Consider the following 128828-nt stretch of genomic DNA (forward strand, 5'->3'; position numbering starts at 1 on the left):
ATATAAATTACTATTTTTAATAAAGAATATATCAATTTTAGATCACAAAATAATATATCAAATCAGAAAAGAGTATATAAAAAAAATTCACTTGAAAAAAAGTCATGGTGTACATAATAAATGAATTTAGTAAGGTAGTATATGTAGCGGAATCACTTGGTAGGGAAGCTACCTAGGTAATAGAGATCTCTCTCTGAGCAAAAAATCCACACTTATAGCTCTGCTTAAGCCAGAATATAGCATAGAATGTGCATCCTTTTGAGTGTTGGCGTAACTAATAAAGTTGATATCATGTGATTACGAAATCACGAATTCGAGCTGTGAAAATAAAACTTTTATAGAAATACAAGATAAAGTTGCATGCGTACAATAGCCTTTTATGATCTCGCCTTTTTAAAAAAAAATTAATATATCCAACTGTCCTTTTTAAATATATAAAAGTTCTTCTTGATAATAAATGACGGTTAAATTCAAGCTCAGCTTTTATGGTGAGTCCCACTATTGGTTCCATGTGTCACGGACTTAGACTTCTACTAAGATCTCCGTGCGGCACTTGACAACTTACTCACGAATCTTTCACGATCTTGTAAGCTCAAGTAAGCCTTTATGACTAGATCGCTAAGGGAACGCTAGATTGTAAGAAAGACAAGAGAGCTTTTATGAAAAAGGCTTTTGTATTGCTTGGAAGAATACTTGATTGCTTGATGGTTTGCTACAAATGAATGCCCCCTCTATTTATACTACTCCTAAGGGGCTCAAGTGTAAATAAAAATTGCTATACAAGTCCCTCCATATTTACAAAGAAGTCCCTTTCTAGAATTCTCTACACACTCTAGAGAATTCTAAGTCTTTCAAGACTTCTCTACAAGCTTCTATAAGGATCTAGAGTCTTCCACTAACCTCTCCAAGACTCTAGATTCTTCTACCTTCTTCAAGATCAAGTGGCGGGCCATAACACTCTCCCCCACCTGATGTGGCGACGACCGCGGCGCACTGCTGCTGCAAGAACTCCCGAATTTTGTCTTTGAACTGCCACAGGTCTTCATATCTCTCCCAGGTGGCCTCCTCCGGAGATTGTCCCTTCCAATGGACTAAGAACATAGCAGTGGCCTGTTGTCCCTGTTTTCGCTTGGCTTGGTAGTCCACAATGGCCTCGATGTCTCGATCATGGGAGGCAGTAATTGTGAGTGGCGCCCGATTTGATTTTCCTCGGCTAGGATCATCCTTGTCCTCATGGTACGGCTTGAGGACGCTGGCATGGAAGACTGGATGAACCTTAATATGCGGTGGTAGCTCCAACCTGTAAGAGATCTTGCCAACCTTGGCAATGATCCTGAACGGGCCCTCGTACTTTCGCACCAAGTTTTGATGCATGCCTCGCAATGCCTTGAATTGCCTGGGGTTGAACTTGACCAAGACCATGTCTCCGACTTGGTAATCTGTGGGACGACGCTTTCAGTCGGCAAACTTCTTCATCTTCTTCGCTGCCTTGTCCAAATAAGACTTGGCAGTGTCGAACTGTTCCTCAAAGCCCTTGGCCATGTGATAGGCCCCCAAACTCTTGCCCTCGAACGCGGCCGGTAGTGAATGTGGAGTTTGTGGCTGTTGGCCTATGGCTAGCTCGAATGGTGTCCGCCCCGTGGCCTCACTCCGCTGTAGGTTGTAGGAAAATTGGGCTACGTCCAGTAGTCTCGCCCAATCCTTCTGATGGGAGCTTACAAAGTACCTCAAGTAGCACTCCAGTAAGGCATTGACTCACTCCGTCTGACCGTGGAAACTAGTAGAGAAATGTAACTTCGTGCCAAGAATTTCGAACAATTCTCTCCAAAAGTTCCCGGTGAAGCGTGGGTGTCTGTCGCTAATGATATGTCTTGGCAATCCCCAATACTTCACCACATTCTTGAAGAATAGCCTGGCAGCCTCCTTAGCAGTGCAACTTGCCGTGGCGGGCATGAAGCTGGCATACTTGGAAAACTTGTCCACCACGACCATAATCGTCCCGTACCCGTCGGACTTCGGTAAGCATGTGATGAAGTCCATGGTCACGCTCTCCCATGGATGCTCCGCTACAGGTAGAGGCTCTAAGAGTCCTCCTGGTTGACGCTGCTCTACTTTGTCTTGCTGGCATACAAGACAAGTCTGCACATAGCATTCAATATCATCCCGCATGTGTGGCCAGTAGTAAATCGCCTCAATCAATGCCCTCGTGCGACGCTGCCCTGGGTGTCCAGCCCACAAAGTGTCATGGCTTTCCTTTATGATCCGTCGCCTGATAGTTCCGAATTTCGGCACATAGAACCTTCGTCCAGCGGTAAGCAGAAGTCCATCTTCTACCCAGAAGCGCCTTGTCTTGCCTTGAGCGGCTAATTCCATAAGTCGCTTTGCCTTTGGATCATGCTGCAGACCATCCTTGATTGCATCCTGGATGTCACAATGTGCTGTGGTGACGGCCGCTAGTTCGAACTTCCTGCTAAGAGCATCGGCCACAACATTGCCTTTGCCCGGCTTGTACTCCAGCTCGTAGTCAAATTCGGCCAAGAAGTCTTGCCACCTAGCTTGATTCGGGGTGAGTTTCTTCTGTGACTGGAAGTAGCTAGTGGCCACGTTGTCGGTCTTGACTAAGAACTTGGAGCCAAGTAAGTAGTGTCTCCACGTGCGTAGGCAATGGATGATGGCTGTCATCTCCTTCTCCTGCACGGTGTACCGCCGTTCTGTCTCGTTCAGCTTGCGGCTCTCGAAGGCGATAGGGTGCCTCTCTTGCATCAATACTCCTCCAATGGCATAGTCAGAGGCGTCCGTATACACTTCGAATGTCTTGGAGAAGTCAGGCAACGCTAAGACCGGCTCCTCTGTCACGACAGCCTTGAGGTCTTCAAAGGCCTCCTTGCACTCCTCGCTCCAAACCCACGGCTTATTCTTCTTCAATAGCTCAGTAAGTGGAGCGGCTTTAGCGGAGTAGGCGCTAATGAACCTGCGGTAATAGTTAGCAAGTCCAAGAAAAGATCTAAGTTCGGTTACCTTTGTGGGCGCCTCCCACTCTTTGATGGCCCGAACTTTTGCTTCGTCCATCCGTAGCTCTCCCTGGCTGATAACATGTCCCAAGAAGTGCACTTCATGTTGGGCAAACTCGCACTTCTCCCGCTTAATGAAAAGCTCATTCTCGCGCAAGACTTGGAATACTTTCTTTAGATGCCCCACGTGCTCATCCAAAGTGTTGCTATAGATGACTATGTCATCCAAGTAGACTACCACAAACTGATCTAGGTAGGGGTGGAAGATCTTGTTCATTAGTGTGCAAAAGGTGGCGGGTGCGTTGGTTAGGCCGAAGGGCATCACCAACCACTCGTAAGCTCCATACCTCGTTACACATGTGGTCTTCGGTTCATCTCCCTCTGCTATGCGTACCTGGTAGTAGCCCTTCCTTAAATCCACCTTGGTGAAGTACTTGGCCTGTCCAAGTCTATCAAACAAGTTGGCAATGAGCGGGATGGGATACTTATTCTTCACGGTCACCTTATTGAGCGCCCGATAGTCTATGCATAGGCGCAACGAGCCATCCTTCTTCTTTTGAAATAACACCGGCGCGCCATAAGGTGCCTTGGATGGACGGATATGACCGGCCTCGAGGAGCTCCTTCAACTGCTTCCTCAGCTCCTCTAACTCGGGTGGAGCCATACGGTATGGTGGGTATGCGGGCGGCCTTGCTCCTGGCTCCAGCTCGATCTTGTGGTCTACCTCGCGCCTTGGAGGTAGGTGTCTTGGCAACTCTTCGGGCATCACGTCTTTGTTTGCTACAAATGAATGCCCCCTCTATTTATACTACTCCTAAGGGGCTCAAGTGTAAATAAAAATTGCTATACAAGTCCCTCCATATTTACAAAGAAGTCCCTTTTTAGAATTCTCTACACACTCTAGAGAATTCTAAGTCTTTCAAGACTTCTCTACAAGCTTCTATAAGGATCTAGAGTCTTCCACTAACCTCTCCAAGACTCTAGATTCTTCTACCTTCTTCAAGATCAAGTGGCGGGCCATAACACATGGGTGTCTATAATAATGCATGTTAGGGAAAACTATATAGTTGTATACTTGATATGTAGATTCTTGAATGAATATTATTGCTTAAATTGATGTTCACATTTATGTCTAATTAAGAAAGTAACTTGTTATATATACTGCATGATTTATCGTGAACTTTTTGGAGTAATTCAAAGGTGGTGTTAGAAGCCTGAATACTAATTCAATCAAACCCAATAGTAATATTTTATTCAAGCAATGTATTTATGTTAAGATATTCTTTGTATTAACACCCATCTTTAATGTGGAGTTGGACTGCACATGCTTGTTATCGATTAAGAATAAATATGTAGCTAACTCAATATTAAAGTGCGTTTGAATATAAATAAGTAATAATTTAAATATGCAAAAAGAATAATATATAATTAAAATAAGAAACTCGAGAAAAAGTTCATCAACTCTTACCCTTTACTAACATTTTGAGATGCTTTCTTTATAGAACACGAGTTATTTTGGATATTTTAATATTACAAAAAGGTGTATTTTATTTTATTTAGTCATTGTAATTGTACTTGCATCTATTTTGCACCAAGTGGAAATCACAACAAATTAAAATTAAAGTATGCCTACCACCAAAGTGTAAAAAAGGGTTAAATTGAAATCACGTGACTCACCACTATTCAATATAAAAACGAATTTCATCTTGTTACATGATACATACGACTCTTTTATTTTTAAATGAAGGTCTCAAATTCGAACATTTTTTAAAAATAAATCTTACGCAATATTATTAATAATAGTTGGGTAATATATTTGAGTATAAAATAATTTTTAAAAAATATCACACAAGTAGTTTTATTTTTGGTATTTTTGAATTAGGCTTAATTTGTTTTGCTGTTGTACAGCTGTGGGGCATTTTGAATTAAGTGGATGGTGCTAGAATTAATTAAATATCAATTTGTAAAATATTTAGCTTAGTAATTATAAAGTTACATGGTCATAAAAATAATAAAATTAAAATAAATTAAATAATTATACGTTTACTGAGAAAACTAAGAGTATGGGAAATTTTCTTTTGGTATCAAAACAAAATCTTTTTTCACGAAAAGATTATTTTAAAAAAAACACTTTAACTTTTAAAATAACTAAAATCTACAAAATCAATTAGTTAAACTAGAAAAGAAAAAGAAAAAAAAAACTGTGGGATAATTAAATGTGACTTTTTATTTGTCTTGTGATTTCATTTCTAAGATCTCTCACTGACCATCACTCATTCATTGTATATTGATTAGTCTTTCTCTTCTTTCTTGTTTCTTTGGTTTTAATTTTCCGTTCGAAATATTCACATTTGAGTTTCGACGAAATTTAATTATGTATCAAAAAGTCTTACATTAAGGTGTAAAAGTTACTCCACAAAATGATATTGTATCTAGAGAATTTGAATACGAGATTTTTAACTAAGAATGAAGCAGTATTTAATTTATCACTTCATCGCAATTTTTTATTGGTTGATTAGTCTTTCTCTTCTTTTTTTGCCTTTTGGCTTTTCCATTTGAGATCTTCACATTTGAGTTTCGACAAAACTCGATTTTGCTTTAAGAAGTTTTGCGTTAGAGTGTAAAAATGTTCTCTAATAAAGACGATTTTGTATACTAAAAAACTCAAATTCAATTTTTTTGATTATGGATAAAACAATACTTATCACAATTTTTATCAGTTGATTAGTCTTTTTCTTTTTTTTTTTACCTTTTCTTGGTCTAGCACTTCACAGTCTCACAAATCCAAAAACAAAAAAAGAATTGGAAAAAAAAAACAAAAAAGAAAGAAAAGAAAAAGGAAAGGCAAATACAATATAAATTTGTAACTTTTGTTTCCTTAATATTTTTATGACACATTGGGATCGACTGCACTGTCAAGTTTCTTAAGTTTTTTTTTAAAAAGAATCATTTCATGAATGATCCACAACTTTTTGTTCTATCTTAATTTATAATTTTATTTGAATTAATATATGACAACTCTTTAAAATGTAATAGTATATAAATTTTATTTAAATATTCAAATTACAATGTATTTTAATTAAATATTTAAATTTATGATAAAGTATTTTTATTAGATACTTTCAGTTTAAATTCTAAATTTTTTTACATGTGTTCTCAAGCTAGCGTATACAAGGTAATTGAATTAATAAAATAAAAATATCTCATTTCTTTCAATTATATAAATCTGCCTTAATTGAACCAGGTCTAAAGTTTATGGCTTATTGAGGCTAATACATATAATTAATGAAAATGACATATTTTAAGTAGCTAATTTATCTACTTAATAAATATTTGAAACATGTGTAGACGTTTCATCAAAATTTTAATCAAAACTGTCTAATAAGGAAGGGGTGTAGCTAAAAGCATGAATACGGGTCCAGTCGAACTCATTAGCTTTTGCTCAAATTAATATATTTGTGTTAAAAATTAATTAAATATATATAAATATTTAATTTAAATATGTATAAATATTAGTATATTTATGTTAAAAAATTAATTAAATATGTATAAATATTATCATTTGAACTCGTCTTTTTAAAATACAGAAATCGTAAAGTTGAAATTCCGGCACCTCAAACCTCTAGTTACATGAATAGTTTATCAATATGTGTTCAAATACTTCATTAAAAGAATTCATATTTCAATCGTACATTCTAAATAAAATTATCAATAATTTTTTTAAGGAACTGTTAATATATATAAGGCATTTTAGCATAATGTATTTTAATTAATTTATCAACTTATATTAATATGGTTTTAATTCTTTTAACATTATTGTCTTTGAAAAGACAGAAGATTCACTACCGAAAAGAGTCCAAAAAGCGACAGAACAAAAAGCAACGGACAGCGTCGCAAATAAAATGTGACGGATAAAATGACGTTGTCCGTCGTTTTTATTTATTATTATTTATTTTTTCACTAGGAGTGACAGACAGTGACGCCTAGTCCGTCGCTTATTTTGACGGTTTTTTCCGCTAAAAATAAATATTATTTTTATATAAATATTTTATATATTTTATTAAAAATATTTATTTATAAATTAACTATTACGACTCCGTTCATCGCAAGTATTTATTTTTTATTTATTAATATTTTTTTAACATAGCGACGGACATGGTCGCTAATTCCGTCGCTATTGGTCAAAAGATTTGGTCAAAAAATTTAAAATAGCGACAGACTGGGTCACTTTGTCCGTCTCTTTTTGGTCAAAAGGACGGTCAAATATTTTTTAAAAAGCGACAGACTTAGAGACGCTGTCCATCGCTTTTATTAAAATATATCTGAAATAGAACGATGTTTTACTGTTTTCCCTCTCTCTAAATTCTCTCTTTCTCTCTCCCTTCTCTCTACAAATCCACCACTTTCTGTTGCCGCCCCGCCTCCCACCGCTATCCCCCCACCCCCGTCACTGTCCCCCGCCTCCGCCGCTGCTGCTTTAGGAGTATTATTCATCTTAGAGGTTAGGGCTTAAACCTTATAAAAAAATTCAATTTTTTTTATTTGTCATTTGTTAGTTATTTAATTAGTTGATTACATTTAGTTTGTTGTAGTTCATTTGTATATTGGATTGTGAAATTAGTGAATGTAGTTATAGTTTTGATTTTAGGGCTTAAGTTAGATTTGGGTTGTTGAATTAGATTGTAAATATTTTAGTAATTTGTAATGTTCGTTAGTTAATTAGTTTATGTCATTTAGTTTGTTGTAGTTTATTTGTATATTGGATTGTAAAATTAGTGAATCTAGTTATAGTTTTGATTTTAAGCTTTAAGTTAGATTTGAGATTTTTGTATTAAATTATAAATTGGATAGTAATTTGTGATTTAGTAGTTTCTTAATTAGTTTATTCCATGTAGTTTGTTGTAGTTTGTTTGTATATTGGATTGTAACTTAGGAAGTTTTGAAGTTTGAAACTTAGAGAAAAATATTGGAACTTAATTAGAGGCTTGAGTTTTAGGACTTTAGAACTTACAATTAGAATAACTTAGATACTTGAATTTTAGGATACTTAAATTTAGAAGTTGAACTTAATTAGAACTTTGAAGTTGAATTTTTTGTTAACTTTAGAAATCTTGTTGAAGTTAAGCTTCCTTTTGAACTAATTAACCTAATGTTGAACTTTAGAATAACTTAGATACTTGAATATAGGAAATTTTGAAGTTTGAAACTTAGAAAAATATTGAAAATTGGATACTTGAATTATAGGACTTTAATTTAGAACTTATAATTAGAATAACTGAGATACTAATTTTGAACTTTAGGTTTGTATAATTTTTGAAATCATTAGACTTTAGAATTAATTAAGCTAAGTAGAGTTAGATATTTAAAGTAATGAGGTTGAACTTTAGGACTTTTGAAGTTAAATTTAGAAATTGTTTAGGTTTGTATAAATTTTGAACTCTTTAGACTTTATAGCTAATTTGAATAACTTAGATACTTGAATTTTAGGATATTTTAATTTAGAACTTCCACTTGAATGTCATGAGGTTTGAAACTTAATTTTTACTTGAATTAATTAGAATATAAACTTAATTAAGTTGAATTAATTAGAAATTAAAATTAATTATAACTTGAATTAATTAGAAATTGAAATTAATTGTCCGAACAAGGAAAAAAAGTAAGAGCCAGCCTAAAGGGTGACTCGTTGCACACCGGAGGTGCAAAAAGTGTTCGGTACGATTCAGAGGGGAGATAGTAAAGTTTCTAAATTTTAAGTTTAAATTCATTTTCTTAAATAAATTATTTGACAAAATATTATTTCATTAATTATATTTTTATTTATAGGAAAAAGAATTGAGACGCACTCCCTTCGTCATGAAGTCTTTAAAAAGACTTATGTAAAGAAAAAGACTAATGCGTCGGATCCGGATGAGTGGGTGGAGGAAAGGGTCGAACGAGCTTATGTAAGTTATTTAACATAATGTATAATATATTTTGATTCTAACTTTTATTTTTAATACATACATACATACATACATATATATATATAACTTTTATTTTTTAAATGCAACAAGATTATGAGCGGCACATACGTGATATAGGAGATTCGTTGGAGGTAGTCACAAAGGCTGAATATATGGAATGAGCTCTAGGAATAATGTACGACGACTCCAATCAGGTTTAGAAGGTATTGGATCGTCGCGTCATGCCAAGGCCGTTGAAGGGGTTCAGATAGCTGTCATGTCTCAGTAAATTGCAGAACTTACACGCGCATTGGCAGAATCTGAGAAAAGAAGGGTTAAGGAGAAACAAAGTATGAATGAACAAGTTGAACAAATTAAAGAACAAGTGCTCAACCACGCCCGTCAGCTTCGCTCCGTTATTCAAGAGGGTCCACTCCGGATGAATCCGACGATAGTGATGAATGCATAGCAAATAGTCCTTAGGTTCCCTATGTTAGTTTATGAACATTTTGAAATTTTTTGTTAACTTTGAAACACTTTAAATCATTCTAAATAATGACTTTATTCGTTTTAAGTGTTTAATTATGTTTGTTATTATGTATTTTGTGTTTTTATTTGTTGTTATTTGTGTTTGAATGGGCTGAATTACTATGAAGTGAATTAAATTTTGATTGCAGGTGGACACCAGAAAATGCAGATTTTTTCTATCAAAAATATTGCAGATAAGCGACGGATTGGGTCCTTTAGTCTGTCGCTTTTCTGAAATTTTTTTAAATTTTTTTTCCAGAAAAGCGACAGACGGAGACTCTTAGTCTGTCGCCTTTCTGAAAATTTTTTAGAACACCAAGATCAAACAGCGACGGACGGAGACCAATAATTCGTTGCTTTATATTAAATAATTACTTTTTAAAAAAAATAAAAAGACGGAGTCCGTCGTTTTTTTATATATAGTTTTTTGATTAAAATTTTTAGAGGCGACGCAATCAATAGCTTTTTTAAAAGCATCGAGCAAAAAAGCGACTGAAGTGACTACATTGCTTTTCCGTCGAGTTTGACCAAAAAGAGAAAAAGCGATGCAGTGCGTCGCTTTTTTGCGTCATTTTTTCACATTTTTTTAGTAGTGATTGGACCAATGAATAGACCTTGTTGGTATATTCTCCAAAGACCTATCTAATTGACTTTGTAAATTTGTAAAAAAATAAATAATAATTAATTATTTTTAGAATATTGCTAAAAAATTAACTTTGTAATTAACTTTTTACTAAGAAATAAGTAGATTTTATTACTTTTTACAAGAGAGAATAATATTAAACTTCAATCATTTTTATTGGGAATGATTAAAATTTACCATTAGATTTTATAATTTAGCATATCATGAGCATCGAGCTAGGGAGTTGTTGACTAACTCAAGTAAATGATTTTATCTTATTTCAATATAGGAATAGAAGGGAGAAGGTAGTGAAGGTGGTCTCGTTATCATACCTCCGATCAGATAAACGGAGAACCTACTGACGCAAGTTATTATGAGCATTAACAGATTCTGAAATGTCTGTCATGGACGCTAGTGAATACATTGTGGTGATGATCACTACCATCAATGTACCTATCAGAACCCCCACGACTCCGATCACGGTTTCCAGTTGACTTTATCTCAGGTGACAGGGGCAGGAGAACACTTCACAAAATGTTCTTAACCAAAATTAGTTATCAGGTCGAATCCACTCATAAAGGGTGCTAATTAGCATATTAGCTTGTCCCTCTCCTAAATTCTACATATAACGTATAAAAACACCATTATGACGTGTGGAAAAAATAAGTGTCTTCATATTAATATGACGACTAGGGTTTATAAGAGAAAGTTCTTTGCATTTTTTCATAGAGAATTTTTTAAACCTTGAAAACAAAACTATTTATTTGTCTTGTGAGAATTTTCACTATCAATTTACACAAGTTATGAATATTATGCACTTAGGAAAAATTCATAAATCTTCTAACTAGTATTATTGATATAACTTTTAGGTCCAAACACATATTAAGCAAATACTTAAATGTTAGCATTAATACAACAACAACAACAACAACGACTCAGTGAAATTTCACAACGTGGGGTCTGGAGATGGTAAAGTGTACACAGACCTGACTCCTACCAAAGTAGGACGAATGTTTCCGAAAGACCCTCAGCTCAGTAAAATCAAAAAAAGAAGTCAGATAAGAATGAGAAGTTCAAAGCGATATGGAAAAACAAGTAACGAAAGCAACCCAGATAAGATAGAGCAATGAAAGTACAGAAAGTAATGAAAGTAATAAATAATAATAGCAATCAGACCACAGGGAATTATAGTGCGCTAATACGCCTACTAATAAGAAAGAAAAACGAGACTAGAACTAGCCTTCTATCCTAATGTGGGTCCTCCACGCCCTCATATCTAAGGTCACATTAATGATTAAATAAATATTTTATTAATTAAGTGTCACGATCTCGATCCGTCCTGATTGACACTCACACTAATCTTTCGATGGAAGAACCATTAGTATAGCCCAAATTCACAACATTCACGAGATATAAGCAATCTAAAGATGCGGAAACAAGTTTAACCAATAAATAATACTGAGTTTTCATAAATTCAGAAATATCTAATTATCAATCCTAATATATACGGAATTTAACTCGTAGGAACTGAAAGTCGAAGGTATAAAAACTCTAGTAAAACATCAAGTCTAGAAAAAGGGAATGCAATCCCAACGAGTCATGAAGTAAAAGAGTGTTTAAGAGTCTAAGTCTTGAATGAAGGACTAAGATATGGAAGAGCTCACGATAACCTAAAAGAACTAGCTCACCCTCAAACTCTGACAACTAACGATCTTCTATGTGAGGTCTCTTTGCAGCCGGCTAAATATGCCATGTACTCAACAAATACAAAGCAAGTATAATATTATTACACGAAATAATAATGTACTAGTAAGATCACGTAGCTAGCTAGTGAGACATGAACAAGTAAATACAACACCATAAACACATATATACAGAATAGACTTAACCAATATCATCTTCTAACCAGTACACAACATTATCACAGTTCATCAGTCTCAATATCATGCAATTTCACATAAGGGTTCTCTAATTGGGATCTGCAATCACTTTTTTATGTATCGGAACATGACACGTGATCCAAGGTTGTGTCAGAACGTGACACCCGATCCAAGAATACAAGGCAGCCACAATCACAGTGAATAGTCAAACTATCATATCTACCAAGAAGAGGTTCATTACTCATACGCCCATGGCCAGTAAGTAATCATTTCACATAGATCATTGCATTCTTTCCAATTCATATGCGCATATGCATACAATGGAGTAATTTAGCAAGTACATGACTCACATACAGGAAATAAACCATCACTTACTTCGAAGTCAACCTTTGACTACTCTAAAGTGCAGGAGATTTCCTCTTCCAGATTCGTTCAGCTTGTTCTTTGTCTAAAACAGTAATAACATACAAAGGATGAATACAAGGGTCTAATTTACATGAATTATAAAATAATTCTCCTCTTAGGCCAAATCCATGATCCTAACCCCTATTCTAGGGCTATTTTCCATCATTAGTTTCAGTCCAAAATCCCCCACCCCCCAAATGATCACCCACCATAGATTATGGTTCTAGAAATCAATTCATAAGTTTAGGGAGTAAACTACTTACCTTTGGCACAAATTATGGTGGAAACAAGTAAGAATTCGCCCTAAGTCGTTTCTACTCTCTTAAGAATGAAGTGGGAATGACTAAAATCATTTTAAAACTTTTTTCGGACTTTAATTCGCTTCTGCCCCGCCACAGCGGGACCATCCCGCTCTGGTGGCCCCGTCCTGGCGGCAATAATCTTGCTTTGGCGGGATAGCGGAGACATCGAGCTCGTAAAGAGTATCAAGTCTCCCATTTCACAACATACTCTCATCTTAAGATGTCTTAATTTATACCTTTTATGCCAAGTCCAATTTCGAGAGTTTTACTCACCTCAATGCGATTTCGTAAAGCTGTACAGGCTCCGTATCGTCTTGGATATCAGCTAACCCAATCAAATTAAAGATTCAATCCCCCATCCAATTTCGGATCACCCTAGACTTCACCTGACTCAGAATTCATCCAAATATGGCATAGGCTCAATTTTTTTGAAGTCACTACCCAAGCTTTTCTGGCCCAAATTCCTTTTCTATAGGCTTATTCGTAACAACGGGAGTAGGTCGTTACATTAAGTCAGTAGTCAGATAAACATATCATGAATCATGATATAAGGCAAAATTAAAATTTAAAGGTGATTAATTTTAGATTCTAAAGTTTATGAGAAATAACTTTTCTAATCTTTAAAGATAGGGTTAAACTTTGCATACATCTCATCCTCTTTAAATTCCACTTGTGAAATCATGCTAAATTTATTGTTATCGTTGTTGTTGTTTGATATAACCACTTTAAATTATTGAATTTCGAATTAATAATCTATACACATTCAATAAAATTACACTGGGTTTGTTTCGATGCTCCCTGCCATAGTAAGATGTCATACGGAAAAAAGAAGAAGATGTCTATATGATTATTGGTGTAAATTTTAAAAGTTTATTTATGTATCCGATCTAATTTTGATCAAGAGTTATGCCTCGTTATTTGCACTTAATGAAGATTTTAATATTAATTATTTAGAACTTTATCATTAAATTTGTTTGTTTTCAACGTCTAAAATGTGTTTGTTTTTCTTATTTTATACTTAGTTAATTAGTTAATGGATCTGAAAAGTCTAAATGATTAAGATTTATAATAAAATGTTAATATCATTAAAATGTCTATTTAAATTTCTTTATAAAGATGACAATTCACCATTACTTCACCTGCTTTCACCCATCATTCACGACCACCATTTCAACCACAACGATCATCCTCGGCCCAACCACAACAATCACTACCGTCAATCACCAAAATCAATAGTTATCACCATTAGCCATTGTTTTCAATCATTACCATCAATTATTATTACATTTGTTAATTACTATCGATAATTACTACTATTAGTCAACATTATATACTACTAATTGCCATTATTATTCACCACTATCATTAACTATGAATACCATTCCGCTACTAATTATCATTCGTCACCATCAACGACGATGATTAATCACTACTAGCAGCCATCTGCAACCACAATCATCAGTCAACCTCATCTCAAATCAACACACACAATCTTCATCGTTCATTATCACCACCACCAATTGTCATATAATTTTTTTTGAAAATATTTTACTAATATAATATTAGATAAATTTAGTATTTTATTTGAACTTGATATTTATTATTTTTTATAAAGAAAAATTGTACACATTCAGATATTGAGAAAACAAATAGTTTAAACTATATAATATTCAAATCTTAATGCAATATCTTAATATTTCGACATGTATTTACATTCAGACCTCTAGATTTTAATATTTAAATGTACATTCAAATTCATACGTCTTAATTTTAATAAAAATAAATAAAGCATTAATATATCTTCTTAACTTGTAAGAAAATTATATTTAAATATTTGAATTATAGTTTGTTCCATTTAAACACCTTAATATATGATAAATGATTTCTATTAAATACTTTTACTCAATTTTTTGAACTTTTTTTGGCATATTCCCAAGTATCTTTACCTAAATAAGTTAATACTTTAAAATATTCATTTTTTTTATATGCATTAGCCTTGATATGTCGTAAAAGCATAACTCCATTGGAAATATTCTAACTATCTAATAACGAAGGAAGGAAAATTCATCCGTATAAATCACTTTTGACATGAATGAGTATAAATTCGTAAAAGAATCAAATTAAAAAAGCTTAACTTCGAAAATGGAGAATAACGTAAGAAAAGCAAATCGTTAGAAAAATCCTTTCGCCTCCGTCGATTATAAATCACCGCCCCACTGCCGCCGTGCACCGCCGCGACAAAACCATGATTTGACCCGAAATCGCCCTGTTTTCCGATACATAAACAGGTAATTGCATGGGGGCATCATTGTCCAACACGGCGGAGAATGGTACGGCAAACGGAAGAACGGGGCTAGGCGACATACCGGAAAGTTGCGTAGCCTGCGTCTTCATGTACCTTACGCCGCCGGAAATTTGTAATCTCGCTCGGCTGAACCGGGCATTCCGCGGCGCTGCTTCTTCTGACGCTGTGTGGGAATCCAAACTTCCTTCTAATTACCACCACGTGCTCGACCTTTTGCCTCCTTGGAGACACGAAGGTCTTTCGAAGAAGAGTATATTTGCCCTTCTCTCTCGCCCTGTGTCGTTTGACCATGACAATAAGGTATCCGAATTTCTCAAAAAAAAATTATGCAAATTTCTCTATGATCCCCATTTTTGCGTTTTTTTTATATAACCTTCTGCTCGCACCTCAATGAGCTTCATTGGCTCAGCTGGGATTCGAATGATCTTTCATTTGCCATATGGAGAAGTTATGCGAATATTCCTTATTTTGATGCTAAATGGTAGCTGAAAATTGAGTTTTGGGTCAAAATTGATGTTGGACATTTCTGGGTTGAAATTGATTGTGGGTTATATGTGATTTTGGTCACGGCATAGTGCTGGAAAATCTCTGAGAATATGTTTAGACTTGTATTTTTTTCAAATATTTTGGATTGCTTTTAGTGGAATGAATTATGAAATTTGAGTTAACAATGCTAAAGTAGGCTCTTGATGGTATGGACACACTCCTTTGTCTACTGCCTTTGATCTGCGTTGTTTAACTGGGGAAAAGGGAGTGTAAGAGATGTCGAGCTTTGATGAGGGAAGGATAGCACAGTTAGAAGTACCCTCTACCTCCAACCATGAGTTAGAGACTTCGAGTCACCAAGGAATCAAAGGGAGGAAAGGGCCCTGTTAATTCGTTAAACGGGGTCTGGGGGTGGCGGTTTGGCACAGTTGAATTTCATTGTGTTTTCTTATGTTTATGACTTACTAATTTTTAGCACCATTTATAGTGTTTCTATTTATTTTTACTAATATATATTTCATGGGAGAAATAACAGGAAGTATGGTTGGACAGAATAAGTGGAAGGATTTGCATGTCAATCTCTTCAAAAGCAATGTCGATAACAAGTAGTGAAGACAGGAGACATTGGAACTGGTTTGCAACGGATGAATCAAGGTTAGATTAATCTGTTATTTGTTCAAATCATATCCTACAATATCATTTATAAGCTTAGTTCTTCACACTGTGGAGATTATATTAGATTCATGAACTGGTTAGATATTCTTTGTAATGCTATTGATACATAATCTTTTCCCCATTGAGTCCGCTGCTTGAAACTGAATTTCTTTGTGCATCACGGGATAAAATTTGCTATCATGGTAAAATGATGTTTATTTGTTGACCTTGAGACGAAATCAGATAGGAAGTTTAGTCAGAGAGTACTGATGGACGTTGATGAAAAGAGGCTTTTGAGGGGGGTGGGGGTGGGGGTGGGGAGAGGTTACCAGGAGAATAAGAAGAGAAAGACATTATGTAGAGCAAAAAAGAATATCTGGCAAAAAACGAAAAAGAAAAAGAACCACCGCAACAGCCTTGCTGATCAGGTTCTTGGGAGAAAAGCATAGATCATTCATAGGAGGTAGCCCGCTTGGAAACCATGGTTGCCTGTCTAAAAATAAATACACCATTAAGTTCTCTTACACCTTGTTGGTGTCCTGCTCTGATGGTGGTGAATTGTCTTTAGGGATTTGGCTTTTGAATCACTAAAGAGGAAGGCCCCAATGAAATCAATATTGGAGATATTGGTCAGTAAAAGCAACCAATTTTTGTTGAGAAAATTATGGTCAGTAAAAGCAACTAATATGATTATTTTTAGTATTATCCACATAAGTGCTAGCGGAGCCATATCTCATGGTCAGCGTCTTCTCTTCTATCTTCTCAGGGTATAACTAAATATTGCTTCTTTAACCATCCGTGGAATCACCCACTAAAGACCAAACCATCTCAATACATCACACCACAAACGAGATGTATCCGGCAGTGTAAAAGGAGGTGGTTCATGTCTTCACCGGGGCTCTTACGCATAAAGCACCAACTAATATATGTGATCTTCCTCTTCCTCAAATTCTTATCTGTCAAAATCATCCCCTCACAGCTAGCCAATTGAAAAAACACACCTTTCTTATAACTCTAGGAATCCATACCGGGAGATACGGAGAAGTTGACTGTTCCCTACACAAAAACTTCTCAAAATAGAACTTAACAGTGAAACACAATTACTCCCTGCCCCTCATCTCCATACCTTATGGTTGTTTTTGTAAAACTGTGTGTGAAGCAACTCAGTTGAACTTTTGAATTCTGCGACCTCCTGTTTGTGACAGTTTTTGTTTGTCCAAAAGTACAAATTTTCTTCTCAGTTTTTGCTAATTTTGATTGGTTTGAGCTAATTGGATATGGGTAAATTCTTCTTTCCATCAACTTAGTCTTTTAATCAATAAGCTTATTTGTGAAGAGTAAAGGCGCAGCCTGGTGCACTAAGCTCCCGTTATGCGCAGGGTCCAGGGATAGGCCCGACCACAAGGGTCTATTGTACGCAGTCTTGCCTTGCATTTCTGCCAAAGGCTGTTTCCAAGGCTTGAACCCGTGACCTCCTGGTCACATGGCAACAACTTTACCAGTTACTCCAAGGCTCCCCTTCATTATTTGTGAAGAGTATAAAACCGAAACCGCACGTCAATAATTTTTTATGATGCCATATTGTTAAAAAGAAGGATTCAACTTACTCCCTTGCTACCTAAAATCAAGCTTTACTTATGATTTTACTTATCTTGTACTGAAAAGAAATTGAATACAAAAGTTGAAAATCATGCTTATCCTCATTTTTTTGTTAAAAGTGTACAATTTACTTTGAATTTGTAAAAAAAGAAAGGTATATCTCATCCAAATTTCTCACTGAGATTTTTGAGATATGCATACCTATCAATGAATAATTTAAATATGACTGACTCGCTATTCACTTTGTTCTTTGAGACAAATAGGTGTAGTTCTTTTAAATTCCACAAAGCATGAGAAGTATCAAAAGATTACATAGGAGGATGTTTGGACGTAGCTAGCATCACAATTCACATGCTAATTTAGTAGCTAATAGTGATGCTCATAATATGGATAGTTTGAACCTTTTTCCCCTTACTAATCTTGACTTGAAATATCTGATGGCTCATGAACTAGTACGGTGAATCCTTTGAAAGTATAAATCACTCTTTTCTCAAAAGAAGAGGTAGGGTGGCATAGAAGTTTTTGTTCTGCTAGTACTTCGCTCGTTTTCTCCTCTTCTTAACCATTGGAAATACATGAAAGTAGTGGAGTGTATTTTTTTTTCTTTCGTTTGTTGTTTACATTCTGATTGTTGGATGTCTTTGTTATTTCTGACCACTTGTAAACATTTAGCTGTTGGTAGACACAATGAGATATCATAAACTTCCGCACCCTAATATTCAGCTGTTAGTTTCCTGCAGGTTCCAGGTTGTGGCGTATTGCCAGCAAGTCTGGTGGTTTGAAGTAAGTGGTACAGTGAAGTTTCCGTTTCCTCCGGATATATACACACTAACATTCAGGATCCACATTGGGAAATTCCTTAAGAGACTAGGCCGACGTGTTTCCAACTTTGAGCACACACATGGATGGGATTTGGGGCCAGTACGCTATGAACTGTCCACTTCTGATGGACAGTGTGCAGTTAGTGAGTGCCACCTCCATGACATCGAACAAAATGATGCAAAAGGGAATATTAAGCGTGGATGCTGGATTGAGTACAAGGTGGGTGAATTTATTGTCAGTAGGTCAGATCCTGTAACTGAAGTTAGATTCTCGATGAAACAGATTGACTGCACACATTCCAAAGGTGGCTTGTGTTTGGATTCTGTATCAATTATCCCCAGTAATCTCAGGAGGAGAAGAACAGGGAGTTTCCGTAAATGATATGTTTTAATAGTTTTACCAACACTTGAAGAAAGTATTAAATTAGGTTCCGTTACACAGCTTATACTACCTAAAAATTTGGTACCATGGAGGATGTCACTGTATTTTTTTGCCTTAGGTATGTCTGTCCCTCCTATTAATGTAAATGTTAATGCTTTGTATTTGATCCAGTTTTGCTGCATAGTATATCTTCTGCCGAAGATCAGGATAGTATACTTCATTTTACTGTCACGAGAAGAAACATCGAGTTGTTGTTGTTATTATTATTATTATTACTATTTCATGTGCGCACAAATGGTACAATGTTGATGTCTTTACTGCACTTGTATGATGGCTTACTTTCCAGAGTTTGGAGCCTATAAATTATGTAGAATCGCTCCAAGCTAGCTTAGCTGCTATGCCTTTTTATTTTAAAACTCAATCTTTCTTGATGCATTTTATATATGCTGTTGAAAATGGTAATGGGGGTCTTCCATCTTTAAAAATACCTTTCTCCCTATGTTATATTTCACTAGATAATACTCACCCCTTCAATTGAATCTCCATGTCCAATCAAATTTATTCACATAAATTTATTCACATAAATTGAGACGGAGGAAGTAATGACGACAGTGGCGAGGTTAGGGACCTGCCCCTAACGGGGAAAATGTGGTGTGTGTTGCAGATGTAAGGGAGGGAATTACTGGTTGATGGAGCACAAGTAGGGTTACAATGACATGGTTCATGAAGGTTAAATAAGACTAGTGTTATCGCTATGATCAAAATTTCAATATCAATTCGACAAACACTTAAAGAAATGTCTTATATATATGTCAATTCTCTTAACCCAATACAAAAGACTACTTTTGAAGAGTCACTTACCCCTTGACAAGCTCATTATTGACACATCAGTTGCCACCAGCACAATACACAAGTACATAAATGAGAAAGAAATCATCTTTTGCAAGTCTTGACATAGCCTTAGGGGCAACAAAAGAATACAGTATTCAACAAAAATTAAAAACATAATGGGGAAGCAATTAGGAAAAGGACACAATGTACACCTAGAGTACCATATACATGTCAACAGAAGCGCTTAACTGCCAGTTAAAAAGACACAAAGTACGAAAAAAGGGAAGATCGGTCAAAGTACTAACAAATTTGAAATAAAACAAAATACGAAAAATATATTGTTAAGAGAGTGAGAAAAACTGCATTTAACTGCAGTCCATCAACGAATCCATAGCAACATTTAAATGCAAAACCATTTGTTTAGAGAAATTGCTGTCTGCTGTTTTGACTACAATACGACTGGTAAACGATGCCACTTACAGTGCCGTGAAAAAAAAACTCTCAACTGACTTACAAGTTAAAAAACAAAATGTCACTTAACGCTTTCCACCACCACCACCAAGCTTAGGTCCTTTCGATGCACCCTTAGAGACGTTACCCTTACCTCCAGCTTTTTGTGACTTGGCCTGCACCTCTGCCTTCTTGGCCTTCTTCTCATCCTTTGTCTTCTTGATCCTTTCCTTGATTTCACTGCACAAAACGATTAAAAAAAATGAAAATCAATTCACCTCCATTTAATAAAGAAAAACTGTATGTCAAAAAAATTCAGTTTACAACTATTTCATTTTCCCCATATTCTCCTAAGTCTGTTTCCCAACCATATTAGGTAGTAAGTGTTTTGCATGTAATATCTGACAAAACTTGATACAACGGACTGGCTAAAATTAAGGGACGGGCATGCAGGAAATGGTAGTAACTAACCGGAGAGCAGCCTCCCTAGCAGCATCTCGAACTTCTGGCCTTTCAGTTCTCTTCTTCTGGATAACCTCCAAGGTTGCACCCACAATGGACCTGGAGTAAGGCTTCTTTGTTGTGCGTCGTCTCTTCTTAGCAGCTTCTTGTGCAATATCCTAGAGTCACCATACAAAAATGGAAAATTTTACTAGACATAAGAATATACATACAGTTATCCAAACGATGGCAAGGGTGAAGAGGACTCTGCCACAATACAAATTTGGCAAGAGCTGAAGAAACAGAAAATTGCCATACAGACTAATTATGATCTCAATGCAGGACGAATATATCTATCCTTCAACTTTGCAATTTTTGTGGCAGATTTTAAAGAAAAATAAAGCTTGAATATTTTGATCAATGAAGCTTTTATTGAGACTAACCTTCTTGTGTTGCTTCCTATACATAGCTGTCCATGTAAGTTTTGAAGGCTTCAGGCGATTATGGAAGTAGTGTTTGCATTTTGAGTTGACAAATAGAAACACCTAAGACAAAAATAAAAGTGAGAAATGGATAAGAAAACATGACAGTAACACATTCCACTAAGTCACAATCATAAGGAAGGAGATTGTAAGTTCTCTCTGAAAATTACCTGAGAATCTGCACGAATAAATCTGATGCCCCTTCCAGGATATATCTTGGCGCCACTAAAACGACAGAGTTCCGTCCTGAAATCAGAATAAGAATAAAACCCTTGATTTAATCACTTATACTAAAATTTTGTGTAATACAAGGAGAAAAATCCAAACTAAAGGAAGCTAGAAAGTTTTAAGCGACATAACAACTATAATAATTCCTCCGTCATGAGCAGGGACCTTACATACTTCAGTCTGTTCGAAATTTTTAAAAAAACTCAGTTTGCAATTTCTTTCTCTCTTTTTTTTTCAGTTTCTGCAAGACTTCAACCTTGTTTATATGACTTGTGCTAAATGCAATTAGGTTTTTTCCTATGATATTGAATATTAGTTTTCCAAATCTCTTAAGAACTAGCTTTGCAAAAATGAACGCTCTGAAAGCAACATTCAAAACCATCAAATGCAACTATGAAGCAGCTACTGAGAATTTTCCATTTAAAAAGTGAAATTACACTACAGATTCACATTTCATTATGGAATACAAGTTAGCAAGCAAAAAATATGTCAACAAATGAAGAATTTTATCTACTACCCTCCCTAGAACTAATATTCCGATTAGCAAACGAACGAAATGGATACAAAACAGGTACTTATATAGAAAACGAAAAACACAAAAGCGCCATAGATTTGAATTTATGTATGATAAATTGATAATGAAAACAAACTTACAAATGATCTAACTACGATGAATCTCTGAATGCACGGAATTTACGAGAACAAAATGCAAAAAAAAAACAATTAAAAATTAAAAAAATTAGGAGCATCTAATATATGCATAAACGTATAAAACAACAAGGACAAATGCAGAGGATTTACTTGAGCACCATTGCTGATACAGCTGCGAGCTTTCTCTGTAGGGATGTTCCAAAAATGGAGAGAGAAAAAAAAACCTAGTGAAGAAAACCCTTATAGTGGAAACTGGATGAAATATTGGGCCCAAAATAACAGCAAATATATCGTAAGCCCAAGGAGTCATAAGTCTAAAGGCTTCACCATGTATTGGGTCAGTCCAATAATCTTCAAACCAGATTATTACAAAGGCGAAGCATTAGGTTGGATGGGCTTAGGATTGTAAAAGTATTGGGAAAAGTACATTTATTGGACACAAAAAGCAAAGGAAAAATTATCTATCAACACACCTTATAATTTATATTACTATATTTACTATTATTCTCTATCATTTGTAAAAATCTCAAAAATTACTTTTTTTTAACTCTCTCTCCAACTCATCGATACATCCTTTTCAGTTCTCCCAACTATCCTAAATTCACACCTATTTTCAAGCCACAACTTTTGTGTTTTTTTTTTTTGAATTTTCAGTCCAAGTTTTACTGAATTTCAAGCTTCTAATTAAGGTAATTCAATTTCTTCATTTCTTGTCATCCCACTTCAATTTCACCTCCTTCTATCTTCCAGTTATTTCTATAGTAATTTTTATTGTTTTTACTCTTTTGTTCACTGATCAACATATGAATTCTGCTCTATCTTTTAGTGTTGGTCTCACACAGTTGAATTAAAATCAAGAAATTCTTATTTTATCGGGTTCTGATTCATCTTAGGAAGGTTACCACGAGATTAGATCTAAACATCGTAACGATCCCGTAGTTATAGATAAATTTCGTGCGAAATTGAAGTCGAAATATCCAGTTTAACAAGCACCCACAGAAGCAAAGGAAAAGATTTAAGGTGTTACAACAAACTCTAATCTCCCAAAGGTATGAGTTCATCTAATGTGTATTCTGTTATTTTATTTTTTAAATTTTGATTTTTTTAATACATTTCAATGTATCTTTCTTAAAGTTCGTATGCCGATACATAAGGTTCTGATATGCTTTTTATTATTATGTTTCTAATACAAAGGTCTACTGCTTTTTATAATTTTTATGATACATCATGTACTAATCATGATACATAAGATTTTTCTAATTTTGCGTTATTTATGATACATTAATTTCTGCCTTCGCTATTGTTTTTGATACATAAGGGAAAAATAAAGTGTCTCATATCAATATACATAAGCTTTACATGTATATTGATTAGTCATGTACCTGATACATAAAGTCACTTTGTATCATCTTTTCTAATGTATCATGATATGTTATATTTTCATAAAGTCAGATATACAATGTATCAAGTACAAGTTGTATTTATTCATTTATTTTGTCAATGCACGGACTGAAGTACGTCATCAAAAAGATCTCTTTCCACTCTTTGAGATTATACCACTAATTTTATTGATGATTTCAAATCATCAATAGGTGAAGAAGGTATCCGATTGTTTAGGCAAACCATCTTTGGTCACCACCTAGATATGTCACAGTATAATTTTCAAGATCAAATTATCAAATGTCTCTTACTTCTCAATCAAGGAATTTGCTATTATTATCGATTTGCGATGTACCAATAATATCAATGAATTTCAGTACCCGAATGTACCCCTACGAAAATTGTTGTCTAGATATTTCCCTGGTGCAAAAAATGAGACAAACAAAGGATGTTTCGTTCAGTATTTTCTGATGGAAGAATGGGAAACCAATGAAGACGCTGTTCAGATGGTCATTCTCTACTTCATCCACACTTTAATCTTTTTTCAACAAGGCAATTCGATGGTAGAGGATAGCAGATATGAGGAGTTCCCATGAGGTAAAATAATATTTTTTAAATTGATGAAAGGCATGAGAAAGGAGTTTACTACTGCCAAACAAATGTATCGTTTGGGCGGCATGTCATACGCTCTCAATGCATGGATTTACGAATGTGCATCTCAAGTCCCTTTTGAAATTACTATAAGAATGGGTAATATCCCTAGAATTCTTAATTGACGTCTTGTTGCGGTCAAGACCAAATATGAGACCTTTATGTCTATCATTTTCAGTGAGGTATATATTTAATAAAATTTTATTCATATTTATATCAAATGTATATATCATCTGATGCTAATTAACTGTAGTTTCAGATTATTTAATTTTCAATTTTTCACTGATTCAATATATATAACATTTATGATACATTCATTATTCTTGAATCTGATACATTAGGTATCTGTCATGAACTCACGATACATATATTCAATAATATTGAATCTGATATATTAGATTTTTGTATATATTAGATCTCTGTAATGATATCATGATACATACTGATCCTTAGTTGTTTTTTATGCTTTTTTTTCAGTATACATGCTCCAATCTTGTCCCAACACAAGATGAATTGGCATCACTTCGTGCTCCTATTGAGAATACGAGACCACCTCCCACTTTTTTTGGCGCACTTGTTTGATGAGCGTTTTTAAGCCTAAGTGCCCCATAAGTCAAAAGCTAGCCAAAAGACATCCTTGGTAGTGAACTTTCTACTGAAGCTACTACATCAGCTGTCAAGGCCAAACGAACGGAACCTCAAGAACTCCTCGACTTTGAAGAATTTTCAACTAAACCACCCGAAGATTTATTAAGAAGATTCGGTCTTATTGTTGATACATCTTCTTCACCTCCTCCCAAAAGAATGAAGACTGCCCATGGTAAAAAAATTCATTCCAGTAGAAACGGCTAACAAAGATAAAGATATCATTCCACCAAAACCATAAAATAAAACATGTTTTCACTACTTCAAAATCAGTGGCAAAGATTGTCCATGGTAAAAAATTCATTCCAGTAAGAGGTGAATCTTCCGATCAATCGGACCAAATTGCTCGAGTGATATTCAAAGCCTTAAAGAAGTCTCTAAAGAAATACATAAGTTATTAGTATAAGACTTAAGTTAATCAATATACTTTTAATAAGTTGATATATTCTGATTTTTTATATTATTGTATTTAAGTTGACCAGAAGTTCAAGCGACTAGAGAATAAAATCGATTCAAATCATACCAATCTCTTAAAAGCCATTGACAATATAGTTCGTCACATGACTGACACATCATCTTTAATTCAAAAAGATGATTTTGTTCAATCATTCCATGTGGTTGAAGAACAACAAGCACCTATTGTATTGGAGGAACACAATGATCCAAATAAATATAATTACCCCATAGCCCATGACCAATCTCATGGCCATGAAGATATTCAGGTAGATACATCATGTAGTTCTTGATAATTCTGTTTTTTCTATTTTGATATGCTTTTAAACTACTTGATACATTTCATGTTCATATATTAGATCATTACTTTTCATTTTAATTATTATTCTCATAAGTAATTGTTATTATAATTGTAGAAAGCAGAACCATCCAAGACGATACAAGAAATAGCGGATGTATCAGTACATCACAAGGTATTAGATGCTTCAGAATCACTTGAACAACAGGTTGCTACTAATACATTAAAGATAATGTATCAGAACCAATTTTATGACCAATTCGATGCTACATAACTCTTGTACCTGATATATTTGTGATGATCTATATATCTTGATACATTTTCATGGTCATATATTAGATCATTAATTTTTATTTTAATAATCATTTTCATAAGTACTTGTTATTATATTTGTAGAAAGTAAAATCATCCAAGACGATACAAGAATTGAATAATGTATCAGAACATCACATGAAATCAGATGCTGCAGAATCTCATGGAGAGTAGGTTGCTACTGATACATTAAAGGTAATGTATCAGAACTAATTTTATGATCAATCTGATGCTACATAGCTCTTGTATCTGATACATCTATAATGATCTGTAACTCTTGATACATTTCATGATCATGTATTAGATTCTTTTTTTTTTCATTTCAATAGTTATTTTCTTAAGTAATTGTTATTATTATATTTGTAGGAAGCAGAACTATTCAATATTTCACAACAATTGGAGGATGTATCAACACATCACATGAAATCAACTACTGCAAAATATTTTGAAGTGCATGTTGCTTCTGATACATTAAAAGTAATGTATTAGATCAATTCTTATGATATATTCAAAATTAATAAGTTTATTATTGACATGATATATTTAATTTAGGATAATGCATCAGAAGAACCAAATTATGCCATGAAAGATGCAAAAGCGGTTGTTGATAATACTGATCAAGTTGAAGAACATGTTGAACAGATTGATAAAGACAAAATCAACTCTGGTGTATCAGTAATATTCCACACTTGTATCTGATTCATTAAATTTAGTACAGGTGATTATACTAAAGTCATAATATTTTTATCATTCTTAAAAAATAAGATTCCACAACTTCAACCTCGATATCGTCTGAAACTCTAGAGGTGGTAGATGCTCTAATATATGGACTTTCATTACCGGTCAAGCCATTGACTGTCATTAGTCATGAACAAGTAGCTCAGGCTGAATGTCTACTAAGTGATAGCCAGCTGCCTATCACTCTTTCATCCAAACCCGTTGTTTTGCCAGATGATGCGAAGACACATCTTCCATGAAATAGGATGCCTTCTAAGATGTTACAATCAATGTACCTAATAAACTTTTGATCGAGTGAAAAGGGTAAGAAAAAAATATCGACAGATAGGTATCAAAATACCCCTTTGAAGATTTTGGCATATGTTATAGTCCCCCAATCAATCTTATCACTGACTACTCCTAATGGATAGATAAGGGACTATTAAAATCGCATGCCAACAAGTAAGTATGATATTTATAACTTATATCACTACAAGTTGTTTATTATAAATGTACTCTCATTTTAATATATGTTTTCATTCAATAAATCAAAGGAGGAACACTATAAAGTAAGTGCTCTTCATTCAAATTTGAAAAAATAGACTTTGTAGTGGCATTTTCTCAATTTAAGAACAGGTTCTACCTCATTTCATAGTCGAACAAATGCTGAAATGATGAGGTAATTATTTCTTGATATAGTACAAGACATTGTCTGATATATTTCAGACACACTGTTTGAAACATAAGTACTATGGATTAGATACATTTAATACATATATTTCTATTCTGTTTACTATGTATTAGTTTGTATAACTAATATTTTCTTAAAATGTGCAGCACATCGATGTAATATTTTACTATCTTTGGAAGAAGTCCAAGATGCAGTTGATCAATCAGTATCGATACACAACAACAAACTGTACCTTCAAAGTTTACATCGAATCTGCACACACATGATACTTTTACAATCCACCTAATTTTTCTATCCAAGAAGACATGGCACGGGCCTCTGTTGTAGCTCATCACGAGAGGTCTGTGAAGAACATAATAAGAGGTTTCTCAATTTCCGTCGATTTGCCATGGCATTTGGTAGATGAGATATATATTCCGGTAAACTATGATAGAGATTTTTATTCGGTTCTGACAGTAGTTGTGTTGAAACAGAGGCTGATAATCCTCTGAAACAAGAGGTAAAACCCTTTTTCAGAGATTCAAAAGATAGCAGTAATGCTACCTACATACCTTCAAGAAGTGATTTTTTGAGAAGAATGAACGTACTGATTGGTCATCACTTGATTCATACAAAGACAAATCAAACGGTAACATGCTTGAAGCACATTACCCTTTTGAAATTAAATATGTTGAAGGCATTGCGCAACAAGGAAGCGATAGCTTGTGAGTATTAACAATTATGCATATTTAATTCATTAAAAGGTTATTTTTCTTTTTTTAAAGTTGGTTAATTCTTTGTTTGCAGGGATTGTGGTGTGTTCGCGGCTGTTTTTACTGAATATCTTAGTGATGAATTTCTATTCCAACTACTGCACTACATGCCGAATACTTTCGTTCAAGATACACCTCGCTATTTGAAATTATGGTTGTCAGAAGGCCAAGAATGATTATGTTAGTGAAAATGACGATCCAAAAAATCTAAGAGAGATTTTATCTCTCCTGTTCAAGGAGAACTAGTGGATGTCGAGTAGTTTTTTTAAAATTGATAGTAGTAGAATGCAGACTTTTATTTTGACACCAACAGTAAATATTTTTTTGATTATGTACTATTTGTAAGGGTTTTTTTGAAAAATACTATGTTAATAGTTTGTTGTGCAACTATTTAGCAGGTGTTGTTGAATATAATTTTTTGTTGTTCAAAACATAAGCCTTTGTATCAGTTACATTTCTCTTATATATCAATTCTATGTACATGTCTTCAGTATATCAATCTAAAAATTTAGATCATAAACACTTTGAATCTGTGGTGCATTGTATCTAATAAGTCTAAATTAATATCAATTTTGTTCATGATACATAACAATATTTACGTATCATCTTTTATGAAAGATACATCATTCTGATATATCATTTACAGGTAACAGTTGAAAGCTTATACAACAGTCTTCAATTTATCAATCCTAAATATCAATCGAATGGTCATGTATCAATAATCAATATATCAAACTCAAATATAAGTTGAAAGTTCATGTATCAATATTTTAAGTATCAATCTTTGACGTATCTGATACATTTTAATAAAAAAAACCTAGTGCTTTGTACCAAATAAGCATAAATCAATATCAGATTTATATCTGACACATTCGTTCTGTATCATATACATATTTTGAATTTATCATTTTAATATATCTGTTAAATGATTATATAACTTTGTCTCTTGTATTAGATTCACAACAATGATGTATCAGTGACATGTGCGAGCTTAAATATCTTACTTAATCTATTTATTTTGATATTTAATAACTTTTACTACTTGAGTATCAAGTAAATTACAATGAAAATAAATATCAACCTTGCATGTATTAGTTATTAATATTCAATTATTTTTGTGATACATAGAGTATTCATATGTTAAAAAAGCAGTCTAGTGTTAAAAAAGAACCAGTTACGCAATCAAATGACAAATCTATATTGAATTTCTCAATAATTCAAAAAAACAAGATACATTGTTATTCCAAATGATTAAATGACATTTATTCAAATTCAACATAAATATATATTGAAAGATCAACAAAAGTGCAAGTTCGTCGGTTATGACCTTCTTGCCCACAACGTTCACAACAATTTGTGTTTGATGTTAGCTTTTCATCTGGATTTTTTCTTTTCTTCCTTGGTCGTCCAAGCATCCTTTTGAATCTAGGTGGCAAAACTAATTCATTTGAAACATACTCTGAAATCGATCAATCTTCTTTATCAGGAATTGGAACCATTGGAATCTCATAAGTTTTGGCTAATGCATCTGGTTTGTAGTAATCAGAGCAATATGAATGCATATCTGTAACATTTTTTGCTTTTTAAAACAACAATTGCACGTGCACAAGGTATCTCGTCTAGGTGAAATCTTCCACAATTACATATTTTTCGCTCAAGGCATACAATGTATCTTCTTTCAGATTCATAAACTGAAACATAAACTCAGATAATGGAACAACCTGCAAAGATTAAGAAAGTTTGAGACATATTACATGATCTAAATTAATAAAATCTAAAAAAGACACTGATACATCACCTCATTGGTGATACATAACCTTTTGAGGCCAAGATACATACCTTCATTCTTGAACTTTTAGACACATTTAGAATCAAAATCTCTTCAAATCTTCTCCCTAATGTTTCCTTTGTATACGAGGAAATATCTTTGTTTTTGCAGTGCCAAGAACCAAATAGAATTGTAGCCTCCTCAAATAATTCTAATATAGTTAGCTGTCGTACCTTGACAAGGCATCCATTGATACATTTGGCGATGTTAGAAATCATCATTCTTCATCTGTTTATTGTTGCATGAACTCTTGACCATTTTTCATACCCAGCATTTTCAAGGTACTCCTTAACCCAATAATTAATTTTTTCCACCTTAGCCATCAATTTTTCAAAATCTTCTTTTTTATATGATTTGACCATTAAGTAGAATAGATCACTCAGTGTGTTTTTGCTCCTCTTGAAGTTTGTACGCACATTCTTCCAAAGATGTCATATGCATGCATAATGAAAAACATTTGAGAAAACAATGCTTAAATTCTTCATTATACTTTCATTTCTATCCGATAAAACACATATTTGTTTTCTCTCCCCAAATGCATTTTTGAATTGTTGAAAGAACCAGGTCAATGAAGAATTATTTTTGGTGTCGACAACTCAATAAACTAGTGGAAATGTGCAACCTAATCAAAAAAAGTCCAGCCAAATGTTAGTTTTTTTTGGTTAATAGTTGAAAGGTGTATCAAAATAAATACAACAAAATATCAATAACAAATAAATTACCCGCACCATCAAGTGTGCTTTCATACAAAGGTCCCTTTCTAAGTTGCACTAAGATGTGCACCATCAACCACAACTATAGGTCTACAGAAATTAAACCCCTCATAAAGGGCCTCAATGATATGAACAGATATATAAATTAATTTTTTTTGACTTGTGCATCCTTATATATGAATTTGGTTACACATTATTGAGCATATGTATGTATATAGGCATCTTTCTATAACCATCGGCAGGTTTACCCCTTATTATCTCTAGTGCACGTTCCTTAGCCTCTCATGCTTGTTGGTAAGAAATCTCAATCCCATAGATTGCTCTAAGATCTTCAATTATATCATTTGAAGTATATATTCTTTTATGATTGAACAACTTAGGAACAGTTACATAACTTAAAAACCTCACTGCTGCTTGAACCTTTGTTAACATCATATCTCTTAATGAACATGTATGTTCACTATTGAATTATTTGATTTTGAATATCTCTGAATTTTTTCACCACGATATCTTCAAAGTCCAACCATAGTCAGCAGAATAACACAGTAAAACATAGTTGCATGTATCAGATTCATGTCAATTCAAAAAATAGATAATGTATTAGTCAACAACTATAACATTTCACAAAAAAAACACCCAATCACATATACAATAATGTCTCATGAACTTTATCATATCCAAAATAGAATTTTGGCTTTACGTATCATGTCTTGTGACAGATACATTATTCATATGTATCACATAAATGTATCAGCAAAAGATCATGTATAAGTATTCAAGGTGTCAAACTCAAATCTCGGTTGAAAGACTATGTATCAGTATCCAATGTATTATTATTAGACGTATCTGATACATTTAATTAAACCATTACTTTTGATATACATTCACTTACAATTCACATTAAGCTTTGACATTTTAATACGTATCAGATACATACATATTCTTATCTATCTAACACCTATTAATATCACAATAAAATGCACATATTTATAATTTCATGAGTATTTTTTGAACAATAATGTATCATTAACAGTAAACAAAAAAAAAGTGTATCACAATAATTTGTAGACAATAAAGATAGTTTTGTATCATATACACAAAACACTTAACGACTTACGTAACTTTTCACATCAGATCTCTTTACCTCGAAATTGAATTTGTGCTCTATTTTATATTTTGCCATAATAGAGATCAGTGTTGATTTATCCTTATACAATTGTTTCTCCTTTACATCTGTACTATTCGAATCACTTATGTAATTCGTAATTTCTAATTCGGGAATGTAACATGAATCGTTAATTTTTTATTCAATCAAAGCAAGATCTTGTATATCTCTTCCTGAACCTTCGACACATAAAATTTCAACTGACGAAGGATCAAAGCAATATATCTCTTCACCATTTTTTTTTCATTTGTATCAATGCAGAATGGATATATTGCAATTCCAGGCTCATTTTTTTTCCACCTTCAAACACAGTCTTACTCCCATATCATTTCTAATTATCATTGAAGATGAATTTCCTTCAATTATGTATCGAATTTCTATGTTTTTCCTCGTCTCATCGATATCTAATTCCGCTGTAATTGCAGATTTAAGATTCACGAACGAAATCGTTTGACTAACAACTATTTCTTCGATCTTGTATCTGGCATAACTCACATCACTCTCCCAAATTCCAGAATGCCGCAATAAAATTGTTAAGTTCATCATGTATCAACGTCTATTTTTTGAAGAAACAACCTCTGTTACGTATTGGGTTGTGTTGGATTCGTGTGCGTGATTTGCTCAACTAGAATATAATTTTTACGTTTTGTTTCCTTTTAAAGCTCAACAGACTCATTAAACTTATGTATCAGACGTTATGTATCCATGCTCCAAGGATTTATCCGAATGTGGTTTTTTAAAGGAATTTTTGTAAAATTAAAAAGAATTGGGATAGAATGAAATTATGCTTATACAGTATGGGATTCCTAATTTTTTTACAAAAGCAAACTAAGTACTGCACATAACACATTCTTAATTAACTCACTTTATATCATGTCGGCCCAAAGTAATTACCCTGTATACCCCTTTCTAGCCTAGGCCCAATTCGCCTTTATGATACATATACATATATATATATATATTAATATAATGATATCATTCAGTATTTGTGCAATTTTCCCTGAATGTCTAGTTGTTACTCAATGATACCATAACAATATGTCTAACAATACCATAATAATATGTCATACATTGTTAGACATATTGTTATAGTATCATTGAGGATTTTTAAGTTTGGCTAACCAATTCTGAGAAACTTGTGACCCGGGAACATGCAAAAACGCCAACTTTCTTGTATTGACCTAGTGCCTTGGTGTTTTGTCCTAACAGAAATGAACTTGATCGATCTTAACCTACTTGTCTTCAATCACTTTTCACAAATTTTATTGTTACTCAAAATAATGATTTTTCTGGAAACAAGTATGGTATATTCAAAAACGGGACTGTCAATTGGTCAATTGCAATCGCTACATAAACACAATACCATATCACATTAGATCAAATACAAAATCACAATAGGTCTTATTAGTTCATAATGGTGCACAACTCGTAATTTGAAGAAGAAAGATAAGAAAATCCAGTTAGAGATAAGCAAGTATGAAGTATAACCATATGTATCAATCTATTTAGCAAAATCAAAAATTGTAAAACACAACCTTCAAAAAACAACAACTAAATCTACACTTAAAATCGACACTATCCTCTTTCACAAACCAAAATATTCAATTCAAGAATCATCAACATCGTGCACTCGGAAATTAAGTCTTCGAAGCCAAATCGAATGAAGAATCATATGAAACACATCGTATCTTTTTGGAGGTGAATTAACCTCAAAATGCCTCCTCATTTGAATTCCCCTCTTTTGCATCTCCAAATACTTATCTTGAGGAATATCCATAAGAATTTTCTTGAGATTAGGAATATCCTTAACAGGAATTATAACAGCAAATGTGTCCCAATCAAGAACATCACTAAAAGGGGTCACATAATTATCCTTAATTAGGACAGGTACACATCCCATGTAAAGTCCCTCAACCATTCTTGGACTTGCAACTTCATATCCACTTGGACATATACAATATTTGCTCTTTCTTATCATGTCATAATATGAGACACCCTTTGGTAAGTACTTGTGAACTTGAACATCTTCATCTTTACTATTTTCCCAATGTTGTAATAAAATTGGCCTAATTGGACCATGAACACCTCCGGCAAAGAACACGAGAACGGGGCGGTCGGAGGGCGGTGGGCCCCCCAGTAGGCCTTTGGTTGTGCCTAAAGGGAGGTGGATTTCTGGAATTGAAACATCCTTTGTTGGATTGAATTTTTCTGAGGTATTGGCATTGCATAGAGCTCTAATTGAGTTTTTGTATAAATGTGGTATAGCAAAGGAAATTTCAGGCCCCTGTATAACAACACAAAATTAAATCAAGAATAAGATACTATCATAAAAAAAAACGTCATATGAAACGGCATATATTAATAACAACATACATAGTATAATTTCACTGGTGGGATATGAAGAGGGTTGAATGTACACAGATCTTATTTCTACCTCGTAGAGATAAAACGTACAATATCATACGACAACTATCTATAGAGAGGACCATTATAAAAGAATGTGATAATACTGTACAAAGAATATTACACGTGTGACTTTGCCACTAGTTACCGTGAATACAATACTCCATTCGTTTCAATTTATGTGACATATATAGTTTGATTCGATGTTAAGTTTAACCAAAAAAGATTTTTATAGTTTATGATCTTAAACATGGCATAACATTTGTATGACTAAAGCTTCTCATTAAGGATAAAATGAAAAGTTTATAACTGAATATTTTTAAATATAAAAATATGTTATTTTTTATAATAAGAAAATAATATCACATAAATTAAAAGGGAGGAACTATAATATTAAAAAAGTTTCGATATCTATTTTATTTATAATTTTACAAAGGCTTCCTCTCAATTGACTATATCAGATGACGAAGAAAGAAAGAGTATGATTTTATTATTAAATTTTATGTCAAGTCAAATTAAATGAAATAGAGGGAGTAACACTGTTTGAACTTTGGAAAGTCAAACCACATATCTCTAACTATGAGATGATGATTGTAATAAAGTATAATTTCTTCCTTTTTCCGGGGAAAGAAATCATATGTTATATAAACAACATTTAATTAATTTATATATACTGACAATATAAAAAAAATAAGAAGGTCAAGAAAGTTTACCCAATCATGACAAGCAAGCATGAAATGGTCAGCACCAAGACTTCTATTCCAATATGGATACTTTCGTGAAATGACATTAACATAATCCATTGCAGTGTTTTTCATGAGACCCCATTCATGTGAATCAGCTACATATATGAATTGAGTTAACATTGTAACACTTAATGGGAGGAAGTATACATGAGCTTTGTTTGGATTTTCTGTTCTGAATTTGCTTATTTCCATTGCTTGAATAAAATAACCTTCAATAGCATATGTATGTTTGCATGGACCAAAATGATATACTGGGGGTTCCCCTTCTTTATACACATATACCTTGAATTTTTTTTCCATTTCCAAATAGCTTCTGCACATTTTACAAATGGATCCAAGTTATGTATGTATACCCAGGGCAGAGCTAGAAGCATTAGTAGTAGTTCGACCGAACTCAATAACTTTTGCTCAAATAGTGTATTATTGTATTAAGAAATTTATTAAATGTATACAAATATTAAATTTAGAATCCAGTTATTAATAATTGAAATCGTCGTTATTCAAAAACCCATAAGGTCAAAATTCTGACTTCGCCTCTGTATACACCAAAGTCTGTACAAATTTTATACTAGCCAGAGGATGGAATAATAGTATCAGAATTAGTTATCCCGATTAAAAAAAAGAAAATGACAAAAATACCCATGAGATCCTTCATACCTCACCCTTTTTCTATTAAATAAAGTGGAGGATATTTTTGTACATGAATAATTTTCCCCCAGAATATATACAATGCATGTTATATCTATATAACAAACCAAATAGTCAATAAACAAGGAGAAATAATTAATACGTGTCAGAATAACTAATCTCAGCATAACTTGTATTCAAACCAAACGACCCGATGCACTAATTAATTAGCAGTGAATGGTATAATATTATACAACATACATACCTGTGGAAGGAAGTAGCATTCAAGTACATAGGACCATGAGGGATATACTCATCTTCTTCTTGAGTTTGAGTACTTTTGTTTTGTCTTAATAATAATATTGCAGCTCTAGATCTTGCTAGTCCTGCTTCCAATTTCTCTATTGTGCCGTATCTTTTTGGTGTTGTTGTACTCTTATTTACATTTACATTAATAATAGGGGCATCATTCTTCTGATTAATTGCCTATAAGGTTAGCAATAAATAACAATTAGTAAATTTATAATCAAGTCATAATTTTAAATTCCAATACCATATATATACAACATCATCATGGTCATTAAAATCCAATGATAATACCATACGTATCAAATAATGATTAATTTTAAAGGGTTATGGTCATCATGAAATAGGAAGGGGGGGGGGGGGATGCAATATGAATACCATGTATTCAAATATAAAAACAGATATATATGGGCAAAAGCTATTAAATTTACGTGAACCTCCAGGTGTGTCACACTAAGACACTCATGTTCAGCTAAACCTAGCATTTTAAATATGGAACTTAGGTATATAAATGAATTATATCACTAAAATTTTAATAAATATTAATTTAATTATGAATATATAATTCAAGATTGCAATGGATTCTTAGCGATAAGATTATAAATAAATTCATTAAATTTAAGAGTCATATCAAGATCACAAGTCCTAATTAAGCTAAGGTTCCTTTTTTTTTTGTCAAGGTCATTAATGGATGGTATCAAATTCTTGATCAAGAATTAAAACCAGCGATCAACAGCTTAAAAAAAATCAATTTGTTGATTTCATAGCAAAGGAGAAAGATTAATGTTTTTATTACCACAATATTTGTGGAATATTGAAGTGTCACGGACAAATTCTATAACTAAACAACAAATATACATCATTTTAACCCTATCTAGGTGGATTATCGAAAAAATTCTACTAGCTGTATAATTTACAGTTTACGTGACACACCAAGAACTGCACCATTAAAAGTTGTTGAACTGGAAATTAATATCTTTAAACAAAAAAGATGTACATAGTGAAGAATAAATATAAGTAAAAAAGTACTAGTAATATTTTTTGTAAATAAAACTCACCTTTGTTGAAGAATTATTATTGAGAGTCTCTAAATAATGATGATGAGAAATTGATAGCCAAAAACTGTAACCTTGTGGATTATTGATAACAACAAAAGCAGCAAACAATAATAATGGCAAAATAAACCATAAAACCTTTAAAGAATTTGAATTCATTCCTTTTTTTCTTCTTATTTTTTCCCTTTTACTTTTCTTGTTCCTTTGTGGAAGAAAGTTGTAAAGTTTGGCTTTGGTGTATATATATATATATATATATGGAATTCTCAACGCAAAAATATGGTAACAAATTGTAAATTTTGCTCTTTATTTTGAGTAATTTGATTCCTTACCATCTTAGTGTTCAATGTATATCTTCCTTCCTTTATTATTGTAATCTAGATTTTGCCTTTTAACTTTTTTGGAGAAGTGCAACCGAGAGATACTCCTTTTTTTTTTTTTTTTTTTTTTTTTTTATAGTTTTCTACTCGATGTCTAATATTAGTAATAGAAGTTTGACTAAATTTGAATTTGGGCATTACAGGACTCATTTTGTAGGGATCTATAAGATTATTTTATAGATAAATTATTTTAAATATCAATTATAAAAAATTTAATTAAATTGTATACATAGATTAATAAAAAAAAATTAAATATTGATATCTTATTAACATGATGATTAAAATATAATTAAAAAATTAAGAAAAATAAATTTAAAAACCATTCCACAAATTAAATATAAGGGATATATCGGTAAATATGTTTATATGACAAGGGTATTTTAGTCTTGAAAAAAATAATTTTCTGCATTTACTTTTTTTAAGAAGTAGAAATTTTTAGCTTCTTCCCAACAACAGAAAAACTGTTTTTGCTTTCACTTAAAAACAATTTTATTGATTAGCCAAACACCTTGATTTTCCTCCAAAAATTTTTTTTTCTCAAAATAAATGTTTTTGGCCTCCCAACAATAATGCCAAACAAGCTTTGAAAATAAAAAGATCTCAATCATCCCACGATAACTCATATTGATTCAATCTAGAGATAAAAAAAATGATCAGACTATTATGCTTTACATTTTTTTTTTTGCCCTTTCAACCTCTTAAATTTAGAAATAGCGAACACCGAATATTTTTTTTTGTATCTTTTTTAAAAAATTAGTTGTTGTCATAAAGTTTTTTAGATTTTCACGTGTAAAACTTCGTGACATTATATTGGAATTTCACTTATAAAATTTAAATTTCGTATAACTAATGCAACATTTAGTTGGTCGTATCAGACAAAAATAATCCCCACATCAATTAATTAATACAACATTTGGTTGGTGATTAATACCCAATTAAAAGTTATGCATTATAGTACTATTTCATGCATGATAGTGTGATATAGTAATTTAAACTTTAATTTAAAGATAAATATAATTAAACATAACCAAGCACATGCCTACTTAGAAATGCCTATCACTTCTACCCAAGAGGATTTGTGGGATGTTGAAAACATACCATGTTTTAACTTTAAGTTGTACAGTTGTTAACGACTTATTAGTTCATCTCCAAATAAGTTTTATTTATCATAAGTTGCTAACATAATTTAAGTAAATTACAAATCAATGCTTATTAAATAGATTTACCTGTAATTATCCTATAAATTACGAGATTGTTTTAATTTAATTTACATTGTTAGTGCGTAGAGCTTTAACACTAGAATTAACGTCTAACTCACTTGGTGAGTTTCCTGCCTTTCCAATTGAAGTCAATGTATTTTTTCTTATTATCTGCATGGAGATTTGGGCATGTGAGGAGGAGAGACACAGATGCTCCAGTGCGGAGGTGTGAGCGGTTGGCAATGGATGATTTCAGAAGAGATAGGAGTAGGCCGAAGAAATATTAGGAAGAGGTGATTAGACAGGACATGACGCAGTTACAGCTTACCGAGAACATGACCTTAGATATGAGAGTGTGGAGGACCCACATTATGGTAGAAGGCTAGTACATAGTCGCGTTATGCTTCCTTATTAATAGGCGCATTGACACATTATGATTTCTTGTGCTCTAATTTCTGTTATTATCTATTACTTTCTGTACTTTGATTACTCTATTTTATTTGTAAAGCTTTCATTATTTGCTTTACAAATCGCTTTGAATTTCTTAGCCTTATCTAACCTCTTTTTATGCTTTTTTTTTTAGCCAAGGGTCTTTCGAAAACAACCGTCCTACCTTGATAGGAGTAAGGTCTGCATACACTTTACCCTCCCAAGACCCACGTTGTGGGATTTCACTAGGTTGTTGTTGTTGTATCTGCATGGAGATTTGCCAATTGTTAACATAACAAAGGATGACACTATCAATATCCATAACAAGAATTTGGATTTATATATGTTAAACTTTTGTTCCTTGCACTGATATTTTGAGTCTATGTTACATTGTCTGGACTCTTCAAACATTGTCATAAAGTGTCCGTTGGATCCTCCAAAAGTAGTGTATTTTAGGAGGATCAAACGCAAGCATGACAAAATATTTAGAAAGCCCGAACTACATTGTTTTGAGTACAGGTTTCTTGATTTTTCAGCTACAGAATTAAGATTCTTTACTTGGAATTTGCAGTAGCTACATGGAAATGGAAAAACATTTCAAGATTTAGCAAGTTTCATACGAATGATTTCATATATTTCATGTTTGTTTCCTTCCATTCAGTGTGTTTTCAATTGTAAGCTATGTTTATGTTGTTGATTCTCATGAATGGGGTCCTATAAAGAATGCAGCTTCTGATTATATTGATAGCATTTCCAGAAAGTACACTTATTGGAATAGAATCCTTGGATCTGATCACTAAAGGAATGCTGTTTCTTTTCCCAAGGGTCAGATTTACTCTTCTACTGTACAAAACATCTTAATTTTATCCTCGGGTATACTTTAGGGTCATTAGCAAATTGTTTTGTATCTGCCCTTGAACATGATGGAGCTCTGCGTGAAATATAACAAAGGGTACTTTCAAACTATAATCAAAAGAAGAGAGATAATTCAGACCTCTCACCTGAAGTATTTTGAGACGTAGAATCCATTCCGTCCATGCTGGAGTTCTGTTAAAGTCGAGCAAATACAGGACGATTAGCTAACAGCAATGATTTCCCATTCTTTACACTACCCTAGTACTAAAAGACAGTTGAAGAAATGCATCAACACACAAAATAAAGAAAATTCCAATTCAAGAGGTTTGTTATAAGCAAAGGCCTAAGAATCATAGTTAATTTGTAGGTAAGTTGTAGGTCTTGAGATCATTTTGATATTTTCTTGAATGAATATGAATTAGTGTATGTTACTTCTCAAGTCTTTTTTCTAAGTTATAGCTATATAAATTGCAGGCTCCTGAAATTTCAACCGCAGCTCCATACTTGTTCAAGAACTCCATTAGAGTACTATCCAACGGGAACACTTCTGAAAGATTCAATCTGATGGTGAATATATAAGATTACAAATTACAATTGAAAAATAAAATGAAGAAATTAACTTCACTTCTTGGCTGAGGCGCGGATATCTCGCTCTCTTTAAGGAGATTCAAGCCCACTGCAGTAAATCGTTTCACTGGTCCAGCAGTAGTCCTCTTGACTTGTCCCCTCCAGGATACAACAGCCTTATCACAAAAATGTAACTCAACAAACTCTGGACAAGAGTTGAGTTTAAAACTCTATACAAAGAACACCTCCCTTCAACTAATAAGAACTCTCTTTTTATATAAACTTAACTCTCTCAATTTTTTCTTCTTTTATTTTTATATTCAAAACAAAGAAGACCTCTCTATTTATAGGAGAGAAAATCATACAAAGATGAAAAAATAATAGAATGTCATCATTATCATCATTTAGTGTACCATTATGATTTAGTGCACCATTATGATTTAGTGCACCACTTATTAGTGATAATTAGATTAAAAATACATAATAGAATGATTTAGTGCACCACTTATTAGTGATAATTAGATTAAAAATACATAATGGAATGATTTAGTCTTGCACTAAATAAAGATGATAATGAAAGACATTTTTATGCACTAAAGAAAGAATAATAAAGATGACATTAAATGTCATCAATGGACAATTGCTAAAATTGCAATTTAATAAAATGTTAAAATGTTCACACTAACACAATCCATCAAAGGATGTAACTTGACCAGAAATCTATCTCCCTCAGGGCACAATGAAAGGCTTAATTGGAGGGCCATCTCCGTCCCAACGTTCTGTTTAGTTTTCTACCAGGAAGGCATTCATGGCTACATAAGGCAAGTACTAATGGAACAATGGGGGAAGATGATGCAGAAGTCGAAATTCACAAGTACCTTCCTAAGAATGTGTCATATTATGGCATGATAAGAGAGAGTAAGTACAGTATTTGTCCTAGTGGTTATTAAAGTGGCTAGTCCAAGAATGGTTGAGGCACTTTACATGGGATGTGTTCCAGTACTATTGAAGGATCATTATATTGCACCTATTAGTGATGTGTTGAACTGGAAAAAATTTGCTGTTGAAATGATTTCCAAGTGATATATAATCTGAAGAAAATTTTGATGTCAATACCTCAAAAAAAAGAAAGAAGAGAGGCCTAAAACTAAGAAGACATTTGACGTCAATTTTCCTCCTAAAAGATATGATGTTTTTCATATGATCCTTCATTCAATTTGGATCAGAAGGTGGGTTCTATGAGTTCAACTGAAACCCACTACTTTTGGCTCGAACTATATAGGTATACATATATATGCAGATTTTTTTTGAATTTGATACGTTTTCCTAAGAAGCGTAACAAATTTAACCTCCCCCTTACGAACCCTAACTTGCTCCTGGTAAAAGTTGTTTAGGGCAAGTTTCACAGAAAACTCCTATATACACTACAGGCGGTTGAACTCGAAAGGCTGGTGTGGTGGGATTCAGGTGTTCATATTAACGAGATGTTGTATTGGGTATGAGGAGTGACGTACAGAGCTAGCTAGGTTTCCAATGTTTAATTTGTGTAATGTATAATAACTGGTACCTGTAGACTGTAGTCGATGAGAAGAATGAAAAAGCATCAAGAGGAGAGTGAATTACAGGAAGTTCTGATCCTGGAGTATTGAGGTTTCTATTTTGTTGTTTTCTTCTTTTTCCTCCTCCAGTTTTTGTTGAAGGATGATCTTGTATTCCATATGGTAAAATGAGAGGACGCTCAATAGGAGCAAATGAAATGCAAAATACTATCCAAGCTTCTATATAAAGTGACATTTAGATGCTTGGCCATGAAAGTGCAGACTTCTAGTCGAGGGAAAATAAAAATTTACTTTTACTCAACTTAAAAACAACAAAAGTTCAAATGGATATCAGAAGGCACAGTAGTAATAGTGAGTTCACATATTAAAAGTATCCAGAACAAATTAACCATTAATGACGAACTAAACTTGAAAAGAAGAAAAAGGATTTCTCTGTAACTATTAGCTCTAAAAGAAGGCTCAAGTTTTGTTCCTTAACGTTGAACTCTTTGTTCTACAAGAAAAAAAATTAAGATCAAATCCAAACACATCTGACAAAAAGAAAAGCGGACCAAGAACTAAAACAAGACAACCACCAGAAAACAAAGATATTTTCAATAGAACAACGTGATGAAGTTGGGATTGAAGGCCAAAGTTGAAGCAGAAGAAAGAACTCCTAGGATCAGCTTTAAAGTGAAATGGTTTATTCATGGAACTAGAGGCCTTTAGATAACACACAAATAGCTTATACACACAAGATAAAGACTCGCCTAAAATCATCTAGTACACTGGCTCTATATGAAACACGCATCTTCCGTTGCCGAGGAGGATTCAAAATGATCTGACTAACGAGGCGAAAGTGAAGTCGACGAATACCACGTTATTTTCTTTGCAACAAGTCCAAGAGCAAGTCACAACAGGCAACACCTTTTTCAATGCATTATGAGCTGGAATGCCTCATTGAGACTCTCCACTGCATATTCATAACCAAGACTGTCTGCCCGTTCCTGGAACTCAACTACCTCATCCTGTAGAACTTGGATCCCGACTAGCACATTTGCACCAGTATCTCCCTTTCAGGACAAAAGAAAAGATCGAACAAATTACTCCAATATAATAGCAGATAAACTGCAGGCCAACACCAACAAAGGGAAGAACTGAACTAGAAGAATGAGATTCTATATTACCTGTGCACGATAATGAAACAAACTTATATTCCAACGTGGGCTGAAGGCATCTAAAAACTTCATCAAAGCACCAGGCTTCTCGGGAAAAATGAATCGACACAAAAGCTCATTATGAACATTTGTTCTACCACCCATCTGGAGAGAGAGAGAGAGAGAGATCAATATCCAATGAACACTACATAATACATTAAACAAAGAACAAAATAAAACATCTCAACACTTAAGAGGAGTTAAACCTAATTTCTCCACAAATCTACTCTTAAGAATTAAAAATCTCAAGAGACAAAAACATTATTTCATTACGGTAAATTGTCATTAAGTTTCTTAATATAGTAGTAAAAGCTAAAATATTCAAACGAATAGAGTAACAATACATACAGTTCTATACAAAATAAAAATATCAACACGATAAAGGAGACCTAAAACATTACCAAATGCCTAAGATGATCTTTGACCAAGTCATTGTCTGTAAGATTAATGGTTTGCAGATCTGCTGATTCCATTCTCTCCACCATTCCTTCAAGTTCTAATGTTGTGTGAAGACCAACACTGCGCATTAAAAAAAGGTCATGAAACAATGAATAGAATTGGATTTAATTAAATAAAATTTAACAACACTGGCTTTATCATAGGTTATATAACGGATTGATAGAGAGGCAAATAACTGGAAATATTTAATAATTAGTTGATGTCCTTTCATGAATAAAGTGTTAGTGTTAATAAATACTAAAATTAACGCTAAAATAACACAAAAATTTCTTTAAAAGATCAAGGAGACCTTGCCTGTAAAGTACTAGAGCTCTTTCTTTATCAGAATTGTATCTGTACTTGAATTCAGTGATATTCACTGGTCCTACCTGTAATCAAGTTAATGTTTCAGTCTGCTAGTCAAAAGTGTGCTGCTTTTTTTTTTTGAAACTGGTAACTCAAAAGTGCACTACTTTAAAATCCATATTTAAGTGCTCTAGGTGACCCACCATTTCAGCGAACTTTTTGAAGCTTCCTGGGTCTTCTGGCATAAAAGTAGCAAGAACAGCTTCTCGCTGTCTACCAACATCTGCGAGTTCAGTTACCAATCTAAGCCTGTCAAAGTTCATGTTGGCTCCACTAGTTATTGCTACTACATTTTCACCCTTGAGGCCATAGTATTTGCAGTATGCCTCGGCTCCAGCAAGAGCAAGTGCACCTGCAGGCTCCAATATGCTTCTTTTCTCTTCAAACATGTCCTATCCAAATGAGCAATGACTGTCACATCAAAAGTTTTACAACTCGTGCTATCTATCCAACAGCTATTAGACTTTCTGCATGAAAATTGACCATGTATATCTCTAAGAAAAAACATTTCCATTCGACAGAAGTTCTATGTTGGCATCGACTTCATAGCTTCCTGCAATTTTTTATGTTTTTTCCAGAATGTTTCAGTTTTCTTTTACGACTCATGTTTTTTCTTAGACGAACCCACTCAGGCCATCTTATAAAGCATTGATAAATAGTATCATCATATATATAACACAAGAGGGCTGCGTGATACTTTCTTGCAAAGAAAGAGAGGTAACTGACAAAAAATGTTCAACTGTTAGTCTCATTTGACCGGTAGTGCTTCAGGGAGCACATATACAAGCATTGAGAAACTTAAGTCCTCAGTAAGAACCAGTTGGAGATCATTCACCCTTTCGTGGTATTTCGACGCTCGATCTCTACTCCTCGAAAGCTCAGTCTCATTTGACCGGTAGTGCTTCAGGGAGCACATATACAAGCATTGAGAAACTTAAGTCCTCAGTAAAAACCAGTTGGCAAAGATTTAATCCAGATGAAGACCAACATGTAAAATAAAAGATGATGGCTAACCTTTATAGATGCACATATAGCATCACGACCAACTAGGACTACGCCATCTATTAATTCCTCGCAGAGACGATAAGTCTCTTCACCAACCACTTTAACAGCTACACCATCTGCAAACCCCCCAACTTGGTCCAGCATTACTCTCTGACCATGCTGTAATGATAATGCCAACGCATTTGCATCAAGTGGTTCAACTCCAATAATCTTTATATCAGGGGCAACCCTTTTCAAATAAGCAGCAATACCAGCTATAAGCCCCCCTCCTCCAACAGGCACAAAGATTGCATGAATGCTATCTTTGAGTTGGCGATTTATCTCCATCCCTACTGTACCTTGCCCTACGATGACATCTGGGTGATCAAAAGGAGGGATGAATGTGCGGCCTTCAGCTTCGGCCCGCTCTTTGGCATATGCTTGAGCTTCATCATATGAGTCCCCTACAAGAACAACAGTAGCTCCCAAGCTCTTAACTGATTTCCACTGCTCAAAGAAGAACGTGGTTTCAGAAAAATGGATAACCTTAAAATAACAGGATTCATTCAAAATGGAAGCTATCAAACCAAAAGTGTAATTCAACAATCCTAACTTTGATGTCTGGTGTAGTAACAGGCATGGCAATCACAGCATCGCAGCCAAGTCTCTGAGCGGATAGTGCAACACCTTGTGCATGGTTTCCAGCTGATGAGCATATAACCCCTTTTTCCAACTGCTCTTTAGGGAGTTTTGCCATCATATTGTAAGCTCCTCTGATTTTGAACGAGAAGACCTATCAATACGAGTATATCAGATTTACAGAGCCGACTTTACTCCAGTGCCGAAGATTTGTATTTCCAGCAATAAGAACGTCTTCTATTTTTCCTTGTGTGTGTGTGGGTGGTGGTGGTTGGGGGTTGGGGGTTGGGAGTCAGCAGAATGACAGCCTATAGAAGTGGAACAAGTTTTCTATGTCAAAAACTTTAGGGGAATAACATTTAGGGAACAAAAGATACAAAAAGAGATAACCATAGGGTATACAAGTTTAAGTACTTTCACCCTTTTTATAACTTGATCCCCTTGATCTAGGACACAAATTTAAGGTTGAGCTGAACAAGAAACTAGGCAAGCTAACATAATCATAAGCTGAAGATCAACTAATCGAAGAAAATGCAACATAAATAGCAGACAAACTCTGGTCTGAGTCCAGAATCAATTTGATAAGCACAAAACCACTGCCTATTTTGCCTTTTCTTTTCCAAGGTACTTAACCTAATATAAAACCCGACAAGAGAAGCCTTAAATCATCCAAAAAATTTACCAACAGCGGATCAAAGCCAAAGAACTGACAGATTAGAGTCAATTTCCACTTTGAGTCTTAGTGGAGTTTGGCTCAAAGGGGAAAGATCACAATAAGAGAAAAATGCCTAACATGCATGTTCTTAAGCAATCAGATCACAGTAGGTGACTTATAAAGATTCCTTAAATTTCAAATATTTGAAGCATAATCAAAATAGAATGAGACAATCCTTGAACAATTTAGAATCTTCCTATCAAAGTTTAAAAAGAAAAAATTAAAAGAAAATGTTTGTATAGACAAATATTTGCTGACCAAGATCCAACAACTTGAGCAAATATTCAAATAATTAAGATCCAAAGCAACCTAAATTTTCCACTAGCCCCAGCACAGGAGGAGGTCCAACTGCTTCACTTTCCGCACACACTATCTTAAAGGTACAACATATACACAATAGTTTATAGATTTCTGAACGTCTCAAACATACCTCTGCAGCCCGCCAATTGTCACTCCATGGGAATTCATAGTTAAGAAGGACTTCATTCCAAAAACACAATCACTAAGACATCCCTTTACCTTACATGATTGCTTTGTACATTAAGGTATAGCACCCAATTCTTTAGTCCTAATTTCCCAACCTTTCTACCACAAAGCAAATGCCAAATTGCGAAAACTGGCTCTTGGCATAGCTAGGAGGTTCAGCTTTTCCAGAACAGAACAATCCTGACACATTCTTATACAGTGAAGTACATTACAACTCCACGTGGAAAGACAGAGAGTTGAAGCTACATCAGCCAATTGATAAGGTTTTTAGTTCCAGAAATTAGAGAGAATAGAAATGTAAATAATAGCTAAATCACTAACTACCGGACGTACTTCAGGACAACAAGTTTCTGTCAAAATAACTGTGTTCTGCCATAAAAGGATTGCATAATCTTTCAGCTGAACATTTATGGAAAAGAAAAAAATAAGAAGTCAAGACACACAATTTGCCTTGGTTCCCTTATGCAGCTTTGGATAATGATTTTTCTAGAATGGCTATTCCTCACAATTGCTCCTTGTGATGCAGCGGAACCATGGCAATTAGGATCTCAAGACGCAGCTTTTCTTTTAGGGGATGGAAAAAAGTGAGATGTTAGAGTCTTCAACATCATCCACCACAAGTTAAGGTAATCAAACACTTTGAAATCGTTTTCTCAGATGATATCTTGACATATTCACTCATTTCCATTTTTTTGTCTTACTTTCCTTTTTAGTCCATTTCAAAAAAATGTTTTTTTTTTGCATTTTTAGCAACTCTTTAATTTCAATTTTTAAAGTACATTTTGGTACATTTCACATATCTTTAATTTAATTTAAGACTACAAAATTCAAAAATCTAAACTACGTGCAAGTCAAACAAAACAAACAAATTAAAACGGAGGGAGTGCCAAATTCTCTCTTAGTAACATAAAATTCTCTCAGAGAGTAGGAGATTTCAGCTTTTAATATACTAATTCTAAAGAAATTCCTTCTACACAACAGCAACTACTACACCTTAATCCCAACCATAAACCTTCAGTGGTTAAAGAGTGACAAGGCCAATAGCAGAGAATAAACCTATGAATTGATACAGAAATATATTCACATAGACAGAACCAAAGAAATCCATCAGAGAAACAGGAAAAGGGCTGCTTAAAAGAATTTCACTTAACACCAAATATTCAAACTTTTAACAACTTATGCAATATTGATTGCAGAGAACAAAACAGATAAAAAGATACTTACGGGCTGAAGATCCTCTCTTTTGAGCCACACATTAACTCCCAATCTTTCTGAGAGCTTAGGCGCTTTCTGCAAAGGCGTCTCATAAGCTACATCATACACTTTCGACGACAAGATGTTTGTCAAATACTCGTACCCGATCAAACCACCACTACCTAGAACCGGACTATTCGGTATCAAAAATCCCGGCTCACACTGCAACGAGCTGGGAGAAACTCGTAGCAACGGAACCGGAGCCGACGGTGCCTCTACCGGCGCCGCCTGCAACGGCTCCCTTACCGTAGCTGGAGATGACAAGATCTCCGTCGCCTTAGCACGAATGAACGCCTTCCTTTTGCTTCTCCTCGTTCCGGAAGCTTTCACAGTGTTAATAGGAACAATGACGAAGCTCGTCGCCGTGAATTCGGGATGGACGCAGGAATTCAATGACTTCACGGCAGTAAAACGAAGAACCTCCATTTCCTACGTCCGGATGTATAATGAAGATTAAATACGTAATTGTATAATCCGGCGGTGGCCGGAGATGTTGATATTTCCCGGCGGCGTAGTTTGTCGGCCAAGGGTTATAGCAGATGAAGAAAAACTTGAAGAGGGGGAGAAATGGCCAAAATTGTGTATATTTATACAGTTAAGGCCCCGTTTGTTTGTTGAAATTCTCATTGAATGCCCATTAAACTGTGGGGACCTGAACTATTTCCATCACCTAAAGCTCATTGAATCTTACTCATAAATATACGTCAAAATGAATTTGAGATTTAGATCAAATATATTTTTCGTTAAAAAAAATAATGTTAAGATAATGAATTTAAAAGAATCCTAAAATCAATTTTCTTAGTGTCGAAAATGTTATGCAACTTTAAAAAATTACTCTAACATAACTTAATTATCAACCTATATCAAAAATAGTAGCTGCAACTCGATTTCGTTGAATGAATTGGGGACCAGTTACTTATATAGGACAAATATATAGGCGTAAAGTGTGGTTAAACTTTTGAGCATTAATATTAATAATAGAAAGATATATTATTTTAATTTGTTAAGGGAATATATTTGAGTGTTTTAAACGTTTAAGCACTAAAAAGAGAGATTGTTTTGACAAAGTTGTTTAATTAACGTTTAGCACAAGTATTTTGATATGTTTTTAGATGACAAGTGACCAGATAATCTTAATATATGAAAAGACTCAAAATATTTAGAGGATCTAATATTTAATTTTTGGATTGTTTAGAAGAAATTTGTGTTGCAGGATTGAAAGAGAAAAGTTAATTCGTTGAGAAAGATGAATTGTTGTAATGTAAAAATATTATATAACCAGTGTTTATTAATATATATAATACATGGTTATACATCATATATACATAGTTATATATTATTTTTACGATATACAATATTGATATACTATCTACATCACGGCTATTTAATTTTTTGAAAAAATTACTTGTGCAATTATGTAAAACGCCCCAATTTAAAATATCTCAAAAAAAATAATTATAATTTCAAGAAAAAATAAAAATTTCTTCGACTCTATAAACAGAAATTATGTTATGTAAAATGGAACAAAGGGAGCAATTATTATAATTTATAATATGTTTCGCGTAAAATCTAAATATATAAATTTTATATATTCAAAAATTTTAAATCTTATATCTAAATTCATGCCAAGCTTAAGTATTTTGATCATTTTAGTCCAATTCTTACCATATAAGAGGAAAGGAAAGCACAATATTGACATCCTTTTTTAAAAAACTCTCTCTAATTTTAAAAATGGATTCTTCTACCACCTCCGTCCATATTAAATGGGCATCTTATTAAAAATATTTATTCATATTATTTGATCACTTATCAAATCAAGATAGAATTAATTAAATTTTTTTCATTTTACCCCTACAATTAATATGCTTTGGAAGTTTAAACAAATTTTGAAGATCCAAAAACTTTTTTTTTTCAAGAGACTAATTAATATGAGCAAAGGGCAACATAGTTAAGATAAACAATCTATTAATGATTTCTTAATTATCATGTAAAATGTAAAGTGTCCATCTAATATGAGACAGAGATAGTATTATTTAAATAAACTATCTAATTTAAAATTACATAATTAAAGGATTTTTATCATACTTTTATAGTAGACTTTATTCCTATCTGATAGAAAGATGATTTTTGATAGACCTTTAACTCAAGAAAATATGAAAAGGAAGAAACAATAACAAACAACAACAAAATAATAAGATAAATGAAATGAAAAAAATAAGCATGCAGTACCGTAAATTTAGGAATAAGCAAATGTACAAATAAAAGAAATAGTTTAGGATGGAAAAGAAAAACGCTCGGCAACCTACAATCCTCTATTCCAATACACGACCTCCTTATCCTCATATCAAGTGTAATGTTATCGATACCTAATCATCTCTCCCCAAGATAATAATAATAATTTTAAAAAAAAACTACGGTATCCTTTGACACAATTTAAATATAATTTTACTCAATTGTTATTGGTAGATTATAAATTTGTACATATTAGTAGAATTAGCTGACCATTTACTTTTTCATATTTCATAAAAATTATTAAAAGAAATTGTCCATTGTGGACATGTTAATTAGTAGGGTCGAGGAGTAGAAGAAAACAGAAAGAAAAATCTCAGGACAACATGAATAATATTAGGACAATATCTTGTCATAAAGAGTATAGTACAAAAATTCTAAGGCATTTTTGTCAAGGGACAATAATCACATAAACATTACAATTTTTTTGATTTTCCACCTGGTATATAATATTCGTTTTCGGATCCGATTAATTCAAATTCGTGTTGGAAAATTCCATTTTAAGAAGCAAAGTACTCTCTACCAAAAACGACTACGTATTCAGCGCTCAAACCTGAGATCTCTGATTAAAAATGGAAAAGTCCTTACCGATCCCCCACAACATTTGGTGGTAATATTACAATATTATTATAATTATTTATTTGTTTTTTATATATTGGTCCGGCTTATAAAAGTCCTTGTGTATATTATCAATTATAATTTTAAAAAATTCGTTACAAGCGAAGAAGCTTTGACGCTGAGATTATAAGGATAGTCATAATGTTAATTATTTTTATTAAAACGATTTGAAATAAGAAATGCAAGGTTTTGAAAAGTAAAAATCTTAAGTAGTTGAAAGGTCATGAATATTAAAGCTTTTTTAAAAAAAAAATACTTTTGAGATAATTTTATTAAAATAAAGTAAATATCCAATATCCACTATCTTCAATAATGCAATAATTATGACTGATATATTTTGGTCAAAAAATGAGAGCTAATGACTCAAATAAAGCTTTGACGCTGCCTTACTTGTGAAAATACGAAAAATAAATTAAACAATAACATTCGAGATTGATTATGTCTTTTCATCCTCTAACACACCTTATTTTTGCTTCTTCATCATAACCTCCCGTCACCCATGACCCCACACCCACATCCACACCCCCACATTCACGTCTCATAATAATTATGTAGTTATCAATGAAAAGTGGACAAACGATCATGTCATTATCAATCTGAAAATAATTTAAGAGAATGGATGTAAGGCGAGACGTTATACAACACGTGGTGATATGTAACTCCGAAACATGGGGAGTAAATTTGCGCTTACTAACACAAAAAAAATCACATCAATCGAAAAATTCAAACTCTAGATGAGTAATACTCTTTTCTTTATTTATTTAATTTAAGAACTACAAATTTAATTAAAGAGAATTAAATTGACCCGAACCCCAAATTTATCTGCAAAAATTAAAATATTAAAAAAACACCGCTAAATCTTTCCACAATTAAGTATTTGCACAAATTCAATAAACGCTAATTATGCATTCAACCAAGTAAATTTAAGTTAATTAAAAAAGTCAAACGTACGACAAATTTCACAACAGAAGGCTTGCCTTTTTTATGACGTTTACAAGAATAAATTGACAGAAAAAGATAAGTTGTCATGCCATAATATTGTTTCAAAATAATCATGAGTTCAGTTCCTTTTAATTGGGTATGTATTTATTAAATTTTTTAAAATAGAATAAAAAATATGATTCATCGAAATGTTGTGTTAGTAACTAGCAAGGTCAAAAAATTTATGATTTTTTTGTTAGAAATTAACTATAATTAAGTGACTTTGACAAAAAAAAAATTATATTATATGACATTTATGAAATTTATATACATAAGTAATTGATATAACATACATCTGGTTTGCAATGGCGGAGCCAAATTATAACCTATATTTATGAAATTCTTACCCCAAATCCCACATGCAAATAATAATAATAATATATTAAAAAATATTTATTATTTGCATGTGAACTTAATTATGATTATGGCAAAATACCAATATTAGCTAGTGTTTAGCAATAGGTTTAGTAGAAATTTGAAAAATAAACTTTTGAAGTTGTGTTGAAAAATAATTTTTGAAATTTAAAATTGTGTTTAGACATGCATTTTTACGTAGAAAAAAATTAAAAGTATTGCAAGGAAAAGTGATACAAATTGAATTTTTTTAAGGATAAATTTCATGAATAAATAATAGTTTATTTTTTTAAGAATATTTATTCACAAAATCATTGACTAAACGGAAGCTTATTTCTTATTAGTTAGTTTTAATATAAGGTGATCCAGGGTCTAAAAAAGCACGCAAAATCTACCAAATAAAGTCAATTAATACGTTTGGCTTAAAAGTGAGATGCATTTTTTATATTAGTATACTTGATTTCAAATAAAATTTATTTTTTACAGTACGGTTTTAATACTAATAAACATAACTTTATCAAATACAAATTTAAGTTTTTAATAATGTAATTTTTGAAATTTGAAATTCTATTTAGACATATATTTTACTTAATTTTTTTTTGAAGTTTGTGAGTGAAAGTCCAAAATTTCAAAAATTGATCCGAGCCAACTTTTAGGAACTTGAAATATTTAAAAATTATTTTTTCAAAATTTAATCAAATCTTATTGCCAAACAAATATTCTAATTAAAATTTCAAAATCTGATCCAAGAATTTATGGTCAAACACTAGTTTAACCTAAGTGTTAGAATATATTTTGTAGTAAGGATGTCAATTTTTCAAAAAAACTATTAATGCACAAGCTATGTAAAGTAGTACTTTTTCGATTCGAACTCTTAGTCGAGCTGATGGCGAGATCGATTTTTTGTTCACACGCCTAATCAGCGGTGGTAGTACTTACTACAAATTATTATTATTATTATTATTGTAATAAATTTATTTTAGTTTTTGGCAAATATTTTGAGGATAATAGAATAAAAAGAAATCAAAAATATTGACTAAAAAATAAAATAAAGAGCAATAGTGGTAGAGAGGTGCCACAAAAATATGAATTTTTGACCAAAGAATTATGTCACATCATCATGCTACATATATATATTATTTAGAAGGTAAAAAGTTATATATTGAAATACCAAAAAGTTTATGTCAATAACAAAATAATTAATTTTATATTACAAATTTATCCCTTGATACATAAAGTGTAAACTTTGTAATAGAGTATATTTTGCATTTAAAGTAATTAATTGAGAATAATAAAAGAAGCAACAAAAAGTGTATCTAATACATTTTTGTAAATCATTCAAATTTCAATTTTATCAAATTAATCTAACTATTTCTCTTGATGAATCTTCCAAGACCATCAAACTTTCTTTTTCATCTTGATGAACTTGTACCAAACTAATGTGATCATCCTTTTTAATGAATTTTACACTAACATCAAATTTCGTTCTTAATCTTGATGAACTTGTGTTTTGCTATTATGACACATGAAAAAATTCCGAAGAATATATGTATGATCTTCATCAAAGTGATGAACATATTATCACATCACCTTTTCTACATCCTCTCATTTGATGATTAAATATATGATCTATGAAAAAAATGAAGAAAAAAATATGCTACTAATAAAAAAGAAAGAAGAAAAAGAAAATGAACATTCAACAACTCCATAGATGATTGTTATTTATAGATTGGTTAAGCCATAAAAAAAATAGGTAGAATGAAGTTGAAGAAACATACTATTTAAGTAGAGAATGTAAAAAGATATAGGTTTTTTGTAACTCATAAACTATAATTAGATGTAGTAATTATGTGATGGAATTTATTTAATTATGAACGAACTGCATAAAAAAATGTGAAACCAGTAAGTTCATAGGCTAAAACATTGAAGCAGAACTTAGCTTAAAGAAGCTATATTAAACAAATTGATTAATGAAAGAATGAATGAAAAATTTCAAAAAAGGAGAAAAAAGATAAATACAAATGAAGGTTACAGAGAGGTGTCATATCACTTTGTTTATGTTTCTCCTTTATTATATATAATAGATAGATTGTAGGTTATAATCATCTTTAATTTATATTTAATATATTCAATTATAGAATATATATTATACCTTGGATATCGACTTTATTTTTATGTGGACTTTGTTCGGCTGCTCTTCCTTTAAGAGCTCATAATACTTATGCATAGCTAGGATAGGAGATGGCACCTAAGCGTGTCAAAAGAATACAAAAAATTGATTCAATCGATCAAACATAATCGTATCAAATTGATTTGAATCATTTTTTAAATATAATGGTAATTTTTTATTTAATTTTATAACCGTCTCAAATAATTGAGAAGGTCTTTTTAATTTATAAAAAAATTCAAAAAATGTTCAAACACGAACTGAATAATTTTGCATAATCTAAGTATTGAAGTGAATTTGTTGGCGATATTGATAGTTGCACCTCCAAATTGTAATTTCGGAGTTTAAAATTTGCATAATTAATATATGTATTTGAATTGAATTTGTTGATGATGTTGATAGTTGCATTGTAATTTTAGAGTTCAAAATTTGCATAATTAATCTATGTATTTGAACTGAATTTGTTGACGATATTGACAGTTGTATCTCCAAATTGTTATTACAGAGATTTGGATAAATAACGAGCGAGCAAAGCTTAATTTGTTGTGCGATGCAAATTATCTAGTATATTAGAATGAAATTAGCTCGAAATTGGTTTGAGATTGAGGCTTAGTTGATTGGTTTACTGTTGAACAAACTTTTGTGTAGGCATCAACAATACATTGGGAAAGTGAAGGATGCAGTTTTTCAAACTCAGAAGCCTTTTAGAAAGAGTGTTGTAGTATCAACAGAGGAGAATGTGATTTAAAAACACTTCAATTAATACTACTAATCTCTCCAGCAAATATATCTAACAAGATAACTAACCAAACATTACAAAACCAATTCTTTAATTAATACTACTAATCTAAGAGAACTAAAAAAAAAAATTACAAAACCAAGTCATCAATATTAGGTATAGGAAACCTCAAAATTGCAGCAATTCCAGTCATTTGAGCAAGTCTGTGTCCTTCAACATCACCAAATAGTACAACTTTTCCACCAGCTTCATGCACTGATATCTTCAGTTCCGAGTACTTTTTCCTTAGTTTAATATCCTTGTTTTCCAGTATTTTATCGGTGATTAAAAGTGTTTCAATTGCCAGCAACTCATGCGCATATTCAACACTTTTAGAACCATAACATACCTTATCAGATTTAGTTACCACCATATTCATGAATTCTTCAAGCACCTTCGTGTTAATTTCACTCTTCGTCATGCCCTTCATCACGTTCATCACCACTTTATCGCTCAAAATATCCTTGACATTGCTCTTGTTCACCATGAGAATTCGCGATTTGTTGCTCTCGATGGGTTTTATCTTCCATCTTTGAACCTCAAGCAACATGTAAGTACGAAAATCATCCTTGATAGAGTTACTGCTTGCGATCACCACGTAAGGTATGACATTCATATCTATATATTTTCTAAACGAAACGAATAAATTATCGAAAAATTTCTCTGAGTTCGAGTTGTTTTTGGAGGGCTTTTCGCATCGTATAGTTGCACAATGACTAGTAGCACTTATTGCGTTTTTATCGATCAACAAAATTTCAGCTGATTTATCCTTTATTAAAATTACTCCTAGATCATACGTCGTACCGTTTTGACCCGATCCTTCCATCAAAACCTTAATTGTTTCTTCGTCCCATCGCTTCTTGCTCAAATTAAACTCCTTCTTGGTTTCCAATTCCAAAGTATGAAAAGTTCCAGAGGTAACTATCTTGCCGCGAACACGAATGATTGAACAATCTTTCTCATAATCAACGGCTGCGACTTTGACTTCGAGGTCAAGTTGAATCCTAGAATTGTTCTTTTTATTTGTCGACTCTGAACAAGATTGGATTTTCCTAGTGGTGGGAGCAGAAACAACGTCGCCATTGGCGATAAGATTGAACAAAACCCATAAATCATCTGATTTTTCTGGGATAATTGTAATTGTACCCGATTGATTTGGAACTAATTTTTCACCTGAAACCTTCATTATGATTGATTAATTTGTGAAAATATTGTTAAGTTTTTCAATTTGTGTGGTTTGGGTTTGTTATTATGCATCTATATATAGTGTTTGATTTTTACGTTTACCTTTTACTTGTTGGATTGGAATTGTTCATAGTTGCCCTTTTTTGTTTAGAATTATGGTTCCTTGTTTTCTTAAGATTTTCTAATAACACAAGGTTTCCTTTTTTATTGTGGGATTACCCAAAAAGGCAGTCCTTTAAATCCCCTTATTTGTTTGCCGCGTGTTTCACTCCTTTTTCAGTCCGATTGGTTATTGGATTGACAAAACTCGAAGCATTGTTTCGAAGAAGTGCTACAGGCTAATGAGAATCATTTTTGTTAATTTCAAAAAGCTTATTTTATTAATATAAAAAAAAAATATTTTTTCATAAATTTTAATCAATAAACATTAATAAAATATGTTTCCAACATACGGAACACACCAAAAGAAGAATAAAATAGCAGTAATAATTAAAAAAATTGTGTGAAAATTTATACAGAAGTTTTCGGCAAAGGAAAAAACGAAGTCAATTGAAAAACGATATCTTCTCTGCTAAGTTTCCATTTTTCTTCTGATTGTTCGAAGCCATGTTCCAAAAATTCTGGTAATATTTCTTTGATTAGTCTCCGATTTTCTATTTCGTTTTTAATATTCAATTGTAAAATCATGAGATTATCGCGTTTCATTGTTGAAACTAGGGTTCGTTTTACTGTAATTCATCTGTTTGAGATCTCGTCGGATGATATATTGTTTAATTTGTTGAAATTCGTTTATTTCTTACACTTGCATCAGTTCTAGGAAGTTTTTTTGTGTGTGTGTGATTTGGTTGTGGGTTTAGGGTAGTGTGTAATTTAAGGAACATCTAGTTTTGGAGAATTCTCATATTTTGTTTAAAAATATAAATCATAGAGTATTTGAATAAGACATGCCTAAATAGAGAGTGGTTTGGGATTGAGGTGGTGAAGATGCTGATATTGTTAGGAAGTAGGAGAAATTCATAATGTTAAGACTTCTGTGATAGCAAAATTTATACTTTGATAAGGAATTGTTAAATAGGAGGCTTGGGAGCATTAGCTACTGTATAATTGGAGGAACTACAATACTCTCGTTTGTCTTCACCTAATGGAGCTTTTAATAAGACGATCTTATTAGTGTCTTGTACTGTACTGTGGTAATTGGTAAGTGAAGGTGTTAAAAGGGGGTCGGGGTAGATCTAAAATTACATGGGAGCGAGTTGTCTTAAAAGACCTCAAATGCTTGGTATCAATGCAGATTTAGCTAAAGATAGGACGCCATGAAAGGAAAAGATTCATATAGGTGATATACTAGTTGAGGATAGATTTTAGACTTGTTAAGAAACTTCTAATATTATTATTATTTATACATTTAACTATTTTTTTACTTAAATTTTGTTTAGTATGATGATTATAGTTTAAATGAAGAAGTGGAGATTCATATAGCCGCCCCAATTTGTTTGGGACTGAGGCGTAGTTGTTGCTTGTACTGTACTTTTACTAGGCAGATCTAGTCAATGTTTTGGAGTCATGCGGGTCATGTCAGGATGCATGAAACATGCTCTATGCAGCAGGCATAAGTTGTTCTCTTCTAAGGACAGCAAATTATGTCGGAAGGAAATTCCTACTTGCATTTTCTGGAATATCTAGCAGGAAATGAATGATAGATGTTTTAATGATAGGAGAGAGAGCGTCCTACAATCTTATGTAATTTCATGTTAAATCTAGACATTTAACGAATCTTCACTTATAGTGTAGGTAGAACGTTGTATCTGATATGAACTCTATGCTATATCTTTTGTGTTCCTTCAAGACATAGAAGGAAAGCTTCTCTTTTTTTAATCCTTTTTGGTACCTTCTTAATACTCTTAGGTAAAATGTTTACCTTTTTCATAAGAAAGGTTTGGTGTCTTGTATTCATTTTCCTATAAGTATTCATAAAGCAGAAAAGTCCATGCATGTTATTTGTATGTTTTTTTAACCAGAAGACTTGATAGCTTGTATTGGCTTGCTTAGTGACATGGTATGCTCTTGGAAACTAGGATGCATGAAATCAGCTTATGTAAACTAGTTACTTTTAACATATGTACTTTTTTTAAAATTCCTACAGGGCTGGGCAGCAACCTCAGCAACGTCCACAGGAGGGTAATAATGAATCATGGTATCCACCATCCGTAGGAAGCTCTCAGTCTCCCGGGTCTTCCCGCCCCGGAACTCCTAGTCCAAGCTCCTCAGGCAATTTTAGTGTCCAAAGACCAACAGATAGGCCAAGCTCAGTGTCACAAGTTCCCCCTGCAGAGGCTGCAGGCATTATTACTGCTATAAAAGATAAGAGGTGGGTGTTGGTGGATGTATATTATCAACTACAATGAAGAATGCACGCTGTTCTCTATAAAATATTTTTTCCCCTCTTTTTCTTATAAAATCTACAAGACTTTTTCCCATAGTATCTGCATTTTTTTAAAGCTGAGCAAACTTTTGATACTCATGAAAATTTTTTTTGGCTAGGTCGGTTGAGCCGTTTCACGTTGACCCGCTAACTTGCAGAATTTATATAGCTCTCTGATCCCAATAGATAATTTGCTGAAATCCTGATACCATTGTGCACATATAGTTCTCTTTTTAAAAACAATTTGGCTTGTGTTCTTAGGAGTTTCATGCAATGCAAAATTTTAGTGATGAACGGGAGCGCATATGGTAAAATCTGCTGTGCTGGTACAGGTTTTATTATTTGACAGCAGAACCCTTCAGTGTTGTGGTTAAAAACTACCAAGTACATTGTTGACAGTTGATGCTAATAGGGTGTCTTTTCTAGAAATAATTGGAGTAGCTTTCCAGATATCTTTCTTGGTGAACTAAGAGGATTTCATAAGAAGGCAGTAGCTTTCCAGATATTCTGTTTTTAAGGAAACAATTTGGAAACCCAACAAGAAAGAATACATAGTTGGTCCTCAGGTTTGCTTGATAAGAGAGAAACACCTGTCTGTGCATCTTGATAAATATATCTCCTTACTCCGATTGTTTTCTGGAACAAGAGCTATTGTTTTTTTGGTTTAATAGAAAAGTCGGAGAACAAAACAAAGTAAATTCTTGTTTTCCACCCAAAAACAGTAGGTCATGTCCAAAAATTCACATGAATAAAAGAGTTCTCCCAAAATTATGTCCAAACACTCACTTGAAAATGAAACAAATGAAAAGTGAAACAGTTAATTAGATCAAACGTCGTCTAAGTTTTGTGGTGGAAGTTGTCCTCAGGTTTGCTCCATATGTGAGAAGCATCTCTGTATGCATCTTGGTAAGCATATATAGTATCTTTTGTGCCTTTAGTTTCTGTAGAAGATCTTGCTCGATCATTTTATGGCACTCATTAAGTTACCTGCAGTGCATATTTTGACAATGACACGAGATAAACTGTAAGAGATCTGTTGATAAAATATTTAAGGGAAGTTCTAAGCCTCTTTCTTCATTATGCTTCACTTTTAGTGTCTGATAATCGATCTGCCTTGTTAAAATTTTCAGTCTTGAGGAGCTAAGGGACCTTTTATCTTACAAGGATGCATATCAGAACTTATTACTTTCACTTGAGCCTGTCAAAACTCAGAATAAAGTAAGGTTAACTTTTTCTGGTTTACCATTATTTGTGTTTGCTTGTTCTGCATGATTGAACTGATCAGTTCTTATTTGTACTCCTCCAATGTATCCATGTACCTGGTTGAATGAACACATTGTCAGCAAGGGTTCAAGTTATTTATGGGACAAGCATTCTGGAAATGGTTGAAGCTGTCCCCAATGTTTCACCATCTTGTTGAGAGTTACTGTAGTAGTTTCATCCTATGTTGCTTGGACTCTCTAAAAATGTTGCCGCACCAGTGTTGGATCCTCCAAAATGCACAACTTTTGGAAGGATCCGACACGTACCAGTTGGCATTTTTGAAGAGTCCGAGCTACATAGGTTTCATCTGATGTGCTTTATTGGGTTTTCTCTAATCTCTCACTCATGCAATTTAAGTATCATAAGATACTTGCAGATTTGGACAGTCGATGAATGTTTCTTGTTCTTTCTTCCATTCCTTCCCTTTCCTTGTTTTGGCCAAAATGATTCTCTTGTACTTCTTATCTTCATGCTTTGCTTGATTTATGTGAGACAACGTTGTTTTCAATTACATTCATCTTAATATAGGTAGCCTCTCTTCTCACTTGATTTGTGCGGATTATATTTGACTGTTTTTCCAATAAATTACCTAATCAGGTTAGAGATGACCTTCGGAATGAAACTCTGCAACTTGCTAGTAAGTCTAGATCACTTCTTCGTAACTAGAGGTTTTTATTCATTAAGCAGATAGATTCTGAATCCACTCTCTTTGCAGGGGAGAATTTAGAAAAAGAACCGCGGATAATGGAGCTTAGGAATCAGGTCAGATATTACTTCTTTTTACTTCCTCTGTGTGTTCCTTCCAATTTTAATGAGTACTTTGACCTTTTAGCATCAAATTATTCATTGGGAAAGATCTTATTTGTTGATCTATGTTGCTGATTACAGTGCAGAATCATCCGCACCACTGAATTGGCTGCTGCTCAAGAAAAGTTGCATGAACTGGAAAGGAGAAAAGAAGAGCTCTTAAAGTTCTACTCTCCGGCATCACTCCTTCATCGACTACAAGGTAAAAAGTGGAAGTACATAATACTTCTTTTTTGGTAGGGGATGGAGGTGGGGGTGGGGGATGACAAGACAGCTGGAACAAAATGGATAATTATATATCAGTAGAACAAAAATTAGATGTTTGGCTTTGGGGGTTCTTAATGCTGCAATTTCGACAGAGTTAAGGGTCCTATCAGAAGTTCAATGTCGTCTAATTTGGACTTCAAGTTAGGAAACTTTTCAAATATGCTTCATTATAAGAAAAAGGAAACTTCTCAAATATGGAAGTTGTAAGGATCTGATTCATTGGGGAGCTTTCTTGGCTTAACAGGTGGTGCTGCACTGTCAGTTCTAAAGTTGTGTAGTTTTCTGTTCCATCAAATTGATTAGGTGATTTCTGCTAAGCTCCAGGAACGGTCAAGTGTAAATAGTGCTTGTTCATTTTGTTGATATTCACAGGTGTCATATATTTGCCTGGTTAAAATCTATCAACTTGCCTTTGTATATATCACGATTCATGATTACTTGCTACTACTGGAAACAGTTTCTCGTAGTCCTATCATTTAATCCTCACAGTATAGACACGACTGCAGCCACTAGAAATTTAGGTAACTCTACTCCACAGCGCTTGCTCTCTAGCTCTTTTATAGTGCTTTCTTGACTTGTGTTACCTTGCTCTACGTTGATTAGCATAGTTTTATTAGTTTCCATATGATATGAAATAATGAAACTAATGATGTCTACAATAAAAAGATTTACCATGGGGCGGAGGGGGCTTTACATTGCTTAAACTTTGTTTCTTTCATGCTCATTTTCCTTTTGGTTGTGCTACAGTTTGGGGACGGGGGGGGGGGGGGGATGTAGATCGAACAGTTTTCCCTAACCTTGGGAACTCAGATTGGATCAAACCATTCTTGAGAAGGCCTGACTATGTGTGTAAAGGGATGACATGGGCATAGTAGATTATTCTAAGCTTATTGTATTAGGAAACAATATTTAACCAGACATGCAAAGAAACAAAAGCATAAGTATCTGATGTTTTACTCTTTATACAGATGCGATGAGAAAAACAGACGAGGAATCTGAAAGTCTGGACAAACAGCTTCTCGAGGGGGAAATCGATCTTGCAACATTTGTGCAAAAGTACAAAAAGCTGCGACACAGTTACCACAAACGCGCACTTACACACCTTGCTGCAAAGACATCTATAACTGGCTGAATGTTTACTTGAAATGATGTGTGAATATTATATAGCTGAATCTTCCTTTGCTTCTAAAATTGTGTACACCATAATATTGCTTCAGATGTAATTTTTGTGACTAAATTATGCCAGCTTGGCCTTTATTGTGTAGCGTGCTTGCTATAAGAGGACTATCTATTTTTTTTGTAAGACAATTAATCAGTCTCCTCTTATCCCAGTTTTTAAAAAATTAATACTTAATAATATTAGGCGATACACACAACGAAAAGGAAAAGTGTTCATAAATTAATTTTACTAGGTTGGTACCCCTATTTTTTTTGTAGGATTATTTCACAACACATATTTTTATATGATAAGATAGAGATAGTTGATGAGCTGAGCCAGAGCCTTCTCCTTCTCCATCACCATGCCATTTTCACTCACCATTTCTTCCTTCTCTCTTCTCACAAACCCCACCACCCATCACCACCACCACCGGACCACCGTGCTCCGCCCAAAAACCCCACTTCCAAATCGTTCACTACTCACCATCAAATCCTCCATTGACGACAAGAAACCACCTTCCACCAAACCCACTTCATGGGTCAGCCCAGATTGGCTTACTAAGCTTACAAGGTCACTTACTTTAGGCCAAAATGATGATTCTAACATACCCATTGCGAGTGCTGAGCTTGATGATGTTTCTGAACTGTTGGGTGGTGCTCTTTTTCTTCCGTTGTTTAGATGGATGAATTTGTATGGACCCATCTATCGTCTTGCTGCTGGGCCGAGGAATTTTGTAATTGTTAGTGATCCTGCTATTGCTAAGCATGTTTTGAAGAATTATGGCAAGTATGGTAAAGGGCTTGTTGCTGAGGTTTCTGAGTTTTTGTTTGGTTCTGGTTTTGCCATTGCGGAAGGTTCTCTTTGGACGGTAAATTATCCTACTTTTTGTGTTATCATTTCAGGGTTATTTATAAAATTTTGTTTTTACCTATTTTTTTAATTAATTGTGGAACCTGATTTACTCCCTCTATACCAATTTATGCAACAACATTTGACTTGACTGAAACGGATTAAATTGAGAGGAGGGGGGGTGTTTCCTTATGAAATAGTCGCAAATATAGCAGAGTGGATGCAGATGATTCACGTAGCCGACTCCAATTAGTTTGGAATTGCAGTATAGATGTTGTTGAAATATGAAGCACCAGATGTACATTTTGTAGATATTGCTTTAACACTGACTTGGTGTTAAAGGATAACAAATTGTTTTGTATTGGAATGAAATGGACGACAAGAGCGAAATAGATACATAGCATTCATAAAGCTGAACTCCGACTAGTTTGGAATTGATGCGTAGGTGTTTTTGAACTATACAACGTCATTTTTATTGGTATTGGGATGAAATGAGTCCAAATAGAATGGAATTGATAAAGGAGACAGACCTAGCAAGTCTGAATTGGTGCATAGCAGTTGATGTCTCGTTGAATTATGCAGCATGACACCTTGTGATTTAAACTTTAAATAGAGAGTTTGACAGTTCCGCTTAGTTGATGCCAAGCAAATGAGAGTCCTTTAGTAGATTATTAAAATAAAAGGATAACTTTTATGAAACTTTAGTTTGGTAATCAGGGTCGATACTTTGTATCTTCTATTTTATGTCGAATTTGGACTCAATCTGGTGAATGCCCATATGAAATCTAGATGTCTTTTCTGGCTACTTGAAAATTGTTGTAATTTGTTAGCTTAGTGTGTGGTATACACAGAGCATAAAAGGGAAAGCACACTCTTGAGTTTTGACTCTAGTCTAGTGAAAACTAATGTGATGTCAAGTTCAAAGTGACCTCTTGTTTGGTAACAAACTAATGAAATATGAAGTTCCTGTGAACTATGGTTTATTATTGATGATGTAACTAATGATATATTTGTTAGTAGTTATAATTGATGGAAAATGCAATCCCTAGTATAACATTATTATGGTCACCAATGTGTTGTTTTGAGCTTAAAGGCCTAATTTGATATAGGCAAGGCGAAGGGCTGTGGTTCCATCTCTTCACAAGAAGTACTTGTCAGTAATTGTTGATCGGGTCTTTTGCAGATGTGCTGAGAGAATGGTGGAGAAACTTTTACCTGATGCAATTTCTGGCTCTGCAGTGAATATGGAGGCAAAGTTTTCTCAACTAACACTTGATGTTATTGGTCTTGCACTCTTCAATTACAATTTTGATTCCCTTACTACTGACAGTCCAGTTATTGATGCAGTATACACTGCACTAAAAGAAGCAGAACTCCGTTCAACTGATCTGTTGCCATATTGGCAGGCAGGTCTTTCCTATACTTGAATGGTTTTTGCCGAGCTTAATGTGTCTGATAATTTTGACTGAAATCATCCATATTTTTTGTAGATCAAAGCTTTATGTAAGTTCATCCCACGACAAATAAAGGCTGAAAATGCAGTTTCATTAATCAGACAAACAGTTGAAGAGCTCATTGCAAAGTGCAGAGAGATTGTAGAATCGGAGGGCGAGAGGATTAATGAGGATGAGTACGTGAATGATAGAGATCCAAGCATCCTTCGATTTTTGCTTGCTAGCCGTGAGGAGGTTGGCCAAAATTTTAACTCATTTGATACTTAACTGATAGAACTTCCCTTTTGTTTATGGATTACAAAACATCTTCGAAATTGAACTTCTTTTAGGTAAATAGCATCATCTATGGTATGTTAAAGTGAATTACAGTTAGTACCACTGTTTTAAGTTCTCATGCAATCATAGTCAATAGTCATAGCTCCCAAGGGTATGGCCTAGTGGTCAATAAAGTGGGTGAAAATCATAGGAGATCAGGGTTCAAATCTCAACCGAGACAAAAAACGCTAGGTGATTTCTTCTTCAAGACAAAATACTGCATAATTAGCTTAAATGCATTCTCAGTACAAGTTAACTTTCTGAATTTCAGGTTTCAAGTGTACAACTTCGAGATGATCTTCTATCAATGCTAGTTGCTGGGCATGAAACCACAGGTTCAGTTTTGACTTGGACGTCTTACCTGCTGAGTAAGGTATCTTTGATTGACCTTCATCTTGAATCCTTAGTTCCCTCTTAAGTTATCATTTTATATTTTTCCAACTTGAATGACAACAATAAATTGTGCAGCCGAGAAGTGCAAAGTTGCTTTTTTTCTTTGTATTTGGTGCATATTTTAGTTGTATTTTGCCATCTTAAATTCAGCCCTTTGGACCCTTTTACGTTATTTCATGGCTTTTTTGGTGGTAAACACTCACTGCCGCAAGTACACTTAGAAATAACCCCTCTTTTCTGTGTGTTTATGTCAAAGTCATGCTTTTAGCATTTGATTCTAAAATGTGGTTCTTCAATGGGTGGGAAATTATTCATGCAAGGCAACCCCTTGGACAATACTGCTTGGACAACTTACTAAGAATTGTTTTATCTGTATGTTTTAGTTAAAATGTACGGCATGATGTCACTTATGATAACGCATGTTAATCCTGTTTCATCTCTTTCAACCATTATTCTGCTATTTAGGAATTTTTAACAGGTTTCATTGCCCTTTTACAAATCCAGTTGTTTCTTTCTAGTTTTCCTCATGGATATGTTTTGGTCTTGCTTTAGAAAAAAATGGCGATCCTTTGAGCATTTAGTTTTTTTTTTTTATATAAATTTAATCTTGTATTCAGTAAAACATGGCGCGTGATGGAAACTCTGCAGAGTGCAGATTATTAAAAGAACTGTTGTTCCCTCATATTTTATGTTCTTAATGCAGGACTCTTCCTCTTTGAAAAAGGCACATGAAGAAGTTGACAGAGTCTTGGGAGGACGATCTCCGACCTATGAAGACATGAAGAATCTCAAGTTCTTAACACGGTGCATAATTGAGTCACTCAGACACTATCCGCATCCACCTGTAAGTCATCAATTTTTGGATGACTTTATAGTTATGCATTATCTTCTGATAACCTGATTTTATAGAGAAACTGGTGTTGTTAGGTCTTAATAAGAAGAGCTCAAGTAGCTGATGTGCTCCCCGGAAATTACAAGGTCAATGCTGGTCAAGATATAATGATTTCTGTATATAACATTCATCATTCTTCAGAGGTAAAATCTAAGAGCTTTTTCTGATCCTTCACACTTTTTCTTGTTACTGTTGAGATTTTTGGAAATTTTATCCATTTTCCAGGTATGGGATAGAGCAGAGGAATTTGATCCTGAAAGATTCGACTTGGATGGTCCCGTCCCAAATGAAACGAATACTGACTTTAGGTACTCATTTCAGCCATTAGTTTTTCTCTGTTCAGTTTTCTACATTCAGTTCGTACACAGTATCATTCATATGTATACTTTTTGCAGATTCATTCCATTCAGTGGAGGGCCACGAAAATGCGTTGGTGATCAATTTGCTTTGTTGGAAGCTACAGTTGCTCTCGCTATATTCTTGCAGAACTTCTCCTTCGAGTTGATTCCAGATCAAAATATTAGCATGACTACTGGAGCAACCATTCATACGACAAACGTAAGATTCTCACCTCGAGAGCTAGCTATTTTTCTTGTTCTAACATGAGTAACAAGTCCTATATAAATCGTATACGTCATTTTTCGATGCAGGGTTTATACATGAAAGTGAAGCAAAGGGAAAAAGTATCTGTTTTGGCTGCTGCACTCTAAATTTTGTCACAGGAGAAAAGTTATCTTGATTCTTTGAACATTACTGTAACATCTTTGTAGACTATGAGAATCATCAGTATTGCATAATGTTCTATTTTTGCTCTGGCATTATTGTCTTTTTGTTTTTTCAATATATTAGAACATATTGTCGAGCGTCTTTCGAAAACAACCCGTGTGAAAATGACTTGTCTACATCTACACGATATGGTAAGGGTAAAAGGTTGAGTATGTTGTTGCAAATCAAGATATGCCTTTAAAGTTGTTGGAGGTGCATTTACTAAAATAACACTAACATATCTGGTAAAATTCCACTAAGTGGAGTGTGGGGAGGATAGAGTGTATGCAGATCTTACCAGTACTTCGTGGAGATAGAGAAATTGCTTTTGAAAGATCTTTGGCTTAAGTGTATAAAATCAAAGTAAAAGAAGAAGAAAACAATGAAGAAAGTATAGTCATTAATAAGAAAAGTAAATTCTAAGAGAATAAGTTCTCTAAAAATGAAAAAAATGTTATTATTTTTAATTGAAGCTAAGAAATTTTTCGTAAGTGGCATTTCAAGCTCAAATATGAAATTTTCAATTAAGGATTGAGTTGACTTGTTTGAAATATTTTGGAAGAACTTTTGACCAATAAACCATTGGTTATAACATGAAGTCATCTTTCTTCCTCAAAAAGAGCCATACGTAATCAAATTAATGCTATAAGAAGCTTTAATTAATCTATACTGCGTTTTTTTTGGATCAAAATCTATACTGCTTATGTCACCTGAGAGGAGCATTAAATATTTTTTTTCAAATGAAAAATAAGAACAAAGTAAAATTAATATTTAGATCTTATTTATGGGTAACCCACCTTGGAAGACTATATGTCACAAAATTGAAAAATTGTACCATAAACCACGTACAATTAATCAAACATGTAGCATGGTTGGGGTTTTGGGGGGGGGGGGGGAGGTTGTGAAAAAGTTGAACTCCCCCTCCTACTAATACTAATAATAATAATAATAATAATAATAATAATAATAATAAATACTTTGTACATTAATCACGAGTCAATTTAGCTCGATCAAAAATTGACTTATGAAGAGACAGCGCGATAGCTATTTTGCATAAACAGATCCACTAGTACTGAGATCAAATGATGATTTCATCAGCTACTATAACTAGTATAAATTATGTTGCCCAACTTATTAACTTGGGTATGTTTATAATTAGATTTTTGTAATTTGTATACATCTTAATTAATAGTGTTACGAAACTTTTACACTATCAGGTCATTGAAAAAAACAATTCAATGATATTATATCAAGTAAAATTAATCAATAACTTGAAAAAAATACAAGAAGTAACCTACTTCAATAAGTTAAAACTGAGATGTATCAAAATTCTCAACACTATATCAACACAGATGATAAATTAAATTCAATTTATTATTAATGTATAGTATTAGTAGTTTGGAAAAGCAGAGGGTGACAATATAATTTAGTGGAAGTGCCAAAGGCATATCCTTTGGAAGATGCTTACCTTGCTTTCTTTTGCTCTAACTTTACCCCAAAGTGGCCACACATTCACTCAAGTCAATTAACTCTTTTGTTGCCCACCTGACCAACAAAGAAACTCGCGGATTGATTCAAGATTTAAATTCATTATATTTTTAAAATTATGAGTTCAAAATTGTTATTTTGTTGAAATTTTATGAACTTCTATACATTAAATCTATGTTTTACATATAAAATATTAAATTCAGATGAATACGATGCTGCAACACTATAAATATTCATAGTTATATATAATAAATACATATTCTTTCATTTCATGACAATGTTAATGTAGTACTATAATTTGGTATAAACAGTGAGTATAAACTTTTCTTTTTCGACTAGCTACCTAGCTAGCAACACCATGATGTGACAAATAAGGTTTGCTCAAGTGATTCATGAGCAGTTCCATCATTAGTCGAAATATTGAGAATTTTAATCACGCTGAAAATCAGTAAATGGAAATACTATTAATCCTCTTAGTGGTGGAATAAAAAGGGAAAAAAAAACACCATGGTGTCCACATGCCTCTATAAACAAGAAGCCAAATCTTCCTAATCAAACCCTCCATCCCTCCTCTCTCTCTTTAGACTGTGTTCCTTTATGTTTGAGTTCTTTGATCGGATTTACGTCTTTCCATCATAACAATCACCCCTTTGCAACCAACTCAGGTGGCAAAGGGGTGGAGTGCACGCGGCCCAAGACGCTCTATTTTTGCGAATTCAGTTGTCGATATGCACGATCGAGCTCAGAGACACGTTCGTCTAGAGGGAGCTATAGTCCCACGGTAAGGAATTATTGCCATTTTAATTCTTTGATGGTGATTTTCTAGTTAATTATCATGAAGGGCAACTTGTATCCTTTGGCATTTTCACTTCCATTTGAGTCTCTTAATGAGCTCAAGGAAGTTATTATAGTTTGAATAAGGATTAATTTGTTTCTAATCCAGTTTGTACTTGTTGAATATATATGTTTAATCATATACTATTATGTATTGATTAATAAATGTTGTGTAATTTGGGAAGAACTTAGCTTGTTGAACATGTATTATGTATTAGGCCTTTGGCTATAATAATGATGAAAGTATATTGTTTTTGAGAGTTCTTTTGTTTGTATTTACTTTGTGGTTGATTTGGTACGTCATATTCACTTATATATGTTGTAATATGATCCATAAATATTGAAGAGTAAATCTATTTTTTTAAAATAAATAAATAAATAATTATTATAATAATAATTGAAGGTTCAATTTTCATGTGTAGATCTCGTAGTGAGTTTTGTTAAGCCATTTTAGTCCCTATATATCTATCTTAATTTGTAGTTTGATGCTTAATTAAGCTAATTGCATTTTTGTTATTGTAAAATACCTTATAAGGGTATACTTAAATGGAATTATTCTTTTATCTCATCATTACAGTCGTGAATTTTTCATTTGTGTCATTTTGTGACTCAGACGCTTGATCTTACTTTTTAGGGTATAACTTGAATGAAATTGTTGCATTTTATGTTGTCCTAAAATACCCTATTAAGATATAACTTGAATGGAATTATTCTCTTATCTTATGATTACAATCGTGAATTTTTTATTTCTGTCATTTTGTGACTCAGATGCTTGATCTTACTTTTTAGGGTATAACTTGAATGGAATTGTTGCATTTTATGTTGTCCTAAAATACCTTATTAAGGTATAACTTGAATGGAATTATTCTCTTATCTTATGATTACAATCGTGAATTTTTTATTTCTGTCATTTTGTGACTCAGACCCTCGATTTTACTTTTTAAAAAAAATATATAATTATTATATTGAGACTTGAAGAATGAACATCCACCTTTTATAATTATGTTAAAAGAATAGAAAAAATCAAGATATAATAAAATAAATTAACCAATATAAATGAGTGTATCGCTCATTTATGTGAACATAATTAGAAAGTGACCTAATCCAAGCGATTAGTGGCGAAAGAGGGATAGGTCCCTAGAGGGCCGACTTATAGGAATTGGAGAAGATAGGTGGATTATAGAGCTAAGATAAGAGGAAATCGAAGGTTTTGTCTATCGGGATTGAACATGATAAGCCTCAACTGAGATAATATCGAAATAAAATGTTGTGTGTACGCATTATAATAAAAAAATATTTAGTAACAATAAATATTTTTTGAAGGCAATATTTATCATCTCAAAAATATTAAACAATAACTAAATTATATATCAATAATAATTTTATTACCGCTAAAAGTTACAATTATTTTTTGTATTTGTTACAGTGACTACACACACAATTTAAGCATTTTCTTTTAGATAGTCATAACTCTTAGGGGTCGTTTGGTGTGGTAGATAAGACAAAATAATGCTGGGATAAATTTTTAGAACTCCTCAATAGCTTGTTTGATTACAAAGTGTGGATAATTTATCCAAAGATTAATAATTATGACTGAGATAAGTTATTCCTACTTGTGGGTAGAATACTAATCCCGAGATAAAACTATAAAATAACAAAAGTGTCCCTTAAATCCTCTTTTATACATCACTTTTATATACGTTTATATTAAAATAACTTTTAATACCATTTATAACGACATTCACAATTTTCACTACTCGTTATTTTATGATTATATGTTTTTCCATTAAAAAATTACACTATATAAACATAAAATATATTATACATTGAATTTATTAATTGATCCTTATGTTTATTTATATTTTGATTTCTCTTAAAATATTCATTTCACTATTAAATTACATATTTTAATTAAATAATCTTGTAATCACTTAAAAATTTGTATCTTATATATCAATTAAAATAAAGATAATTTTAATATGTTACAATATATGACTGATATGTGCTTAAATGAAGTGACATCAACGATAAAATCTCTTTTTACTTTAACAAACTTAAAATAAAAGGTTTATTTTTAATCTAAATAATATGGATGTTTTATATTTAAAAACACATGGCATAATTATGAAAATGCACACAGAAAATTAATTAAGTTAAATAAGATTAAAAAAATTATTTTTAAAAGTGAATAACTAAAGCTTGCAAATAAAGTGTAAAAAACTAAATAAAATGAAGGATATTTTTTGTAGACAAACAATTTATTTTTGAAAATTATGCCATGCATATTATTTGAATAGAACTAACCAAACAATCAATAAAAAATCACATCAGCATAACTTGTCCCATCATAATTAATCTTAGCATAACTTATCTTATCATAACTAATTTCATCATAACTTGTATTCAAACCAAATGAGCCTATAATATTGTCATAATGTGCTGAAATAACAGAGACAGAAAAGGTAATAGCATGTGCCACGTGTCATGTCACAGAACCGAAGCTTGAGGTTAGCTAGCGACGTACTTTATTACATACTCTTCCATATTAATTATTTATCTGATTTAATTTGATACTGAATTAGAATTGTTATTTTTTAAAATTTTATCATTTTAAATTAAAGATATATAAAATGTCTCAAAATATTATTTAATATAATAGTCTTAAATATGTAATGTAAAAAGTTAAAATTAAAGAATTATCAAAAAAAAGATATTTTTTTAAAATAACTAAAAAAAAAAGTAAGACAAATAAATTAAAACGAAAGAAATATCAAATTATCAGTAATACAATTCATAATCACCTAGTTTTTTTTTTTTGTTGATACCTATAATCAGGGGGCGGGAATTAGGGGGCACAAGGAGTTCAACAAATAAAAGTTCCTTCGTCAAAAACGTATATTATATATAAATGTAAAAAATATTTTTTATATACTTTATGATAGATATTGAATTCATTAATTTTATTGTGCGTTTACCTCTTTATAATTGGAATCGTTTTAGTAAACATCTTGAATTTGTCACTATTTACAACTTGTTTTATGTTGGAATAAAGAGAAGAGAAGACAAAGAGAAACAACTTGCTGAAAATTATGCATAGATTAGTATGAGTTTTATTGTTATTATAACTAGTATGCGTTTTTATTGTTGTTTATCTTTTATGGATTTTATTGTTATTTTAGCTAGTATAAACTTTTATTGTTGTTTATTTTTTATATTTGTATATATAGACATGAAGATTGTAGAGGGTAGATTATCAAATCAAAACAAAGAAAATTTCCACAAGGTTTTCTTGTTTCTTTCATTTTATGTATCCTTTTATTATGTAAATGTATTTAACTAAAATATACACAATCAGTATAATTTTTTTAAAAAATTTAAGAAAATTATTTCTTTCAATAAATGGTCCTCTCTAAAAATTATATGTATAATCCAGAAATTATAAGAGACTACATGCGTAGAAGTAAATGTACATGAAATAAACTATTTGAATTAAGTTTGTATCTCTTTTTGTCGATTCACTAGACTATATTAAACATAGTTGCTATTATATTTTTGGACGCATGATTCATATGAGCTCGCGCGACAAATTCAAATTAATCGAGATTCTAAAATAGATGTTAAATATTGGATGAAATTTAAAAAAATAAAATATTTTAAAAAATATTACAATCATAAAAGAGAGTTAAATCAAAATCCGTGATTATTATTGGACATAAACAAATCAAGAGATGGACCCTTTTTAGACATATCACAAAGTAACGTCTGATAGTAAAAATTGTATGCCATTAATCTATGCAGAGTGAATCGATCCTGAAGAAATCATCAAAAGTGTTGCCATTCAATAGGTAAAAAAAAAAGGATGACAAAGTTGTACATTGATTACATAACCATAATTGTCAATTGGAATGAATATAAGATGATCGAACCGTTTAATAAGTATTGCAATAACGAAGGAATGGAACGTAAACTAATTAAATTGAGGTTGGCAATTTATTACTAATCGATTGATAACATAAATTCTTAATCACATAATTAGTAATCTATTACCCATAACTTATTTCACATTCTCTTATTTATATATAAACATATAGTGAATGTTACGAAATATGATCGAAAGTAAAGCTTATCCTTAAAATACAAATAAGAGCAAAACGCTACGTGCTATCTTACATCTTGAAATTCAGATTTAAGCAATAAGTAATTAACAATATATTCATGAAAATATTTATTTCTATCAATAATAAAGATAACATAATCTTACTATAGTCAAAGTAATTATAATTATGATCTTTATCTCATTTTACCTAGACAAGTGAATTCTCCTATAAATAAAGACCTACATCAATTAGCGTAAATCACTCCTCTAACAATTTCTTTATAAAAGAAAAATGGCTTTGAAATTCAACTCTTTTCCCTTTACAATGTTCTTAATCCTAGTGATTTCTTCTACTGTCTTGCATATTTCTTCAGCAAAGTTTGAAGATCCTATAAATCCAGATGATTCTAAAGTGATTGACATTGCAAAATTTGCTGTGAATGAATTTAACAAAAAGTCCAAACACAATTATGAGCTTAAAGAAGTTGATGGAGGAAGAAGTAGTGTTATTCCTGATGGTATCAATTATCAGTTGTTTCTCTAAGTTACTGAACGAGAAATAATTACTCGCCATGTGACGATTGTTATCGTACTTTCAGATAATTTCAAGGAGCTTGTTTCTTTCGATAAAGTTATTCCTCCTCCAATCTATAACTATTGTTCCTTGCAAATGATTAAAGTTGAAAATACATACACACATATATAATATATATATATATATATGCATTTGAAATAATAAATTATTCGGGTTAAATATTTCATCTCATATTGTTAATGTGTTTTGTGATACTAAATATAGTTGGTAATTTTTCATTTTGGATAAACGGCTTTGGAGTCTATACAAATTTTTAAACAATGCAATGATCCTAACCAATATAATCAGGTGGTTGTGATGGAATAGATGCGATGAGATCATTTTATCTTTAATCAGAGGTTCCAGATTTGAATTTTAAATATGATTATTTTTAATACAAAACGCCTCTCCATTTAATAGACCTTATTAGATAATACAAATTTAATTTAATTAGACCTTTAAAAGCGTAAAAGAGTTTGCTATTAATCGGACACAAACAAACCAAGAGAAGGATCACTTATTAGGACACATCTCAAAGTAACACCTAATGGTTTTTATTTTAAAAATCAAGTACAGATGCATGGCAAAAATAATTAAACATTTGACTAAATAACAAGTGAAGTTACATATCATTGCCAAAGTCAACATCAAGAAAATTGGTACATAAGCCTTAACCATATGCTACTAATAAATTACGTAATAGATTACCTACCGATTCGATTTACACTATTATTATTTTAGACTAAGTTTCTTTTGAACCGTACACATTAAAAAAAAAGACAAAAGACTTTGTGTAATAATTTCGGTTAACAAATAATCTGTGTGTGATTATAAATGATCAAGATTTTAAGCTTCCTTTTTCTCTGCTCCCTTCTTTTTCATTGCTTCCCTTTATTTTAAAATTCGGCGTACCACAAACATGAATCATTTTGAGCGAATTCTATATTAAAAGATTTAAAATATCGAGAGACTTTCATTTTTAAAATTTGGACTGTTTAGAGGTGATTTTGAATTGATCGAGATTGAATAGTCAGTGTGTATTTTATGTGTAGCCAGTGTATACTTCATGTATAATTAAACTATATTCGGTTTTTTGAGTGTATCATAATATATAGTAAGTGTATAAATCATATATTAGTAAGCTATATTGTATAGTCACCAACAAGAGTTGTGGTAGAGTGGTAAGAGGTCTCGGGTTCGAGTCCCCTTGGGTACGGGTCGCCTTTGTTAGGGTGTGCTTTACTCTCCAATGTGAGACTTTCTGGCGCAAATTCGAATTTAGTAGGGCCTCAATGTGGGACTTTCCGGCGCGAATCCGAATTTAGTCGGGCTCCAATGTGGGTACCGGACACCGGCTAGAAAATTAAAAAAAGAAGCTATATTACATAGTCAGTGTATATTTTTTATATCAGTACATATTTTCTATGACTTTTGACAAGCTATATTGTATAGTTATTGTACACTTTCTATGATTTTTAATTATTTTTATGTAAATAAAATATGACTATATTTATTATAAACTAAATACTTTATTATATATATTTATTATATATATTTGAAACTGCCGTAAAAATATATACACATAAAATAGTAAAGACTATTTATTGCTGTCAATAATAAAGACAACATAATATGACTACGGTCAAAGTAATTATAATAATCTCTTATCTCATTTTAGCTAGACAAGTGATTTTTTTTTCTATAAATAAAAACCTACATCAATTAGTGTAATTCACTCCTTTAACAATTTTTCTTCATAAAAGAAAAAAAAAATGACTTTTTGAAATTCCCCCCTACAATGTTCTTAATCCTAGTGGTTTTTTTCTAATTTCTTGCATATTTCTTCAGCAAATAATGGGTTGAAAAAAAATATATTTTGATGGTGGTGATCCAGTAAAGGATGCAAAAGATCCTAAAGTGGTTGAAATTGCAAAATCTGCTTTGAATGAGTTCAACAAAAAGGCCAAACACAATTATGAGCTTGAAGAAGTTGATGGAGGAAGAACTACTTCTGTTACTGATGGTATCAATTATCAGCTGGATATCGTAGTCAATGAATGAGATACAATTTCTTAGCGTTCAGATAATTTCAAGAAACTTATTTCCTTTGATTGATCTGTTCCTTTAAAATCTAAGTGTGTATAACTATTGTTCCTTGTAAACGATTAAAGTCAAATACATATATGCATATGAAATAAATTAAATGTCCCTGCTAAATATTTTATCTTGTATTGGTAATTTGTTTTGCGGTACTAATAAATATGGTTGATAAGTTTTCATTTTGGATAAATGGCTTTGAAATCTATACAAATTTTGCAACAATGGAATGTTCCTAACGAATATAATTAGTCAGATGATTGTGGTGGAATAGATGAGATGAGATCCTTTTACCTTTAATAAGAGTTTTTATCTTTAAATTCTAAGAATGATTTTTTTAAAATAGGAAATGCTTTCCCCTTTAATAAACTAACTTTACATAACACCAATTCAAATTAATCAGATCTTAAAAAAATATGTAAATATCAAATATCAAATGAGAAACCACATAGAACAATAAGAAACAATAAATAAAAATGCAGAATACTACAATCATAAAAGTAAGTTAAAGGACCACCCTTATAGGACACATCTCAAAATAACGCCTAATATTTTTTCATTTGCTATATAAAAAAATATTATTAAAAAATCAACTACAGAGGTAACGGATGCATGAAAAAAATAATAGTTAAGCATTTGATTTAGTGAAAAAAGTAGAGAACGTGTAAACTATACATGAGGTTATGACGTATAAAAATCATGTTAAAGCTCTAAATATTACTTTTGAAGTGTATATATTAAAATAACACTTTATATAATAATCTCAATTAATAAATAATCTTTGTGTGACTAGTTCTTAGAGTAAATATTTCGAATTAGATAAAATAAAATAAAAGGTCAAATAAATCGGCGAATGTTCACACTTGGCATGATATTTTTGATTTCGATTACAAAAAGACTCATCATTTATTGCAAGACCACCAAAAATGTAATACTCATCTCTTAATCAAAAGTCTAAAATTCAAATTTTAAATATAAAAACAGTCCTTAATAGAAAATGCTTCCTCTCGAATGAAACCTTATGCGGTTTGAATCCAAAATAATTAAACTTCAATAAATAATTTATTGCCAAAATAATGATTTTAATATGTTTTACTTTCTGCTTTATCTAATGGCTTTTTGAAGTTTGGATTCAAAATATTGAGACAAAGACGAATCCATTATGATATTGCCACATAGGTGAATATTGTCATAGCTTATGCCTTGTACAAATGTTGCATTACTTTTTGCTTAAAAATATAAAAAAAAAAGTGATGAAATAATATTCATGAAATCAAAACAATGATGATATGATTAATAATGATACTGATCAATTAACTGATTCAAAGTAATAATGTTGTTTCATCTTCTCGACCATTTGTAGGATTATATTAACAAATATTTTTTTTTTGCTTTTTCATTTGGTATCCGGTATTCACATTGGAATCCGATTAAATTTAGATTCGCTCGCTCCCTAACAAAAGCGACTCCGTATTTAAAGGGACTTGAATCCAAGACTTCCTGATTAAGAACGAAGAAGTACTTGTCAATCCACCACAATCTTTATTGGTATATTAAAGAGTAATTACACTACACTCTATGTTCAATTTTTTTTAATTAATTAAAATTAAATCAATAAATATTATAAATATTAAAAAGACCTTCTAATGACACATCACTTAGTATAAATTATGATTTTCTCATTCGGTAACTTCACTCGATTTTTTTAATTTTTTTTGGTTTATAGTTTTTAGGAATCATGAAAAATTCGTGTTTTACGAGAGTTTGGCTCTAGGAATCAAATTTGATTAGGGATACTTTTGGTATTCCAAGAAAAAAGGATTACAAAAATAACTCCGAACTATCCAATCTCCTTTCGTCTTCCTCTTGGAATCGGCCGAAGGGTTATAAACACTGTTCGTCACCAGAAACTCCGATTTCATGCTTCTCAATTCTCTCTTCTTTTGCAGATCCATAGTTCAATTCCCCCCCTCTGAGTTGTTTTTGTTGTTGTTCTGTTCACACTAATCGGAAACTCATCAGCTCCAATGACGGCAAAATCAAACCGTGAATTTAACATTTCATCGCCGGCGGCAAAACCGCCGTCTCAGTCTCTAGTATCGGAATCGGAACAGGAATCCGGTGATCCGAGCCGACATAGGCCGGACGAAGCTCAGGTTAAGGTTAGTGGTAGCAACGGCGTTGTTGTATACAGGAGGAACAAGAGGCTGAAGACGGCAGATTCAAGTGGTGAAGTCGTAAATATGGATGTAACGGAGGGTAAATCCGGAATTCCAGTGTCTAACAGTAACGTTATGGAGGTTGAAGTGAAAGAAGAGTCGAGGATTAGGCGGTTTACACGGTCAGCTTTGGGGAGGCAGAGGGAGCTGTTGATGATTACGAATGGAAATTCTGGAGGTGAAGATGATGAGAGAAATCGTGTAACTATGTCAGGTACACCTACGAAGAAACTGGAAATGAAAATGTCGAAGAAGATTTCAATAACAGTAATACCTGAAACGGTTAAGGAGCTGTTCGAGACTGGTTTACTGGAAGGCTATCCTGTTTTCTACAACGGTGGGAAGAAGGTATCATTCTGTTATATGTGGCCAATATTATGTTTCATTTTGTATTGGATACTCTTTTTATCTTAATTTGGATTCGCCAGGGCTCGTACTTTGAGTGTCTTAGTGATATTTGCTACTCGAAGTCCCGAACTTTGGCTGATTCTTTATTTTCAGTTATAGATTCTCTGTTTATATGTATAGAGTTGCCCCTAAATTATACTAGTTAAAAAAGGAGTTACCTCAAAATTGTAAATAATCCAATCAGTTCAAAACGTTGAAGCAGCACAACTTGATAGAATGTACTCGTCCACTAAATGTAGGGACCAGGTCCCTCGTCAGAATAGCAATGTAGAAAATAAAGTAAAATCAAACACACAATTTTACGTGGAAAACTCTTAGCTCAAAGGGAGAAAACCCCCTGACTTATCTCACAGGATTTCACCTCAAACTTTACTAATAAAAAAACCAAGATTTAGATTACAACCTCTTATAATCTAGGAATTGCACTCACAGTCCTTTCCCCCTCACTGCTACAACTCTGTTACAATCAAATTTAGAGCAATAACTCTATTGCCCACTAAATCAACAAACCCTAGCTGACTTAGATTTCAAGATGTCTTCATAACTAACTCTAGCTATTTAGACACAGATTGAACAACTAAGAACTGATCTAAGTCCTTTATAGAATAGGAATAGATGTTACAAAGATTGAGACCAAGAAACCAAGACTCTAAAATGAAATAAAGGACTGATAACTCTATCTAGCCCTCTTGTTCTTCGAGACTCAATTTTAGAGAGAAAAGCTTGAATGTATTTCTTCACTAAGATCCCCCCAAAAAGCCAAGGAGAATGGTTGTAGAAAATGTATATATAAAAGATATACATAGTGCTGGAAGCATTCTATTGGGCCGACAACTGTCCTTCTGCAAAAGAACTTGTCCGCGCACACACCAGACCTGCAGACTTGGCAGAGTCTGTTTTGTACAACTGTCTGCTGTCACTTTTAGTGCTTTTGAGTTCTCACAAGGGATCAGGTCCCTCACCTGTTCCCTTGGTTTGTTAAATCATCAAAACATACATTATCATAACTAATCTCAATAAGTAGTTGTCTAGAAGAAAAAAAAATGAGAACTTGTTTCATCACTATGATCTTATGAAATGGCAATCACTTAAATACCATAACACCACAAAAGCTAAGGGGTCAATAGGTAAGCTTTACTAGAATTACTAGAGATGCTAAATTTACTAGAAGTGCGGTTGGATAACGTTCTTCTTTTGGTTGGATATGGCTTCAACTGTCGCTCAGTGCCATGAAGGGGGAGAGTGAGTGTATGCATAAATTTCTAAATGTATCATTCATGTTATTTTTTTTTTATCTGCAGCACTCATTCTAAATTTATGAAACCATTAGTTTTGTAACTACATAAAGGCTAAAGCTATATCATGTAGCTTGCTGTTGATCTGCTTCCAGTTTCTTTTCCTTAAATGTGTATATGCATAAATTTCTAAATGCAGCATTCATGTTAATCTTTTTCGGTCGGCAGCGTGCATGCTAAATTTATAAAATCATTAATTTTGTAACTACATGAATGCTCATGTAACTTGCTGTTGATCCACTTCCAGTTTCTTTTCCTTGAATTTGCTCATCATTTATCTCCACTTCTTGGTATGAGATTTTTTTAAAATAGGGATGGCAATGGGGCGGGTTGGGTTTTAGTCTATGCAAGGCGGATGCGGGTTCAAGGATATGCGAGGCGGGTTGAAATAATTTTTAAAAAAGCTGATGCCGGGTTGGGGGTGGGGTGGGGGGGTTACTGGTCTATGCGGGTTTATGTGGGTTTAAACAAAATAAAAGCTAAAAAATTATGACTCCAAATCTATATAGCTGAATTATTAGCACCGAGTCTACCATACATATATATGTTGCTTACATATATTTCCAATTATGTGAATAAATAACTAATTATACTTGTAAAATGATAAACAGACCTGATGTTTTTAATTTACTCTTCATAATTTAGCATTAAATTTTTTATCCCGAAACACATAGGTAGTACTAATATTCATTGTATTACTAGTATATATTATTAGTACTTTTTCCTTATTCCAAATTGATTGATCTGTAAAGAATATATTTTGTCTGCTTGTTGACGTTTGATTCTCCTATTCACGGGGGTTCTCATTATACAATATATTCTTTGTAATATTTATTGCGTATAACTCATTTGGTATATGACACCCACTGACCCGTCTAGCCTAGATTCACATTGTGTATGACACATTATGAATTTCATTTTTGGTATCTAACTCAGTCAAAAATGAAAAATAATTATGCGGAGCGGGTTGAAAACATAAATTTTTGCTATGCGGGGTGGGTTGAATCTTTGCGGGGTTATGCGGGTTTATCTTGCAACTGCCCCGCCCCGTTTTCCAATCCCTATTTTTAAATGCTTTGATGGATTCAGTAGTTATGTATTTCATCTTAAGGTTAATATTGTCTTAATTTTAGGGAATTCCACTCCGAGGAACAATTAAAGATACCGGAATTCTTTGTTCTTGTGAACTGTGCAAGGGAGCTACAGTGAGTATTTAGTTTTTTCTATTTCTCTTACTTCCTTTTTCATCACACTTTACTACTTTAGACGTCTTAATAAACAGTTATCTTAACGGACAGTACTATTTCACATTCGTAATGTTAGGTTGTCCCTCCTAGCAAATTTGAGATCCATGCGTGTAATTCATACAGACGTGCATCAGAGTATATCTGCCTAGAGAATGGAAAGAGCCTCCTCGACGTGGTCAAAGAGTGTAGAAAGGGTTCCTTGAAAACATTAGAAGAAACAATACAGAGTGTCATCGGTCCAGTTCCTGTGAAGAAAAGTCTCTTTTGTCGGGATTGCAAGGGTGAGCTTGCTCAAGCAAACTTGAATATAGAGACATGTTTCCTTACAATGGTAATTAAGATATGTGCTTACTGTTATTGCTAGAGTCTTTTGTTGCAACACTAGCTGGAAATGATGAACAACTTTGTGATTCATGCATAGTTTCTTTAAGATCAGAAGCCACTCCAACACAGTCGATAAACACTGAAAATGGGTATGTTTTTCTCTTAAGTCTCATGATCTTATTGCTGCTGTTTGTTCCTTTTTCTTTTGTGCTGTAGTGGAGCCTGATTCTTAAGATTAGTTTAGCACCAATTTAGATTTTTAAGATTTAGGCAACAGCTTAGAAGTTTGGATCCTGGGACGGAGTAAGAGTTCTAATACGGGGTCGGCAGAACCCAAAATCTTGTATTTCTGTGAGTTTGTGTTAAGAATCACACTTATTATTAATTTATTTAGAACCCGACAAGTTGCATTTTCTCGAATCTGGAACCCATAAATTCAATTCTGGATATGCCACTGTAATGGGATGGGAAGCATGATGTGTAAGATCTACTATTCATCTATTTAGTGCTTCTATTGTGCTATAGACTAGCATGGCTCGCTTCTTCAGTACATGCTCCTTCCCATCTTCCTTTGTCAGTAAAAGTGTAAAACCACAAAAATTTAATGTGAAATGAAACAAAAGAGCACAATAGAATTGGTTTAGCAAAGTTTTTTTTGAAGAACAAAGCAGATCAACAACTTAAACATGGTAGTTTTTTTTATTTTTTATGTAAGACTTTGAGAGAAACAATATTGGTTGGGTCAAAGTAATCAGAAATGTTGGCAGACAGTTACATAAGACAAGTATTAACAATAGTTGTATTGTTTGTGACTAATAGATATCCAAAAATTGTGTTGAAAAAATCAAGGTTAATCTATACGTTGTGTCAAATAGATTATTCCTAATTGTATTAAAAAATCAGGACATCACTTAAATATATGTTATATGTAATAGTAAGATAATCTATAGTTTGTAGTTTCTGATGAACGACCCTCCAAAGCCCTGATGTTAAAAAAATGGATATTGAGTTCTTCATAAAAATAAAATAATATATGGAGCCCGTTTGGATGGGTTTATAAGTTGGTCAAACCAACTTATAAGCCCTTTTTAGCTTATTGTGGTGTTTGACTAATGTTAAATTTAAGCCATAAAGTTCTTAAAGTCACTCAAAAATGAAAAGTTAGAAATCCTAACTTTTTTTTTGAAGTGCTTAAAGCCATTTTCTTTGACCATGAAAATTATTTTTATATCCCTCCAACAAACTTCATTAGAAAGCGTAAATGGGACATGTATTTATAAAAAAATTAACTTAAATAAATATTTTATAGTGGAAGTGATTTTACATTATAAATTACTTTTGATTAAAATAAACATTAGAGTTTAAAAATCTTTTAAATCAACTTATTATGGTGTTAACAGCTTTAAGGGTATTTCAGTCATTTTGACAGAAAATAAGTGCTTAACAACACTTATTTACCAAACACATCAACAACTTATTTTCAGCATAAGCACTTTTATCCAAACACTCAACTGCTAATTTATGAAAATAACTTTCAGCACATAAAAGTTCTAAAAACACTTCATACATAAAAAATACTTTTTTTAAGCCCATCCAAATGGACTCATGGTTAGTGAGTTTTACTTAACCCCAAAAGCTGCCTAATAAGATGAGGATTGCCCAAGACCAATGTTAATTGTGAGATACTTAACACCTCTCATAAGGTGAAAATACCTAATTCCCTCAAACCAATTTGGATGCTTAACACCCATAGGCGCACAATGTTGGACATTTGGTGTGTGGATACTATAACATGGAGACCCAATATTCGAAGTCAAGATTAAGGATTGGTGTTGCTCTAATACCATGTTAAAAAATGTAACATGGTATCAGAACAGGTAGGATCTTTAGTTCAAGTTTCACTTCCACCCATTATCAAAAAGAAATTTACATGCTTCACCCATGAAAAAGCATTAGGGCCTCACATGAAGGAGCGTGTTGAAGATATAATTTTAAATAAATAAAAGTATGATCTCTCCTTAAGCTTTTAGATGAGATGGTCAAGCACCTCAACCCATGAAAACAAGTATTGTTGATAATTATGAAAAGTTTATGAGGAATGAAGCGAGATATCAGAGGTAGCATGTAACCGGTGAAATATTCGATGTGCACCACAAGTTAGCCCAGGCCCAGGTATCCAAAAAAAAGAAGAAGATAAAAAGTGACACATTGCTTTCCAAGAGTGTCAGAGAGAGCCATAGTACTGTACATCTTTCTCAGATATATTGTTTGCAGCTGGTCCAGAATATGTTATTTTGACGAATGAAAGTGAACTGCTTTGTGATTTTAGCTTACCAGTTTATCAGATAGAATTATTATAAAAATAAACAGAAGTGGTAAGTGGTTGAAGACACGATACTTTCATGGATTTAGACCTTCTTTGATGAATAAGCAGAGGGTCTGATTAGCTTCCAATCTTGTTCTTTTATTGTTGAGTTTGATGACTAAGCAGAGGGTCTGATTAGCTTCCAATCTTGTTCTTTAATTGTTGAGTTCTTTCTACGAGTTGGCTGTTGGTTCTTCTATTTGTTTAATTAGTGATGCATGTGTCCTTTCGAAGAGATGGTCATCTGGCAAATTTGTTGTTTTTCAGTTGCATACTTAAATCTTATCAGTCTTTCTTTTTTGTTATAATAATCATTCTTAATCTTGTTTTTTTTTTCTTTTTTCACAAATTTAGGGTGTTTGAGCCAGTTCTGAACTTAAATTCCTCCGGAACTTCAAATATGTCGTCTGTTTCGCTAAGAAGCATTAGAGGAAGGAAAAAGAAAAAGTTGGTATCAGTATATAGTTAATTGATTCTGCTTGATATTTGTGGTGATTGAACTTTTGCTCAATGTGAGTAAAGTGGGTTTATGAACATGTACTGATGCTGTTTTATTTGCATATTAAGGGCCGTGATAATGCATTCAAGTAGACAGTCTCCTTCGGCGCATACTCTTTCCAGAAAGAAGTGGAAGTCACCAAATAAGTATGCTATTGCCCTTATTGTTTTTCTGTTTAATATTCTTATTTTACAAAGTGAAAATGTAGTTCTTTTTTTGTCGTCTCTCTCTTCTGACCTACTTTTACTTCATCCTTCAAGGTTAATGAAGCCAGTTTTTGCTCCAAAGTCGGATGAAACTTCTACAATGTGCAGTTCATTCAGAAACAACATGCAGGGAAATATCTCAGAAAAGTTGGTGAATATTACTGAATTTGTCATTAGAGCTTTTTCTAATAAATTACCTCTAACTCATATGGTGGCTTTTACGTTTAAGTCAGATTGTCAAAATCAATTGTCGTTTCAAAGTATTCAAAAGTTGCTTCGCCTGGTGTCTCGGTGCACTCTAGGACCCAATGGAAAATGACAAAAAGGTTGGTACTTGTCTTTTGTATTACTTACACTAATTTTGGATTCTTCTGATAGCAATGTTACTTATATTGCTTGGTTCGGTGATATCACTTTGTTCAGGGATCAAAAGATGCATCGATTGGTTTTTGAGGAAGGTGGACTGCCTGAAGGAACTGAAGTAGCTTATTATTCTCGTGGAAAGGTTGCTGATCATCTCCTTTAACTACTTTTTTAATATAGTAGTTGATCCATTGTATACATTGGATATTTTCTCTGCTTTATTTTGTTGATATCGTTAGTTGGTCGTTTGTAATTGGCAGAAATTGCTTGTTGGTTATAAGAAGGGATCTGGTATATTCTGTTCTTGCTGCAATACTGAGGTACAACCCCTTGCTTAGTGTCTCCCCAATTGTCCTGCGAGATATTCTGATGGCATTTCATTTTATGGTTAGGTTAGTCCATCTCAGTTTGAAGCTCATGCAGGTTGGGCATCGCGCAAAAAACCGTTAAGTCTTCATTGTTCTTTTATCTCTCGTTCAAAGAATATATATCATTAGGGACTTTAAGCAAAACCTAGTTCTGCTGATGCAGTTCTAACGTGGGTACTTAACTTTGTCAATGTCTGCTGCAGTTATGGATACATATACATGTCTAATGGAGTTTCGCTACATGAATTTGCTATATCTCTATTAAAAGGCCGTAAGTCTTCAGTTAAAGACAGTGATGACTTGTGCATCATATGCGCTGATGGCGGTAAACTAGTGCTTTGTGATGGGTGTCCTAGGGCTTTCCATAAAGGTAAAAGTTGGATTTTTCTTGATTACAGTTTTAATATTTTACAAGATACTTTCTTCTTCTCTTCTTTTTCCCTGGTGAATAATATGATTGAGTTCACCATGTTCTGTTTGATCATCAATGCATCATATTGCTTTTCTTTCTTCCCTTTCTTGGGTTTTCTGAGGTGAGGGTGGTTGTGTTGAATGGAGGTAAGATAGGACTAATTGAATAAGAACCTAATTTCCCGTAACTGATTTGAGGATGTGGACACTGGATGAGTTCAGGAAATAGCTCGTAATTTTGAATTAACTCCAGTAATATTTGACTATCAATACTTGAAGTCAAATTCCATTTTCAATCTGTTATATACATTTATATTGAACTGTTAATGATGTGAAGCCTGTGGGCCTTCACATCTTAACTGAGAAGTTTTAAAAGTTGGGGTTCTATCTATGTTGAAGCTTCCGTTGATAAGAACAGAAGGCAATTTTCTGCTTGTGGCTAATTTTTATTCAGATGTTCATTTATTCATATGTAGTTACCCTAGTAGCAGCAGACTTGCTACACCAATTTAGATTTAAGAAATTTGCATCTTCACTTCAAAATTTCTACTTGGTATAACTCTTCATCAGCTGGCCATTACATTTTTTATGAGGAATCCTAAACTGAAATTGGATATTATACTTGTTTATGATTGAGGTTGCAGCTATAAGTTTTCTGAAAACTATTTGTAGCTTTGTTAGAATAGTTTTAGAGAATACAAAGGCATAAAAATTTGGAAATTGACGCAGAGTAAGTTCATTAATTAGTCAAAACTCTGAAATCCTCAAATGACATATCACCTGCACTTTGAGCACCACCTCCCCCTCCCCCCCCCAATAAAAAAAAATTAAATGAATCAGAGCTGGAACAAGGATTAGTTAAGTGACACCCAAGGGTATGTGGCCTAGTGGTCAATTAGGGGGGGGGGGAGGAGACCTTGGAGACTAGGGTTCAAATCCCAACGGATACTAAAATACTAGGTGATCTCCTTCCATTTGTCTAGGCATTGGTGGGACAAAGTTACATGGTACTTGTGTTCGTGGGAGGTAGTAGGTACCTGGTGAAATAGTCAAGGTGTGTACGAGTTGACCTGGACATCACTGTGATATAGACAAATAAAAAAATCAAAGATTTGTTTAGTGGACTGAGTTCTATTGACTGGCAATGAACCTGCACATAATATTTTATTATTTTAACTGGACCGTTATGGGAACTAATATAGTTTTCGAACCTGTCAAATTGGAAGATCTCGAAACATGCTGAATCAGCACCTAGTTGGTTAACTTGAACTTGATAAAATCCTGTACCTTCATCTTCTTTGACTCCAATTTCCACTACCTGTGTTCAGCTAATGTAATTTAGTAAATATTGCTCCCACTGTCTTAATTTTGTGACGGTGTTTGACTGCGCACAAAGTTTAAGAAATTAAAGAAGACTTGATCAAATATATGCAAAGTATATAACCTTCCCTATTTTCCCCGTAATTCATGAAAAAATATTTTCAAAGTACCAAAAGAGTTAATTTTAAATGAGTGGTGGTAAGGGTTCCACATGTCTTTCATTTTTGAGTGAGTAGTGGTGAGCATCCTGACAAGTCTTGTCATTGTAAAATGAGGATGCGAAGATTAAGTAGTTTCCAAAAAGAAAACGGTCTCAATTTTTTTTGGGACATACTGAAAAAGAAAGTGTGTCATATAAAATGGGCAGATGCAGCTGAAGGAATACGACAAATAAGGCAGAGGTTGACTATGCTTCCTCGGGCCGATGTCCAGGCAACACATTTGGGACATACTGAAAAGGAAAGTGTGTCATATAAAATGGACAGATGCAGCTGAAGGAATACGACAAATAAGGCAGAGGTTGACTATGCTTCCTTGGGCCGATGTGCAGGCAACACGTGAAATTGGAGCTTTTTGCAACCCTTTTTCTTCCCCTTACCTTCCATCTGTCCATGTTTCTTAATCTTAGTTTTCTTAGAGCATATATTGGAATTGGCTTTGCCGTTTATGCAATAAGAGTTGAGCCTTTTATTAAATCTATGCACCACTATGAAATGGGTCTGAAAGTTCATTAGCTTCTCTTAAGTTTCTTGTAGACTGATTTTATATACTTAACCAACTTTGGTATGAATGATATATAGCCATCAATATGTTTTGAACTTCACTATACTTTGTTAAGATAAATTTAAATTTTGGCTTAGTTCTGCTTGATATCACATTTACACCATTTAATTGATGTTGGTCTGTTGCTTGCTGGTGTGCTGGTCATGATATCATGTTGCATCTATATAAGCATTTGATGCGTAATTCCAATGGACAATGCAGAGTGTGCATCATTATCAACTATCCCTCGTGGTAAATGGTACTGCAAGTATTGTGAAAGCATGTTACAGAGGGACAAGTTTGTGGAGCGCAATGCGAATGCCTTAGCAGCCGGCAGGGTCTCTGGCATTGATCCTATTGAGCAAATAACAAAACGTTGCATTCGTATTGTCAAGAATGCAGAAGAGGCAGCATTTATTGCATGTGTTTTATGCAGGTCGTATTTTTTGTTTGTCTAAGAGCACACTGTGGCCGAGCATCTTAGCTTTGTCAATTTAATCCAGTGTGTCATTTCTTTTCTGTCTACAGAGCTTATGACTTCAGCAAGTCTGGTTTTGGTCCACGGACGGTCATCCTTTGTGACCAGGTCTTTCCTCTGCATTCCTTATATCTGTGTCTTATTCAACTAAATATATGAACTGAAATGCTTTATCCGCCATTTATTTTTTCAGTGTGAGAAAGAGTATCATGTTGGCTGCTTGAAGAAAAGCAAGATAGCAGATTTAAAGGTGCATGCATTTGCATTTTAAGATTATTTCATGAATGAGTTCTTTTCTTTGACCTATGTACTTGTTTTCGCTTCCCATTATTAATATTATGTTTTTAATTATTATTTTCGGTTTGGTTGGGGAGGGGGGTTGAGACTTTTGGCATTAAAAGTTAATGCTTGTTGCATCACAGGAACTGCCTAAAGGAAAATGGTTCTGTAGTGTGGATTGCAAGAGGATCTATTCTGCCTTGCAAAATTTGCTAAACTCAGGAGAAGAGAGATTGCCTGATTCTTGTTTGGGTGCAACAAGGGTGAAGGAAAAACAAAACAGTTTGGTTGCTGTTGGTGAACTTGATGTTAGATGGAGGCTTCTTAGTGGCAGAATTTTCTCCCGTGAAACCAGAAGGCTACTGTCAGAAGCTGTTTCTATCTTCCATGTAAGCATTATCCCTGATCATTTATTTCAATGATCACCAAAAGCTCTCTCCACTTTATATTATGGGGTTGGGGTTGGTGAGCAAATATGTATCGTATGCTCTTTTTTGTGTCTGTGCCTTTTGTCATTCTGTGACTGGTTTGGTGAATGGCATGAACATATTCAGAATTGTGCTGTTGCGCTTCTGTGCGCATCCAGAACTGCTAATGTGGGAAACATGTCATGATGTTATATCTGCATATCATTTAAATTTGCTGTTCTAGTACTTCCTCTTTCATTGAAACCAGCTTTTTGTTTGTGGAGTCTCAGATGATTTACTATTTAATTGATGTGATTGGCTATTTCTTTTCATTTTACCCTCATTAATAAGCTGGCATTCATTACATATGTTTTCTCAATTTCCTATGGAAGTGTCTTTCAAGAATTTCTAGATTATATATTTCATTGCATGTGTCAGCTTTGAGGAAAAACATTAGCATCAGGGTTTTCATTGTTTACTTTTCAGGATTGTTTCGATCCTATTGTTGATTCAGTTACTGGACGTGACTTCATTCCTTCTATGGTTTATGGGTAGGCTCTGTTCTCCTTGTTATGCAGAGTTGGTTTTTCCATTTAGTTTCATGATTTGTCTAATCATAGAGGCGCTTTTCCTTACCTTCTCTTATCTCCTGCAGAAGGAATATTAGGGGCCAAGACTTTGGAGGCATGTATTGCGCTATATTGACTGTAAAGTAAGTATTGCAGTATGTTCTCTTAAAGCTTTTGATAGTTTAAACCTATTATGATTAAATAACTTAAGAAGTTCTTTGGCTGATCAATGCAGCTCAACAGTAATATCAGCAGGGATCCTCCGGATTTTTGGCCAGGATATGGCGGAACTCCCCCTTGTGGCAACCCGTGTTGGTAGCCAAGGCAAGGTATAGCAACGAAGCTACTCTCAGGACGTTCCTTCTGTCATATGCCTTTTTGTTTTATGTTATTTTATGTTTTGTTGCTTAGCTAATTTCTCGCAATACTTCATTGGGTTAGCTAGAATTACATCTTGCACAACCAGTTAGTCATGGGTCAAATTTAGAAGGTATTGCCTTATATTTATATGCATTTAGGCTTTTTGGTCGAAGAGTTGCGTAATCTATGAACAGCTGTCCGTCAGGAAGCAGACCATTTTTATTGCTTGGTCATTTATAACCAATGATGTATTTTTGAAGAATTTGAATGAATAAATGGTAGATGTAGCTCGAACAAATCGACCTCAACATTTGCTGACCACTGCGAGAATGTCACCTTTGGCTGGATTGTTGCCCTGTTCTTTTAGCTTTTTGCTTTTTTCATTTTGAACAGATGTTCCTTTTTTTATTTAAGACTTCAAAATGATCTATAGAGTAAGAAATGAGGCTTTGACAGAGGAATCAGCAATTTTGTGGAATCTAATATTGTAATGCCTGTTATGATTCATTAAACTAAACCTGGTTGATACCCACTTCACTCTATCCATCTGTAGCAAAGGTGAACGGTAGTTGGCATCTTTGTGCACTCTGATGATTCTGTGATACTGTTATGATCCTATTGCAAGGTATGGGATTTGACTCCCATATCTGTGTAATGGGAAGCTGATGTGGGGCTTATAAAGCCTTGGGCTCTCCCACCTCAATAACTAACTTTTGGGGCGTGGTTCTCCTTGGATTGTATCAATGGCATCAGAGCTACCCACCGCCCTTCGTGTTCATCGTGCCTAGGATGGTGACGCTGGTGTTGCTGTGTTAGCCCAGGGCTAGAAATGGTCTAGCACACTGCCGTCAAGGACGACGGATGGCGGAGCGTGGTGGTTTGTTATAATCCTATTGCATGGTATGGGATGTGAGTCCCACATCAGTTTAATGGGAAGCTGATATGGGGCTTATATAGCCTTGGGCTCTCTAACCTCAATAGATATCTTTTGGGGTGTGATTCTCCCTGGGTTGTATTTGATACAAAATTCATTCTATTACATATTAGGGCTTCTTATAAAAGATAATTTCAATGTTCACAGGGATACTTTCAGTTGCTGTTCTCCTGCATAGAAAAATTGCTTGCATTTTTGGGTGTGAGACGCTTTGTACTCCCAGCTGCTGTTGAAGCTATGTCAATTTGGACTAAGAAATTTGGATTCGGGGAGTTAACACCAGATCAGGTTTGTTTTTGCGTGTTACCATGCCGGTGCTGCTTCATCATACATGGCCCTTTGATTGTTAAGCTGTTTGTATTGTTTGCAGCTTGTCAGCTACAGAAAAACCTGTTGGCAAATGATTAGCTTTAAGGGCACATCTATGCTAGAAAAAATGGTTCGTAAATGTAGAATCATTAAACAGGGAGAAGCTGAAACGGATGTTCCAGATGAGTAGTTTGACACAGATGATAGAAGTTGAATCCCATTTGTAGATCCATTTTTTCAAATTACATGTATATTATCACCTTATTTATCACAGAGGGTAAGTAGTAACTATTACAAATGAGATGTAGAGGATCATATTTGTGTAAATGGTTCTACAACTCGAGCATATCTCGAGTTTGATTTTATGTTTCTCTCTCTCCCTCTCCTTACACAGAGGTTCATTATCTATTTTTCTCTGAGATGTCATATTGAAAATGATTTAACAGAGTTCAAATCAGTCGGTATAAAGCATGGCACTGAACTTCATACCAACAATGGAGCTTTTGGTCATTACATCACATGTATATTATATCTTATTTTTCCACAAATGTTTTGTTCAACATTATATTGAGGCATGGTCGATGACGGTACATAATTGTGGGTAACGACCGCCATGTTATGTCCGTCTCTTCGTTTAGTCTTGTTCCCAACGATTAACCTATTTAGAGCAGTCTGGTGATTAGCCTGTCTCGCATTACGTGGAGCTTTCATAAACACATTGTTGTTTTCTGTTGTTGTGAAAGTTATTGGAAGATTGCTTCCAATGATTGAAAAAAAAAGGAACACCAAGTTTTTAGTCTTCTAAACTTTGAGGCTTCTTGACAAGTTTAACAAGTTGTGTCGCACTTCTAATGTAGGGTGTTAGCATCTCACGCTTGATTGTGTAAATATTTTTTTATACCATTCAGGGATAGAAAATTCTCAAAATATTATGAGTGTGATGACTTGCCACATCATCATACCACTTAAGTACCACATGGCACAAAGTTGCCCATGTGGAAGACTTACATAGGAAAAAGACTTGTCCTAATGGATGATTCTAGAGAAATATGAATATTTTCCATAAGAGATTATAAAATTGCATAGAAGGTCCTTAAAATGCTCTAGGCATATACACATTTTCTTTTGATTCTCTCCATCTAATCATTTTATATCGTGATTGTGATTAAGTTCATAAGCCTTCGAATTAATGTTTATACTCATAAGATGTGTTTCTTTTTAATCATATTGATATGAGAAGAATTGCAACTTATAATATTTTTCGTATAGTTTTTGAGTATTTAAATTATAATTTTGAAATAATAACTTAATCTAATCAATGTTTAGCTTAAAATATGGCTCTTGTTAAGCGAACCGTGGCAATTATATATCTTTAGAAAATATAATAATTTTAGAGTTATATGATAGCTACGGATTTTTGAAAGAATTTTATGGGGTTGCAACCTAATTAATGCTTTCAATGTTCATTATCATAAGTCTTTGAGTTAATGTATACGCTAATCACTCAATATTTCTTCCTCAAGAGCTTTGAAATTGTTAATATGAGAAAGGGAAACTACGTCCTGCAAAAGCAATGTCGTCGCTGTACTTTAAGCAAAAAATAAGATCACAATGACCAATGAAGAAGCTTCTTAAGTATTCTCAAATTATTATTATTATTAATAATATCCATTATTTTCTATATTGTTTTTTCATAGTTTTTCCTTTATCAATTGATATGTTTTAATTGAACTAAGAATCGATCGGAAACAAACTTTCCACCTTCTGTGTAGAAATAAGATTATGTTCACACAACTCTTTCAGACGGCCAAGGGCCAACCCTTCACTATGAAAAAGTCAAAATCTGCCATATAAGCATGCATCTAAGTAATGTTAGAAAATGAGATTTTCTAGATAGTTTTTTAGTGTAATAGTGTTCTTTTTTAAATATTATGTTTGGTTTGTAAAGGAAGGGTAATCCTTGTTTTATGGAATTTGTTTTGTAAGTGGTTGGATAGGTATAGACTCTACTTACTTTTTGAAAAAGCTTATATAGCTATATGTATTCAAGTCTTATGTAAGATGTCACATGAATGTAAAATCTGTTGCTAAACCTTATTTTTCTTATCTGTTTAAAAATCTAACAGTGGTATCAAGAGCCCTTCTTCTTGAGGGATCTGTGAAGGCAAGAAAGCCAAGGTTTTCTCCAGTTCTTCTAAGGTGAGCTGAGCAGTGAGCAGCAGTAACATGGCATCCAACAGCTTCTTGGGTGCAGGCCCTCCTATGTTTACAGGAGAAAATTATCACATATGGGTGATAAAGATGAAGGCTTATTTCAAAGCTCTTAGTCTATGGGAAACAATTGAAAGAGAAGATGATCCTCCTCCACTTGGACCAAATCCAACAGTTGCACAAATGAAGATTTATGAAGATGCGAAGTCAAGGAAACCAAAGGCTCTCACATGTCTTCATTCAGCACTTTCAGATGTGATTTTCACAAGAATAATGACTTGTGAAACACCTAAAGAAGCATGGGATAAGCTAAAAGAGGAGTTCGATGGAAGTGATAGAGTGAAGGCTGTCAAACTCTTAACTCTCAAAAGAGAATTTGAGATGTTAAGGATGAAAGAAGGAGATACTGTGAAAGAGTATTCTGCCAAACTTGTGGAAGTTGTAAACAAAATAAGGTTGTTTGGTGAAATCTTTCCAGATTCAAAGGTGGTGGAGAAGATGATGATAAGCTTACCAGCAAGGTTCGAGTCCAAGATTTCAGCAATAGAGGAATCTTGTGATTTAAAGACTTTATCAGTTGCAGAACTGATCAGCAAGTTGCAAGCCCAAGAACAAAGATCAAGCATAAGAGATGGAGAAGTAGCAGAAATGGCATTTCAGGCACAACATAAAGGCAAGCAGCTTGTGAAGGACAATAGAAGGATGGAAGGAGATAAAGTAGCAAAGGGAAAACCATGGAAGGAATCTTCAAAGAAAGGGAAGTTTCCACCTTGCAGCCATTGTAAAAGAACCAATCATCAAGAAAAAGGATGCTGGTTCAAAGGAAAGCCATCCATTCAATGTAGATTCTGTAAAAAGATGGGTCATATTGAGAAAAATTGCAGGGTCAAGCAGAATCAGCCACAACAACATCATGCGCAGCAGGCAAATTTTGTTGAAGAGTCGGAAAAGAAAGAAGAAAGCTTGTTTATGGCTTCTCACGAAGAAAACACAAGCAAAAAATCCTCATGGTTCATAGACAGTGGATGTACGAGTCATATGTCACACAATGAGCTCTTGTTTCACACACTTGACAAGTCTTTCAAAGCTAAAGTTAGGATGGGAAATGGTGAAACAGTCGATGCACATGGAAAGGGTTCAGTTGCCTTTCAAACTACACAAGGTACAAAGTTTATACATGATGTGTTGTATGTTCCTTGTTTAGCATGTAACTTGTTAAGTGTGGCTCAAATGATGTCGAAAGGTTGTTCCTTAATTTTTAAGGGCAAACATTGTTTGGTTTTTGACTCAAAAGATAGTTTGATTGTTAAAGTAGAAATGGTGGATAAATCTTTTCCTTTAGATGGGAAGTTTGATAATGCAAATTTTGCAAGTATGGATGAGTCATGGTTGTGGCACAAAAGATATGGGCATTTTAACTATGCTACTTTAAAGTCTATGTATGAGAAAGACTTGACTAAAGAGTTACCTGAGATCTCACTGTCTAAAGAAGTCTGTGAGGCATGTCAGATGGGTAAGGTACACAGAAAATCATTTCCTAAAAGTGCTACCTGGAGGGCAACTGAAAAACTTGAATTAGTTCATACTGATGTGTGTGGACCTATGCAGACATCATCTTTAGGACAAAATAAATATTTTGTTCTCTTTATTGATGACTTAACAAGGATGACTTGGGTGTATTTTTTGAGTAACAAGTCCCAAGTATTTTCAGTTTTTAAGAAATTTAAAGCTTTTGTTGAAAGACAAAGTGGTTGTAAGCTGAAGTCTTTGAGATCGGACAATGGTGGTGAATACACTTCAAATGAGTTCAATAAGTATTGTGAAGATATGGGGATTGATCACAAGTTGACAGTAAGTTATTCACCCGAACAAAATGGAGTCTCGGAGAGGAAAAACAGGACTGTTGTTGAAATGGCTAGATGTTTGTTGCTTGAAAAGAAACTACCGCAAAGCTTTTGGGCAGAAGCTGTTTATACTTCAATATATCTTTTAAATAGGTTGGCAACTAAAGCTGTGGATAAGAAAACTCCTATTGAGGCTTGGAGTGGAATAAAACCATCTGCCAAGCACTTAAAAATCTTTGGTTCGATTTGCTATTCTCATGTTCCTTCAGTCAAAAGAAGCAAACTTGAACCGAAAGGTGAATTGGGGATCTTTATTGGGTATTCATCGCAATCCAAAGGTTATAGAGTTTTCAACTTGCAAACAAAAAGTATTTCCATCAGAAGAGATGTTGTAGTAGATGAGCATGCTTTTTGGAACTGGGATAAGGAGCAAATTGAGAAAGATAATGCAGATTTTCAGAACTTGCGTCCGCTGCCTGAAATCCAATCATTTGGCTCTGAAAATTTGGAAAAAGATGAAGAATCAGATGGGGAATCCTCACTTGATTCGCCCATTTTGAAAACAAAGTCCCTTTCTGAGATATATGAAAGATGTAATGTTGCAATCTCAGAGCCAAATAGCTATCAAGAAGCATCAAGACATAAAGTTTGGATTGAAGCTATGAAGGAGGAGATTGGTATGATAGAGAAGAATGATACTTGGAAGCTGGTTGATAAACCAAAAGACAGAAATGTAATAGGGGTGAAATGGGTTTATCGAACCAAACTTAATCCAGATGGTTCAGTTTATAAATACAAGGCAAGGCTTGTTGTGAAAGGTTATGCGCAAGTTGCAGGTCTGGATTATGGAGACACATTTGCACCAGTTGCACGACATGATACAATAAGGCTTCTATTTGCTTTGGCAGCTCAATCAAATTGGAAATTGTATCATTTGGATGTGAAATCAGCATTCTTAAATGGACAGCTGCAGGAGGAGATTTATATCGACCAACCAGAAGGATTTCAAGTTGCAGGAATGGAGGATAAAATCTACAAGCTACATAAGGCATTGTATGGATTAAAGCAGGCTCCTCGAGCCTGGTACAGTAAGATTGATTCTCATCTTATTTATTGTGGCTTCAAGAGAAGTGAAAATGAAGCCACTTTATATGTGAAGAAGGCTAAAAGAGGAGATGTGCTTTTGGTGTCACTCTATGTTGATGATCTTCTGTTAACAGGAAGCAATGAAGCTATGATAAATCAATTCAAGCAAGAAATGGAGACCAAGTTTGAAATGTCTGATTTGGGTGAAATGAATTACTTTCTGGGAATGGAGATTCGTCAAGCTACAAATGGAATCTTCATTTCACAGAGAAAATATGCATGGGATATTCTTAAAAGATTCAAGATGGAGAGATGCAAGCCTGTATCGACCCCACTAGTTCACAATGAAAAGATTTCGAAGTTTGAAGGAGGTGATAGGGCTGATCCTGCAGTTTATAGAAGTTTAATAGGTAGTTTGCTGTATTTGACAGCAACAAGACCTGATCTCATGTTCGCAGCAAGTCTTCTGTCGAGATTTATGCATGCTCCGAGTCAAGTTCATCTTGGCGTCGCTAAGCGAACGTTGAGGTATATCAAGGGAACTGCTGATTTTGGTATTTGGTTTAAAAAGGAAGAGCAAGGGAAATTGATGGGTTATTCAGATAGTGATTGGGCAGGAAGCATTGATGATATGAAAAGTACTTCTGGATATGCTTTTACACTTGGTTCAGGCATGTTCTCATGGAATTCAAACAAGCAAGAGGTGGTAGCTCAATCTTCTGCAGAAGCTGAATACATCGCCGCTGCTGGTGCAACTAATCAAGCTCTATGGTTAAGAAAGATTCTATGTGATCTGGAGCAAAATGACATTGAAGCTACTGTCATTAAGGTTGACAACAAGTCAGCAATATCTATGGCCAAAAATCCAGTGCAACATGGTCGTAGCAAGCATATAAATGTGAAGTTTCACGCTATCAGACAAGCAGAGAAGGATGGCGAAGTTAAACTTGTTCATTGCAGACATCATGACCAAGGCTCTTCCTAAGGGGAAATTTGAAGTTCTAAGGGCAAAGCTGGGAGTATCCAAGAAAAATCTCAAGGAGGAGTGTTAGAAAATGAGATTTTCTAGATAGTTTTTTAGTGTAATAGTGTTCTTTTTTAAATATTATGTTTGGTTTGTAAAGGAAGGGTAATCCTTGTTTTATGGAATTTGTTTTGTAAGTGGTTGGATAGGTATAGACTCTACTTACTTTTTGAAAAAGCTTATATAGCTATATGTATTCAAGTCTTATGTAAGATGTCACATGAATGTAAAATCTGTTGCTAAACCTTATTTTTCTTATCTGTTTAAAAATCTAACAAGTAAAGCTTTCATCATGGTTTCATACCTAATTAGTAATTTTTTCTTTTAAAAATATTAACTTATATATATTGGCAACATAATAATTTTTTTACATAATTAGTGCATTTTAACATTTTTCAACAACTAAATTGTCTTATTTAACAGGTTAATGATCTCTCACTCTTTATGAACCGTTACTTATAATTAACGATAAATTCAGAATTTGCACTAAGAAATTTCAAAATAATAAAAATTAATAAACATATGAAAAAATGAAAGAATTCAATATATAAACAAGACAAGAGGGGGTGCACAGCTAATAAGCATCATCCACCTTTAATTCTACGGTTGTGGATTTGAATCACCAAAAGACTAAAAACATATATTTTAACTTATAATTTAAGTAATCTGATAGTATAAACTTTTTAAATACACATTTAAATTCAATTTTAAAAGGTAACTAAATTAAATACATTTTCCTTACATAGTTTCTTGGCGTGTCCATTATCTAATCTCCACTTTTTCTTGCTGCCCATATCTTAATGTATTCCTCTATGATCTTCCTTTCATCTTTTTCTTCATCACTAAAACTATACTGTCATGAATAATCATGATTTTGACTTATAAAAATCGTGGCGGAGTAGTAAATACTTCTTCGTCTTCAATCGGGCAGAAGTTTTTGATTATTCAATATTTGGGCATATAGAACCGCCTTTGTAAGGAAACGTTTACCTTCAATGTGATACCTCTTGACGTGAATTAAGATTTAGTTCGAACTCAATATAGATATCGAACAACGGATAAAATTAAACTAAAAAAAGAATGAATCATGACCAATGACCCTTTGTCCACACTTTTCTTACCTCCTACGTAAACAAATAAAAAATGTCCATGCTTTCATTATATCTCACAAATGTTCATAACTACTTGTAAGTACTCTTTAAAGCCACTATTAAAAAAAGTACAGCTAAAACAACATCAAATCAAAATATACCTAAACTATGAATAACTACACTACTACAAGGACCATTTTCTTTTGGTCCATTTCTTTTACCATTTTACTATCTTCCATCATTTTTCCTCTATATTTCAATTACCAAACAAATAGTACTAATTTTCTGAAAAGGGTAATTTCAAAAAATTGTATACAAGATTTCTTTTTTGTCTTTGAAGAAATTACAAGATCATTATTATTGCATAGTTCTAAATGTGAAAATTCCAAATGGAGCTCAAAACTTATATCATTATATGGAGTTTCTCATGTTTTAACTGTGGATTTAAATGGTTGTGCAAATTTCAGCACTATACAAAAGGCTGTGGATTCTGTTCCTGATGATAGCTCTACTAGAACACTTATTCTAGTTGATTCAGGCACATACAAGTAATTTTTAATTTTATTTTTCCTTGTTATATTTTTGAGGAGTTTAACTCATATACATCGCGATAATATGAATAATTTTTACTATATCATATTAATTTTACTTATTGTAGCATAATTTACCTTATTTCAAGATTACATATCTCACTTTTAAGGAGGGACAACGGTAGATATCTTTTGAACGACCTAATATATAGTGAAAAAGTCTTTATACTGTCAGGCAAATGTAGCCTTCTGGGTATGTTTCATCTGAACCCAAAACTTTCGGGCACAATAGGAATATATACGTAGAGCCTATTAAAATCTCAATAGGTATTAGATCTAAATTCATAATTTTAACAGTAGAACGAGCTAGGTGATAAGAATTTTAAAAAAGGTTGAACTTATTAAATTTAAATCATTGATTCGCTCGCCTCTATATACCATCAATGTATATTTAAATTGAATTCCATTTTGAGTTTGTAAGGAAATTCAATTGTTAACTTATAAACCCTACCAGTATAAAGAAACTTCTTGTGATAGATAATTTGCTTTATTTTTTTAGGTTACAAACTCTTTTTTTATGAACAATTACTAGTATTGATAGTGTCAAAAGTTTTACTCCCCATCCCATTTTATGTGGCATTTTTTCGTTTTTAGTTTATCCCAAAAAGAATGTCATCTTACTATAATAAGAAATAATTTAACTTTACAATTTCTCTTTTATACTTAAATAAAATGATTTACAATCACACAAATCTCTAAGGATTGTTTTAGACCATAAATTTTAAAAGTTTTTTTTTCTTAAACACTGTATCAAGTTAAATAGTGCCACATAAAATAGAACGGAGGAAGCAATATATATGTAATGTGTTACACTGTCAGTCAGTCAGTAGCATACCTAGATATTAAATTCTTTCTAATCAGAATTTTCATTAATTGGAGTTTTACGATGCTATTTTTTTCTGGCAGGGAGAAAGTGGTAATAAACTCTAGCAAGACAAATTTAATAATACAAGGGCAAGGTTACCAAAATACTGCTATAGCATGGAATGATACTGCAAATTCTACTGGTGGTACTGCTAACAGTTTTACTGTTGCTATTTATGCTCCCAATTTCATAGCTTACAATATCAGCTTTCAGGTACACTAATTTATTTTATTCATAATTAATGTGATCAATCATATAATTCAAATTTTCTCATGCCAATAAATTGGGGATTAGTTTTCATGAGTAATATTAGTACATTTACTTTTGATCCAATGTGTGCTACTACTAAACAAAAAAAAAGCGACTAAATTGATCGTTAAATAGGATTAGCGATAATTTTTTTCTTTTTAGCGACAGATATTGTCCATCACCCAGTTTTATGCACGCACATCAACTAATTTCACAAGGTACATGCTACTTCCGTTAGGAAAGGTGTATATGATAATTAAAGAGCATCACCTAGTGTTTTTGCTTTCACTCGAATTTGAACATGAAACCTCATGGTTAAAAAGGGTAGCCCAGTGCATTAAAGCTCTCATTATGCGCGGAGTACGGAGAAGAGCCAGATCACAAGGATCTACCTTACCATGTACTTCTGCAAGAGGCTGTTTTCATGGCTTGAACGGTTGACCTCCTGTTCATGTGACAACAACTTTACCTGTTACTCCAATGCTTTGGTTCCAAGTAGAAAGTTATGAGAATTTCTATTATGGGGAAACTGATTCTTTTTATAGTCCCAACTTGCTTGAAGCATAATTTTTATTGTATAATGTATACTAACCATATTCCATTTTTTTACTTTAATTATTCTCTCTCTCTCTCTTTTTTTTTTTTTTGTGATTTTAAGAATACAGCTCCAGCAGCTTCACCTGGTGATGTTGGAGCACAAGCAGTGGCTCTAAGAGTAAGTGGAGATGAAGCTGCATTTTATGGTTGTGGATTTTATGGAGCACAAGACACTCTTAATGATGATAGAGGAAGACATTATTTTAAAGAATGCTTTATTCAAGGCTCCATTGATTTTATCTTTGGAAGTGCTAGATCACTCTATGAGGTATATTTATTTAGAATTTTAATTTGTGCATATTGGCTAAGTCACATTTAACGGATTTCGCGTATATAACTTAAATTCATTTATTTTTTTAGTTTCAAACCAACTTATGGTGCTATTCAATAGCGTTTACTAAATTAGACCATGTAATTCAACATTTACTTACGCATCCTAGTCGATATAAATAAATTTAGAGGTGGAATTAGAATTTAAAATTTATGAATTTTTAACTTGCCATCAAATCCATAGTCGTCATTTATAGTTAATGGATTCACGAATAAATATTTACACATATGTAATAAATTTCCACATACAAACATAAGGTCTAAACAAAGTTGCTAGGTTAGTCCAAATCCGTAACTATTATACACCGATTATACTCGTATTATATACATGTGCTAACTATTTTTTAGTTTAAAGATAGAGTGAACGACTATTTAGATTAATTCTTCTTTTTTTAATTCCGAACTCAATAACTAGTACGAGTAATTATGAATTCAAATAGTAAGTTGAGAATCTATGAACTTCAAATTCTGACTCTGACTCGAGTGCTTATGACAGGACTGCAAGATAAATTCAATTGCAAAAGAAGAAACAAGTGGTGAAATTGGAGGATCCATCACAGCACAAGGAAGAAATTCCAAAACTGAGAATTCTGGATTTTCATTTTTGAATTGTGCTATTAATGGCACAGGGAAAATATGGCTAGGCAGAGCATGGGGAGCATATGCTACTGTTATTTTCTCAAAGACTTATATGTCTGATGTGGTTTCCTCAGATGGATGGAATGATTGGAGAGATCCAAATAAAGAACAGTAAGTAATCATCGTCGCATAATATCTGTCTTGTCTTATTTTACGTGAAGGTGTTTAAATACGTATTGAAATTTGGACACGCAATTTAAGGGCTCGTTTGGACATAATCCTCTCAAAAACATGTTTGATATATGTTGAGTCAATTTTTCACTTCAAACTTGTAAAAAAATAATTTCAACTATATAAAAAAGATCACATAGAACTTCAATATTTTTTCAAGTGAAATGCATGTTCAAACACAACTTTAATTTTGAAATATATTTTTTTTACTTCCAAATACCACTCAATTCATGTCCATACAGATTGAGATTTCGACTGAAAAAATGTTAGGTGGGTTCTTCATATGCCTAAGAAAAAGATAATCTCGATTGTAGTTAATTCTACATCTTTCTATTTAATCTTATTTATAGAAATAGTACTCAAATAGTACTACTCGAAACGAAACCTAATAGATCGATTTGGTCAGTTGAACAAACAAAGAATACACGTTTTAAAACTTGTGTTCTTATATTATACATTGCATAACATTTCTGTGGTTATTAGATCATGTCATTAATTAAGGATGAAATATCATTACATTTTACAAAGTTAAAGTTATTTTTAAATATAGAAATACATTTGTCTTTTTTGGACATACCAAAAGGACTAAGCATATAAATTTTATTGTCAATAGTTAGACTGATACCATGTTTTGCAGGACAGTGTTGTTTGGAGAATATGATTGTTTTGGACCAGGAGCCAATTACACAGATAGGGTATCATATGCAAAGCAATTGAAGCAAAATGAGGCAACTCAATACATGGACATTTCATTTATAGATGGAGAACAATGGCTTGATCCTAATGGAAGATCAGACACTTAATTTCTGAGATTCATTATAATCACAAATTTATTTTTCTCATATACGAAAAAGAGAGACCTCTGAAAAAAAGACGTGTGTAGAACTGTTAGTTTCCAGCGTAAGCAATCACATCAATATAATCAGACTTTGTGACCTCAAACTTGTGGATTTTAACTATAACTATCGAATAAGTGATCTGATTGTGTAAAACTCTCGAGTCCTTTGCAATTTATTCTATTTAATCATGTATGTATTTATTACCATCTAAGAGGATGTAAAACACACATAGAAGATTAATATCTTATAGATCTATAACTAACAGTTCTATTAAGCAATTGTATAAGATGAAAGAAATTAAAAAAGATACTGTAAAATCAGTTCACTCTATCAATTAGTAGAGATCCATTACATGGATAGGTAAGGTAAGGCCTAACCATTCTTCCTTTTGAGGATTTTATTTTTATTCATAAAAAGCCGCTAGATACTCTGTCTAGTGGTATAAATTTTCTTTGAAAAAGAAGAAGAATCACCCTAATATTTAAATATGAGGTCCTTGTATCCTTCCTTATTTTCAGAATAGTACTTGACCTCAGCCTGCAAAACAGGAAATCATTCTCAGCATGTCCACAATTGTTAGAAGAATTGAAAAGACTTAAATGTCAAACTAGTACTCATTTATCAAAAGTTTTGGTTACTCCATTTACCATTATGCTAATTGCTAATCCAATTACTTAGAAGCAAAAAAGAGCAAATTGAAGCACGTTGTTTTACTCATGCAATGACACTTTTCATACTAAGGAAACATTGCGTTCTTCCACTTTTGTTATTACTCGTAATAGAGTGGTGTAATTTTGCAAAAGAATAAAGCTATTACTAGTTACCTTTAGCAATTGAATTTACATGTAACAATATCAAAATTATGCAAAAAAGGAGAAATAAATTTGACTATGAAGGCGTGATTCAGCTGCACATCTAAGTTTTAGCCTAGCATCAAAGGCAAATAAAGGTTCTTGAATGGTTCTAAAGGTAAAAGCTGAGCTTCTATGGAAGAATTTCTAATAATGTTGATGAGAGCCACATTCAATCTTACTTCATTATACTTGTGAACTTTTTGAGGATGTCAGTTGTTAAGTGAAAAGAAGAATTCTATCAAACGTATACACGTAGCATCCTTAGCAAACGTACCTTGCGAACTCCTATTATGGCAACCAAAAGCTTTTCACCAATCATATCTCTGAATAATGTATCTTTCTCTAAAGCTTCTACAGATTCAGCGAGAGATACTGGTAATCTTTGAAGATTCTCTTTAAGGATATCAGGATCTCCATCTGTTTCACAAGAAAACATAAGTGGAATGACGGACAACAGAGAAAATATTTCGCGAGTGAACATGGAATTTAGTTATCAAATCTATATAACTCACTTCAGTAAGTGTAAGTATTAGCAAGGATTTTTGTTGTTAACGGCATTCATGGTAGTTGCAAGCCATGTGCTTTTGAGTATATAATAGAACTCATAAGTGAATAGAATAATCGTTACCTTATTCGTTTCATAACCAATCTAAGAAAACTCAATGGCTGATACAACTAACTCACATGCACTTGGCTAGCAGAATGCCTTGTCATATTTTTGATAAAGAATGCCTTGTCCTATTAACCGAATCCATTATCACTAGTTTCTTCTTTCTTTTTCCCCTTTATTCCTTTTGCAGATAAGTGAATAGAAGGCGAATCGTCCAATATTATGGATGATTGTAGCTCAATACTTAACAAACATATTTTGGTTTGACTCGTATCAAAGAGAGGAGAAACAATGACACTGAAACGTTAGAAATTGATCTAGATTCACATGGTTTAAATCAGAAGATGTGTAAAGATCCAAAGGGTAGCAACTATCAGTTGTTTACTTTTCCTACGTGAACTATCACCATCTATGTATTAAAAAACACCTCAACTAGCAATAGTTCCCCTTTCCTACCTTTTTCCTACCTGAACTATCACCATGGAAGATGGAAGTAGAGAAACAATTACTAAAAGATGTCTAACTTACCAACTGGTTCTGGAAGGCTTAAGTTTCTCCGCAAGCCATCAATTCCAGCAGTAATTATAGCAGCAAGACCCAGGTATGGGTTTGCACATCCATCAAATGCTTTCATTTCAAAATTGCTTATAAGGCCATGTGCAACTCCAGGAGGGCTAGCAGCTCTCAATGGTGCCTCTCTGTTTTCTTTTCCCCAGCAAAGGTATGCTCCACTCCACATGTTAGGTTGTATACGATCATAACTGCACGTAAAAAGAAGTAATAAATGATTTTCATTAGTCTTTCTGCAATTAAGTTCAGACCTCCACGAGGTAGGGGTAAGGTCTATGTACACTCGATTCTCCCCAAACCCCACTTGTGTAATTACCCTAGGTATGTTGTCGTTTCCGCGATTAAGTTCAGAACACAGAAAAGTTGAGATGGAATCTACGTAAGGTTCGTGAAAACAAGAGATTTGCAGCTCTAGTAACAATGAAAAAGAGAGAATATTGGAAAGGAACACAAAAGTAGGTATATCAGATAGAGTCCAAAATGAAATTTTCAAAGAGGATTTTCTTTACTTTGGTTACTAGCTACTCCAATTAGCTAAAAGAACCAGAAATTCCTTGTGCAAACATCTAAGTCTTTAAGGATCAATAGTCCTTGGCAATGTAACATTTAACTAATGAAACTATAAATCAGAAAAACCGGCATCACTAAACAAAAGCTTGATGGACAATCGTTCACAAATTTAAAAATTGAATGCAAACAATTGACTTGTGATGAACCACAAACAAAAAAATAGTGGAAATATTGTAATTTCAGAGTGAGGCTATATAATTACAAGTTCTCCACTTATTCTCAATGTTGCTCGAATTTTCGAAAAATGTTGCCGCACCCGTGTCGGATCCTCCAACAATAAAGTACTATTGGAGGATCCTACACGCACTCTCGTCAACATTTTTGAAGAGTCCGAACAACATAGCTCATTCTGATAATGGAAAAGTGAAGAAGAACAGGAAGCAATATAGCCCTCTAGATATACTCATTTTGAAGAATTAGCCCTCTAGATAAAGCATAAATTAATCACCAATAGATAAAAAGGAAGCAGGACATTCAGAATAGTAGAAAATCTCTAACCTGTTAGGAAGTGGTGCAGTAAATGGTAATATGGAAGGAAGATGATTTAACACCCCAGCCATGAACGCTTCCCCAATCTTGGACATCCCATACCAATTTGATTCACCAGACGCCATAAATACATTTTCTCCATTCTTGGATAAACTGATGTGCACATGCGATCCGGAACCAATATCATCTAATGCATACCTAATCAAAAAGGGCCACGAGGTAACTGAGAGGCATCTTTTGCAATAATTCATGCAGTAGAAGTTATGGAAATTGGGGTCCTGACAGAAATCTCCAGAGGTCAGAGAAGTACATTAAAAAAATAATGCAAAAGTAACATCATTTATTCTTCTTCTTTTTTTGAACTTGTTAACTTTGTATTATATCACAAAAGTAACATCATTTGTTCTTTTACCTCAACATCACTTGCCTTAAACATTATGAACCTTCTTCAATAATAAAAAGGCAGCCCGGTGTACTAAGCTCCTGCGAGGCCGGACCATATTGGGTCTTGCATATGCAATCGTACCTTGCATTCTTGGTCATAGACAACAACTTTTACCATTTTACCAAGGCTCCCCTTCAATCCTCTCCCATAATAACATGTAAAAATTTATTTTTCTATCTGCAGGTATAGAAACGTGCACCAAGAGAATGTGCTCTTTTTCCATTTTCCATTTTCCATTTTCCAATATAGATAAAATTCTTTCTCTAGCGAGTATCTGTCAATTTTGGATTGAGGGGTTCAGAGGGGAGAAGGACAGAGTTCCTTTTTTCCTTATAAGGATGGAATTGTTAGTAGTGTTTAAATGGAACTAATTAGGGTGCATAAAGGAAAGAACATAATAGGCAGGAATAACTATGAAGATAAAATAGGATTGCCCAAGTGTGAGTAAAGATTGAATGGCAGGAAATTATGCACTATAGATGACTAGTTTCATTTTAGTTACTAGAGAATATGAGAAGAAGAGGTATTGGTATTCCGAAGCCAACAGAAAAAAAGATCCCAAAAATGCTTTTAATCTTAAAATTAACAAGCATGGCTATGGTAACGGTTTCTAAAATTCAATGCCAGACTTGATTAATGAGATTAAATGGACTACACATTTTGGTCAAGCCAAAAAGGCAAATAAAAAAAAAATTAAAACTTGAGCTCTCACATATCAACATTGCAATTACGCAGGAATCTCACTAATGTTTATTTCAGAAATTTCATACATGGTGCTTCAACCTTGTAAACAAAAATACAGAAAGCGGAACTAAAATACCATTGCTATAGCACTTTAAAGAAAAGCAAAAGCAAATCCACATCAAGAATTCAAACAAAAAAAGCACCTAAAAGCAATGCGGCACATTCTGCTACCTACTTTGGCACAAAAGTTGCCAGAAACCCATGTTTCCTTGCAACTGCTCTGATGACTTCACGTGCGAAAATTAAGCTGTCAGCTGCTCTAAAACAATCTGTGTATTTTAGAGCAATTTCAAACTGACCTTTCCCAGCTTCTGCATGCAACTGTATATTTAAAGGAGACAACATCAGGGAGGGAGTCTTTGTTGAATTGAAAAATAGTACAATGAAATATATTTTGTATATCGGTCTTAGTTTTAGGGGAAAAGAAAAACTATTGTAGTTTATATTGCAAGAATGCTATCTTATAGTTCTATAGATAGTATGGTGTCATGGCATTACATTCCTGCAATATAAACTACATTAATTTATCTTTTGCAAGTTAAATTAGGAATACATCTTCAAAACAATGTGAGGAAGATTAAATTTGCAAGTCAAATAAATGGAGACTTACTTGTTCGACTATAATATTCAATGATTGAAGAGAAGCGAAAATCTCTTCAAGTATTGGGGATGCAGCATCAAATGATGATGTAGAACTGTAAGAAGTCCTGTCAAATGGTGCCCATTCTTCTTTGCCATTCCTGTATAATTTCATTATATGTTTACGCTAACATATTAGAGACAAGAATATCCAATTACACATATCACATATCATGGGAGAGAAAATCCAAACTCAAACTATTAAGGGAAATCTTGACTGACGTAACTCACAATAATACAAAAAAAAAACTCTAAACACATAATATTACAGGAAACTTGACTGACATACCTCAATACACTCTTCAAAAGATAAAATTCATTTTCAAAGCCTGCATTCACGACCTGAACATGTAGATATAAATTAGATAAATATGATTTTTCAGATGTTGCACAAAAAAATATTAAACATACCAAGCCGAATTCATCTTTTAAAACTTTAGAGACTCTGCGCAATGCTTCTCGAGGACAATACTCCCAAACTTTACCAGGCTCAATGTACATGTCCGCCAAAACCATTTCTTGTTGTTTTGCCCTGGATCAAAAGATACACATTAAACCTGATAGGGGAATACTAAAACAAAACCATGTTAGAACGACTTGAGCAGATAATTTCCATGCCAAGGTCCATACGTTTGTCGTAGATAAAATAGAACAATGAAATAGTTGGACATCAACGTGTGAAAATTCTTAGACAAAGATAATGTACTTTGATCTTCTATCCGTTTCCTACATGTTCGCAAAATATATCACATGATATCATAAAAGAATTGCATCAATATTTCAACCTACATTGAAAGTTTTACACAATTGAGGATGATGACATCTACAACACATAAATTGGACAAGGAGGGAGTGGTGAAGCTGCAAAACAACTGATATATGGAACGTTGAACTATGGAAAACATTTACACTTTGGAAGAACCAAATCTAAAATTCAGAGCTGATAATGGAGAACACTACTACTCTGGAAAAAGAGTTGTCGGGATGATTCACATCCAAATTTTATCTTGACTATTTGTTGTACCCTTTACCTTATCCCAATAACTTTTGAATATATTAATCATGTTTTCTCAAATTCTATTAAACTTCACTCCATTATATTGAGATTCCACAGTTAGTGACCAGGTAACTAACCTCACACCTTTTTTTTCATCTATTATAAAAGAGACTTCATACCTTATATCTTCTCATGGTGATTTGCAAGTGCAGAAATTGGAGTTCTGCCCTTTACATCTGGTTAACTAGACATTGGACAAAATTGGAAAGGTTCTATATTGTTTCTAAGAACCAATAAGAACACAGTAGACAAAATATCCACAACTAAGCATTTGAATGAGTGAAAGAGGATCTTCTCTGATCTTATCATTTATGACATGTGAGAGGTAATTCATGAAGATAATAGAGAGCATACAGTGGCTAAAATAAAGCTTAAAATTCAAAAGGATAAGAAAAAGAGTGTATTTTTTAAACACTTTTAGATGTTAAGCAGTACCACGGGAGTCTGCATTTGGTAGATAAATCAGGAACGATTCTGATCTCTCCCGAAGCGGTGAGATTAGTATCCACTGCAGGACCATCAGATGTTGAACTCATTCCCATACATGCACAAGTTAAGCCTACACCGTGCTTTTCCACAGAACTATAGAAGCGTTGTTGTGGAACAACCTGTGCAAAAGACATGAACAAATTCAATCCACTTTTGACTAAAGCATAAAAAACCAAATGAACCAATTTCCCAATATCATGTACTGAAGGCAATTGAAAAGCCTGAAAAGTAAGTGAAAAAATTTCCTATAGAATTACTTGGTATTAACTTTCAAATTATCATAGCCCACAAGATAATCAAATAACAAATGATATCTTGAAATCATAACCAAGCAAGACAATTCAAACTATGTAATAGCAACTCTACAAACCACCATTTTTTGATAACTAACTCTACAAACCATCATTAGAGACAGCATGCTTCAACCAAATATTGATTCTATTTGATAATTACAACATTTCACTTTCTCTGGATGCATTTACTCAAGAAGTTCTCTACCCAGTATGTCTGAAATCTTTGGTCCAATTGAAAAACTAGGAGCCATCCCAGATTGAGCTCAATTCCATTTGTTATTCAAAATCAAACTCCTTGCATTTTCTCAAAGTGGGACACAGATTTGGGTGGTCATAGGCATCGAAAAGCATATCATAATAATTCATAATCTTAAGGGAAAAACAGTAACATAAATGGACAAGGCAAAGCTTACACGACATCTATGCTGGCCAGAAGCATCTATCCAAATAATACGAACAAAGGTGACATCCTTCGATGAGCCATTGAAATCTTCCTCTTGGAAGGAAGATGATAAAAGAGGTTTTACATCAGAATATCTTGAAGAAACATCAAGCTTGTAGAATTGCTTTGCATTTTCTGCAAAAATATCTTTAACGGCTGCAATAGCTTCTGGAATTGAAAGATCACCATCAACACATGCATCGCGTAGAACAGAGAATACTACTTCGCGTGCTTTCTTTGCACCTGCAAGAGAAATTGAGTCCACATTGTATCAATTACAGATTAGAAAAAACATAAAATAGGAATAACTCACTTAGCTAATTTGCGATCCAAGTTGGGTATTATTATCTGACAATAACCATTTTTTTCCTCCCTTACAGGTTCAGAAGGAATTTTTTCCTTGATCGAAGTGATAAATGTGTCTCAGGTTTTTTTTCTGCCCCACCTCATTGAGAAAGATTTTCATTTCTATTAAGTATATTGATAAATTTTTTGATGAACTTAGGTACCAATTCAAATTCCCAAGGCATAAAATCATCCACCTAGGTTGTTAGGAAATGGACGTGCCGAACATTTCATAATGTGCAAAGGGCACACATAAGGCAATCAAGCATCAATAAACGACAAATACATCAACTGCACAAAAAACATGTATCCTTTAATGTTCAAACTCCAAAGAGAGTGAAGTGTACTGCACGAACATGACATTCAGCAAGAACTGTTTGTACTTTTTAGCAAGCCAGATTTAACGGGTGTTCAGGATTAGCTGAAACTAGACTTTTTATTATCTTTTGAAAGGCAATAGTAGGTACAAAAAGCTTGCCATGTCATGCTCTAATGATACGAGATGAAAAAAGAATTCAGGACAAACCTAAATAAAAGGTTTCAGCAAATGCAATGCCATCAGTGCTGAACATAACCTGTTGATATCCAAACATTACATAGAAAAATGTTCAGTCTTTAAATGGAGCAATTATTGAGGCTCTGAAAGAGTAATAAACCTAAGAATATAGAAATCTGCTGCCTGAACTAGAAAGACTTCAGTATATAATTTGGATAACCTTATTCATCGGGGCAAGCTCTAGGAGTTCTTTCACTGAGGATAACATCCCATGGAAGCTAAGTTTAGGAATTGCCAATCCAAAATCAAGATACACCTGTAACAGAAGACATTGGCCCTGTTAGGGAGAACGAAGGCAAAAGATACAACCTTCATCATCATCATTAGACGTTGAAACGTCTCCTATGTGGCAGGTGATACAGAATTCCAAGAAAAAGCTGTATTAATACATAAGATCTACATATTGATAATTACAGGTGTAGGATAAAAAATCTCACTTGGGGGTACACAGAAGCCAAGTATGAAGCTTCCCTTGAGAACGGATAGGACGCATGCAAAAGCACTAACCGACTCTTCATGAATCTCTTATCCTCAAGAAGATTTCGAAGATGAAGGGGATTAGCTAGCCTTAGATCCAAATCCTTGTCCCCGAAACTGAAATGAAGAAATAAAACAATGTTACTTATAATAACTGGGAGGATTTACAAAAAGAAATTCTTTTTGCATACATCTCACATTTGAATTGTAATTTGAAAAACAAGAATATCATGCCAGCAGCAAAAGGCTCAAAAATGGTTGACTTGATTGAAACTAGAATAGCTAGGAAGAAAAATGAGATCCAGCTATCTATTTCAAAGACAATCCTTTCGTTACCCGGTGTGTATTTGCATTGGCAAGTCATAACTTTGAGCCACCTTCAAAGCATGCAGGAAGATATAATCAATGAAGCTCTTGTTTGAGATTCGGATGGGATGCCCAGCTGGAAGCACGTAAACTATCAGAATCACATGCTCAATTTTGGTGCATTACAACCCCACATCCCACAACACTCACCACATAAAACATCACTAAGGCCCTCCTCAGCCTCCTTTTCAGTAACTTCCGTATTAATTGCAAGACCGCTGCGATATGCTACTATACTTTTAAATGCAAAAACTTCATCAGCTACTGTATAGAAAGATCAGGAAAAACTTTTGGAAAAATAATTCGTTAGCAGCAAGAAAAATATGTATTTGCAATATTCCGTAATATATTGACAGATAATCAAAGGATATGACTTCAACTCCTCACTGAAAATCTCCATGAATGATCCCAGTGTCCATGTTCCATTAGAACCCTATAATAGAATAGCATAGGAAAGGAGAAAAAAGATGAACAAATTTAACAGGGATAGAAGGAGTTAAGAAAGAATATTCCAAAGATGATAGTATGAGAAAAAATGAGCTCTCTCCCTCTAATTGTGCCACTGACATCAACAGTTAGAAAAAATGAAGAAGAATGATTCGAACTCCAAGTCCCTCCATTTCACAGTCAATAAATGCAAAAGAGCTATCAATATTTTAACACAGTATAATAATTGGGCAATGAACAGAAGCCATAGCAACAGGGTTACATAAAATGATATCATAAACTAACTCCTTATATATGGATGATGCCTACAAAGTTAGGTTCTTTTACCAAAGGGTCATAATTCAAGTCAAGTAATGTCATTATTCTAAGAGAAAAATATTCAAAGTCACTCATTTCAGATATTAGGTCATTGATTTTTATGTATTTTCCTTTATAGCTCCCGTTTGCCTCTCTTCTTTATGTCCTAACAACCCTTACATATGTGCCCTTTCTTTATAATGTCAAAGCTTATAATCTGCAAAAAGTAAAGACATAGGTTTATATTCTCGCAGTAATGCCTAAAGTATCCTAGTTTAATGCTTACACATAAAGTTGAAAGAAAATTAGTCATCGTGAACGAAAACATGCATCTGATTTTAGAACTGTTAGTCTGCAAGGGAACTAAAAGTACCTAACTCTAAAGATAAGCTCAGACAAATGCAAGGAAGCAGAGAAGCAACCCTCTGGAACAAAAGTGCAAAGATATTGTAATAATTTTTTAGTTGGGATGAAAAAGACAGTATTGTTTTGAAATGAAATACATGTACACTATCTCAGGGTCTACTAATCTGAGAGATACTAACTAGTGAAAGGACACTCAAACAACACTAGAATAGTTATGATTCAACGGAGTACCACGTTTCAACTACCAAAGCATAGTGTTTATCCATTTTTCCCCGTGATTCCACAAACACATTTGAGAAAATAGCCGTATACAGTGTAAATGATTATTGTATTACCTTCTCAAGAATCTTTTCAGCTACACGCTCAACTCGTAGTATTCTACCAACTATTGGTACAAAACTTCTATGCCATTTGATGTCAAGTTTTTTGTCCAACTCAATTCCATCATCAATAAGTAAGACAGAAATTTTTGCAGCTTTGAAGCAAACAGCAGCGCTAGACTCCAACCCAAAACGCTGACGAGATTCTTGAACAGCATGCAAGGATAAGCTTGAGCCATAGATTCCCGCGATTTCTTTCAGGCTTCTCTGAAAGAAGAAACAGTGATGTAAGAAGAATTGCAAAAGAACAAAAACATATGTCTATAGATTCCCGCGATTTCTTTCAGGCTTCTCTGAAAGAAGAAACAGTGATGTAAGAAGAATTGCAAAAGAACAAAAACATATGTCTATTAACTCGATTCATGAATGACAAGCTAACATAACACCACATACATAAGTAAAAAGTTAACGTCAGGAAGACCTTTGCGCATGTCCTTGGACAGAAACTATGAAAGTAATCACAATCTCAAAATAATGAGCAACTGTTATGGTAAAACGTTAATGTAAGACCTTTCATCCCAGATGCACTAAAATGCACACACATCATTGAGCTTACCAGATTGAAAACACAATCCTGCTCCCATGAAATAATGCAGGATGAGATTGTGGCATAGAAGCAAAGACTTATATCACATTTACGAAACGGAAAGATACAAAATTAAGATAGTTGTTCCTTGATTAAGTGAGGGATCAAGCTACCTCCAATACTTAGTCAAAAAGCTCAAGGAAAACAAGGATATAGTCATATATTGGCCTAATAGCATAGCCTCAAAACTATTTTCTACTGGATGAATCGAGAGAAATGTCATTCTTGTTGAGAGATATGCCATTCTATTTCAATTGCCCAAGCGTGGAATGATCTTCACGCGGTCCATAAGCACTCAAAGGAAAAGCAACCTTAAAAAATGTGCGAAGTTTGGAGTGCACTCTCTAGATTCTTATTCAGCATCTTACAGTTTTCTGATAAAGTTGTAGGCGGCTGGGATTTTCCTAGACTAGGGGTATTTTTTGTAACTTCGCAGATTTGTGAAGTCAGCTGAAAATATCAAGTTTTAAGAAATTGAGATTGTTTAGCAACAGTTTTTTAAGGCATTAGAGTTCATTTCTAGTTGGCTTGTGAATGATTGTGCCAGTGTACATATATGCTGCAGTGCTTTCAATTCATCAGCAAGGTGAAAGTTGAGGTATCAACCAATTGGCCTACTAAAATTCCACTATTCTGCAGTGCTTTCAATTCATCCTAGAAATAAAAAATTTATAAGCAAATATGCTTCCTCTGAATTGTTTGATATGAGTCTACAAATCTCAGGTGTGTACTTTTCCAGCTAAAAACAGACCCTGATTTTCAACCTTTTTTCAAGCACAATTTGAAGCCCCTTTTGTGCTTACAGGAAAGCTAAACGCCACTACTGCTGTGGATTCATTCCTTAGATAAATACAGTTCCACTTCTTCTTCAATCCACTCTAAGAAAAAGGCAAGTACAGCTACTCGCATGAAAAAATCGATTAGGCATCTAGAATTTATACTCCGTGTGTCCCAATTTAAGTGTCTTTACTTTACTTTTCGAAGGTCCCAAAAAGAATGTCTTTCTATATTTAGTAAGTTTTTCAAATCCAACATTCTCCATAGGGCCCCATTATTTCTTGAACTTTATGACAATGATCAAATGTTTTGGCCCTTCAAATAAGTTGAAAGTTTTCAAGAAGCCTTCATCTTGATTAACCCAAAAAGTAGCCTTTTTTCTACGCATCAAGAAATATTCCTCCAGTTCTTAACTGTAATAAAGCATAAAAACATTCCTTTTTTCCTTTTTTCTGGTTAATACAAAAACAGTCACTGCTCCCTTTCTACAGTGACACTCTTTCCTTTTTTGTCCATTCGAAAAGCATTGCACCTTCTCTCAAAATCCAAAAGCTCTTTAAATCAAAACATTCCCATTTTGCCCTGGACAACTACTATTAGTTTGTAAGTGTCAAAACTCAAATGTTCCTTTTCCCTCTCGTAAATTCTGACTATGACAGAGTGAACTGGATGGATTAGAACCCATTTTTAACATCTATTAAGTACTCCCTCCGTCCCAACTTAACTGTCTTACTTTCCTTTTTATCCGTATCAAAAAGAGTGCAGCTTTCTATATTTAGTAAATTTCAAATTCCAATATGACATTTTAAGACTATTAAGATTTGAAAGACTGCACACATCCTTTTAAGATCACAAATTCAAAAGTCTACCTTTAACACTTACACTGGGACGGAGGGAGTAAATTTAAGGATCCGTTTGGGCATAAAAATTACTCCGTCTGTTTCAATTTTTTTGACATACTTACATTTTTAGTCCATTTCAAAAAGAATGACTATTTCTCTTTTTAGTTATTCTTTAATTTCAATTTTCCACGTGACATGTTTAAAACCATAAGATTAAACGACATTGTGATACATTTGACATATCTTTTATTTAATACCATAAGATACAATCCTTTATTTATATTCTTAAATTTCATACCAAGTCAAAATAGGTTAAACAAATTAAAACGGGGAAGTATTCACTTTTCTTCGAAATAAATTTTTCACTTTTTCTGAATATGAGTTTTTAGCCATGAAAATTCCAAACACTTGAAGTTGTATTTCAAATTTAGAAAATACCTTATACTGTGTTTTCCAACTCGATTTTTCATTATTGTAGTTGTACTTTTAAGTACATTCAAACATGAAAATTATTTACAAAAAGTACAATCAAATACAATTCCAACTCCATAATTTATTTATTTTTAAAAAGTGAAAATCATTCGGAATCCATGGCCAAATGCCTACTTAACAACAACAAAAATCTAGTTGGCAGCCAACAACACATACATGATACATATAACTTGTTGTATCTATAGACTGCGTTTTAGAACACGTTTGGATTGTCTTATAAGTTGTGCTTCGGATACTACGGACCCTCTGCTATCCATTGCAGCAGAGCCGTTTCATGGGGGGCTAAGCGCAGGATGATTTTTTTTATTGTTTGGCTGAAGAAATTAAAACTGTTTTATCCTTAAAATAAATTTTAAAAAATAATTAAATTTGTTTGGCTTGTAATCCAAAAAAATAAAAGTTGGGATACGTCAAGTCAACTAGATATTTAGAAAAAAAAAATCTCTATTTTTGGGGACAAGAAGTGACCTTGAAGTGGATGGTATGTGGTACGTCGGATAAGGCGTCGCCGGCGGCTTCAGAGAAACAGTTGAGAAAAGGTATAGTGGAATCAATTGCCACTATGTTATGGGCATGAGCATCCACTATTTCCACTGATTCTACGGCTTTTTTCAGTTCCGCAAATTTCTCCATTTTCTTAAGAATTGAAAGTTTTGGACTTTAATGGAATGTGGAAAACATAGCAATTGTTGTAAAGTGGCTTTTCTTTTTGTGTGTGTACACGCACGCCTACAATATGTAGCTTTATATTTGTCTGAATGTGCTTCGAATATCGCGCCATTTTATTAAACTAGTAACTTCGTGGCTGTTTGATGTCGTTTTGGTGCTGTCCCGCGCCATAAATTTACATTACTAACACTTTCATACCTTCGTGATATATCCTAGATAATTAATTCACGAAACGAAATTGGAGAGCTTACCTTTTTTTCCTCCAAAACTGTGGCGTTCTATCTCTAGCTTCAAGTTTCTTTTCTATTCTTCTTTCTAGAATTTCTTTTGGATGAAGATGACTTATGGGATAAGGATGAAATAAAAGTCATAAAACATGTACATATATGCCACCTTAGGGGTGACACGTGTCAACCCCTAAGTGGTGACACATGTCAAGTCTTTATTGAGCCAATGCACCACCTCCTCCACTTAGGGGCTGCCATGTGGCATGTGGGGCCCCCTGCTGCAGTTGCTGCCACGTGGCACTATCTCATGGTCTGCCATGTGTCAATCTCTCCTGGGCTGCCACGTGTCACTCTTTCCTTCTCCTCGTGGGTTCGTAATCTCATCTTACTTTACGAACATATGTAATCCTTGCTACGTAAGCTTGGTATGTACTCAAGTAGCTTAACTATGTAAGATTGTCAAATTGGTAGCTTACGTAAGTAAGTCGAGTCCTACAACTCATTACTTGGCCTCCAACTCCTTCCGGATTCTCATAACCATATTTCTAATCTTCTCTTCTATGGGGTGTCACATTCTTCCTTCCTTAGAGTTACTTGATAGCGTTATAAATTATCCGGCTAACATGGTAACTCTTAAGAAGCTTAAGAGTTCTTAAGAAGTCTTAAGAAGCTTTTAGAAGTTTTAAGAAACTTTAGGAAACCTTAAGAAATTTAAGAAGCTTTGGGAGCTTAAGAACACGTTCCAAGGTACAAAAATACGGGGTGTAACAATCAGTGATCTGTGCTGAGTCCTTTTTTTTGCCTTGGGAATGGATGAGCTGACACGGTCTATTTAGGAGGAGGTTCCATAGTGTATGCTATTTGCGGACGACATAGTTTTGATTGATGAGACTCAAGACAGAGTTAATGATAGATTGGAGGTTTTGAGACAAATGCTAGAGTTCAAATGGTTAAGATTGAGTAAGACCAAAACAAAATACTTGGAGTGCAAATTTAGTGTTGCGATGGATGAAGAGGGCATGGAAGTGAGGCTTGTCACCCAACCTATCCCCAAGACAAAAAGCTTTACATATCTTGGACCATCATCCAGAGTAGTGGGGACATCGATGATGATGTCACGCACTGCATTAGGGCAGCGTGGATGAAATGGAGGCTTGACTCTAGAGTCCTGTGTGATAAGAAAGTACCACCTAAACTTAAAGGTAAGTTCTACAAAATGGTGGTTGGACCAGCATTATTATATGGAGTGAAGTGCTGGTTAGTAAAAAAAACTCTCATGTTCAGAAGATGTATGTTGCGGAGATGAGGATGCTGAGATAGATATGTGTATATATTAGGAGTGATAAAATTAGGAATGAGGTTATTTGGGAGAAGGTGGGAGTGGCATCTGTGGCAGACGATATGAGAGAAGCGAGACTGAGATGGTTTGGACATGTGTGGATGAGGGGTATCAACACCCCAGTTAGGAGGTGAGGGCAGTTGGATTTGGGGGTTATGTGGAGGGGTAGGGGTAGATTGAAAAAGTATTGGAGAGAGGTGATTAGACAAGATATGGCGCTACTCCATATCACGGAGGACATGACCTTAGATAAAAAGGAGTGGAAGTCACAGATTAGGGTAAAAGGCTATTGTGGATAGAATGGTGTCTTGCCATATGTCGATTTAGGGTGGTCGTGATCTAGGCATGCCTTTATAGTTGTGTTGTTATTGCCTTTGATTATCACATTACTTTGCTATCGTTATTGTTCTTATCTTGTAAAATTTATATATATATATATATATATATATTATTTTTTTCCTTCTTACTTGGGACTGACTTTTGAGCCGAGGGTCTTTCGAAACTAACTTTTCTATCTCCATGAGGTAGTGGTAAGGTCTTCTTACATGCTACCCTCCCAAACCCCATTTATGGGATTTCATTGGGTATGTTTGTTGTTGGTTTTCGATTTTGAAAAAATGTAATCCAATTCAAATCAAAATAAAATTGGTTTGGTTCGGTTCGGTTTTTCTCTTTCCGGATTGGATTTTTTCGATTCCGCTATCCGATTATGTCAATAATTAGTAGCATAATCAATGTTATATTTACATGCTTAAAAAAATAAAAATTACATACAAGAGAAGTAACAATATTGAATATATACTTTCTAATATAAGTTACGACTAAAATTTTAAAATACAATACTTAGTAAAATAAGAATAACCAGTGAATTGGGCCTAAATATCCTAATATGGTAAATTACTAATACCCTAATAAAAATCATCTAGCTTAAAAAGGGGGATGAAAGTGGTTAATTATAACTTTAATTGTTAACCTAAATATTATATATATAATTAGTAATCTTTTATAATATATTAAAAGTATGAAGGTCCTTAATAACATTGATTGAACTTTTTGTCCTTCATTAAAAGACCCCGCTTTAGACAAAATCGTCTTTTCAACATTTTTCTTCAATTGTCATACTATTATTTTAATAATTTTTAAATATTGATTATAATAAATATAATAAAAAAATAAATAGAGAAGCTTTTCTTATTATGGTTAAATTCCTAATCCTTTTCTAACTAAAATAGATTGATAAAAAATAGTCAAAAAAACTTCTAAAAATACAGGCAAAAAAGATTTTTAAAACGTCCAAAAAAAATAGTCAAAAAAATGTCCCCAAAAAAAAGGCCCACACAAAAATATGGCAATAAAAAACAAGTCCGGCAAAAGTCGAAAAGGAGAATAGTCAAATTCGTAGTTAGTCAAATTCGTAGTTAGTCAAATTCGTAGTTATATATAACCAACAGTAGAAAAGGAAAAATAATGGAGCAACAACACAATTATTAGAATTAGGAGTTCTGAAGTCTTAATAATTAGGACTTTAAATAAGTAAAATTATTTTTCCATCTTTAGTTTGGATCAAAATTTACAAAAAAACATATCTTCTCCTACTTTTATTTTTTGTTTTTATTTTAATTTAGATTCAAGTCGTCTTCTTGCATTCATTATCATCATTATTTTTATTTTTTTATTTCTTTTTTTAGTAGAAAAGATTATATATTAAAACACACTAGATATTACACAGTGAAAAATAACTATAGTTAATAATAAAGATATATCAGAAACTAAGTGATTTTTTTTTTGATTTTCTAAACTAAATAAATAAAAGTGAACGTTGATTTTAATATAGTAAACAAGTAAATATTGAACGTACCCAAGCGGCATTGCGGGCTTGACTAATATTTAGGAATTCAACTATATTAATCATATATTTACTTTGCAAGACATAATATATTTTGAAAAATCTGTTAAAATTTAAATTATTAATGAAATCTGATGTCTACTAAAATTGTGTTCAACTACTTTTTAGTAAATAATTGATGAATTAAACTTATTCCTGATCAAATTGATTAGGTTAAGACTTTTAATCAAAGACAATTCTTACATTAAATATACGGAGTGATATGACAATAATTTTACTAAAGAAGAATATTAGAGTCAATCATCATTATTTTGTTTCCATATACATCTATTATTAACACACGTACACTAGACTAGTGTATGTATGTGTATATATATAAAATGATTCGATTTATCAATTTTTTGATTTTGATTTTTCTAAATCCGGAACAAAATCAAAAAACCAAAAAAAGTAAACTTTTAATGTGAAACCAAACCAAAAAAACCAATCCAAATTAAAATTCAATTTAATTTGGTTTTTCGGTTTAATCCGAATAATGCACACCCCTAAATATAATCCCGCTGTAGAGATATTAATTACTAATATTACTAAAAGCAATTGTCCCAAATACTTGTCAATTTATAAAATCAAGATAAAAAATTAATTAATTTTTTTTAGAAAGAATCAATTAAGGACAAATTAGTAAAAAAAAATTATTTATTATTTCTTAAAAAATGTGTGAAAAGAAAAATGTGAAAACAAATATAAAATGGATGAAGTACTGAAAATATTTTTTTTCTTTTTAATCATTCATTTTGACAAATCAAAAATAGTCTTAATTAATAAAAAATAATTTAGTAAAACAAAAACAAATGTCAAATATAATGATACAAAGGGAGTATTTTTTAATATTTTGTAATTTTAAAAGTGCGACCAAGGTAAATACAACTAATAGTTTTATGTCCTCAACAAGTGTGTAAAGAAGAATATGCGTAAACGTTACTTACCAAGTCTAATAATCAATATAATTGATTGGTATTCCCATCGTAGGGAAAATTACGAGGGATTGACAAATATTATTATTGTAATTATGTGATAAGAAATATAATTTTAATTAATTATACGAATTGGCTATAGTTTAATTAAATTTGTTATTATACAAATCTGGAGGCTTATATACAAATCTGAGAGCGAATATACAAATCTCTAAAGCAAATAAGGAAGTGATTATATAGCGAATACACAAATCTCTAAAGCAAATCTGAAAGCAAATATATTAATCTTAAATACAAATCTAGAAGCAAATATATAACGAATATACAAATCTCTTCAGCAAATCTGGAAGCGAATATATACAATCTCCTTGAAAGCTCAATTTGTATAATGCAACGAGATATACAAACGTTAATGAACATATCAAACATAAATATAGCTATGAAGAGTAATTACAGAAATTATAACCATAAAAAATTATTAAGTTTAATATGTTTGTCATTTCTGAAATTTTTCCTAAATAGTACAATAGTATTAAATTACATTTTCAATATATGAGTCATACTCTGATTTTATTTGACTAGAGAAATTTGTTAAGCATTCAAACAGTCACGTCATGTTTGACTATTTCTATTGTTTTTGTTTTCAAATCACTTAAGTAAAAAGTTACTATAACTAGAACTAGAACTTGTAAGCAATTGAATAGATTTACTCTAATGGCTCAGTCCGCTATTGTTATTGTCCGCTTTGGATTTAGACTCACACAATTTTAAAATGCGTCACTAATAGATAAGGTCTGCTTACTCATATACCCAACATCTCTCCTGTGTTTTGATGATGCGGGACTTCTTATTTTAAGGTGGGGTGTTACATTCACCCCCTCTATTGACTTAGCTCCCTCGCTGAGGTTTGCCCCACCACATGGGATTTGTCTAGACTCAGCACTGAGGTTTCCTCATCTTATCGAGATTTGCCTAAATTCAGGTGAACTTTGGTCCACACCGACAAAGCTGACACATCGATGGCTCTGATACTATTTGTAAGGAGCCCGCTAGTGATATTGTTCGCTGAACTCTAGCCCACATCGACAAGGCTGACACATGAGTGACTCTGATACCATTTATAACGGCCTAGCCCGTTAGTGATATTGTCCGCTTTAGGCCTAGGCCCACACAGCTTTAAAACACGTCACTAATAGATTAGGTTTGCTTACTCATATACTCAACATTCTGATTTTGCTGATGTGAGACTTCTTATCTTAAAGTGGCTAGTGATATTGTCCGTTTTAGGCCTAGGCCCACACGACTTTAAAACACGTCACTAGTAAGGAAGACCTGCTTATTTATATACCCAACATCTCTCTTGTATTTTGCCAATATGGAACTTCTTATCTTAAGGTGGAGTGTTACACTTACTATCTTAAAATATTTTAAACTTCTATTTTATAGGTAAAATTAATTTATATCCTCAATTTTTACAGCTACTAAAAATTTGACCAAATAACTTTGTAAAATTAGTACTTATTCATAAAAAAAAAGAAAAGTAAATTTAGCTTTCATTTATGGTCTCTTTACGTCAATAAGATCTTATTACCAACTATCTTAATTTTCTTTAACTTTTTCCACCAAATTTTATTGATGTCGTGCAATATAAGTATGGTAGAAAATTTTAATTGGCACATAGGAAAGAGATAGGAAATGCAGGCTTAGCCTAACCTTTCTATAATCAACATGGATTGTGGTAAAGTGATGGGACTTCGTCATCCTTAACAAGAGATATTGAGTTTAAGTTCTGACTATGAAGAAAATTTTGTTGGGAACGCCACCCCAAATAGACCCGTGCATTGTGCGATTCGAATTTAATTGAAACTTCAATATGAGGACCAGATACTGAATGATTTTTTTTTAAAAAAAAAAATCTAACCTTCCTATAAATTGAAAATATGAAACAATCACATACAAGTTGCACCTAGGCTTAACCTAACTCTATCAAATAGATGTATAATGATCAAATTTATTTATTACTATTCTTTATGACATTTTGACTTGATGTGCCAACCTTAATTAACGCTTAAACAATTGATTTTCAAATGCCTTTCATTCCTGCTAAAAAAAAATCAGGAATTAGCGACGAAAACATTATGCAGTTAAATAATAAAATCTGTCAATAATCTTGTTTAGTGATATTATCAACAAAGTTCATAGCTAATTTTAATTTATTTCTTTTAGTTATCTTTACTTCTCGAAGCAAATAGGCTTAACCACAACATATTCACGATTATATTAGAGTTAGATGCAAATCAAACTTAGAAACAACAAGCATGATATAAAATATATACGTAAAGCACATTAAAATAATCAGTTACAAATACATATATATTAAGGAACATTAAAAACAAAAACAAGAAGACAAGTATTTTGCACTTATATAATGCTTCAACAATTGTCTCATAACTATGTTAATGTCATGGACCTCATGGTTCTATCGATCAGCGCGGAGGACGAAGAGAAAGGCTTCCCAATTTCAGATAAAAATTTTAGAGCTTCATACTTCTATAATAATATCGTTGTATAAAAAATATAGATAGAAAACATGTTCGAAAGAATCAAGACCATCTTTTTTCCATTCAAACATAAATCTATTTGTTTAGACATGAAACTCATAGCCCTCCATTACTTTTTCTTCAAATAACATAAGAAATCGATAAATAAAACACGAGATCTTTACATGATCATTTTTTTCTATTCAAATTATGACTGGTCTTAAGAAACAATCTCTCGTGAACCTTTTACAAAGAATAAACATTATTCAAAGTTAAAACACACAAGTAATTAATAAATTATTTTATAAAAACAAGTGCATAATTAGATGAAGTAAAAGCAACAAAAGTAGTTCAAATGTGATAATTAACAATGTTATAGATCATATTGATCATCTCACAGATACATACTTCCTCCATTTCAAAAATGTGATGTCATGGATAACATTAAGAACAAGAATTTATTCCTATAAATAAGTAGCTCTTGATTCATTTGAAACACACCTTAAAAATATTTCTCTCTTGTCTTCTCATATTCTAAGGCATTTGCAAAATACATTAGAAGAGTAGAGAATTGATAGAGTATTTCTCTTAATTGTATTTGAGATCTCTCCCCTTTCTATTAATATAAAAGCAGTTGTTCTCTGGTGGACGTAGGATCATTCTGATCCAAACCACGTTAAATATTGTTGTTCTTCCTTGTTCTTTATATTTTCACGTTTTCGCTAACAACCTTATTTTTTTATTAAAAAAAATGGTGTCAAATAATATTCCAAGTAGATAATTAAAGTAATTAATTGGAAACTTAACGGAAAAAAAAGATAATGGTCAAAACACACATAAAGTATCATTTTTTTGCGATTTTCTACCTGAACTGTCAGGTTTTGTATTTCCTATTTAAACTATTGTCAATTATATATTAAAACACACACATCAAAATTAAATGAGTCAGTTGCATTTGCACAAAATATATGATCAAATTAAGTTATCACGCACCTTTTGGCATTCACATTCAAACATTTGATCTAATCAATTTCGAAGTGTATTTTGACAATTAATTGATTAGAGTTCATATAGAAAATGCAAGCACCTAATAATTTAAATATGAAACTAGCAATAGAAATTTACTTCAAATGTGATTTTGTCCATTATCTCTTAAATTTTAGATCCGCTAGGTAGAATGAAATGATGTACTATTACCAACAAGGCGAAAGGAGTTCATATTATAATAGACAATGAACTTTTATTTGTAAAAATTTTGTTTCCACCACTATTAATCAGTTATTTTCTTACTAATAAAACCGAATTTTCCTAGAGGTATATGTAATAAGAAAAGAAATAGACCTTGAAGTCGTTAGTATCATCTTCTTCTTTGGCTTCAGAGAAACAGCTTAGGAAAGGGATATTACTTTCTCTACTGCTCTTTTTAGCTCTAAAAATTTGTCCATTTTGTGTTTTAGTTAATTTGGACAATCAGTTTGTGTTTTAGTTTCACAATTAATGTGTAAACAAATCAAATTTCTTGTGTAAACTGATCTAACTTTATTTTAATTTGTATGGATTAGCTTGAAAATAGTTGGCTCTCAATAGCTCCATATTAAACTACTTTTTGTGGTTTGTGGTAAAGCTGTTGGGAGTGTAATATGGTAGGTATTAGGGGTTATTTCGGTATAAAATTTTTGTTTAATATTTGGTTGTGGATATTAGCTAAAATGAGGATACGTTTATATCAAAAGCATTAAGATTATTTATTTCATATAGAATATGATATTATCTATCATGGTTATAAACCTTGTGTAATTTCGCTCAATTAATTTTATCAATTTTTATGTATTTACAATATTCAAATAATCGTGTTTAGGATTGTACAGGGCAAACCGATAAACCGCACCAAATCGATAAATCGAACCAAACCGGAAAGAAAATCCGACTAGTGGTTTGGTTTGACTTGGTTTGGTGTTTGAAAAAAAAACCCGACCATTATAGGGTTGGTTTGGTTTTAACTAAAAAAAGTCAAATAGAACCCAAACCGATCCGATTATAGATATACTACTTTTAAATTATGTTATACATAAAAATATTTATTAAAATATAATTTATAAATATTTTTTTAAAATTTTTCATAATTTTTGTTTTCTTTCTTACATTTAGATTTGGACTTGAGAAGTCATCTAAATAATATTTAAAAAAAATCATCTTATAAAGTTATATTATAAAGTTAAAACTCCAAACAGTGTTCTGCCTCTATCTTATATGTTGATATTTTGTACTAGAACTCTTTTTAAGAAGCACTGTTCTATGTTTTTATTAGATACTATAAAAAATCCGAGAAACCCAAAAAACCCGAAAAATTCAAGAAAAATTGATATCGAAAAACCTGACTTTTATTGGTTTGATTTGGTTTATAGATTTAATAACCCGACATAAATGAATTGGTTTGATTTGTAAAAAATCCGAACCAACCCGGTCCATGTACACTCCTAATCGTGTTATATGAAATTAAATCATATTGTGGGTATATATTTTATGCATATTAAATGTATTATTGCGCGATTGATACCTGAGCTGAAACTATTCGTGTTTAATAGAATGGCGTTGATGATTGTGATAACGCTGCGATTTGCTAGAAGTTTGGCTATGTCTATCATGGGGATCATGTATTGGCCTGGTGCCATTAAAGGGAAGAGAATGGAATGAAGTTGGTGTACTATTTGAGTTGCCATGGCTCAGGGAAATGAGGATTTTTGAGTTCTTGATTATTAGATTATAAATAAAAAATTTATAAACTGTTTAGTGAGTTGATTTCTTAAACGGTCACTCAATTGTTAGTTAGTAATTTAGAATGTCATTTTTTTTTATAGAAGGAAACTGAAAATAAAAAAACAAAATAACTTCATGAGAAATTAACCCATTTGCTAAAATTCACCCATTGAGAAAATATTAGGGACCTCGTGGTCCATTTGGCAGTACAACAAATTGGACTATAAGGAGGCGTTAGGCAATAAATTTTTTTCATTTTTTTGGGAGTTAAACTTCGAAAACATATTTGATCATAAAATTTGAAAAACAATAAAAAGATGTATTCAATTTTTTCATTTTAAATTACTCACAAAAAAATCAAAAATAACTTTAATTTATATTTTGTTGCCAAACATAACTTTAATTTTCAAATAGTATTTTTCAATTTAAAAATAAAAATTATTTTTAAAAAAATTGCACATTTCCAAACGTCCACCAACTATTTGGCTAATTTCCTTAGGAGGAATTTTCTCGATAATAAAGCAGAAGTTGAGCAAATCGTACACATTTTTTTTTTAAAAAAAAGAAGCTATTATAATATTAGTGTTTTTTAAAAATTTATACTAATAGCGTTTATGACAGCTTGTAAGGTGAAAATTATTCAAAATCAAAATTCACCACATCCACCATCGATGTAGGAGACAACATATATATTATGAAAGGGATTCAGATGATCAACTCCTGGCATCATCGAGATCCGCATTATTTGTACTCATCTCGACTATTTTATTGAGTGTAAAAGTTTATTTGAATTGACTTTTAGTTTTTGACTTATAAATCAAAGTTATAACTTAAAAAATTTAACTTATGACTTTCTACTAATTTTAATCACTTTAGCTTATAAATACTTTTTAAATGTACTCAAATATTTCATAAGTACATATTTGTGCATACTTAATTAAAATTGGAGGACATATATATCAGCTAAAATCAAAAAACACACTTGTATATTATATTATTTAATAAAATTACATTTAGTAAAAGTTTTCTTAAAGAATTATGTCAAGTCAATATGAGTTAAAGTAATATAAAGCTCAGAAACTATTTGTTCTTTATGATAGTTATTTGCAGGTTTGTATTTAATATGATTGTTTCCCAAACTAAACGTTTTGTCGTGATTAGGTTGCAGCATTGCACCTGATATGCTTGCTATGCCAGAGTAAATTTTAGTATATTTAATAAGGGTGTGTTATGAAAGAATAATAATAAAATATTAAAATAACAAGAAATATAGCTAAAGAAATTGGGGAAGAGGAGAGATGAATTTTATTTTTCTTCTAATTGATGTACAAATAAATTGAATCATCCTTCTATTTATAAAAGAAAAGAAATAGAGCTACTTTGTAAGTTATTTGCAAGTTGCTTCAAGTTAAACTGTTTACTAAGCTATTTGTAAACTTCTTCAAGAAGTTATAAAAGCACTTAAGGATATCCATAATAAAATGTATTTATAATAAGATGTTTGTTGTTTTTGTTTTTGCATGACTTTTTTTTTAATAAATTTATCACTTCCTCAGTTTTAATTTATTTGTTTGGTTGCTGATAGGAAGAAAGATTTTTGCATTTTATGGTCTTAAATTAAAGACATGTTAAATGTACTAAAATGTCCTTTAATTTTATAGTCTTAAACATGTAAAGTGAAAAGTTAAAATTAAAAAGTTATAAAAAAAAAACAGATTAAAAAGAAAAATAAGATAAATAACTATGAAGAATCGGTTAGAAATTAATAGGGTTAATAATATTTTTGATCCTTCCCTATTGAATAAGTTTTAATTTTTATCCTAGTAATATCGAACTAAGTAAATTTAACTTTTAATTACTTAAATGTATATTTTTGATTTCTTTGCTGATATAACATTCACAAATTTTTGTAATTATTAGTCATTCGGTCATTCAATTACTTATATATAGTTAAGCTTATATCTTTATTCTAATATTTAAAGTAATATATTTCTAAAAATAATTTATATATAACATATTTTCCACATAAATAAAGCAAAAGAGCATACACTTTAATTAATCAGAAGACAGTTATATTAAGTCATAATCATTAGGACTAAAATCAAAATTGACTGGCGGGAAGGACCAAAAATCTTATCATCCCAAATAATTATTTTATTTGTCGGTACATTTATTGATAAAACTTATTAAATCAATTATTTTGGGCCGTGGACTGCATGTAATTTTGCATCTCTCAATAAAATAAATATTTTAAACCACTGTTTATAATTTTAAGAAGATAGCAACTAGTCGTATTATTATAATGTATAATATGTCCATTTCAAAAAGATTTAATTTGATTTGACTCTCAAACCTACTACGCTTTAATTTGACAATTGTAAAATCATGAGAAATTACAAAAAGAGTCCCTTATGTTTTGCGGTAGATTCAAAATGATCCCTGAAATAAATTTCTGAGTAATTTTGATACTTAATGATTTCTTAAATATATTCTTGAGCAATATTGATACTTTAAGTTTGTTAGAAGTGAACACTTTTGAACACCAGTTTAACATGAAGCATGAACTTATATTTGAGGTGTTGTTCTATTATTTTTGCTCGATTTTTAGAGTTTGATGTAATTTTTTGAGGTACAGTTTCAGCTATTTTTTTGTTTTGGTGTTAGATGTCATTTATGGTATCACGGTCTTAGAGATTTTACGATAGTTGCTAGGTGTGTCTATTATTTTCCAATTCAGTTACTATTTACAACCGTATATCCAGAAATCATAAGAATTTTAGTAGCTCAATTGGTTGACTATTTGAACTT

General features: G+C 33.0%; 11 protein-coding genes and 1 pseudogene across 12 annotated transcripts; 7 read left to right on the forward strand and 5 right to left on the reverse strand.

Moving 5' to 3' along the window:
* The first annotated feature begins 14741 nt into the window (after nt 1-14741).
* Nucleotides 14742-19336, forward strand: LOC129877374 (F-box protein PP2-A15-like). Its single transcript, XM_055952870.1, has 3 exons — nt 14742-15295; nt 16017-16135; nt 18475-19336. The coding sequence occupies exons 1-3, from the start codon at nt 14987-14989 to the stop codon at nt 18935-18937; spliced, it is 891 nt and encodes a 296-aa protein (XP_055808845.1). The 5' UTR covers nt 14742-14986; the 3' UTR covers nt 18938-19336.
* Nucleotides 19337-20075: 739 nt separating this feature from the next.
* Nucleotides 20076-22280, reverse strand: LOC129877672 (60S ribosomal protein L24-like). Its single transcript, XM_055953197.1, has 5 exons — nt 22171-22280; nt 21312-21387; nt 21103-21204; nt 20690-20838; nt 20076-20458 (listed from the first exon to the last, which is right to left on the reverse strand). The coding sequence occupies exons 1-5, from the start codon at nt 22179-22181 to the stop codon at nt 20305-20307; spliced, it is 492 nt and encodes a 163-aa protein (XP_055809172.1). The 5' UTR covers nt 22182-22280; the 3' UTR covers nt 20076-20304.
* A 10727-nt stretch (nt 22281-33007) lies between these two features.
* Nucleotides 33008-37189, reverse strand: LOC129876686 (probable glycosyltransferase At5g03795). Of its 2 annotated transcripts, none has more exons than XM_055952173.1 (4): nt 37095-37189; nt 35667-35887; nt 34742-35087; nt 33008-33909 (listed from the first exon to the last, which is right to left on the reverse strand). In XM_055952173.1, the coding sequence occupies exons 1-4, from the start codon at nt 37095-37097 to the stop codon at nt 33232-33234; spliced, it is 1248 nt and encodes a 415-aa protein (XP_055808148.1). In that variant the 5' UTR covers nt 37098-37189; the 3' UTR covers nt 33008-33231. The 2 variants fall into 2 exon arrangements, with proteins under 2 accessions (XP_055808148.1, XP_055808147.1); XM_055952172.1 differs by lacking the exon at nt 37095-37189 and adding an exon at nt 36766-37086.
* Nucleotides 37190-39414: 2225 nt separating this feature from the next.
* On the forward strand, nt 39415-41434 carry LOC129876885 (probable glycosyltransferase At5g03795; annotated as a pseudogene).
* Nucleotides 41435-42199: 765 nt separating this feature from the next.
* Nucleotides 42200-48396, reverse strand: LOC129876102 (threonine dehydratase 1 biosynthetic, chloroplastic). The gene is made up of 8 exons (XM_055951425.1): nt 47800-48396; nt 45349-45528; nt 44766-45242; nt 43895-44143; nt 43701-43774; nt 43349-43466; nt 42918-43052; nt 42200-42803 (listed from the first exon to the last, which is right to left on the reverse strand). The coding sequence occupies exons 1-8, from the start codon at nt 48253-48255 to the stop codon at nt 42663-42665; spliced, it is 1830 nt and encodes a 609-aa protein (XP_055807400.1). The 5' UTR covers nt 48256-48396; the 3' UTR covers nt 42200-42662.
* Nucleotides 48397-55107: 6711 nt separating this feature from the next.
* LOC129876887 (protein PELOTA 1-like) lies at nt 55108-56202 on the reverse strand. The gene has a single exon (XM_055952366.1). The coding sequence runs from the start codon at nt 56200-56202 to the stop codon at nt 55108-55110; it is 1095 nt and encodes a 364-aa protein (XP_055808341.1).
* A 430-nt stretch (nt 56203-56632) lies between these two features.
* On the forward strand, nt 56633-62286 carry LOC129875509 (vacuolar protein-sorting-associated protein 37 homolog 1-like). The gene is made up of 7 exons (XM_055950787.1): nt 56633-56824; nt 58345-58569; nt 59754-59841; nt 60484-60523; nt 60602-60648; nt 60775-60895; nt 61929-62286. The coding sequence occupies exons 1-7, from the start codon at nt 56808-56810 to the stop codon at nt 62090-62092; spliced, it is 702 nt and encodes a 233-aa protein (XP_055806762.1). The 5' UTR covers nt 56633-56807; the 3' UTR covers nt 62093-62286.
* Nucleotides 62287-62366: 80 nt separating this feature from the next.
* On the forward strand, nt 62367-66838 carry LOC129875508 (carotene epsilon-monooxygenase, chloroplastic). The gene is made up of 9 exons (XM_055950786.1): nt 62367-62987; nt 64078-64374; nt 64459-64656; nt 65009-65110; nt 65834-65974; nt 66058-66165; nt 66248-66330; nt 66418-66580; nt 66673-66838. Exons 1-9 carry the CDS (start codon nt 62481-62483, stop codon nt 66730-66732), a joined length of 1659 nt encoding a protein of 552 aa, XP_055806761.1. The 5' UTR covers nt 62367-62480; the 3' UTR covers nt 66733-66838.
* A 6659-nt stretch (nt 66839-73497) lies between these two features.
* Nucleotides 73498-75840, forward strand: LOC129876889 (uncharacterized). Its single transcript, XM_055952368.1, has 2 exons — nt 73498-73723; nt 75674-75840. The coding sequence occupies exons 1-2, from the start codon at nt 73498-73500 to the stop codon at nt 75838-75840; spliced, it is 393 nt and encodes a 130-aa protein (XP_055808343.1).
* A 1774-nt stretch (nt 75841-77614) lies between these two features.
* On the forward strand, nt 77615-91425 carry LOC129876202 (uncharacterized). Its single transcript, XM_055951560.1, has 21 exons — nt 77615-78443; nt 80932-81003; nt 81122-81326; nt 81410-81518; nt 84089-84181; nt 84302-84379; nt 84494-84586; nt 84673-84765; nt 84863-84944; nt 85063-85122; nt 85195-85247; nt 85374-85540; nt 87886-88099; nt 88192-88249; nt 88335-88391; nt 88564-88809; nt 89314-89378; nt 89483-89539; nt 89632-89725; nt 90838-90978; nt 91061-91425. Exons 1-21 carry the CDS (start codon nt 77904-77906, stop codon nt 91187-91189), a joined length of 2706 nt encoding a protein of 901 aa, XP_055807535.1. The 5' UTR covers nt 77615-77903; the 3' UTR covers nt 91190-91425.
* Nucleotides 91426-98423: 6998 nt separating this feature from the next.
* On the forward strand, nt 98424-102707 carry LOC129876990 (probable pectinesterase 15). Its single transcript, XM_055952467.1, has 5 exons — nt 98424-98803; nt 99752-99923; nt 100618-100824; nt 101383-101636; nt 102334-102707. The coding sequence occupies exons 1-5, from the start codon at nt 98424-98426 to the stop codon at nt 102497-102499; spliced, it is 1179 nt and encodes a 392-aa protein (XP_055808442.1). The 3' UTR covers nt 102500-102707.
* A 97-nt stretch (nt 102708-102804) lies between these two features.
* Nucleotides 102805-116542, reverse strand: LOC129876472 (protein fluG). The gene is made up of 18 exons (XM_055951924.1): nt 116137-116542; nt 112927-113178; nt 111852-111914; nt 111632-111746; nt 111452-111557; nt 111076-111232; nt 110799-110894; nt 110609-110657; nt 109709-109980; nt 108949-109121; nt 107868-107988; nt 107746-107798; nt 107428-107557; nt 106993-107138; nt 105638-105826; nt 104528-104760; nt 103664-103806; nt 102805-103072 (listed from the first exon to the last, which is right to left on the reverse strand). The coding sequence occupies exons 1-18, from the start codon at nt 116299-116301 to the stop codon at nt 103010-103012; spliced, it is 2526 nt and encodes an 841-aa protein (XP_055807899.1). The 5' UTR covers nt 116302-116542; the 3' UTR covers nt 102805-103009.
* Nucleotides 116543-128828: the final 12286 nt, after the last annotated feature.

This window comes from Solanum dulcamara, chromosome 12, assembly GCF_947179165.1.
Source record: "Solanum dulcamara chromosome 12, daSolDulc1.2, whole genome shotgun sequence".
Taxonomy (NCBI): Eukaryota; Viridiplantae; Streptophyta; class Magnoliopsida; order Solanales; family Solanaceae; genus Solanum; species Solanum dulcamara.

Excerpts from the sequence above, each read along its gene's own strand:
- LOC129877374 (XM_055952870.1), top strand. The coding sequence starts at position 14,987 with ATGGGGGCATCATTGTCCAACACGGCGGAGAATGGTACGGCAAACGGA. Across the intron at positions 15,296-16,016 it reads CGTTTGACCATGACAATAAG|GAAGTATGGTTGGACAGAAT; the intron begins GTATCCGAATTT and ends GAGAAATAACAG. Across the intron at positions 16,136-18,474 it reads TTTGCAACGGATGAATCAAG|GTTCCAGGTTGTGGCGTATT; the intron begins GTTAGATTAATC and ends AGTTTCCTGCAG.
- LOC129877672 (XM_055953197.1), bottom strand. Across the intron at positions 20,839-21,102 it reads ATAGGAAGCAACACAAGAAG|GATATTGCACAAGAAGCTGC; the intron begins GTTAGTCTCAAT and ends TGGTGACTCTAG. Across the intron at positions 20,459-20,689 it reads GCTAGGGAGGCTGCTCTCCG|TGAAATCAAGGAAAGGATCA; the intron begins GTTAGTTACTAC and ends CGTTTTGTGCAG.
- LOC129876686 (XM_055952172.1), bottom strand. The coding sequence starts at position 36,921 with ATGAATTCAAATTCTTTAAAGGTTTTATGGTTTATTTTGCCATTATTA. Across the intron at positions 35,088-35,666 it reads AATGCTACTTCCTTCCACAG|AAGCTATTTGGAAATGGAAA; the intron begins GTATGTATGTTG and ends TAAAATGTGCAG. Across the intron at positions 33,910-34,741 it reads TGCTTGCTTGTCATGATTGG|GGGCCTGAAATTTCCTTTGC; the intron begins GTAAACTTTCTT and ends GTTGTTATACAG.
- LOC129876102 (XM_055951425.1), bottom strand. The coding sequence starts at position 48,255 with ATGGAGGTTCTTCGTTTTACTGCCGTGAAGTCATTGAATTCCTGCGTC. Across the intron at positions 45,529-47,799 it reads AAAGAGAGGATCTTCAGCCC|GTCTTCTCGTTCAAAATCAG; the intron begins GTAAGTATCTTT and ends TCGTATTGATAG. Across the intron at positions 43,467-43,700 it reads AGAGCTCTAGTACTTTACAG|TGTTGGTCTTCACACAACAT; the intron begins GCAAGGTCTCCT and ends TTTAATGCGCAG.
- LOC129876887 (XM_055952366.1), bottom strand. The coding sequence starts at position 56,202 with ATGAAGGTTTCAGGTGAAAAATTAGTTCCAAATCAATCGGGTACAATT.
- LOC129875509 (XM_055950787.1), top strand. Across the intron at positions 58,570-59,753 it reads ACTGCTATAAAAGATAAGAG|TCTTGAGGAGCTAAGGGACC; the intron begins GTGGGTGTTGGT and ends TAAAATTTTCAG. Across the intron at positions 60,524-60,601 it reads TGAAACTCTGCAACTTGCTA|GGGAGAATTTAGAAAAAGAA; the intron begins GTAAGTCTAGAT and ends CTCTCTTTGCAG.
- LOC129875508 (XM_055950786.1), top strand. The coding sequence starts at position 62,481 with ATGCCATTTTCACTCACCATTTCTTCCTTCTCTCTTCTCACAAACCCC. Across the intron at positions 65,975-66,057 it reads GACACTATCCGCATCCACCT|GTCTTAATAAGAAGAGCTCA; the intron begins GTAAGTCATCAA and ends TGGTGTTGTTAG. Across the intron at positions 66,331-66,417 it reads GAAACGAATACTGACTTTAG|ATTCATTCCATTCAGTGGAG; the intron begins GTACTCATTTCA and ends TACTTTTTGCAG.
- LOC129876889 (XM_055952368.1), top strand. The coding sequence starts at position 73,498 with ATGGCTTTGAAATTCAACTCTTTTCCCTTTACAATGTTCTTAATCCTA. Across the intron at positions 73,724-75,673 it reads AAGTAGTGTTATTCCTGATG|TAAAGGATGCAAAAGATCCT; the intron begins GTATCAATTATC and ends GTGGTGATCCAG.
- LOC129876202 (XM_055951560.1), top strand. The coding sequence starts at position 77,904 with ATGACGGCAAAATCAAACCGTGAATTTAACATTTCATCGCCGGCGGCA. Across the intron at positions 84,587-84,672 it reads CAGGGAAATATCTCAGAAAA|ATTGTCAAAATCAATTGTCG; the intron begins GTTGGTGAATAT and ends CGTTTAAGTCAG. Across the intron at positions 90,979-91,060 it reads GGGAGTTAACACCAGATCAG|CTTGTCAGCTACAGAAAAAC; the intron begins GTTTGTTTTTGC and ends TATTGTTTGCAG.
- LOC129876990 (XM_055952467.1), top strand. The coding sequence starts at position 98,424 with ATGAATAACTACACTACTACAAGGACCATTTTCTTTTGGTCCATTTCT. Across the intron at positions 98,804-99,751 it reads GTTGATTCAGGCACATACAA|GGAGAAAGTGGTAATAAACT; the intron begins GTAATTTTTAAT and ends TTTTTCTGGCAG. Across the intron at positions 99,924-100,617 it reads CTTACAATATCAGCTTTCAG|AATACAGCTCCAGCAGCTTC; the intron begins GTACACTAATTT and ends TGTGATTTTAAG.
- LOC129876472 (XM_055951924.1), bottom strand. The coding sequence starts at position 116,301 with ATGGAGAAATTTGCGGAACTGAAAAAAGCCGTAGAATCAGTGGAAATA. Across the intron at positions 107,989-108,948 it reads ACCAAATGCAGACTCCCGTG|GGCAAAACAACAAGAAATGG; the intron begins GTACTGCTTAAC and ends CTTTTGATCCAG. Across the intron at positions 107,139-107,427 it reads TGAATATTATAGTCGAACAA|TTGCATGCAGAAGCTGGGAA; the intron begins GTAAGTCTCCAT and ends TTAAATATACAG.